General features: G+C 43.6%; 1 protein-coding gene and 1 long non-coding RNA gene across 4 annotated transcripts; one reads left to right on the top strand and one right to left on the bottom strand.

Moving 5' to 3' along the window:
- The first annotated feature begins 1,219 nt into the window (after positions 1 to 1,219).
- LOC138795923 (uncharacterized) lies at positions 1,220 to 29,682 on the top strand. The gene is made up of 3 exons (XR_011363687.1): positions 1,220 to 1,334; positions 27,173 to 27,332; positions 29,507 to 29,682. It is a non-coding gene; the product is annotated as an uncharacterized lncRNA (long non-coding RNA).
- On the bottom strand, positions 13,050 to 84,880 carry RYK (receptor like tyrosine kinase). Of its 3 annotated transcripts, XM_069975655.1 has the most exons (16): positions 84,506 to 84,880; positions 54,325 to 54,446; positions 52,017 to 52,116; positions 47,397 to 47,531; positions 46,473 to 46,532; positions 44,803 to 44,947; positions 44,469 to 44,569; positions 43,007 to 43,060; positions 40,176 to 40,301; positions 35,778 to 35,864; positions 29,542 to 29,611; positions 26,016 to 26,148; positions 19,345 to 19,454; positions 18,771 to 18,930; positions 13,867 to 14,003; positions 13,050 to 13,462 (listed from the first exon to the last, which is right to left on the bottom strand). In XM_069975655.1, exons 1-16 carry the CDS (start codon positions 84,861 to 84,863, stop codon positions 13,351 to 13,353), a joined length of 2,010 nt encoding a protein of 669 aa, XP_069831756.1. In that variant the 5' UTR covers positions 84,864 to 84,880; the 3' UTR covers positions 13,050 to 13,350. The 3 variants fall into 3 exon arrangements, with proteins under 3 accessions (XP_069831756.1, XP_069831758.1, XP_069831757.1); XM_069975657.1 differs by lacking the exon at positions 43,007 to 43,060 and having other exon boundaries at positions 84,506 to 84,879; XM_069975656.1 differs by lacking the exon at positions 43,007 to 43,060 and having other exon boundaries at positions 40,176 to 40,309; positions 44,468 to 44,569; positions 84,506 to 84,879.
- Positions 84,881 to 144,179: the final 59,299 nt, after the last annotated feature.

The following is a 144,179-nucleotide window of genomic DNA, read 5'->3' on the forward strand; positions in this document are numbered from 1 at the left end:
TATACACATAGCATACGCTCCGCCTGGGATCCCTAGCGGCGCCGCAAAGAACTGACATTTCAGTGAATAGCAGCCGCAGAAAACCATGTTAGTGCACACTGTGGAGCGAGCTGCTGCGGCCGCACGCTCAATCGTGTGCAGTAGGAGGTTCTGATGCAGCTGAGCACGGATGTGCCCGCATCAGAACTCTGCGGCAGGAAAGATCAGTACCGGCATGATCTTTTCAGAGAACGTCCGTTCTGTGATCCGGCCAGGTCACGGACGGACAGTCTCTTACTGCATGTGAACATGACCTTAGGCTGCATTCACACATTCCGTGTTCCGCACGGAACACAGGCGTGGAATGCCTGTAACTGATATGCGCCGTGCTGTAATGACAGCGCGGCGCGGCTGCTTCATTACAGCACGGCGCATATCTGTACAGTTCCTCCGCTCCCAGCATCTAATGACAGATGTTGCCAGGGTGGGGGAGAGTCCGTTACAGGCATTCGACTTCCATGTTCCGTGCGGAACACGGAACGTGTGAATGCAGCCCAACGGTCCATTTAGATGGAGCGATTATCGTTCAAATCCCATTTGAGCGATAATTGGCTCGTGTAAACACAGCTAAGATGCAAGAGCAAGAAATCGTTCATTGTGATCTTTCAACATGTTCTCAAATCATCGCTGGTCGCTTGCTGATAGTTTGCAGATCGCTTAGTTTAAACAGTCTTTCAATGGTTCCTAGTGGCCCTAGTGTGTGAGATAGCCTTAAGCAATCTTAAAAACTTTTTTTTTTCCCCTGAATGATTTATCTCTACGTCTAAACGCTGATCAGCATAAAAAAACAAAATTGTTGCTTCAAAACCGTTTAATGATCGATTGATCGCTCCGTGTAAAAGGATCATTAGTGGCACCATGACATACAGGTATGCCATGGAACCTAAAGGAGTTACTTTTCAAATGTAACAAGTGAGCAGAAAAGTCACAACAATTTGCCCTTGACACAAATTACTTTCAAAAACACACCAATAGGCATCATTTTTTATTTTATTTTAAATTGGTAAGGGAAGAAACAAAGTTGTAGCTTTCAATTTTCTATTCCACGGAATAGTTAGTGATTGATATTTTGTACTATTTCAGTATGCGTAAATATATACTATGTGCTCAGTTTATATGTTTGTGCTTTATATGTTTATATTTTACATTTTGTATGTTTACATGCTCTGTTTAGGAATAGTCAAGTTCCTATGGCCGCACATCACTGATTGACTACACGCTGTGCGAGATGTTTACCGCAGCCAAATGCTGCATTCCTGCTCTGTGCATTCAGATATTTCTGGCTCTTATAGAAGGTAAATATACTCAAGTATGTACACAAGGAAACTCTGTAGATTCCATAAAAAGTAGTATAGAAACTGCAGCACTTACCAGTGTAGAGTAATACACTTCTCAACACTAAACATTAGAAGGAAAGGTCTTGGAATTCTGGAACGCCCAGGATCAATAGACATGTTAATGATATGCAAATGATGAAAAACTATATGTATATAAACTATCTTGATATACTCAGTATCAAGTATAGGTGCAATGCACAGAATGCTGCTTCCTATACAACTGCTGAATAATGATGGCAAAGAGGTGCTGGATGGCACATAGGGCTGGAGATTCTGCACACCATGGTAGCACATTAAGGTCACATAAGTTGCAAGCCTGACATTGTTGTGTTAAGAAAAACAGATCACTGATCTCAGGGAGACCAGCCAAAGATAACACTGCTGGTAGCAGTCTCCCTGAGATCAGTGATCTGTTTCCCGTATGACTCTACCAGGCATTGCTCCCACCTAGCCAGAATCCTGCTCCACACTGATGAGGGACAACACCCCGAAACAGCTGTCTGTGGAGGGATACCTGGCCTAGGTTTTTTCCTTGTCATAATATAGACTTATAGGGCCACTTAATGGTGGTTTTGGTGGTTTCCCTACAGGAGCCACCCCTTGGCTGGATCCTTCCTGGAGGGATATCTGGCTAGTCCTGTACCTCAATGGTCTTAAACGAGGCTCCACTTGCTCTTTTTTTTTTTTTTTTTTTTTTTGCACATTCATTGTTGTGTTTAGAAATGTCTTCTGGAACACGTAGGAGAAATGGCTGTACCACCGGTACCACGACCAAATCAATGTAATACGAATGTGTAAGACTATTTACAGTGAAGACTAGAAGGATGCGACTATCATATATTATGCCACCCCACATATAATCCCAGGAGAAAGACCAGTATCACTTTGACTCATGAAATCCTCCTTATGGTGTGACCAATCTCAGGCTATCACTGCATCCAAGACAATAGGGGTACTCAACAAGAAGCAACAAAGGAACAAGACCAATTGGATGGAGGGTATATAACACCAATAACCACCATTAGCGGTTAGAAAAACCCTATCTTTCCAACAAGACCAATTGGATGGAGGCTATATAACACCAATAACCACCATTAGCGGTTAGAAAAACCCTATCTTTCCCATCCAATAAAGATTAGTAAAACTACTATACTGTATTAATTTGCCCTTGAACCCCATTGGTCCAGACTCTGTAACTCTGAGCCCTCAGATCGCCTGGCTATAAATACATTGCGGTATATGGCTTATCTGACTTAATAACATTTTGGCTTCTAAGTTGAACATCCAAAGGAAAGAAAATGGGAAGAGACTATGTACAAGGACATCATATAAGTATCACACATGCACTGATGTAATATAATATGGCTGAGCATAATACCATCTACAATCGAGATGTATAAAATCTCAGTCATCAACCCAGCTCCAAAAAGCTGACTTCAATGTCTTTTAACATGGTTACCGGACAGGAAGCCAGCTGCTTAAATGAAATGCTTCCTCCAGTAATTTATATGTCAGCGCGGCGGTGCACACTACGGTAAATAGCTCTTTCCTCCGCTGCTTTAGAGCTGTACGCACCAGGAAATGTGTTGAGTGAAGAATCTGATTATGGCGACACATTGAGAATAGCAAACAATGCATAATAAAAATGGAAAATGCTTAAAGAAAATAAACAGTGTGGAGATTGTAGTACAACAAAAACTCGTTAAAAGGAATTGTCCGGTTTAATGTAACACACCGTCGGATGTCGGAGGGACGTGGTTAAGGCGGGTGATCAGTCACTAAATGTAAACAAGAATAGTCAAGTGCTGGAGAAGACCTGGAGGTCCTTGGATTGATTGAACTGAGGAAAAGTGCTAGAAGAGGCTACAAACCCTCTATTCAGGCCAAGAGAAGTGTGAATTGAGTCTCTGAGAAGACCCGAGATGCTCCACATTTTTGTGGTCAGTGAAGGGGAGTTTTCTGGCCTCCAATAAATGTCGGCTTCACGGCATCTGTTTGATGTATATGATTGGAAATGCTTCTGATGTGTCTGTCTGAGGGAACCACTTGTACGCCCTACAGTTATTGCACACATCACCCATAGACCACTATACTTCATCATGCGTTCGTGTGGTTCTCCGCTTCATAGGCTTTTCTATATAACCCAAAGTCTATATCATAGTTTAAAGGACATATTCCAGGAACTATTACCGGTCATATACCAAAAACACCTAAGGAAAACTAGGATTATGCCATTAGAGTCCAGAGATTTGTCTTCTTTGTTAACTTCAATGGATGTCTTATTGTAGGTGTTTATGTGTGCTATCATTCTAGGAATTAAGGCCTCAGCAGTTTTACTTCAGCTTCCCGAGGAAGGTGACGAATGTCAAATAACAACCTGACAATGTTTAACCATTAGGAGAGCACGGCCACTTACACGTCCAGCTTCTGTATAACATCAGAATCAGTGTTACGGCTGCTAGTAGGCTTTGCATTGCACCATGGGGTAGCTGCATTACGCAGATCAGTGCTCGGACTCACGTTGGTTTTACTATTAATGTTAGATTATTAACTCTACATGACGGGTTGAGCTTCACAGCTATGTGTTCTCCAATCTCCACCATTCAGCATGGAGAGACGCAGCTCACCCTGTGGCTGTTATCTGGTGCAGTCATTGGAAATACTTGACCCTTATCAATAGAAACCCTGACCAGAGATTAAGGGTACATTCACACGTACCGACTCACAGCGGAAATCTCGCTGCGAGCTTTGCAGCGAGATCTGTTAAGAGGTAAGGTGCAGCTGTCTGAAAGTATGTAGTCACAGGGACCTGCCAGGACCTTAACTCGTAGTGGATCTCGCATCGAGATTTCCGCTGTGAGTCGGTACGTGTGAACATACCCTTAAGCAGGTATTGATCTGCATTGTTAACAATTCATCATTTTAACTTTTGTTGCTGTCATCCACAAATAAACCATGGACTATAAATTATTTAGAAAGTGGCCATCTTAAAAGGAATCTAACGTTTAAAAAAAAAAAAAAAAAAACACCTTCGGACATGTCAGAAGTTCAGATTGGTGGGTGGGGTCCAGGGGCTGACCTCCACAATGTAGTAATGTCATCTTTTCTTTCAGTTAAACCAGGTAAAGCACATCTGGTATCGGTGGAGGTATTTGTTACCTATTATTTCTTATTTCTTACAGATACCAGGGGTTGAAGACTTTCACTCGGTAATGCACATTGGCCATTCAAACTGTCCCATAATTCCTTACAATTGGTTTACCTTATGCTGGGTTTACACGGAGCGATAATTCGCCCAATCGTACGATTAACGATTTCCAAGTAACGATTTTTCTTTTATAAGGATCCGCATTTAGATGGAACGATATATCGTACAGAAAATTCGTTTTGCGATCGCTTAATCCTATCTCGCACATAGGTAAAATCAGTGAACGACTGTTTACACGGAACGATCGGCGAATTTTTTGCGAACGACGATTTAAGAACAAGTTAAAAGATCAAAATGAACGATTTCTCGCTCGTCGTGCGATCGTTCGCTGCGTTTACACGTACGATTATCGTTCGAATTCTATCGTTATCGTGCAAATTCGCACGATAATCGCTCCGTGTAAACCCAGCATAAGAATCTTCTGAAGTCTCAAGTTACTCTTAATTACAATCTAAGGCGATGTTCCCACACAGTATTTTGCTCAGTATTTTTCAACCAAAACCAGAAGTGGATTGAAAACACAGAAAGGCTATGTTCACACACTGTTGAAATGTAGTGGATGGCCGTCATTTAATGAAATAACAGCCATTTTTAAATAATGTTTTCAATCCACTTCTGGTTTTGGTTAAAAATACTGAAAATAAGAGATTTAGGATTCTGCAGTAATATATAACAGGAACATGTGATGTTCCAGAGCTGTCCATATATATATCTACATAATAATCCAATACTCTGGTTGGCTATAAGTATGTAGAGTTAGTGTTTATGAGGACATTTTAAGATTCAAGGGTTTTTAATCAAATCACAGGTTAGGCAAGGTTCACACTGCTTCCAGGGCTCCACTATGTGCCACAGACTGATTCCCAAATAGAAGTGCAACAAATACCTACACTATTTACAAAAATGAAAAATCTAAAAAGTTTCCGCTTCAATGATAATATATCATGAAAGTAGGGCATTTAGTGCAAGCATGCAATGTGGACTAGACACACCTGCCCTGTACACTGAAACATCACCAAGTTCCTTGTTAGAGAACAGCAGGTTGCACACAAAGTACTGATACATTGAACAGTTAGGGTCCATTTATCTGCCAAAGCTAGAAACAGACTATAAACAGAGACCAGGTCATAAAGGAAAGCCTGAGATTCCATGGTGCAGTCTAACTTGCAGTCCATTCAGCAATAGACCAGGTTCAGTATAGGCTTTCTGACATCAATTAGAGATAGTTTTAACGTTTCTTTAGAAGTCCTAGTGTGATTCAGTAGTTCTTCTGTAATATCAGGACACACAGGCTCATCTCAGCCTTCATGTGTATCAAGGAGCTATGGGCACCCATATAACCCTGTCACCAGTCCACTCTGCAAGTACCATGTGAAGAGAAGGGTCTTGTCCGTTGCGAGGGTAGTTGCTGTATGGAACGTATTCCTTTGCTAGTGTGCAGGTGCGAAAGTGAACCGATAGAGACAGCTCATCTGAGAAACGTCACGTCGCAGTAATATGGGAGAAGGGTCATAATGGTAAAGGGATGTGTATCTCATAGACCAACCAATCTGGTAAGAGAAAGTATGTACTATGGCAACTAGATGGTGTGGCCAACCCATTCGGCTACAGCTATACCAATATATATAATTAGAGAGTACAGTGTCCAATGTCTGACATACAGATGAAGGAGGGAAATAGCCCTAAGCGGAAATAAAAGTTCACAGGTCACAGCAACCAAATCGCACAGTCCTAACCCACCAAAACCTTCAGGCGAAAAGAACAAGCTGAAACCTGTGGGTACTGTCACAATAAGCCCAAACAAGATCAATCATACCACACTGTTCTGCTAAGGGTGACATGATACATGTCATAAAGCAGATTATAATAAAGATCAATTAGTCACATATATGGGGAGAATATGAAAAGGCATTTCTCTATGGACATGTATAACAAACCAGCAAATAACTGGAATGAATGTTGGTGTTGACCGTCCATCCATTCTTGAGATTAGAAAAATTAGAAAAAAAAAAAATTGTATGTAAAGATGTTATCACATGGGATCTGTACTTACCACGTTCTGACATACGTGTATGTATACTCTGTAATCACTGGCTTGAGAAAAGTCTACATTGAATGGTCTGAAAGGTTTTAGCAGTTTTTCTATTGGCAAATAAATTCACCTGCAATTGTTCACAAGTTTGGGAGCGCTGCAGCCATTATCTTTATACATACAGTTGGAACAAGGTTTGACTGCTGGCACCCTATGGCCACTGCACAAAAGCACTTCCAGTACTTTGCAGGAAATGGTCCTGTGTATTATTTCCAGTCTGACACAGCGCTCTCTGCTGCCACCCCTGCCTATGTCAGGAACTGTCCAGAGCAGGAGAAAATCCCCATTAAAAAATCTGCTCTGGACAGTTCCTGACATGGACAGAGGTGGCAGCAGAGAGCACTGTGTGAGACTGGGGGAAAAAACGCAACTTTCTGCAGGGCATACAGCAGCTTGGAAGGTTTATTTATGTTTTTAAATGGAAATAATTTACAGATATGTATAAATTGAGTTGACACGCGAAGTTAAAAACAATTGTTTTTCTCTGGACTACCCCTTAAAACAATAGGTCTGACAACACATTGCTCTTAGGGTTGATGGGTTGCAAGTAAGGATGGTCCGAACCTGCCGAGGTTCGGGTTCGTATGAACCCGAACGCTCTGCATCAGATTCCCGGTGTCTGGCCGCTCCGTGCAGCTATGGCTATGGCTGTATCCCAGTTTTCCAGGCGGTCCTCCCGCTGTATCCACCCTCTCCACGGAGCGGGCAGACAGCGGGAATCATTGCCGAGAGTTCGGGTTCGCACAAACCTGAACCTCGGCAGGTTTGGACCATCCCTAGTTGCAAGTGTATACACTATACACTAATATCTTTTTTCAAGCTTTGTACAAAGAAATGATACCGATACCCTTTTTTCTATAGGACAAGCTGTCCGTAAGAGTAGTTTTTTCTATAGGGTAAGCTGTCAGCAAGAAGGGTTCTCTCGATAGACAATGTGTCAGTAAGGCTAGGTTCACACTGCGTTTTCAGCATCCGTTTAACGGATCCGTTTTTTTTAACGTCCAGAAAAATAGGGTCAGCAACGTTTTTTTGTCCGTTTTGGTCCGTCAAAAAAAACGGATCCGTTTTTTTTTATAATGGAAGTCAATGGAAAAACGGATGCACACAAATGAATCCGTTTTTTGCAATCCGTTTTTCATGCGTTTTTTTCAAAAAACGGATGCGTTAAACGGATGCTGAAAACGCAGTGTGAACCTAGCCTAAGCGTGATTGATGTAGATTATAAACCAGTTTCCAAAGAGACCAACAGCAAATTTAAATATATTTGTTTTTATTTCACAACATATTACAAAAATATATTTGGATAATTCTTTGTCATTTCATTAGAAGACTGCGCCTGTTAAATACAACCATAACTGTGACTGTACTGCAAGTGACAAGCATCAATGGATAGAGGGAGAGAAGAAAGCCAGGCGGCAGTGCCTCGTGTGATACCGTACAAACAAGTCAGATTCATAGGCAGAGAGCTGACGGGGTGCTCACCTTTAAGCCCCTTGGGCATTATGTATATCACCCAAGTGGGTATCAAGTCTTTAAACTGGCAAGATGCTGATATTTCCAGTGGAGAATTTGGGGCTGCAACTAGTTTGAATGGGATACTCTCAGGTAGGGGCCCGTACAGATATGCAAAAACCAGGTGCAAAAGAAAAAAGGGACTAATCCATAATAGTGAGCGCTGCCCAAAGAAATCCTGCGAATAAAAACAGATACGTTTAAAATATTTATGAAAATATGAACAATTTACGCATTTCAAGGATCAAGCCCTCTTCATCAGAACATACACTGCTATTCTGATGAAGAGGATTTGTTCCTTGAAACACGTAAATTGCACATATTTTCATAAATATTTTAAACGTGTCTGTTTTTATTTTCAGGATTTCTTTGGGCAGCGCTCACCATTATGGATTAGTCACATTTTTTTTCTTTTGCATCAATGGAGGAAGAGGGACTGAACTCCCCATAGTCCCCACTCTCATTACACTGTATTTGATGCCAAATCAGTGTGGATATGACAAGGAGACATAAGGGGAATCTTCTGCTTTCTTTCATAGGTTCACCTCAGGTTTGTTTAAAATACTGAAAAATTGCATTGTGTGCACTGGGACTTATGGTAGCTGCAGCACCTGTGACACAGAGTACTATACAGCCCAACACATTTCTGTTAGGTTATGTTCATAAGGTCAAACAATGTGGTACTGTGCACCACCATTTCTGAGCTGTAACCAGTGTGGAAGGAGGCAATGCTAAAGCTCCCATTGACTTAAAACACTACAAAAACATGGCCACTTTCTTCCAGAGACAGCATCACTCAGGTCTCCAGTTTAGGTGGGGTTTGCAACTAAGCTCCATTAAGTTCAATGGAATCGAGGTATACCCCCCCAGACTGGAGACAAGAGTGGTGCTGTCTCTAGAAGAAAGCAGCCATGTTTTCGTAGTGCTTGGTAAGCCCTTTAAAGAGCAGCTTCAGCACTGAATTACATGAAAACAGAAGAAATACTTAAGAAACATTTAAATTAAGTATTCTCATCTCAGCAGAGTTTCCCCTATCTATACAATATGGGATATCAGGCAGATTGCTTGGGGTCTGACTGCAGGGATCCTCAGCGATTCAAGACAATCATCCCAGGAATGAATGAAATGCTCATGGCTGTTGCCTGTCCATTACGGCCTGCGCTCCATTCACCCCCTGTGGAACCGCTGAACGTTTTTGAATTCTGCACTATAACGCTTGGTGACACATACAGAATAAATGGAGCACAACGGTCAGATCCTCAAGGATCAGCTTGTTATCCATTATCCTATGGGTAAGGGGACAAGCTTGGATGGGATTACCCCTTTATTGGATTTACCACGCTGTTTTAAATGCAAAAATTGTCTTTTTTTTTTTTTTTAAACAGTGTGCCTTTTGCCCATGGGGACATAACCTTAGACAGAGCCTACACATATTGGTTTTATACATTCTGATAGGGCAACCTACTAAATGAATGAAAATACAGACAACCCAAAAGCCCCAATGGTTTGATTAAAGAAGTCAGGCAAAAATTTTTATTAGAATATTGTATTGCCCCCCAAAAGTTATACAAATCAGCAATATACACTTATTATGGGAAATGCTTATAAAGTTCTTTTTCCCTGCACTTACTACTAGATCAAGGCTTCATTTCCTGGGATAAAATGGTGATGTCACGACCTGACTCCCAGAGCTGTGCGGGCTGTGGCTGCTGGAGAGGATGATGGCAGAGGGATGCTCAGTGTCCCTCCAGTGCCCTGTGTCCCTCAGTGACCCCTGCCATCATCTTCTCCAGCAGCCATAGCCCGCACAGCTCTGTGAGTCGGGTCGTGACATCACCATGTTATCCAGGAAGTGAAGCCTTGATGCAGTAGTAAGTGCAGGGAAAAAACACTTTATAAGCATTTCCCATAAGTGTATATTGGTGGTTTGTATAAAACTTTTGAGGGGGCAATACAACACTTTAAATTTTCACCAGACTGCTCCTTTAAACAATAATAGGTGAACAGTTGAAATAACGGCATCCTCCTTCCATCACATGGTTACCACACTACAAATTCTGTACTACTGGAATAGAAAAGTTCAGGAAACTTTCGCTCTACTTCATATACTTTGTTTTTCATGCCTGAAGCCAGTTTTGGGAACTGTTTTGTCTACACCAGGGATGGGGAACCTTTGGCCCTCCAGCCATCATAGGAATTGTAGTTTTGCAACAGCTTGAGGGCAGAAGATTCCTGATTTCTGGTCTATACAATTGTTGAGAAAAGGTGTCTGGGTTTCTCTGCTTTCATATCTCATTTTCTGATTTCACTCTGCAGATGTCAATGTTTCACTAGGGTAAGATCCAGAGCAAAGCCCCCCCCAAAACATTGGCCTAAACAGTGCAGCTTTTGTGCTGTGGCTGGTACTGTAGCTTACCCCCTGTTATTGACCACAAAGGGTCTTGCTCATGTTTTTAAGAAGGGATAAACCCTTTAAAGTCGGTGGGATCTGGAAGCCACATATTTTCATTGTTCTGCTCTTATGTGGAGTAAAGCAATGGGAATTATGGCAGAGATGGGAACAGAACCTCAAGGATTCCTGAAGAACCTACTAAATGTTCTCCTGGTAACAAAGAGTATCCTCCTGAGAAGGTGGAGCCAAGTAGGGGATGAAGCCCCATATGGTTTAGACGATAGTTAGAGGGATTAAAGTTGAATGGGTCTCTGTTGGTGAGTGGAAGTGAAGTGTGCAAGAGGGAATCTGTGTGCGTCTGCCGCCCTCCCTGCCTCGGACGGGATCCCTAGGGGTAGTGGGAAAGTGTAAAAATAGGAGGGGGAGGGAGTTATGGGATAGCATGGAATGTAGAAGTGACAGAAGGCGGAGTGGGTAGGTGTTGCGAGGTGTTGAGAGAATAAAAGGTTGGGTGAAGGGGGGGGGGTAAAGTAGCTTTACTAAATAGGATACTAAAGAGTGAAGAGCCATGCTGAACCAGGTCTGCCCTTCTTTGGGGGATGTTGTGGAATTAGGGTTTATTTGGGGTAGGGGTGGGGGTATGTTTTCTGTTTGGCCTTTCTTGCCTTGTTACGGGTCGATTAGTGCTGAAACCTTAACTTCTACCATAAGGGATCTGTAGGGGAGTAGGTAACAATATGTTTGAGAAAAAACCCAGATGTGAATTTTAATGTGTTTTGTTATAAGTGGTAAGCTTAATAAAGAATTTAAAAAAAAAAAAAGTGTTGATCCTGAGGAAGGCAAAAACACTCATGAGGCAGATGCCAATTGTTGTTTTACAGGGAGAAAAAAAAAATCATTTGTGACTCCAAAGCCTGATAATTTGTATTGGTACTGTAATCTTCCCATTCCCTTAATGACCTAGATTGTCCTGCTCTGTACCTTTTTCAGCCATGTCCTTTTTATATACAGGTGACTAAAACTGTACACAATATTCCATGTGTGTTCTGACCAGTAATTTGTAAAGAGGCAAAACTATGTTATCTTTAGTGATTAAATCTCTTTTTATACATCAAGAATTAAAAAAAAAAAAAAAAAAATGTTCTCCTGGTAACAAAGTTCCTATGAGTAAAAACTAGCATAGCAAAGATTAGGTTTCGGGTGAAACTAAATATTACTATTAATGCACAGCCGATAAAATTCTAGTCAGCAACAGTGTCACTTTATGGCCCGATTGTGCTCTCAAGAGAACAGCGAACATGTTTGCATTCTTTCGAGATGATGTGATGACTGTTTTTTCTTAGAGGAAATCCTATGTGATACCATGAATGTGAATGGGAGTTAACCTTGCCATTACTTATGGAGGATGGGAGTATTGGACTCCTAAGACCCATGCAAATGTACATCCTTAAAAGGGTTGTCAAAAACTAGGCTTTATAATTATAATCAACATCTGTCTGCAGGTTGGCTATGGTACATCCCAGTCATTCCAACAGAAGTGGTTCTTTTTATCATGGTTATATGTCCACGTGGTTGTAGCTGATGCCGGAGGGTTGGGTTGCCATGAATATGTCACACAAATGGGAAGTTCTGTGCATGGGCCCTATCCCAACTAACATGGCTCTTGCACAGTGTGGGACATATTCACGGCAGGCCAATCTTCCAGGGTCAGCTGTGACTGCATGCCAGTCTGACAGAACCATTGTGACATGCACCTTTTAAGACAAGCTTTCACAGTGGGACTTTCCCATGGAGTTAATGGGCATGGAGTGGGCAGACTGAATACAGAAATTAAGGACTCTTTACAGTCTGTATAGGGTACAAGTACTTTACATGGTCAGCCATCTGCTCCAGTGCACATGTAACACCATCACAATGCTGAAAAATTGGTATTTACTTATCCAGAGAATCCCTTAATGCTGTACCTTTACCTTCTCCGATAACCCGCTGTTGCTGCTATGTAATGACAATAATTCTAGGTGACGTGAGGTTCAGTCTTTTTAGGCGGTGAAACCTTCCTTTATATACTTAATGTCCTTGAATATCCGTCAAACCAACTGTACACAATGCATTCTGAAGCTACAAAAAGACGAGCGACCACATGACGGGAAGGTCTTCTATGTCAAAATAACGAACAACAAAACCAGTAAATATATGTACGCGCGTACCGTAAAACTCATGTAGTGAGAGCGGTGTAGAAAACGTATCCTTTATATACAAAGTGAACTGATGCATCATAAAGTAAACAAAAGCATACATAAGGAGGCATTGTCTAGTGTTATAACTTATCTTTTCACCCTTTTACAAAGGAACAATGCATCTTAAAGACGTCCAAACACATACCAATTATAAAAAAAAAAAAATTAAAATAAAATAAAAAGTTCCTATATATTAAAAAAAAAAAAAGTAACAAAAGGGCCAGGCTTAAAATAAAATAAAGATGTCCAATATTTATAAAATACAAAATGTCTTCATGGCATTGAGCGTCTTTTGTAGAAACATTTTATAGTGTCTTGTAACGGAGACTGGATGAAGTTGTGTTCTTCTGTGTAGTGTTCCATCCACCCAGTTCCACAAAAACCAAGGTCTAATAGCTATAAAATACTTGCTATAAAAGTATTTTACAAAAAAAGTTAAAAAAATTAAGATTAACATAGTATCCTAAGGCACTGTGCTGTGAGAGCTCTATACAGTCCATGCAGTGTTATTCCGGATGAGTAATAGTTCCCGCTCACACGTATGCTCCAAGTGCAGAGTGGAATTCAGTCAGACACTGTACCAATTGCTGAAACTTGGGCCGTTCCTCGGGGTCCAGAGCCCAGCAGCATGCCATGACTGCAAACCTAGAGAACAAAAGGGTAGGAGGGAGTCAGGCCATGATACAAGATCAACATGAGCTACATAAGGTAATCTGCACAGTATCTGTAGTATGGTTCCAAAATGGAGGAATGCTTCATTTACTATGTTTCTAGAGATTGGGCAGGACTGAGAGGAACTTATAGCTAAACAGTACATCATGGGGATAGTTCACGTGACTAATCATCTGTTCATAAATTAAGGGAGTGGTCACATGAGGAGAACAGTTTTAAACAAAGCCGGCCAGGTTGCCATAGATCCACCTTTGTTAACCATATGTCCAAAGGTAACTGTATATGATGCTTGTACAAATCAATTGCCAAACAAGTAATGGATGCATGGACTGGGATTGCCAAAGTGAGAGACGTTCTTTTACAGAACTCATACTTACAGCTCATCGGGGCAGTTGATAGGCTGAGCTATTCTGTAGCCGTCCTTTAGGTAAGCAGCCATCTCAAATGGGTCGATATCAACATAAGGAGTCTGTCCTAAAGTCATCAGTTCCCACAGTGTTACTCCAAATGCCCACTGGAAGAAAGTACAATGCAACACATAAATTAGAATACACAAAAACACTGCAACGGCTAAGAAAAAGTACATTGATTGTGTTCTATTGCAAGTATTGTAACTATAGTAAGAACCCAACCTGCAAATGTGTGTCAGGCATGTACAAATAGGGCATGATGGGCATAAACTGGACTCTCCTGTGGCTCAAATGCATCATATGGTACAGGACCCAAAGCTTCTGTGTGCCATGTATACTGCGGACTTGTGTGTATATAAGATAGGTGTGATTATTACAGATATCGAAAAAGGGAATGGAGACAGCACTTCCAAACTAATCCTCAGAGTTTATTACACACTAGTGCAAGGTTTTGGCATAAATAGCATAATAGCCTTTTTAAAGCGCAACGCTATTTATGCAGAAACGTTGCACTGCTTTGTAATAAACTCTGAGGGTTAGTTTGCTGTCTCCATTGCCTATTTGGATAATCTGATGCCAATCTGGTCCAGTTTGGTGAGGCATTCGCCCACATTCTATTTTTCACATTAAGCTGCTGAGAGACTTGATGGTGAATATTACAGATATTGGATTTAAAATGTCGTGCAAGTCTATCACACATGAATTTGTGTTGTCTGCAGTGCTACATGTGTATGGGGAGGGCAGGAGGGATAACGTGACTAAAGCTGGTAAGAAGAAGTCATCTATACACTCCGAGGTCAGACCGGCAGCGGGCAGGATTACCTAATGTACCTAGACAAGGCAGCCCCCAGCAGTATTACAATGAAGTCTCGACTCTCTGCCCGCTATGTTACCCTCTACAAAACTTTGTCCCCTGCCCCACCAAACAATTGTCAAAGATAAAGCACAAAGCCTTTTTGTGGAACAATCTAGAGAATTCCCCAGGGACTGGGCCATAGAAAAGCAATGATGATAAATAATAGTGACTCCCTGAAGCAGGTCATTTTCTACACTGTGCTGGGAAAGAGACTCTCAAATGTTTCTTCAATGGAAGGAAGTCTATGATTTCACAATTCTTAATAACAGATATTCTGGAATGTTCTGGGCACGGGGCATGTCTGATAAGCTATGGTGGTTTTCACATTTGATATAATGGGAATCAGATTAGTGACAGAATAAAACAATGCAACAACCTGTATAAAAAGCAGCAAAGTAAAAAACCAGCATTGTGAAGGATAAATTGATGTATGGTGCAGACAGCTGTGTCGTATGTAGGGCTGTGAGCCCAGACATTGCATTTCCCTTTACAGTCCTAGTCATGAAGCCAGGAGCAGGTTACGCAAGGGAGATGACTACTTCTGAGCTGCTCTGTGTAGGTGGAGTATGAAACCAGGAGTATCCGCATCCCAGTGAGTAACCCAGTGTAATGGCTCCCCTCCTCTCTGGTCTATCCTTGCAGGGAGTGGGATACGTCTCCCTATACTAAAATATATACTGACAAAACCCAGAATGACATGAGAAAACGAGCATGAGTCAGGGCCCCACCTGCAGTGCACAGAAAACCTATCATGGTCTGATAAAAAAAGGATAAAAGCATATCAGCATTAAAGAGGGGCTCTTAACTCCCTCCATCTATACATTTTAGGGCAGCAAAGACTTTATATGCATTGTTAGCAATGTCCGTGCAGCCCTTGCCTTTATTGTAGAATAATAAGGCATATACATGCATGTCCCCACTACGCAGTTTTGTTCCTGTCTTCTGTCCCTAGCTGCTGGTGGAACTTCAGAGCCAGTCTCAGCCTTCAGACTGCGGGCAGAAGGGAGGAATATACTGGGAAGCGTGGACAGGTTTGTATATACTTAATTTTTTTCTTTACACAGTCGTCACAGACTGCCACAGAGTCAGCTGCCGATGATTTTAGGTCAGAACCAAAAGACACCATCAGCCAATGATTACTGACATCGGCTGATCGTTGTCTTTATTGCAAGGAGTGATAATCTGCTGAATTGGCCTGATTTGGCAGATCATCACTCTGTGTAATAGGGCCCTTAGTCTTACTCATCCTTTGAATGAAGACTAATAAAACATCTCCTGACCACAGAAGCCTTTGTTCTTATTCCAAGCAAGTGTCCGGCCTGTACAATGCTATAACCCAGATAGATGAGGTCTGTCCCTTTATGTACACATGCATTACCAGAAGCCTGAGCAATGAGATGGAGCACTCCATTCACTGTATATATCCTTATTGGGATGTAAGCATTTCCTACTAGACTGCAATACGCTATCTCTCTACCTATACACAAAGTGCATGGATTTCATTACTCAAAAACACTAGGAATAAACATTAAAACTGTACAAGACAAAAAGCAGACTACTAAGAATTTTAGCCAAGCATGAGGTGAGATGGGTATAAACTAAAAATCTATTATTTAGGGGCCAACTGAGGAGTCCGATTTGCAACCATTTTTATTTTTTAATGATGAGACGAAGAAACAGATTCAATAAAAAGACAAATCTTTTCAGTATATTTTCTTACTGCTATTTTTATTTAATTTTTTGTACATCATCATAGGGGCATCCATCTTCCCTGAGCTGTTTTTAACAGAGGTATGCGTTACAACAAGCCCCATGGACACAAACAGATAGAAACCGTCCCAATGTGAAGCATTACTGGGCATACTCTGTGACCTTTGAAGGTTCCACAGGTAGGGGGAGGCCGAGCTGTAAGCTTCATTTATTGTCTTTGCCATCTACTGGTGTCACTAATGCTGTACAGATTACTTTCTAACAGCCTCCCTGTTATACCCAGAGATAAAACAGAAAGACTCAGCTTCCAGGAAAACTGCAAGATTTTCAGATTTTACATATAGATAGTAAAATGGAAAATTAAAAAAATTTACCAAACATTCTTTGAAATATGTTTAACTTTAAAACACCTAATTTAATAAATAGGTCATTTTCTGATGACACATTCCCTTTAAGCAAAAAGTTGAAAACTTTTTTTTTTTTTTTTTTTTTTAGTATCTATTCCTCATGGAACTCCCAAGTCATGAGTCACATTCTTTAGTCCAATTATGTCCACACTGAGAAGACTTATTAATTCTTGGCACCACCAGGCAAGACCTACACAACACCTTCGACAATAATCTGCAGCTATACTTTCCAACTACACTACATAGTACACTACATAGAATTAAAGCGACTCTGTACTCACAATCTGACCCCCCAAACCGCTTGTACCTTCAGATAGCTGCTTTTAATCCAAGATCTGTCCTGGGGTCTGTTTGGCAGGTGATGCAGTTATTGTGATAAAAAAAAAACAACTTTTAAACTGGCAGCCCTTTGCCCTACGGGCGTATCTGTGCTCTAACTTTGCACCACCCCCTCCGTCCCTCCTCCCCACCCTCTTCATCATTAGGAATGCCACTGGAACATCTCATCGCATCAAGCCCCCGCGCATCTCACCCGGCCGCCCGCATCGCCACTCCCGCACTGGCGTCTCACCCGGTTGAGACGCTGGTGCGGGGGTGGCGATGCGCCCCCACATCATTACATGGTGGGCGGGGGCAGGCGACCGGGGACCGGATCACATGCACTTACATGCCGGCTCTTCTACCTGTGGCTCTCCCGGCTCGGGCAGAACTACAACTCTTTGCATGCACGGAGAGAAGGCTGAGCATGCTGGGAGCTGTAGTTCTGCAAGAACTGGGAAAGCCACAGCTTCTGCCGGGTGAGACGCAGGGGGGAGGAATCGGCGATGGAGGGTGGCTGCGGGCTATACTGGGGGGGGCACCTGGAGATCGCGCTGTAGGGAGGGGGACGGAGGTCGCCGGGAGATCGCTTTGGGGGATGGGGAGAGGGGGCTGCACTCACAGGCCAACGGGTGAGCTGCGGGGGGTGGATACGCGCCGGGTGGGCACTGGGTGCTGTTAGTGAGGCAGACAGTGAACAGCAGCAGCAGCTGTGACTGTCACTATCCTCCTCTCTTCAGTGGACTGGGGTAGAAGCGTTAACCCGGCCCATTGAAGAGACTGAGACACGTGATGCCGTCTCGGAGGGTGGGAGCCAGAAACGGAGTGCGTCAGGGTTGGACTGAGAGCTGATGATTCTGTGCATTCTGTGTGGGGGGGGGGGGGGGGGGGGGGGTGAATGCATAGATAGCAGCAAAACTGTCCAGAATCCATAATAAGTTTATATTGGAAAGATGGAAAGCTATGGGTGGGCAACGTATTCATGCAAAAATAATTTTTTTTGGGGGGGGAATACCCCTTTAACAGCGCGAAAAAAAAAAAATGTTTTGTCATGACAGGTACACTTTAAGCATTACATAACACCCATTGAAAAGGTATAGAACAGGTATTCTGGAGAGACAGACACTCTTTGAAACAGCTCTCCACAGTAGCCAAATGGTGAGGATCCTGAACAAAAACTGTCTAATAACTAGCAGTTTCCCTTTAGGGCCCAGCAATTGTAGATTTACATTGGTGCATTAATGAATATTTATGGCATGCATTTAAGATACTGTTAGAGAAAGGAGGAGACATTACGTCAGCCTGAAGAACCAAGGAGAGTACACACAAGATGTGTATATATTATTGTAATAATGGAATCGCTAGTGTAAAAAGCCAGCTGGTAGTTTAACCAGACCCAGTACACCCTCCCAGTGACAGATTCCCTCTCTAACTGGGAGTGCTGTACAATGGGGACCTGGAAAGAAAAAAAAAAAAAAATTACAATAGAATGACATTTCCAGAATAGTCATTCTTTAATAACTATCCCTGGCACAGTTACCATCTCTATTATAAGATATAAAGAACAAATAGGGACTCACCACATCACCAGCACTGGAGAACTCTTTGTTTACCAGACTCTCCAGAGACATCCAGCGTACCGGTCGGTTCTCATTGTCACCAAGACAATGGTAATCCATGGGGAAAAGGTCTCGTGAGAGAGCATTGTCTGTGATCTTTACCTGGAGAGACTCATCAATCCTACAAAAACAGAAAACCACTATGAGTAAAAGGTTATCTAACAAAGACATCGGTAAATTGGATATATTTCCATTAACTTTGTCATTAACTCCAACGAGATCTTGTTTTCTTGCATCAGGTTTAGTTCGGTAAGGATTCCAATGGTTTTGATAGGAAGAATAAAGGAATATATTATAGGACTGTATACATAGGTAAAAAAAAAAAAAAAAAAAACAAGCTAAATAAAAACAAAAACCCTGATATCTTAAAGGCAATGCAACATTCAGAATGACTAAGGCCTCAGTTACTAATAGTAACTTGTACACAATGCAGCTTGTGAATAATCCTCCATATTCTTATCCAATCAATGACTGCAAGGTTTGGGGATACGGACGTACGATCAATGAGGTCAGTTCTGAGAAGTCAGCCACTTACACACAATTTCTAGCAGCAAGGTCTTTGTGGATAACTTCTCGTCTGGCCAAGTAACTCATCCCGCAGGCTATCTGAATGGCCATGTGTACGAGATCTTGCTGGGAAATAGCCTAAGGGTGGAAAAAGAACACATTAAAAAGATGGAATGTAGAGGACACCAAGGCGAGACAATGACGACTAGACAACCACATACTTATCACTGTCCTATATAAAGTCTCTGCTTACATATGAACTGAAGACTATGTAGGTCTCTATTGCAGATTGTCATATTATTGACAAATTATACTTATAAAAGACTACTTATAAACCACAGCCATGTATCCTGGTTTATCGGGGGGGGGGGATAGTGTCAGGTGAGAGATCTGTCACAATGGGAAGCATGACATGATGTGAACAGAGCTTTAGAAGGTGAGGTAATGCTATGAACGCTCTGCCTTGTACAGGATGCTGCAACATGAAGAGATCAGGATATTCCTGTCTTATTTCTCTTATGTTTTTTCCAAAGTGTCTGTACCAATGATGAGCAAACATGACTGCCCTTACCTCTCAGGCAGGATCCCTGTGCAAGGAGGGTCTATTTTCAGCAGAACCTAATAATGCACCTTCCTTAAAGGAGAAGTCTGGCCAAATTTTTTATTAAAGTATTGTATTGCCCCCCCAAAAGTTATACAAATCCCCAATATACACTTATTACAGGAAATGCTTATAAAGTGCTTTTTTCCCTGCACTTACTACTGCATCAAGGCTTCACTTCCTGGATAAAATGGTGATGTCACGATCCGACTCCCAGAGCTGTGCGGGCTGTGGCTGCTGGAGAGGATGATGGCAGGGGGACACTGAGGGACACAGGGCACTGGAGGGACACTGAGCATCCTTCTGCCATCATCCTCTCCAGCAGCTACAGCCCGCACAGCTCTAGGAGTCGGGTCGTGACATCACCATTTTATCCAGGAAGTGAAGCCTTGATGCAGAAGTGCAGGGAAAAAAAGCTATTTATAAGCACTTTTTTAATAAGAGTATATTGGTGATTTGTATAACTTTTCGGGGGCGATATAATAATTTAATTAAAATTTTCGCCGGACTTCTCCTTTAAAGTGGCCCGACACAGGTGACATTACACATCTAGGGACGTAATAAGTCTCTTTGCCTTTCAAGATCAGAGTGTGTGAAACTCATCTTACTCATCTTTCTTCTATACTGGACTATTCAGATTCTTACGACCACATAGCTGTCAGGAAGATCTCACTGTCTACATAATCATATTATTTTCACTATTTAAGCCAAACACTGACAATTGTCACAGACATGTCCACTGACAGCATCATATTAAGCAACTGGCACTTCTAGATCCCATGTAATGGGAACATATGTACCTTATATGTCTGGCCTGTTCAGACAAGTGGCTTTTGCATTAAAAAAAATATATATATCTAGATCTGTCCCTGGCAATAACTTTTGTCTTCTAGAGGTAAAAAATATTCTTAAACAGTTTCTGCCAAAACTTATACTTGTTTGTCATGCCTTCCCATGCATCGATGCACTGGTAAGTATTAATGCACGGCTTTGTAAATGAGTCCTAAACTAACACATTATGGGGCCACACGTCAGAGAACCAGTCATCATGGACGATCTGTCAACGACAAGACTAGACGGGAAGTTATATGAAGGTTTGATTCACTAACTGATATGGAGAATGACAGTATGCATACTTGACAAAGGCTCATTGTGAGCCGAAACATCGTATTGTATATGCTTGATTCTTCAATAAATCTTTGAAGTAAATTTCCACTTGGATACTGTTGGACTCCTTACCTACCAGTTCTCTTTCCACCTGGGATTGTGGACGAACCAGCGAGCATCAAATGCACAGCTGAGATATTGGGACCACTGGTGCTGTTGGACCTCTCTTTTTCCTAGAGATGAGTAAACTTACAAAAAGTTCAGATTCCTACAAACCTGAACGATTGGTATTTGAATCTCGCTGCCATAAGAAGGTGAATGCAGCCTAAGGACTGCCAGGAAAACAAAGACATAGCCTATGTATTCACGTTTTCCAGTCGATCCTCAAGCTGCATCCAGCTTCTCCAGGCAGCAGAAGTCAAATTGTTTTCGGGTTTGTACAAATCTGAACTTTTGGCAAGTTCAGTTATCTCTAGACAATGCCAATAAAATAAGACAAAGTGTGTGGGACCAGCCTGGTAGAGCCCAAAAGCCTCAAGCCCACAACTGGTAATTCTTATAGCAACCTACAAGTTATCATAATAAAATCACAGTTTCCTTCTGAATGATTGGCTTTCCGCTAGAACCTGAAATGTTCCTGTAATTCAGAATTCAGCTGCTCCAACCATCAGAGAGCAATGGACACAATAATCAGCCATGATTGTGCATGCTCCTTGAGTGACCCAGACCGAGCGATAGGGCAGTGCTAAAGAACACTATCATAATAAAAATATACACACATTCCTCTGGTATCTCCTGAGACCGCAACTCATATCCTCATGTTCACATTTTCCTTTGTAAGCTGGCAACTCCACAGCTCCACCAGATAACCAAGGGTCAAGTTAGGGGCCCTCCCTGTTTTGGACAGGACAGGGCACTTGGAGCACATCAGCATAATATGAGGTCTCAAATGAGGTCTCATACTTCAGACTTGCTCTTAATGTAGTGCTAAGCTTATAGATGGATCCCAGGAAGGGACTTTTTGGCATCCCTATCATCCACATCTGCCTAATCCTTCCAGCAAACCTGCTGTTATTGTAGGCCGTCTGGGTAAATGCATTTGATGGTTTACATTCTTGGGCTTAATGTTAACAGAGTTGATGTAAAGATAACTGGATGCACATTACTTATGGAGTGGATCTGTGGAGCATTTACAATATTGGCTTTTAAGAAATTACGGGGTAAAAACTTGATCTGCTCTGGTATGCAAGAACGTCAAGAGAAAAGTAAAGAATGTCCGCCTGCTACGTCCAGGTGTGTGCGTCTCTAAAGGCAAACACGTCTATACTCTAGTACCTCAAGTATGCATCTCCTACAACAGAGGGACTTCTCCGGGCTGTGTGTCTCTCATCAAAAAGCACCAATACATTAAGCTGCCAGGAGCATTGTAAATACAGAGGACTCAGTGTGTGGGTGTTATATGCCAACAAAGACTGACCTGACCGCCGTACCTTGTGATACCAAGCACACCCACCCTTCTCCATCACTACATAAAACTTCACAGGGCCCAAAAGGGACTGCAACCCTATAAAACATCAGTTTATTAGTACGTACATGCCGTTCTAGGGTCAGAGATAGTTGGCCTTTCCTTTTGTAGTGGAGGTAAACTAATCCACAGCTGTTGTGGCCTATAGCAGGTGTGTAAAAACCCATGGCCCTCCAGCTGTTGTAAAACTACAATTCCCAGTATGCCTGGGCAGCAAAAGCTTTAGCTTAGGCCTGATGGGAATTGTAGTTTTGCAACAGCTAGAGGGTCGCTAGTTTGACAACTGTGGCCTATAGGAAAGAGGCAATAAATTCTATATAATTTGCAGAAAGTCTTAAAGATTGTTACATATTCTCACTGCAGATTCCACGCTGAGGATTTACTTTCAAAATTTGTGCTAAATGTTAGGTTAGGATTTTCACTGCACCATCTTACAGCAAAAGATGCAGCGGTGAAAAGGAACATGCCTTAAAGGGCTATTCAATTGAGAAAATTGTATTTAAATAAAACTCACCTTAAGATGTATAACTTACTAATAGAGTGAAGCCACAAATAGTACTGGCTTCAGCTTCTTTTCTATTGATTCACTGCTGATAATGCAATACACAACCTCTTTTACAGTGTGGTCTCAGCAGCTCCCTGGCTCCACCCTCACTACAGAGAAGACATGTCCCACCCCTGCTGTGAGGTCACAAACCCTGACAAGCCCTTACAGCCTAAGACTACGTTCACACAGAGCAAAAGGGGCGGATTACGAGAGGAAATATTTCAGCCTGAAATCAACTGACGCTGAATTCCGAGCAGAATTTAAGCAGAATGTAGAAGAATCCCTGCTTATTCCGCTAGGAAAGTGTTCAGCTCGTAATCAGCTCTTGACAAATTCAGGGAGGAATACTCGAGGAATCCGCGCTGAATCCGCATGCATTCAGCGCTGAAATTCAGCGAGTATTTGGAGAGTAAACTAGACTATACCAGAATATATACTAGAATCCTCCTCCCCCCTTTTTTCCCCATTTCCGCGCTGATTCAGCGCGTAATTTCCGCTTGTATTACGCTTGTATTCCGCGCTGAAACAGAAAATCAGAGTCCCATTGGTTTGTATAGGCTTCCGCTAGCGGAAGAATGAACATGTTCATTCTACTGACAGAAAGCGGATTAGTTCAGTGCGGAAATTCCACCGTGTGAACTGCAGAGCAGAATTTCCATTCAACACAATGGAAATTAGCTCTGCACCTATTTTAACGGCTGAAATTTCAGCGCTGATTCAGCGCAGAAATTCAGCTGCTTTTGCTCTGTGTGAACGAGCCCTAAATCAATATTAATTTAGGGCTTTTTTTGTATGCTACCATCGCTGTCATATATACAGATATCTATTTATCTGTGGGGTATGTTCACACACAGATTTGCTGATAAATTGAAATGATGGTAAAGTTATGTATAATTGAATATGTAAGTTGACTAGGCAGAGTGAAATAACGCTTATCCAGAGTTCTGCAAGTGCCATAGTGAAGCTGCTGGGCCTAGCACCATGCAGATAGCAGTGCTCATAAGGGAGAGGATCAGCAATGAATCAGACCATTGATTCTACATGCTGACACTTTTATTTAAGGGTTAAGCTTCAGGGATAGTTTTGTGACGTCTACAGTTTCATAACCTGGGAAAATCTGTCATACAAATAAAAGTGAAGGCCCACAGGGAGAAAACCTGTTCAGGTTCCCGGAGAGAGATCCATACACTATAAATTCCTGCTCAGGCACGCCGCTGAACTTACTAACGCACGGCCAAGGCTGACGGCTTCCTGTGCACACCACCATCACTTGTACAGCCTCTTATCCACCTTCCTAAGCAAAGCAAACAAGTTCAGCAAGGCATATGCTGGCACTCAGATATGTCCAAGATGTATAGGCTCGGGCAGTATGGATAAAGTGGATTATTTAAATGACAACTCTATTCTACTGGTAGAAGCCTACATAAGGCAGACAAGGTATACATCTGTCACTGTCTGGCCTCTCCCTTCCTAGAGATTTTGAAAGAAACCCATCACCTGTTACATGCTGAAAAAACCACAAGAAGCATGAAACAGATACAAGCAGTGGGATGCCAAAACACGGATTTACTTGGAAAAGCTCAGGCATTTCAGCCAAAACATAGCTGGGGACCTGGGTGACTGGTCATTGGGGGGTTCCTTCCCATCACACTGGCATTGCGTGACATCTCTCCCCAGGAGTGTATAGAGAGATGTTCAAGGCTGGCTGGGCTGGGCGCAGCATCTGGGACCACCACCAGTGACAACTACTTTTTAACACGATTTCCCCGAGTGTTTTAGAGTAAATCAGTGTCAGACATCTTGCTGCTTTTATCAGTTTCATGCTTCCCATGGTTTGGCAGCATGAAACTGGTAACAAAGTTCCCTATAATTTATGACATAACTGCTGCTGCCATAAAGCACACTTACTGCTGCAATGTGTCTGTTTCCCATATAGCTGCTCCCATAAAAATATATAAAGCATTTAATTTTTTTTCCTAAGGACTACTGAAACAGATTTACTATTAAGACCCTATTACACAGGACGATTATGGTGGGAAAAAAATCGTTATATTGTTCAAATTTAAACGATAATCATTTCTAAAAAATGCAGGCATTGACCAAATGACCAACGAGAGATCATTCATGCGTGCTGTGAATCAGAGTAAATGATCGTAGTAAGACAAGGCAGTTCTAAAGTAGTGTATACACATTTGAGACCTTTTGACTATCCAGCAACAGATACTGTCAGGGGGATTGGGCATGCTGAACTGCAATGCCATATCTGGAGATGAGGTGTCTGGCAGCAGCTTAGGTCCCTTTCTTGAAAAGATATGCACCATCAGCCAGGCTACTTATGGATTCCATCATCCTTCCCAATAATACAGTACTATTCCTTTTCTAACATTGGATGCTACTGTGCATTGCTTTCCGGTGGAAGAAAAGTAGCCGCCTGTACGAGTCAGGCCATGAAGCCTCGACACTAAATCAGGTGCGCTTACAGTGAGCACAGGAAAGTCTCCATTTCCTGCACTTATTGGTCATGTTTACCTACATGGACCACATAGTAATAGGAGACAATGCACAGGAAATACCCTGTTTGTTTGTACATTGTATTGGACATATTACATTCTCTTCTGAGAGAACGCTTCACAAGACTATGCTGTAACAAAATAGGACGTCAGCGGTTCCTAGAACTGGACATGTTGTAGCTAATATAGAAAGCATATTTGTTCCCAATTCAGGTTTAGGAGGACACTTTGCAAATCCGGACGGGATGAATAAAGCAAAGCATTCATAGGATTGTACACTGCTGGAGAGGAATCTATATTAAGCACAAAAAAGACAAACAATAGCTAGAATATATATATAGTCGTAGGAAGCTAGATATATTTGTTTCAGAAGAGTAGTTTTATTAGTGACGGTCAGAGGTGAGGTTACCTGTGGGTTGTTGGCCTCCACCAGCTTACACTGCCGCAGGAAAAGCTTCAGATTCCCCCAATTCATAAAAGGCAGCAGCACCATTGGCTTCTCCCCATCCTCTATACAGACATGACCAATAGGAAGAAGATTCCTAAGCAAAAAGAGAAAATAGAGTTAATATAGAGACACAAAATCCATCCTATATTACAGTTGTGCACATGACTCCCATTCTTTACTCTGTTCTTTGCCACCAATGAAGATAATATTATATATATATATATATATATATATATATATATATATATATATATATATATGGGATGTTATCAGGGACAGTACATTAGCCACAGATGCATCCATGATATGATGAGCATTTACACTGATTGAACAGATGAGGCAACTGAGGAGGGACTATTGTCTGTTACGTGAACCGTTAAAAGTGTTACTGTCATATTAGTCAATACTTTTGATCAGTCTTGATCACAACAACGAGTATGGGAGACGTGATTAGCTAGGTCAGGGGTGGGGAACCTTGGCCCTCCAGCTGTTAGAAAAACTACAACTCCCATCAAGCCTGGACAGCCAAAGCTTTAGCTGTCCAGGCATGATGGGAGTTATAGTTTTGCAATAGCTGGAGAGCCAAGGTTCCCTACCTCTGAGCTAGGTGCTTCACTTTTCTTTGCTGCAGGAGACCGGCTCCTTAGACAAACTATGTCCACATGCACACTACCTGGGAAACAAGGATACAGCCATAAGCTGTATCTATCTCTTTCAGGACTCCCTAGGGCTGCAGACAAATCAAATGCCGCACACTGAGGTTAAATTCCCTCATCTGTAATACCTACAAGACAAACTTTTGACTGGACAGGCTTTCACTGTCGGGGTCCGGGCGCAGAGACCTTAACAATAGATAATAATAATTTTTATTTATATAGCGCCAACAGATTCCGCAGCACTTTACAATTCTAGTTTGTGATCAGGTCTCCTGGTGAGCACACATGGACTTTCTATGGATCCATACACTGCTCTCCAATAAGAGCCAAGCAGAATCAAAAAGGACAAAGTGCTCAGCTGAGGGAACAGGAATACTCCAGTAGATGCACATATGATCCTGTATGATGATTAATAATCTGAATTACACACAACTGCTACTATATAATGTTCTTCTCTACTAGTCAGGCCGTCCCATACCCTATGAAGGCTGAGCATGATACGACATCTGCAGCTGTACACAGCATTGCAAAATGTACTCTGCAGCAGGGGGAAGAGAAATTGGCGTTCTTTCAAAGTTGAAGCCAGGAACACTGACATTAAACCTCTCCCCACAGGGCACAAGTGAGTAAAACAATCAAATCCCTATTTAATATGTCCTCAGTACTGAAAAATGATTTTGAAATATGTGCCGAGGTAGCGAAGTCGCCTGCGGCTACTGAAAAACACGACACGTGCTTCACAAACAGAGCGGAGAGGAAGGGAAGAGAACTAGAAGTGTCCAAGTGTATAATGCAGAGCAAACACACCGACACGTGCTCCCTACTGTACGCTAGTCTATCACCACGCTATATATGACACAATTACTTAAAGCAGAGACCATTACATCCTGAAAGGGGACACCAAAAAATGGTGCACACAGGAAACATGGCAGACAATACAATTTAGGCCGAGTGTTCCTGTAATAGAAGACAGTCAGTCTACAAGGCTTCCTGCAAGACAAGGAAAATAATGTTCTCCCTTCTCGTAGCACAACCTCTCTCTACACCCTCTACCCCTGGAACAGACAGGGTAACTTCCCATCATGGTTTTGTCTTCCCATCATACTCTTGAGACGAGAGACAGAACAGGATCAGGGAAATGGGGGCTATCATGGGAAGTGTTGACAGAATGTTAGTTCTTCATTGTCCCTTTTACCTACTGATCTCATGGGCTGTAAGTTATCACCCTCTGGATTAGGATAAAGCCCTGTATTAGCTACATAATAATTTCCATGATCTCACTAGTGTTTAATGTAAGCAGGTTAGAAGGTCACTATGAACTGGTTGTGCAGATACAGGGCCTCCTAGTAACCAGAATGATGACAGATCTGGACTTGGAAGACATGGGACATAGTATACACATAGCCGGACAGCAGGGAGGTATCGTACTATTTATACAGTCTGTTCACATTTTTAGTTCTTAATCCTCTCTCAATACCAGAAGTATATGCTCTGAGCAGATCCAAACACGTATGAGCTCATGCATCTTCCCTGACACAAAGGGGAGATTATGCTTTGGTTTTATTGTTTGTAAAGCAGACCAACGTGAAAACCTTCCTGCGTCAAGACACCAGAATTCCCCTTCATAGCAAAGAACATGTGAACCACTCTACATGCCATCTGTACTGGAACCAGTGTGCTATCTGTACTGGTATCAATCATAAAAGAACAATTGTAAACTTATGTTGTCTTCTTAAAGTGTACATAAACTTTTAGAAAACTTTGGACATGTCAGTTTGGATCAGGGGCTCTGGGATCTCCTGCACTGTTGACGTCACGTCCCAGTTGATGTACAGCCCACAGGACCAGAGTTTTGAAATCTGACCTGTCTCACATTATGTGGTTATAGCTCTGTGTTGCTATAACTTATCCCAACGTCTCCGAGATAGTTTTACTGTGACAGATTGTACTAAAAGTGACTCTGTACCCACAATGTGACCCCCCCAAACCGCTTGTACCTTCGGAAAGCCCTAAAAAACAAACTTTTAATCTTGCAGCCCCGTGTCAAACTGGCGTGGCCTAGAGTGTCTGTGCATTAGGTTGGCACAACCTCTCTGTCCCTCCTCCCCGCCCTCTTCATCATTAGGAATGCCCCTAGAACATTTTCTCCTATTCCTCACCTGTTTAAACACTGCAGAGGTGCCTTAACAATCCAGCCCATGTGCAGTGTTCACACAGGTGAGGAATAGAAGAAAATGTTCTAGGGGCATTCCTAATGATTCGGAGGGCGGGGGAGGAGAGACGGATTGGTGTTGCAATTCTAGAGCATGGGTACTCTAGGCCACACCAATTTGACACAGGCTGCAAATTTTAAAGTTGTTTTTTTAGGACAATAACTATCACCTACCGAACGGACTCCAGGACAGATCTTGGATTAAAAGCAGCTATCCGAAGGTACAAGCGGTTTGAGGGATCAGACTGTGGGTACAGAGTCGCTTTAAAAGGTTAGTGGTAAATTTTGGCCGCTAATCGTACAATTTTTTTGTGAAAAAAATGTCCTCATTTCATTAAAAAAATTAAAGAAAAAATTAGCATTTGTCTAACTTCTCTGCAGTTGCAGCGGGTGCCCGGCTATCACTGACAGCCAGGACCCACAGCGGATAGAAAGGGTGCAGCTTCTGCGTCAGCTTCATCCAAGGATGTAACTGTACGTCCATGAGCGCTAATGAACTGCAAAAATGTGCGTACAGTTACGTCCTTTGTCGCGACAAGTTAATAATTTACTAATTAAATCAAATTACTTTCTTTTTTTAACAGTCAGGAGAGGAAGTAACACGAATCCAGGCACTTACCTGTGGTGCAAACCCCGTAACTTGCAGCTCTCTGTCAGCATCATTGTAATCTGAGCTTCAGATGCTTGATCTAAAAGCAAGAATTACACAAGACAAGGAAAGATTATATAAGACATCTTACCGTACTGGAGACATATTTAAATGGAGAAATAATCTGCAACAAAACAATAAAACTGATGTTCTACATGAGGGTACACAATTCCTCTATCACTCAAAGTCCAAAGTGTCAATGTTCTTCTTAAGAATCAGACTTACACGACAAATCCTTAATTGGTGCTGCAGACATAAAAAATGACAGTATGTACAGTACGAGGGACTGTTGTCTAGATCAGGGGCGTCAAACCTAGGCCCTCCAGCTGTTGAAAAACTACAATTCCCATCATACCTGGAGAGCCAAAGCTTTATCCAGGCATGATGGGAATTGTAGTTTTTAAACAGCTGAAGGGCCTGGGTTTGAAACCTGTGCTCTAGATAGTACAATCCTGCGCTGCTGTGCATCAAACATTCTTTACCTGGACTACAATGCACAGAGCACAATGACAAGGACTTTAATGTCAACAGACGGCAGCTTAAAAATACAGGTATTTGGAGGAGAGAAGTTTCTCTTTGATGTAATCTTAAAAGCAGACTACAAGACCAAGCAAGCAAAACTTGGAGTCACTTAAGTAAGTCTCAAGTGAGCAGAGCAAAGGGACGTGACAGAATCTGTACTGAGTTTACTTTATGCTGTTTGGTGAAGGAAAGAGGCACAGTTACTGTTCAAGGATTACACATACACACATCTCTCATTGCCTACATTAAAGGCGATCAGCAGGCTTTGCCTTTTATTGGTATTAGTGAAAGACCCCGCCCAAGTCCCCCACCATTGCACTGCAGACAACCATTACTCAAATCCAAGCAGTATTTTACAGGACAAAAAAAAACAAAAAACAGAACTTAAGTATTTCTGGAAATAGTCGGAGGAAGTACACAGCACAGTATGACGCTAGGTCATCATAGCCACTATAGGTTTCCATCATTGCTGGGAAAATGGAGCATTAACACATTCTCCACTTATTTCCCCATAACACTACATTGCTGTGTAGTATCACAACCCTATTATCTCTTAAAAAGGTTAAAAAAACAGTATCAGAAGCGTAGAGAAAGACTTCAATGGTAGAAAACGCGGGGTGTAGCCAAGGATGTGACATATAAAACAGACGTGGCATAAAAATTGAGCCCACTACTAAGAGCTTACAACAGACACATGAGGTGTAAACTGGACAATGGAGCAATGTAAGGAGGAGGCCTGGCCTGATAAGTCACATCAAATGGACCACCGTGTGCAAGTGCGTCACACACAGACGGCATTGAGGCAGTGTAATGCTCGAGTCAATGTTCTGCTGGGAGACTTTGGATAGTGACATTCAAGTGAATGTTACTATGACACGTACCTAAACACTGTGGGAGAGCAGGTATAGCCCCTTATAGGAGTAATATATCCTAATCACAGTGGACTGTTCAGAAATGGTTTGAGGAACATCAAATATGTCAATTCAATTTAGTATCTTTGGGATGTGCAAAAAAAAAAAAAAAAAACCTGATCCATGCAGACCACTTCTCAAAACTTATAGGACATAAGGAACTACCGCTAATGACAGGACATGTTTGGAAGGTCTTGTGGCGTTGATGCACTGATGGGTCAGAGCGGCTCTGGAAGCATAAGAGCACCTACATAATGCTAGGAAGGTGGTTGGACAGTTATGGGTGATCGATGTACACTAAAAAGTACTAAGCATAAACCTAAAGTCATAGTGTTAAAGTGGACATCTACTTTATGAGATCTACATGGATGGAGAACAATATGGTCACAATATAGTCATGTAAGGGTAGTTTCAAATGAAGTAAGGGCCAAAGTGACTGGTGAAAGAAGAATTTTATTTTTACATGTTTCAGGTTTACATTGCATCAGGGAATAGTCAAATAGGTCGTCATGTAATTTTCCAGCCTCAAACACTAATTAAAAAGCAGCAGAAAGGGAAGCGGAAAAAGCTTTATTTATCCTATTTCCCACTCCCAGTATTTCAGTCCGCTGCCTTCCTTCCACTGAAACATTATTGATAAGCAAAAAATCTGTCACCTCCAACACTTTGCTTTCCCATTGTTTCCTTGCAGTAGACGTGAAACAGTGAGATTTATTTTTGTTGGATTATGGAGCGGTGGATTGACATTCTGCGAGATTGTATGAGGAAACACAAATCTTATCAGAGTGTACAGTTCCAGCATCCGTATTGTATGTTCTTATCAATATTATTTCCTTCTTTTTCTCCACGCAAGCAGAGCTGCCATCCTGAAACGGCACAATGCTCCATAAATTCACGTTTCTGAGCAGCTTTTACAAAAAGGAGAAGTATTCTGAGTATGAGAACAGAGCTAAGAAGGGGTGGAAATGTAAAAATAGGATTATGAACACTGTCTCAATGTGAGAACCTCATTGGTAAGACAAAGGGCCCTTATGCAAATCAAATGTAGCCTATCTGCTAATCTAGAGCGCCGGGCTCCATAGTAATCTGTAATATGGCGCAACAAAGAAACGGAAAGACAACTCTCAAATGCATACAAAGCCAAAGGACATAAATGCTCAAAACTGGAATATTGAAGTCAAAAGGACAGTATATAGTAGAGGGAAACATGTTATACGTCACTCCAGGAACTTTAAGAAACAAGCCTGACAATGGTTGTTGCACAATGGAGACACAGAGTACTGATGCATTACATCAGAGTACTGATGCATGATGTAAAGACCTGAACAATAGAATTGTTTTATTATTTATCGCACAGTAAACACTCTTTAAAAAGACTAGGGTTTTTGTATTTTGTTAAATGAGAAGTCAGATTATAAACCTTGGTCAGGCAGCAGGGGAGAAATTAACAATTATGGATTGCTTGCCTCTCCCCATGCCCATGATGCACCCCCAGGTCCCCTACCGGAAGGCATCCTCCCCGCCCACCGAGTTGTGCAGAAGTCACAACTCAGGGGTACAATGCCCATCCCGGCATGGACAGCCCACTCAGCCAGTGACTGCAGCGTTGTCCTGCCCCAGCCACTGACTGGCTGAGAGGGCTGTCAATGAGCAGGTCCTGGAGCCATGATCCATCACTAGAGAGGCACAGGGAGAAGTGAGTTAGCATAGTTTGTTACGTTCCCCTGTGCCCCTGCTCTTTGGGAAAAATGCGTATGGCCGGACATCTCCATTAATCTGCCTTCCAAAAAACAACAAAAAAAAAAAAAAACATCAAAGAGTTATGCATATTCCAAAACAGTACCGATAAAAATAACAATTCTTCCCTCAAAAAATAAGCAGTCATATGGCCATGTTGTTGGTAAAAAAAAAAAAAAAAAAAAAAGCTTGGGAGGAGACTACAGGAAAAAAAAAAAATATGACGAGTAGTAAGGCCCAGAATGTATGCCGGAGGAAGGAGTTCAGAATGAATCACATAAATGAGGAAACAAAAACAAGAAAACCCACCTATATTAGCAGCAATATGATTTGTGTGTACTCACTCATGTACCTGCATCAGAGGGGATAATCTAGAGAAATCCTGTCCTCCAGCAGACCGGAGTGCAGCAACCTGTGAAGCTACATATGCCAGGAGGTGACTGCACAAGCTCAGTCATAGATGTAGTGGTGAATTTGTGAACAAAATAGACTCTTTAAAGGGAATAGGGCTATAAAGAGGGATTTCACACACTAGACATCCTTCTTCCTAAATTATTGAGTGGTGGTGGGTGTAGGGGGCACTTAGGTGTAACCATTGTTGAGCGAAGGGGGAACTAATGCATTTGGCTGCATGCTGTAAATACAGGTACAAGCTAATAACCTGCAACTAAAACCCCTGTACGAAAATACCTCCCTGAAATCAAAGTGTTCTAGTATCGCTGTTCAGCTCTGTAGTGGTCTATGCCAAGCACATTTATGTCAAGCTCCTACACTGACACAACACAGGCCCAAAACCTGCAATGAAAACATTGGCCCTGTCCCCACTGCCAAAACAACCGTAGAGGATTCTTCTTAGTACTTCATTCAAAGTGAAGGAACCAAAGAAAGTAAATATGTCAGGACAAAGTGAGGCCTCGGGCTTGTTTTCAAGTAAATTCTTACAGAGGTCGGATAAGCCTGTGCACTCAGCAGGCTTTTTGAGACAAGAGTTGTACAAAGTTTTTCTAACATTTTGGCTGGACTTCTAACTAAATTTTCTGAAACAAAAAGAAGACACCACGGTCTTATGATAAAAAGCTCCACGTGACATCAGGTCCTGTACTATCATGAATGACTGTGCAGAGTATGTAAATAAATCATTTGTAAATAAAAATATCTATTACTTGACTGAATCTAAAATAACACAATGAAGCAATTTTGGGGGAAAATAAATTTTTACGTGTTCGGGTATATGCACATTGTTCTCGCGGATAACTTGCCGCAGATTCCGTCACTCACACTCCACTTGACTCTGCCCGTCCTATGGACTCCATTCTATGCTTGGGCGGATTTTGCCACCCGCCCAAAGAATTGATTCCACGCAGGGGGCAAGCAGCGGAATCCGGGGCAAGTTATCCACGAGAATTACTCAGTGTACATATACCCTTAGGGCCCTATTCCACCGGACGATCTTCGTTTGCATAATCGTTAACGATTAACGATCTCAAACGACAGCTATTGCGAAAGACCTGAAAACGTTCACTCATTTCCATGGAACGATAATAGTTACTTATAATCATAATTGTGATCGTTTTTCTTCGCTATTTATTCGCTATTGCGTTCGTTTCTATTGCGAACAACATCTTATTCAATGCGAACGATTTGCGAACGAGCAACGATAAAAATAGGTCCAGGTCTTATAAAGTGATCAACGATTTCTCGTTCGGTCGTTAATCGTTAACTGCATTTCAACCGAACGATTATCGTTTAGATTCGAACGATTTAACGATAATCTGAACGATAGTCGTCCGGTGGAATAGGGCCCTTACTGTCATGTACATATCAAAACAGAGACCTGTCAAAAGTTTTAATCGGTGTGTGGGTCTGGACCTGGGACCCCAACTGATTGCCGGATATAGCCTGCAGAAGGTGCAGGTGATAGGTCAATAGACTTTCTGTAGAATAAGTCTCTTGCAGGCTGGAAGAGAAGCCATTAACTAAGCGCTTCTGGTTTGTTTTAGCAATCAAAGGGGTCTTAGCAACAAGACCGATCAAAAGTTTTGACAAGTTTATTTTAAAGAATCACCTTATATACATATGTATCACAAAAAGGTGCTTGTGCTCTCTAAGTCGTTTTGAGAAACAATGGAATAAATGGCGGTCACTCCAACCAATTTAGAGTATGAGGGTGGGGGTATAGTATGTCAATGTTCATATGAATGTAGTTTACGCATAGGATCATGCATTCAGATATGTATGAATGGTTACCACACAAGCTTACCATCCAATTTGCCGAGCGTTACTTACTTAGCAGTAGCAACATGTAACAAGGGGTCACTGTGAGGTATGTAATAACCTAGATACTCACGATACATATGGCTGCTTTCCCTTTTCCTCCCTTCTCCCCCCCCCCCCCTTTTTTTTTCTCTTTTAGCATGTACTATGTTAAGGACTGTATTTTGTTTTGTTTTGTTTGTTGTTTTGATATGCTTTTCATTGTGTTTAGGGCCTATGTGTTTACTTTTTGTAATATCTTTGAAAATTTATAATAAAAATTTCAGACCAAAAAAAAAAAAAAAAAAAAGGAGCTTGTGCTCGATTCACTCATTATAGGACTGCCAAAGATAGTCAAGCTCAATACTTTGGCATCTATGTGAGTTCCATAGCAGGTGAATAATGAACATGGGTGCATGTCCAACCACTGCAACATTTATACAAGTGACCATGAAGGAGGGGGGTTGCAGGATGACCCCGAATTCCCATTGACTTGGTGGTGGTGGGCTTCAGCTCTGAAAACAAGTGACATGTCACTTTTCAAAACATTTCCTCTTGAAGTCACTGAGACACAGGTTTTGTGGAGTGATACAATAAAATGGTATTGGATGTGGGAAGTCAGCATGTTTCCCAGTTTCAAAGCTGCATGTTTACCTCCAGAATGAATAAACCCTGATACCTGTATAAAATTATAAGCAGGGCCCATAGCGCTACACAAAAACTTCGCTGAGCTGGAAAAATCTGCTAGTGTTACCCATGTATATTCGAGAACCAACAACTCACCTTTCACAGTCTTTACAAACACTGGCTTCTCTTTGCTTGGATCCTTGTCATCCACCAATATGCCATGGAATATTCGCCCAAATGTTCCTGGGTAAGCAAATCAGAAGAGAAAAAAGTATGAGTATGGATTGAATGAAAACTAAAAGGTTTCATGACACAAACCTAGAGATATTTGGAAGCGGATTCCAGACAAAGCTTCTGACACCAAAGCGCATCATATCAAGCAGCCTGGTTATTCTGGAGAAATTTAGAAAAGTTTTATGTAAAATGGGCAAAGCACAAAGGGATTTCTACTATTCCAGACCTCAACATAGACCAAGGAAGGTTGAGCCTGTAGTCATTTCAGACTGTCAGTTGTAGGATAACTTGTACTAAAACCTACTTCTATCTTCTACAAATAAGACTGTCAAAATGAAGAGCAGAAAAGAAATAAAATAAAGGAGTGCTGGAAAAGAAGTTTACATAAGGCTATGGTCCCGTCAAGTGTCTTTCCTATACCCAGATGGGGCCACACTCTTGTATAAACGGTCTCTGGCTCTTTTCCATCAGTTCATTTTCTTTTTTTTCTGCAGATGTATACAGTGGTGTAATAACAGGACCAAATTTAGTCAACTGGGGACTTTATTTGACTATTTTTCTGAAGGCATACATACATTTTGCAGGACTGAAAAGAATGGTTTACTTCACTTTTGCTTCCCACAAAATAAATGTATAGATTTGGAAAACAGACTAACTCAGACCCACTGTCTATTTGCAGTGACTATATTTTACATGTAAACCAAGTGCATGTAAAACACAAGCTGGGAACATACAGTAGCCTGAAGGCTGCACTTCACATTGAATAATTCTAGAGCAGCTGTGTTGATATCCTTATAACTTGTCTTTATGCGGTGCCCCTGTACACGCAAGACATGGTCAGGACGAGATATGAGTGAACCCCCAGCACACTCGGCTTTCGAACAAGAAACTGTCGGATTACTGGTGACTGAAGTTGTTTGATGCAGCTCTAGGAAATCCTGGAAAACATGGACACAGCCTATGGCCTTATCCAACAAATGTAGGCACTGGTAATCAAATGCCACACTCTGTATTCATATTGTTCCATGAAAAACAGAAGAACTGCACTGAAAAACAGGTGCCGCAAAATTATGCTCTCAAAGGGAATACAATAGTTTTCTAAAACAGAGAGGTCAGAAAGGCAGCAATAGACAGAAGAGCAGCAGAAAAATAAAAGCACACGGAGGACTACCTCACTGAACTGTAGCTTTAAGGGAATCAAATTTTTGGAATATTTTATATGTAAACTCCCCTTAACATTACCTGAAATGTCAGCACTGTGCGCAAAAAAAAAACAAAAAAAAACTGAAGAACATTAGTTTGACATTCATCTGATTTGGGTTCATGCGTAAGCAGGCTGACTGAGAACAAGCCGAGACTCGGCCTTACTTAAAGACTTCTCACTTGATGAATGGTTTATGTTAAAGTAAACTCTGCAATATTACGTGCATACCATGCGTTACGTATATTAAATATCATAACAAATGTCAACTTATATTAAAACGACTGTGCCGCTAGCGCCACAATGGGGCTTTCAGAATGACTGAAGGAGGGCAGAAACTAAAAATTCAGATACTTATATAGCAGAAAAGGCCATAAGAAAAAAGCAGATGGGGGACAATATGGCACCATTCAGTAAAAGCCCAAAAGATTCTTGTTCTGAAACAAAGAGTTATCCCTATACACATATAGAGAGAGAAGTGCAGAGGAAGGAGACGTCTGACTAACAGACAGGCCTCCAGGGGCCCAGTCAATAACATGTATTCGCTGCATTTTACATTTTGTAATCAACGAGTTGACTCAAAGCCAACCTGCCAAATAGGACATCTGGATATCAAGAGGGAATATCCAAGAGACAACCCCTACAAATAATAAAATTCTGGATGCCTGCAGCCACCACTAGAGGGTGCTTAATGTCTACTAAAGAGGAAAATTTATCAAGGTTCGCGTGACCGTTTTCTGGTATAAAAAGGTGTCGGAAATGTTTGCACAAGCCTCATTCTGATCAGAGATTTGGGTCTTTTCTGCTTCGCACAAAAATGTACGAGTGTTGTGTAAAAATTTGCAATTGATTGATTTTCTCATGAATAATTCTGAATTTAGTTAGATAGGAGCTGTATAAGTCCACATGCTAGTAGGTCCTCAAAATATCAGCAGCTGACATCAGGAAGAATTATTTAGCACCAATGAGAGCTCTAGAGCAGAAAAATAGAGCCCTGCCCGATAAAGATAACACACTCAGAATTTTAGACCTTTGGATAAAGATTAGGGATGGGCAAATTTACAGTAAAAACAAAAGCAAATCGCTTAGTCTGCTTATCGGCCGGCTGCCCTTAAAGTGACACTGTCACCTCCTTTTTGCATTCTGACATCTCTACACAGGTGTAAAGGGTAAATTTAGCTGTTTTCATACCCTATTTTATATCATACGTCATGGTGCTTGTTCAAGTAAAAAGTCATCTTTTATCAACTGCAGATTGTGTTAAGTGGACAGGGCCTCCTGGCATTAGCGCCACTTAGCCCCGCCCATGTCGTCACAGTTGGCCCCACCCCCTCGCCGGCCATTGGAACAGACTGGCCGAAAGGTCTAGACCCCACCCCCTTTACGTCGGACAACCAATGGCTGTCAAGGGGCGGGACCAACTGTGTGGGCGGGGCTAAGTGGTGGTAATGTGAGGCCACGCCCACTTGATACAATTTGCAGTTGATAAAAGGACACTTTTTACTTGAACAAACACCATGACATATGATATGAAATAAGGTATGAAAAACGCTAAAATTTACCCTTTACACCTGTGTAGAGATGTCAGAATGCACAAAGTGGGTGACAGTGTCACATTAAAGTCCTTGTCACTTCTTCCCGGGGTGCATGGAAAAGCTGGATCCAATCCTGAGAAACTCCAAATGTGACAATATAGGTGGTATTTGTAAAGTCTCAGCAACGTACATTAATCTGTAGGGTTTTTTTTTTCCTTCACTATTACTGACTTTTGTAAAAACAAAAAAAGGATGTGATATCTAAGCAGCAATCCTAATAGTCGTCAGAAAGACTGGGTCTGAAGGACATGTGACAAAAATCACAAGTATCAATGGGAGAATGGGGAAGTCACAGCCAAGAATTCTAAGATGGTAGTTAAAAAGAGGGCAAACTTCTGCGAGTTGACTAAACTGCACAGAATGACTACTATTGCTTACAGGCCTTACACAACTAACGTAATATATGTCTCTATAATCAGGTGAGCTATGAGCAGGTTTGCTGTAAATTAGTGTAACGCCTTATGAGAACCTATCGCAATTCGGAGATCAGGTGGTGACTAATCCTATTGCTGGGGAGACATGGTTCTTGTAGCAAGCTATGATTCAGCCTGTGGCAGATTCCCTTTAATAGGAGTCCTCAAATGACTTTAAGACTGTATTACATGGCCCCAGCCGGGCTGTAAATGAGTGCCAATCTACTAGATCGGTGCTCGCTTACAGAGTCTACTACATGGCTGGATGATTGTGCGGCCAGGGCTTCATGGTTATCGCTAGACTGCTTACGTAGCCCTTTGCGTTAATCAGTTGTCAATCACACATCTAAGACTCAAGAAATGTGGCACTAAAGACAGATTATTTTTGACAGGTTTACAGTGAAGGAGCGTCTATTACAAGGGAAGATATCTGCCTGGTTTAGCAAATAACTATTCTGTGTAATAGGACCTTTAGAAATGATGTCTCACCTCTAGGATACGTTATCAGTGGAGGCTCACTTGAATGGTGTTGCTTTTTCAAGCAAAAACAAAAGCCTAAGGAATACCACTCTATTTTGAAGAGGACAATGATTATTTTGCAGTCACCAATGCACAATGGTCATATCCCTTGAGGAGCCTGTGTTTCTCATAATGACTATTCCAGAACCTAATATATAGTAAAACTGCTGCCAAGTTACAATTGTTACCTAATATAACTGATTAGCATAAGGAAGCAATGTTATCTCAGGTCTCTGTGTTACAGGAATCAGGGCACACTGCACATAGAGCAAGACCTTTATCTGTCAGTAACTAAAAGAAATGGTTTTTATATCATGGAAATGTGGAAAAGAGATTTCAAAGGGCTGTGACAGAACTCTACATAAATGGATAGAATATTACTAAGGTTTTGTGGCTAAAACACCAAAAAGCATTAAAAGGCAAAGCATCTCAACCATGAATTGCTCATCGTACCATCATGGAACTCAATTCTTCCAGGTAAAAACCTATACCAATATTTCTGTAATCTTCCTATGCTCAGTGCCTGGGAAGCCATTTTGTGAAGTAAGAGCTAAAGGAAGATAGAATAAGTAAAGAAAAACTCATGCCATACCTTCCTGCAGGACATCCTTGAGCGTCACTCTCTCTCTGGAGATGGCGATGTCTTTTACCTTGGCCTTTGCCTCTTGCAGGGTAACACTTTTCAGGTCATTCTTCTCTATCCGCAGCGTTGGATAACCTGAGGAGCCAATGGAGCCAAACAAAAGCAATATGAATACCCTGGTAGTGTTGATGAGAACAATGACAGAAAAGCCCATCACTGATATACTGGTCACAAGTGGAATATGTACAATATACATCGATCAGCCATATCAATGGAGCTACTGACAAGTAAACTGAATAGCTTAGATTATCTCCAGTCAAAGGATGGGATACGTTATATACAGTGTATACTGGTTAAGGAACATCTCAAAGTTTGGGTGTGCTGAAAAAACAGGTCTGATCCATGGAGGCCAGGGCACACAACTTATTAAAAGGATCTGTCGATAACATATTGGTACCATGTAGCGAAAGAAACTAACATGTTTTGAAGTCCAGGCCTATTTTGAAGGCACAAGAAGGACCTTACACAATATAAGGCATTTAATGGTATTGCCAATCTGTGTACTGGTGTAAGGCTGGGAGTATCTTTTCCATGTAAAGTAAAAGTATTCATTTAACATCAAAGAAAAAGTTAATCTCTACAACCAATCTGAGCTCTGTACATGAACAGAGGAAAAGTATATGACACACTGGTGAACACTGTGACAATACAGCCAGCTGAAGAACTAATGCATTAGGTTTATATGTACAGATGTAGCCAGGGTTAACAATTGTGTCAGGGAGCTATGCTAAGTCAATTTGACGGTTGAGTTAAACACGTCATTGTGATCAAGTTAACATAGGCTACATCTGTACAAAAAATAAGTTAAATAAATATACATACATTGGAACCAATTGTGAAATCTCTCTCTCTAATTATTAAGTTCTCTTCACTGTTGGTTCCAAACCAACATTTCCACCATCACAGTACCCATAGGGTTAGCACACAGGGCTCTTATCTTACACGGACAGTCATGTACTTCTAGGTAGTAGAAGTATGTATAATGGCTGACATTCAAGTTTCCTAGAAACAGGTAAATGTTAAAAACCTCAGGGACTTAAGCGTGTTAAGTGTCCTTATGTGCATTAACCAGATCTTTGTCCATTAAGATTGCCAGCACTCAACATTTCAACCATACCACTGCGATACCAAGGAAACATAGGAGAGAGATAACTTCATAACACACTTTATGCTGCACTTTACAGATGGACACCTGGTCCTTGGCTATAGTGACCAGGTTATAACTGTATTTGGTCAAACGTTAAGATAGATAGATAGATAGATAGATAGATAGATAGATAGATAGATGACATAGTGAGCAATGCACCCAGAAGGTTCCCAACAGCATAAGACGCTATATGCCTATCAAAATAATTCCATCAGACACTGTCAGGCTGACATAACCCAAGTGGGCCCCATTTCCTAGCTTGTCATAGTTGGCTTTTACCTTCTGGCTAAGATCTGTCTAAGCTTCAGGTAACCATGCTGGCAAAAGCAAATTGTGGTTTGCAAAATGGCATAGTAAAGGCTAAGGACAGAGCAAAGGATCACTGCTGTCTCTGCCTAACCATAGGACATGGACTCATCAGTAAAGTTGTACCTCCTCAATGCACGCAGGTGTAACTCCTGAGCCGGCCATAACAGACAGCTGCTTTGTAAGGGTATAAACACAGACCGTATACGCAGCAAATACGCAACAAATACGCAACAAATACGCAGCAGATTAGATCTAAATAACTGAACACTGCATCAAATCTGCACCATTAAATCTGCTGCAGATCTGCTGCGTATACGGTGTGTGGGTTTGTACCCTTAGATGGGAATAGCTGTTATGTAATGATATAATAACACTGTGGTGACTGTACTTGTGTTTTTTTTTTTATTTAAAAAAGGGTTGTCCTCAGTAGATTTGCCCTTCAAGTGCTATAAATCCCACAAGTATCTCCAGAATATTTGGGTTGAAAGCCTTTGCAGTGTTGCTTGGAGCTATTTGCACTGAACAAAGTCTCCAGAAATCTATAAAATCCTGAATATTTCAAACACAAAAACATACAGAAACCCACCCCTATGAGACACTTCAAGAATGCTTCCATACGCCCCAACTCACACAGTCAAATGATCAGAGGTGAGAGTCAGGGGGCATCAATTATGTGTTATTCCAGGGGGGAAAAAAACACACACAAACACACACACTAATATATATATATATATATATATATATATATATATATATATATATATATATATATATATATATATATATATATATATATATATATATAGATATATATATATATAGATATATATAGATATATATAGATATATATATATATATATATATATATATATATATATATATAGATATATATATATATATATATATATATATATATATTTAGATATTACACATATATATGTAATGTGTGCAAATATATATAGTGTATCTTACACACACATAGAGACAAATATATTATACACATATATACACACTACACACAAGATACTGTAATGCAGAGAATCCAATGATCATCGCTGCCACCATCTGGTGAAAATAATTCTAAGCAAGAAGAAACCATGACAAAGTATGAAATAAGGGATGGCAGTACTGGGCAGTCTAGCACGATACTCGGTTGTCAAGGCTATATATAATACAGATTTCCTATAATTACACACAAATTATAAAAAATTCTTTTCCACTAATGACCAGGGTCAACTGAGTATTTTGTGATTTTCTAGCAAATTAGTTTTATCCTTAATGGGTTTTGCCCAATTGGAAAAAAAACAGAATGTAATATACTGACCGTTTAGATTCCGTGTCGTTCCTGCGCCGCTGCTGCCGTGTTCCCCCGTTGCGTCTAGACCACCAGGGACAAAAATGTGTTAACCTCCAAGCTACCTTACCCACAAGGGACAGAATCAATAACCCCTAACCCATTTTAGGAATATTCTATTCATATCTCTAGGCCACCCCAGACAACAGTTATTCCTTAATGGAGTCCAGCCACAGGGTTTTGTTTTTTTTAATGGCAGGGCACAGGGGTAAAACAACAAATGACACTAACTTACCTCTCCCTGTGCCCGCGATTCCCCATCTGATATGCCCCGGGAACCCTTCTGGGCTCTGGGATCTCCTGTGCTTCCGTCATGACCCGGCTGATGAACTGGCTGCTCAGCCAGTGAGTGACTGGGGAGGGACGTCGCTCCAGTCAATGATTGGCTGAGTGGGCTGTCCATCAGCTGGGATGGGCATTCGCCCCCGAGTCGTGATGTCATCATTACTTTGGGAAAAATACCTTCCGGCGGGGGTCCTGGGGACAGTCAGATGGCAGATCGCAGGCACGGAAGTTAAGCAAGGAAAGGTAAGTTAGTGCCGTTTTGTGGTTTTCCCCCCATGCCCTGCCATTAAAAAAATAATAAACCCTGCGGCCGGCCGCTACCTGCTGCTGACAAAAAAAACAAACAGATATTAACGTTTGTTACTAAATTGACGGAGTGGTAGAGGCAACATGACAAAACGCTCTTCCTTGCAACAAATATAGTCACATCAGGTGAAAGAAGAAAACAGAAGTGCTGGGGTAGAGCTGGTTATGCACCTCAGTGAATCCACTGGTAACCATTAAAGTGAGAAACACCAAGGTATAAGAGCATTCTCACCATTTAACAGTGTGTAAAAGCAATGATGATGGCCATGCTGGTTGTCACTTACAGACATTGCATCCAATACTGATTTAAGACTACAATCTGCAAGTGAGCACAATAAACCACATGGAGTCCGAAGCAACAAGCCTTATGTTTTGGGGGGGGGGGCGGGGGTTTGTTCCCTTTCTCCCCACCTCATCACTCAATCTGACGCTATAGACTTACAATGGAGCTCATCTCCTGCAACCAGTCAGACTTTGTGGTAAGCAGGGGGTGAAGCACGCAGCTGTGCGCTTTTCCCAGCTATATCTAGTTATGGTGTGCTAAAATCCCAGCCACATTTACCCTTCCCAGCTGTTAATCATCTCTGCCAATTGTAAAAGTTCATGAATAAAATACTTGCAAGGAGGTGAAAAGGGAACGCTTATGCACAGAATGGGGCAAGGTCCGTATAGACAACCTTTTAAAAGGGTCATGACAAACGCTACCAGAACGACAACATACAGATATAAGAGGGTTTTCTAGCTGACCAGCAATGTGTCACATATTCACACGCAGTCAGTCCTGTCTACTGACTATGTGGACAGCACAGGCTGAATAGAGGACTGTTAAATAAACTCTTACTGGTGACAGGTGTTGCGTTGTTTGGTGTGTCTGCTCGCAGATACTGCGTTGTCTGGGTTGAAGGTTGAGAGAGTCCCTGGGAGCTGCCGCTGTCACTCATACTACAAGAAAAAAATAAGGCAGTCAGTCATTTAGAAACAGAATCTTATAAAATCCTGTAATCGTCCTCAGAGCTACTGGGGCCTTTAGCCTGGCAAACAAGCATTGTGAAATAAGAGCACTATCATTTCCATGTTACAACCTCTGCTTGTGCTTTCATTCAGAAGATGTTTTCATGGGAGTTGTCTAGGCGTTGCCATAAGATCATGGTGCCACCTAGTGGACACAGCGTTACCTGTCATCCAGCTCCACTCTCTTCATGCTGTGAAGATGCAGCACCGCCAGAATAATTGCCACCAGGAATATAACCGCGCAGCAAACACCAACACTGATATAGAAGACGCGGGTGGATGTTGTAGGAGCGACATTTACAGGATCAACTGGAATAGAGTGGAGATCAGTAAGAAATGAAAATTAGGAGAAAGGCAAAACATCCATCACACCCCAACATTCTGCCCCATACTTCAGGCACTACACTCCATGTGCCACTATATGTAGCCTCTGTACAGCACTGCATTATAGATGTAGATGGTTTCCTATAAAATTTAAAGGGGTATTACCCCTTTAGCTTTTCATCTTTCCAATATTCACTTTATTAAGGATTCTGATGCTCATCCGCCCCGGAGTGTACATATATAACAATCCCAACGATCGCCCCTGGCAACGTCCTGGCCGTTCCTTTGCTCTGTGCCGGCCACCCATACAAGTCCCGCACTCACAGGGCATGAATATACGCTGCTGGCGATCGGATCCACCCTCAGCACCAAGACACCATCCCCCCTTCCAACCCAACCCTGCTGTCAGCCCCGTCTTGACCGCTCCTGGGCTCTGTGCCACCCCCATCTGCATCAGTCCCCCACCCCCTGGGTATACATATACAGTACTCTGCCAAGGAGAACGCCCCCCACCCCACTGTCATCCTCGTACTAGCCGACTTCCGTATCCTGCTATCCATCCACATCTGTGACCTGATATATTGTGATGTGGATGGATAGCAGCTTGCTGGGACCTGAAGTTCTACAGAAGTTCTGTGACCTGATATATTGTGTAGAACTACAAGTCCCAGCAAGCAGCGAGAACCATTGCATGCTGGGAAATGTAGTTTCCTGGCCGGTGCCATATTGAATATAGACAGTTTTTGGAAAACCCTAGCCGGCAGCGGCTAGAAAGTCAGGAGACTGCTTAGGCTAGGTTCACACTGCGTTTTCAGCATCCGTTTAACGGATCCGTTTTTTTTTTACGTCCAGAAAAATAGGGTCAGCAACGTTTTTTGGTCCGCCAAAAAAAATGGATCCGTTTTTTTTTTTATAATGGAAGTCAATGGAAAAACGGATGCACACAAATGAATCCGTTTTTTGCAATCCGTTTTTCATGCGTTTTTTGCAAAAAACGGATGCGTTAAACGGATGCTGAAAACGCAGTGTGAACCTAGCCTTAGAATACTCAGGGGGACTTGGTGAGTAAGAGCAGCTAAGTTTGAGGGTTTTTAGCTTTTGGGGGGGGGGGGGGGGGGGGGGGAATACCCCCAAAAGGGCATGCATCTTCTCGGTTTTCTTTTACTGCAGTCAGGGGGCACTTTCTTCATAATCTGTTTCTCCTCTCTGACAGGTTTTTATTTCCCCGGATGTTATGGGAGCTGCCATCTTGCCTAAGCAGTTTTTAACATTTAGTAACATGCTTTATGAATGGAATACAGAACAATACACTTTTGTTCTCTCCTTGTAAAGAAACCTCTGCGTGTCTCTATGTGAAATCTGGACATTGCTTCTCATGGAGCAATAACAAAGTCTTGTACAATAGGCATAATCTTACTATATCAGTCTTGTATGTTTGTTCTACATTGACTATAGGCACTATATACACATAGCAGAACACTGCGGGACACCATTATACAGGATAACTTACAGTGAATTCTTGTGCTGTTCTTGTCTACAGATATTGGGGGTTTCACTTCTGGCTCAATCTCTGTGGAAAGAAGTAGGTGGTTATTAAATTAAGCAGAGATTCAGTATGAGGAGCCTGATGGGATTCACAAAGGTTCACTATTCACCCCTATAGCTGTCATTCATAATAGACGTGTGCACAGATTACAACTAACTAAAGGAGGCATGGTGGGAAGATGCTACAATATACACTATATAAGAAGAGAGCGTGTCACATATAAAAGGAGATGGTGGCAGAAGATGCTTTTTTTAAATGAACACTTACAAGTACGTACATTAAACTGGGCTGAGCTGCAGCATGCAGGCCTCTGACCCACACCTTCAACCCAGGGAGGGGTATGCAAGCTACAGCTCACAGCAGCCACTATTAGGGTATGTGCACACTACGGAATCCCGGTGGATCACCTGCCACTCACCCCGCATGCAACTCCTCCTGAGCCAAAGACTACATTCTATGGTCAGGCAGATTCCACCGTTCGCCTGAAGAATGAACACGTTTATTCTTCGGGTGGATGTCGGAATCTGCCTGGCCATAGAATGAAGTCTATGGCACATTAGAAAGAAGCTATTTAAAAAAAATTGACAAACTATGTAAAGTGCTATGGAATCAGTTGGCGCTATACAAATAGAAGCAAGTAAGAAATAAAAAAATAAAAAAAGGTTACCTTTAGCCTCCAGGATTTTATTTTATTTGGTTCCTTATTTGATACTTATTTTGTTAACTAAAACTATTTGTTAAAAATCTCTGGTAACGAATTACAAAAAAAAAAATCTATGTTAAGATCTACTTCATATCTGTATCGCCCCCCTTCTGTGTCCCACATCTATCAGTGTCCACAGCCAGTGTGAGTGACGTCCCGCAGAGCCCCCATAAGATCACACTTACTTCTGTAGCACATTTTCCTCCGCTTGAAATTAAGGACTGTGATGTTTTTGGCAGAGCTGATTGTTATGTTGAGCTGCATGACAAGTATGACCTCCACGTCCATTTTCCCAGAGCAGAAAAGATCAACTCTGAACACTGCCAAGTAAAATAGATGCAGAGACTGTTAATGTCAGTATTAAAGGGGCTCCGTGCACCGAGTGGTTTATGATGTAACCCAGGCACACATTCTGCCAGTGTACAAGTGGATATAAAAACTTTGTAGACTTGCTCTACAAATACAAACCTGGCACCATGTGAGGGGCATGAAGGTCAAGTCATTCACAACTAAATGCATTTGTGCTCCTGGGAATACAGGAGAACAAACTAAGGCGAAGCACTGACTGCAAGGAGCACCTTCTCTGTGTAGGGTACAAGGGTTGTAACTCGTGCCTGTTTTGAAGGGGTATTTCAGCGTGCGTACATAAATAATCTTCTATGTGTGTGTGTGTATATTTTATATTATATATTATACACACACACATATATATATATACATACACACACACACACACATAAAATTATTTATGTACACACGCTTAAATACCCTTTCAAAACAGGCACCAGTTCTAAATATTATTAAATATATATAATGAATACATACACACAAAAATAAGTGCCACTCATTGATCTATTATTATTAAAAGCTGGAACACCCCTGTAAGCAATGTACAGCAGTATTCCTCTTCAACTATTGCAAAATGACAATTGCTATTTTGACCAAAAATGAGCAGTTGTGGTTTTGCATCATCTTGGGCTGCACTGATATCCAATGCTTATGGGTATCCCACATTTATATGACTTCTCTGCTCGATCCAAAACTAAAATATATAAAAAGGTTAGGTTTTCACTTAGGAGCATCTTTTTGAAGGAGACCAATCACTATTATAATGCATATACCGTATTTTTCGCTTTATAGGACGCACCTTTTGATAAGACGTACCCCTGATTTTAGGGGAGAAAAATAGAAAAAAAAATATTTTGCTCATTGTCACAGTTTGGAGATAGCATATAGTGCCCACATAGTAGCCAATCCCCCATAAAGTGCCCCACATAGTAGCCAGTGCCCCCCATAGTAGCCAGTGCCCCCCATAGTAGCCAGTGCCCCCCATAGTAGCCAGTGCCCCTCATAGTAGCCAGTGCCCCTCATAGTAGCCAATCCCCCCCATAGTAGCCAGTGCCCCTCATAGTAGCCAATCCCCCATAGTAGCCAGTGACCCCCATAGTAGCCAGTGACCCCCATAGTAGCCAGTGACCCCCATAGTAGCCAGTGACCCCCATAGTAGCCAGTGACCCCCATAGTAGCCAGTGACCCCCATAGTAGCCAGTGACCCCCATAGTAGCCAGTGACCCCCATAGTAGCCAGTGACCCCCTTAGCAGCCATTTCCCCCCCTAAAACAACAAACCAGTAACTCACCTGTCCGGCGGCCCCAGCAGCTCCTGTCTCCCGTCGGCCGCGCGCACTTCCGACATCCTCCGGGCACAGGCAGCGGGGTACAGAGACGCTGCCTGTGCCGGAAGTGTCCTGCAACCTCTATCATGAATGATAGAGGCTGCAGAACACATCCAGGACACAGGCAGTCTCTGTACCCCGCTGCCTGTGCCCGGAGGATGTCGGAAGTGCGCACGGCCGACGGGAGACAGGAGCTGCTGGGGCCGCCGGACAGGTGAGTTCCGGGACCACCTCCGCCCGTTCGCTCAGCTGACAGCCGATCAGGAGCCCAGGAAAGTGCTGCTCATTGCACTTTCCCGGGCTTCTGATCAGCTCAGCTGAGCGGCGATGGAGGGGCAGGCTGGGCGGGCGGAGGGGATCGCTCAGAGCCGCTCACTATGCATATGCATAGTGAGCGGCAATACAGGGGGCGGGCGGGACGGCTTCCATGCGGTGCTCTGCACTGCTTGGGAGCAGTCTTCGCTTTATAAGACGCACTTAGATTTTCCTCCCACTTTGGGAGGAAAAATAGTGCGTCTTATAAAGCGAAAAATACGGTAACTCTGTTAGCAGTGTGCTGTCCTCCTATACGTAGGGTTCTTATTATGGGTATGCAGGACTGCACATCGCTCCATTGTCACATAACGCGACTTTGACAACATGGTGGCCCACTATATATATATATTGCTTTGACGTCTGCAGCAGATTATCTGGCCTGTGCCCAGACTCTTTGCTCCTATGCACATCAAGTTCTGCGCACAGTCACAGACCCCATTTCCGCCCGCCCTATGCTGCCATGGAGGTATGTACAACAGGTATAAATAGAGGCTAGTCACAGACATTTAGCTCCTGACAAAGCTGCTAAGTGACCCCGTTTCTTCTGGGCACAGAGATTTCAGGTCTTACTTTTGTAACACTATTTTTATAGCTGTATGCTTGTATTATTATGTATGCATCTTCAAATGGATAATTCAACTGCGTCACGGCAGCCAGAGTTCATTAAAAATTTAACAGTTTGGGTGCACAACCTGTATTGTAAGGAGTCTGAAGGTTTTCTTGGTTGTTTAAAATGTTAATTGTTTGACCCTTTTAATAAAGCCATTTTTTTTCTACATTGGTGTACACAGCTCTAACTTACTTTCTTCTGTTCTTGACAGTCCTTCTAGGGGTCATATATTAGTAAACACTGTTTTATTCCAGGTCGGAACTAAGCACCTGGGCAGTATCCAGGCCGTGACTAGTCGCAGCTCTCTGCCTGTCAGCCCGCTCTGCAGGGACTGAGGCCGGAACTCAGGCATCTGGGCAGTGTCCAGGAGGCAGTGACTAGTCTTGGCTCTCTGCTTGTCAGCACACTTTGCCCAGATGCCTAGTTCTGGCCTCACCCCCTGCAAAGTGTGCTGACAAGCAGAGAGCCAAGACTAGTCACTGCCTCCTGGACACTGCCTAGATGCCGGTGTTCCGGCCTCAGTCCCTGCAGAGCGGGCTGACAGGCAGAGAGCTGGGACTAGTCACGGCCTGGATACTGCCCAGATGCCTAGTTCTGGCCTCACCCCCTGCAGTGTCCAGGCCGTGACTAGTCACGGCTCTTTGCCTGTTAGCGTGATCTGCAGGGGGTGAGGCCATAAATTTACATTTGGGCGCTGTCGTGGCCGTGACTAGTCACGGCTCTCTGCCTGTTAGCATGCTCTGCAGGGGGTGATGCCATAAATAGGCATTTGGGCGGTGTCATGGCAGTGACTAGTCATGGCTCTCTGCCTGTCAGCACGCTCTGCAGGGGGTGATGCCATAAATAGGCATTTGGGCGGTGTCATGGCAGTGACTAGTCATGGCTCTCTGCCTGTCAGCACACTCTGCAGGGATGATTCAGAGGCTTCGAACAGGCTGAGCGAACTATTGCACCAGACACAAGTTAGTCAATGAAGTGGTAGAAGTTGCAGTAGCGGAGGACACCAGAGATGCAAGACACTGGGGGAATGTGGAGAAGTAAGCTTAAGATGTATATTATGTTTTCTAATAGGCAGCACTGTATCAAAAAAAAATGTCATCAAGACTTGTAAAATCATGGCTGCTTTTGTTATACCAAGGATTATTTTAATTGCAAATTAACCAAACATTCCATAATATAGTTCAGCATATATATATATATATATATATATATATATATATATATATATATATATATATATATATATATATATATATATATATATATATAAAAAATTTTCATATGTTGCTGCCTATGGTGAGACTTGGGGCCCATTGGCTGAGCAGTCTGTCAGTTCACAAACCGCCTCTGAAGTTACAGCAGAGGCTCCGGGAAGTGAGCAGAAGAACAGCGAGAGCATAGAGAGGTAATGCTTACAGTTTAAGGGCAAGGGCTGAAAACATATCGCTAACAATGTCCATGCAGCCCTCGCTAAACGATTATTGAGCTGTGTAATAGGCTCAGTAAATGAGTGCTGATCTAGCAGATCGGCGCTCATTTACTAAAGTGATCAGACCATGTAATATGGCCCTAACAATTGATTCCATACTTATTATCTATTCAGTCTACCAGTTCTGAGCTGCTGCTTTCTGCTGAAGACAGAAAAAAAAAAAACTGTGTGTGAGCTTTTCTCTCAGTCTCTGGTTGGACTTCTCCTTTAAGGGGTTAGAAAAGAACACTAAAAGGTTCCAATCTAAATATCATAGGAACTGGTTGTCGCTCATGAGAGTCAGATTGTGTAAAAAGACTTCAAGGTATACTTTTCCCCATGGACATGTCTCTAAGTGATTTTTTGAATCATAAAAGAGCCTAGAACCTTGACTAGACCCAGTGCAATGCATTCGCATTGGGTGAAGAATCCAAATCCAATAAAAATATAGCCAAACAATCTGTACCTAAATCCGCTTTACTGGAATGAATAGTCATAACTTAAGCCCTTTCTTAAATAATGGCAGAAAGAAAGAAAATGCTATTTTGATGTGGTTAAAAACCACAAGGTGTAATAAGCAGTTGTCACCCTAAGGTGGTGCTACTGTGCAGAATAACTATTCATGGCAACATATACTCAGTGCAAGTGAATAGGATTTTGAGCGGACAATGAATTGCTCAATAGTTTTATTTATGTTGGTCACACCAAGCAGGAAAGATGCTTAATAAGTGATTTACCTGACAAGGAGCGAGGCACATCCCCCTGCAGTGAAATATTGGTCTGTGGCACATCCATAGCCAAAGGATTGTCCACTTGAAATCCCAGTTTGTACTCAACCTGAAAAAGAAATCAAACTCATAAAAATCATACCTCAGTCTCTATGTGTAGACCTAAGTGTACATTAAAACCTGAACAGGGGTTGCCAAGCTAGGAAAACTATGTCAATGAAGGAAAGCATAAGGACATGATATCCCTCAAATATCTTCACTTTATAAGGCTTATGAAGTAAGTGTAACCCTGCCGCAATGCTGGAATAAACATTGGCAGCGCATATTATACGGATTCATAAAAGGTATGCCATTAAAGCATAAATGCCATAAAGCAATTCTGAACAGCGCTGTGAATGAGAAGTCACATCACAGAAGAAAGGTATCAGCTGTCAAAACAAGTCGTCCATAGACAGGGGAATCTGATCAGGGAAATGTGCAGCAACTCCAAACATCTGCTCTGACACAAAGCCAAGGAGGGAAGGTGCTGCCACTTCAGAGCTGTCTGGACCCGTCACCACCAGACATCGAGGCATTGTGTGCATGCTGGTGAGAAACATCAAGAGCAACCAAACAAAAGCGACATAACTGAGGAGTCAGATCATTTCCACCTAGGCGAACAGCAGTATATATTTATTATCTGCAATTTAGAACGGAAAAAAAGTGATTTCTCCTAACTAAGAAGTGTTGGGTAACAATTATAGTATTCTAAAGAGCAGATGTGACTGGGTGTAATGGAGACCTGGTAGCACATCTAAGGCCAGGTTCACATTGTTATTTTCCATCAATTTCAGTTTGTTTCAGTAGGTTTAACTCTAAAGGGAACCAATCAGCCCAATTGGGCTGATATGGTTCCCTGGAGCAATGTATAAAGCTCCTGCAGCAGCTGCGGCATATACCAGGGGAAAAATGACTTTTATTCCCCCGGTACGTGACAGACACGGGCGGAGAAGCAGTCATCTGGGCAGCCCCCGCCAGTGTCTAGTCACAGCGCTCTGCCTGTCAGGGCGCTCCGCAGTAATGATTGACAGGCAGAGAGGTTCGTTACTGGCCTCTTTGCATGTTAACCATCCCGCCGAGCGTGCTCACAGGCAGAGAGCTGTGACTAGACAAGGGCAGGGGGCCCCCAGAAGACTACTTCCCCGCCGCTGCCTGTCACGAACCGGGGGAATAAAAGTCATTTTTCCCCTGGTACGTGCCGCGACTGCTGCAGGAGCTTTATACATTGCTCCAGGGAACCCAACTGGGCTGATTGGTTCCCTTTAAAGTTAAACCTACTGAAACAAACTGAAATTGATGGAAAATAACAATGGAGTCATGAGTTCAAATCCCACCAAGGACAACATCTGCAAAGAGTTTGTATGTTCTCTCCGTGTTTGCGTGGGTTTCCTCCCACACCCAAAGATATACAGATAGGTGCGCTATACAAATAAAAACAATATTATTATTATTAATATTATGTGAACCTGGCCTTAGATGTGCTACCAGGTCTCCATTACACCCAGTCATTTTTCCCTGGTATAAAGCTCCTGCTGCAGCCGTGGCCGGTACATGCCACGGCTGCTGCAGGAGCTTTATACATTGGTTCCCTTTAACCACAGAAAAACATGGTTAACCACATTTTTGGGTACGTCAAAAAAAGACAGATCCATTTTTCTTTTATAATGTAAGTCAATAGGAACCGGATTTTTCAGTATGGTATACAGCAGGCTCCATTATTACCATACATTTTTGCATGGAGCTGTCAAATAGATGACTGCAGCTTTCCCAAATTCCCCCAGAAACATGAAGACTTGAATGGGCCAAAAGACAAGCAGATGTCAGATGCCTCTGGCTGGGCTCATCTACTCCTCCTCCTCCTCCTCCTCCTGTGTTGGAGGTGAAGATGCCTTTTCAGTGATTCTTATCAGGGAAAATAAAGTACTAAATGAGGGATACCATTATAGGATCCAGCAGATCCCATTATTTCTGTCCCTATGAAAGCACAAAAAAAACAAAAATATGCCATGTGAACTTTGCCTTGTCTGTATGATCTGCTTTAGGGCAACAGGAGGACTGATCTGCTAGAATTAGACTTTGTTTACGTGTATGTCATGTAGCATTTTTACATCCAGCAGAGGTCCTTAGGTCCAGTGCCATACTGCATTTCAGCGTATTGGGTAATGGATGGGGTGCCAGGCGCAAAAGATCCAAGCTGTGACATCCCAATCTATTGCCATCATGGATGGTGCCAAAACATGTAAAACCAGTGTTACCATTAGTGCACTGCAATACGTACCTTGGATTTAGAATGCCAGCTGAAGTGGAGGCTGCTGGTCTCGGTGGGAACGAGCAGGTTAAAGGAAAGGGCATAGTGATTTACGATATCGTTCCTGACGTAATAAAGTTCGGCATCCAATCCTAAACAAGGAGAGAAAGGGTACACATTTAGTATCAGATCAAAACTATAATATACTCAACATCTGCCCTATAACATAAGAAGAACCCAAAAGATGTATACATCACCACCCTCTCATCACTGTTTAACACGCTAACACTTATTCACTGCTGCATATAGGAAATGCCAGCTTCAGTTTTCTTTTTGACACAAAAAACAATTTGCCCATAGTATCCTAAGGCAATAAAGTTACTGATCCCTACAGGTTACACCATGTGAGTTAGGGCAAGTTCACACAGGTCACATTTACTACTGATCATTCGGACAAAAATCCACAAGACAAGTCCACGCAGAATCATGCTTTTTGCTGCATAAAACTGTGGGTGTGATCCCATTTATATATAAAAATCTCCACCTCCTTATTAACATATCTATAGGATTCATGCTGGAATATAGTAAAACTCCCATCTGTGGGATGTGCAGTTTACCAGGCACAGACACAGCTATTCTGCCCCTCATGAGTTAACCCTCACAGGATTCAACATGCAGTAAATAATCTAGAAATCAGGATACACAGCTGTATGGCCCGGCATGTGTAAGATCTGTTTTACATACAATAGATCACATCTGGTATACACAAGTAACGTAACAAGAATCACGAGTTAGCACCATGTATGAACCTATATGAGGACAGAGCACAGATACACTAGAGGGATAAATCCACTCACATGGGCGACAGATGAGGTCAGGAATATACAATATAACAGGACGCTTTATTACATGATGTATACACACTGTGACACATTAACTACATAGAAAACCACAGAGGGTAACAGTTTATTGATGCGCTATTCATTAGGAGCGGCTTTATACAAGCCGGCAATACACAAGACTGGTGACTAGGGGGTTAATATATAAGTCTGGTTTCAGTATCACTAGCCGCCCTGTATAAGAGCCTCCAGGAGATTAGCACTGATCACTTTACATAGAAATGACGACTTTTCCCCCCTTTCACCCAGACATAGTGAAGACTATGAGATCATCCTGCTAGTCCCAATCCTTCCCACACTTTGCTCAGAGTCTATGACATATTATATGGAAGCCCCACTGACACCGAGGGGTCTGCTCAGCCGGGGAGCAATAGAAATCCATAGACTAATTGGAGCAATTATTAGAGCATTTAATCCTCCAGAGCGGCACCTACACAGCTCAGGGTGGCATTATGCAGGTATGACCTTAGGTCTTGTGAGACAGACGGGACCTTTGTAAGTCATTAATCCATACAAAGCAATAAAGGACTTTATCCACACAATGAAGGACCTCTCAGAGGGGCTTCCCACAATCCTTCAGGGCTATCAAATTTCTAACACAACTTAATATATCTATTATCTGATCCCAAGAAAAAGTTCTTTTACACGGCCTGATATAGCATGAGATGTGCGTCCGATAACCGCCGGCCACAGGAGTTTACGGGTTCATCAGCTGGTCTCTTGCTCCTTCACACAGGCCGATTATTGGGGAAATAAGCGTTTCTATAAACGTTCATGAACAAATCAATCCTTGTAAAAAAGCCTAGGAGGGTAAAGTGGATTAAAATTCGTTCACCATATTACACAGAACGATGGTCGTTAGTTACGTTACTATGATTGTTTGTTCCTTCTGATCCCAGCAAAACAATGAACAATGTGCAATTACACTGAACGATTAGAGGAAAAAAATGTGGAATTACAGCGAATGATTAACGATCGTTTTAGCATCAGGTCTAATTAAACGATCTACGACATATAAAAAATTTTCTATCGTTGCCTGCAATTACACAAGACGATTATTGTTTAAGTTCGAACGACATAACGATTTTTCGCACGATAATCGTCCCATGTAATACGCCCTAGCTGGCAATACAATTTCAAGCCTTACAAGTATCTGTCTATGTAGGGAAAAAATCACAAGGGTGGAGACTTCACTGAAAGGATTCAATCATCTTTTAGGGCCCATTCACATGTATCGGATCTGCAGCAGAGTTGATGCTGTGCCACCATATACAAAGACTGGTACCTGCAGCAGGTCCTGTAAGTGTGAATGGGCCCATATGCAGATCACAATTGCACTACTAAAGGCCCTATTCTGTTATGGACGATAATCGTCCTATGGAATAGAGGGCAACAATCAGCTGACATCGTTCATGTGGGATGATTGTTGTGTCGCTTGTTTTTCAAAAGCCCCTATTTCACAGGCCGACTAAGAGAAGCAAACAAGTACTATTAGTACTCGTTTGCTCCTCGTTCCCTGCTGCTATTCCGCGCGGCAGCAGCGAGCGGGTAAGTCCAGGGGAGCTGCGGGGGGGCTGCCCGGGTGATCGCTAGATCATCCGGGCAACCCATAGCATACAGCAGTGGTCTGCTGCTGCCGCCGCTCCTATTCCATGGAGCGACAGCAGCAGATCATTGCTGTACGAGTCGTTTGTCTTTCAACATTTTTTAAAGAAAACGACGCAACAATCAGCTGACATGAACAATGTCGGCTGATTGTTACCTTCAATTCTACGGGACGATTATCGGCCGTAATGGCAGATAATCTTTCCATGGAATAGGGCCTAAACATGTCGAAAAACCAGCGATCTGCTGCCGTTGCTCCGTGGAATAGGAGCAGCGGCAGCAGATCGCCACTATCCTCTATGGGCTGCCCGGACGATTTAGCGACCCCCCCCCCCCCTCCCGACTCCCTGATGACGCACGTAATAGCGGCGGCAGTGAGCGGGGAACGAGGAGCAAAGGAGCGCAGATAGCGTGGAATGGAGCCTTAAGGACTGTAGCAGCAGAGCAAAGGTTACATATTCCAGTACACAAGCAAAGCCCCCCCCCCCCCCAAGAACCTATTCTGGAAGACATAATGCTCTTTAGCTACTCTGGAACAGACCCCAATGAGAACATGGAAAGAGATAACACGCCGAGTGCTTTTCATTACAGACCCGACTAAACAAATTAGATGTAAACAAGGGAGCAACGTGTTGAATAGATTAAGCTGAAACCTGTTTCCTGAATGAGTGGGAATGAGATAGATTTCATTGCAGGAAGCCAGGCTCTTCACATCTGCCGCACCACCAGGACGGCCACATTCCTGATCAGCGCTCGCTTTACTGTCGCTTCCTGCGGCACTTCCATATCGGCGTCTCGTATAAGCTCTCACATGGGCAGCAGCCTTCTTCCATGCAGGCGGCTGCTGAACTGCTCTTGTAGATTTATAGTGTTGGGACAATGGGGATTACATGGCTTGGTCTGGGAAAGAACTGTTTGGATAAGTGAAGGTCAGCAAGGAGCGAAGGGTTAACAGTCTGACCCCTGTAGTCCTCCGCTTCCTTCTCTGTATAGGATTTTATTAAAACACCCGAAGTAAAGTATTTGCATTGACACACTCTTCTTACCACACCTGGGCCGAAAAAACTAGATCCAGTGTGAGGTTACATCCAGCAGTAAATGCAAAACAGGAGTCCGTGGAGCCTCGGTTGCGAGTCTCAAAACACGGGATAGCCAGATATCTCTAGCCTGTTGCCACGGGGTGCCTCCATGATCGGGAGAGCACCACACCACCCTGGTAAATAACCCCCTCAGTCCCACTCGGTTGTGAGTATTGGAACATAAATAGGGAAACACCAGGGTGGCCCCTTTTGTCAATGTCTAACTCAAGGTGCGAGTATTGCGATCATGACAGACAGCCGGAGTAGGATTCTGGCTAGTTGGGGCAATAGCAAATCGACCAACAAAAACACAGTTATCACTGAACTCAAGGAGAACAGTGAAAATTTTTTTCCAATGAAGTACTCAACCAAGAATCTCCACTGATGCCCCAAAAAATGTAAAATGCAAAACAGGAGTCTGTGGAGCCTCGGTTGCGAGTCTCAAAACACGGGATAGCCAGATATCTCTAGCCTGTTGCCACGGGGTGCCTCCATGATAAGGAGAGCACCACACCACCCTGATAAATAACCCCCTCAGTCCCACTCGGTTGCGAGTATTGGAACATAAATAGGGAAACACCAGGGTGGCCCCTTTTCCAGCAGTATATACGGCCAGGAGCAGGGCAAAATACGGGGAGTTTATAACTGCCTTCATTTTATTATGGTAGTAGTCACCGGTCATTACGGTAGTAGTCATCTGTCATTACGGTAGTAGTCACCTGTTCATTATGAAAGTGGTCATTCATTATGGTAGCATCCTGCAAAACACCATATAGACAGAGACAGACAGACACACATGGTTTATCTGCACTCTACAGTCAGCCCTGTCACCGTTACTGTCTTCTGCACTCCCACAATGCATTGCTCTATGGGTTCAGTAATCCAGCACAATTCTGAATTTAGACAGATAATATATGAGTTTGTCCCGGAACATATAATAGAGACACAATACATGTCAGAGCTGTAAAATGATGCTGGCTGTTTTTATTACTATCATACACATTAGATTTGGGGCTAATTGTTTGGTATTTGGCCAATGTAACAAACATAACATAGGGCCCCAAATCCAGGAAAGTAATCGTAGGCTTAGTAAAGCTCTGGCACACAGACTGATCGGCCATAACAGGGAGCGGATAGTAAAACCTCTAATGCATGGCTTACAAATCCTGCTATGATGCAGTGTATAAAACAATACAGCTACAGGCGGCTCCGCACCGCCATCATCCCGCTGCCTTATTTAGACACAGGAGACGCTGCGGGAGTAATGTTACTGTTATGTGGGCAGTCATCTCCCACACTGAGCACCATAATACGAGGGACTCTCCAGACAAGTTATATCAGGAATACCAGGCAAGCGATTACCCCATGGAGAATAGGGGAAAGCAACTCAGCAGAGCCAGACGGACATCCGCTTAATGAGGGGAGAAATCCGCTCCCATACACCAAGCAAAGCAAGGCTGTATCACCCCACCGGCAGGGCTTAGAATACACAAGAGTAAATCTTGTTGTCTCTTGTTGGAAATGAAGACAAAAGGCAGCAAACACAACCAGCATGTGAGAGCCTGCCTGTCAGTATCCCAGCCTTGTCCTACCAATGCTTCACATGACAGCATAATGGTAACAATGCTGCTGAATACAGCCCGATTCCACAGCGGCACAGACAACCGCACATTGTAATAGTCCGTTCACACTACGGAAGTTTCATGGAATTTCAAGAGGAGTTCACGCCATGGACTCTGCTTAAAGAGTCACTGTAGTATTTTTTTTTGCAGAAATCAATAGTCCAGGCGATTTTAAGAAACTTTGTAATTGGGTTTATTAGCCAAATATGCCATTATCTGCATGTAAAAAGCCTTTTCCCAGGTCTCCCCCCCCCCCCTCCTCTTTTCCATCCACTGCAAAAAATCAGGAAATTGTGACTTGTTGCATCAGACGTACCCAGTCTGTTCTAGGGAGAGGGGAGAGGGGAGGGGAGGGGGGGAGGAGGGAGTTAGTCGACAGCAGAAAACTAGAGATGAGCGGACCTGGAGCATGCTCGAGTCGATCCGAACCCGAACTTTCGGCATTTGATTAGAAGTGTCTGCTGAAGTTGGATAAAGCCCATAGGCTATGTGGAAAACATGGATATAGTCATTGGCTGTATCCATGTTTTCCAGACAACCTTAGAGCTTTATCCAAGTTCAGAAGCCCCAGCTAATCAAATACTGAACGATCGGGTTCGGACGGACTCTAACCCGAACCAGGTTCGCTCATCTCTACAGATAACAGAGGATTACAGGCACACAGCTGGGTGAACGCTGTAATCAGAGCTCAGAGAGGTTAGTGCTGACTGTCAGAGGAGATAAAGGGCGATGTATTTGTAGACTAACTCTTTGTTGTCCTGTTTTGGTCTTTTATTTAGCTCTCTCCATAGGAGAACCATGAAGACAGGGGAAGAGCTTCAAACTGCTTTTTCATGATAAAAATGCATTTTTGGGCTAATAAACCCAATTACAAAGTTTCTTAAAATCACCTGGACTATCGATTTCTGCAAAAAAAAAATTCATGACAGTGACACTAAGTTTCCGCCTGTCCTATTTAATAGGACGTCCAACATGCATCCTCCCAAAGAACTGACTGCACTTGAATTTCCATGAAAATTCCGTAGTGTGAATGGACCCTAATGGTGTTATTATTTCCATAAATGATACTGATGGGATACAAGGTTATGGATGAGCAGCTCCTCTGATCTCCATCACTGGGGTACAGACCTCTGCTGTCTGCTACAGGTATGGAGCTGCCTGGACACTGGAGCGGAGCCCTGGTTTACAGGGTGATCTAATGGTACAGTGCTGCCCCATTTGCAGACAGACTTCTGTTTGTGCCATGCGGGTACAAAATGTTGTGATGATCAATTAAAGAAGCACTCCAGTGAATTAAAAAAAAAAAAAAGATTTTCATAGCACCTGGTGCCAGAAAATTTATACACAATTATTAATTACTTCTATTTAGTGGCCAACCCCTTTAAGGTAACTACTAGTTCCCTCATTTCCCATACAAAACGTCCAAACACGACAAAGGTTAGGAGGTCATAGAAGATATTGGAAAGCTTAATTTGTGCTTTATGTCTAGACGCCACCAGGGATACAACAGGCCTGAGGTGGAGAAAGCATCAGGCATTTGGTTTAGCTGAGGTCCTGATGGGCACATCTCTCCCACCTCGCCTGTCAGTGTCCAATACTACACAGGTTGTGAGAGGGTGCACATGTGGAGGATATTAATGTCTTCCTCTAGCCCAGTCTCATTTCCTCCTGCACAAGTGGTTTCCAGTGGAGGGATTTCTCTATGAGGTTTCGGCTGCAGACTTTTACTCAGCCGCCGCCATTTCTAGATTGCTATGGAAATGTGAGGTCGTTGTCTGCTTACTAATACATAAACCACATAGGATCTACAGGGTGATCAGGACTTACCCTCTCACACGGAATAAGTTGATGGATGCTGACTAGTGTGGGCGACCTTCTCATCCTTGCTCTATAACGCTCCTGCACAGACTGGTCCTTCCCGCACGTTGCTATCCACTTTGGTCATGGGTGGTGTCATATATAAGGAAATGTAATAACTCTTTCCTAGATCGTTTTAATAGATGTAAATTAAAGGCCATATTAAAATATAAAAAAAAAAAAAAAAAAAAAATATGTAAAAATGTGTTAACTTTATAGGTAGTCTATAAAACGCATGTGCCGATAGCGGGCTACAGATGCGTAATATGGTCATGTACACAAGTCCCTGGCCATCTATGGCACACAACTGTTCTATATTACAGAGGTAAAGGGCTCAGCAGTATGGAATCTCTGGGTTCTGGCCTTTCCTTGTGTCAGGCTCCTGAGTCACGGCCTATTAAATGCATTATCCCAATGTGACTCACAGTCTGAGGCATTACGAGTCAGGAGTCATCCAGCCAGTTGACCTTGCATGTGTCACCCAAAATGACAACACTAGACTATTCTCGCTGTCTGACCTTCAGGTCAAGTCACAAAACTGCAACTTGTGTGGTCAGGTTCAGTGTGGGGAAAACATATTGAAGAAGAAAAAAAAAAAAAAAAAAAAGGGTCCATTGCCCCTTCTGTACTTTATTTTACATGCACAGATGAAGTCCATGACCATACTATATAGCAGACACTCGCAAGGTGTTATATTGTAAGACATTGCACTTTTGTCCAATCTTCTATATCAGTCATGTGAAACTCTGTCCCACAGCGCCATTATTTTTGGTCCGCCTAGAAAAGCTATTTATTTCCTAGGACATCGCAACAGATTATATTATGGGCGGTCTTTCGGTCCGCTCTTCTTCCCATACTATAATCGGCTGTGATGAGCTAAAGGGAACCTGTCACCCCTGGATGGCCCCCGGAACCAACCCCACCTCTGGATACAGCCCCCATGCTTACCGGATCCTACCGGTCCCGCTGCAGAGATACGGTTTCCCGCTCATCTGAGCACGGGTGGCGGTATCTCCATGGCGAGACTGGCATCAGGAGTGGGACCTGCAGGATGAAGTAAGTATGGAGGCAGTCTCCAGACGTGGGGTGGGATCCGGGAACCGTCCAGGGGTGACGAGTTCCCTTAACTTCTAGGCCACAGGCAGATAGGGCTCCTCCCCTCCAGGGACGTGAGCCAAGCTCCATGCAGAAGATAAAGCGCGGGCAATGGACACATGGCCCTTCTCCACAGGCAGCAAGAGGACCAACTGTGCCCCTGTCCCCAGCAGTGGTATTAGTGGCATTCAGGGCCCAGGCTGGCTACTGCATGGGCACTATTGTGGGGGCTGGCTACTATATGGGACACTATTCCTATGTGAAGCACTATTTACCATATCATTTATTGTTTATAGTGCAAAGTGCCTGGTGATGCACGCCGCTCTGACAGTGCCAGGAACGCTGAACGCTGCGCTGAAAGTTCCAGATATGCTGCTTGTGCGCTTCAATGAATATCAAGGTTGGCCCGCGACTTTGTCCAAGTTTTTAATTTTGGCCCACCGTCTATTTGAATTTGACACCCCTGTTCTATATTCTGTGCATCTGTGGGAACATTTGACCCTCCAGCTGGTCCAAAAGTACAATTCACATCATGCTTGGGCAGCCAAAGGCTATCCAGGCATAATGGGAGTTGTAATTTTAAAACCGCTGGAGGGCTGATGGTTCCCCATCCATGATCTATAGAGACATAAATACTATCTTATAAGAGCCTCTCTAGCCCCCATCATGAATGTACATGCCCCTGAGCAGATCCCGCGCCATACTAACACCCCAGATAGCTACACACTTGTCTCCGGACAATGTCCAGGTCAGCTTGGTAATAGTAAATGTCACAGACAGATGGGAGATCTCAGCCGCCTCACAAATACTTTCCTTCAGTGCTACGCAAGTCTTCTGACCGGCTCCAGGAACAAACATCACATCAGCTTAAAAATTCTATGTATGTGCCAAGATACCTAATGCTGCAAGATGAATGAGGCAGGAAGAGAAGCCGCTTACAATGGGCCCCAGGCTGAGGACGAGTTATATTAGCTTTCTTGACCTGAAAGATTTTTTGTCAATTCTCTGCAAATACGAGGAGACCAGCAGACAAAGCAAAAAGCCATAAAGTCCCTACTGTCCCTTCATATGACTCCAATATACATGTGGAGGCACAGAGTTGTTTTACCAGATTTGGATAGCATGTCCTATTACATGGAACTATTATTTTCCCCTATGGATACTGCCTCTGGCCCATTGTGTCTCAGTCTGAAAAACACAGGTCACGCAGCTTTCCACCCTATTAAACACCACACACACATGGGAGTCCATGTCCTCTAAAGTGCAGGTGTCATCTTTTTACACCTTAAAGTCCACAATGGTGGGAGGAACCATTTTCAGTATAGCCAACCACAAGCCAGGTAGTTGTGCAGTTAAAGAGGTAGTTCACAAAAATATTCCTTTAAATCACCTGGTGCCATAAAGCAACAGAGATTTGTTATTTACTCCTATTAAAAAAAAAATCTCAGTTCTTCCAGAACTTATCAGCTGCTGTATGTCCTGCAGGAAATGGTATATTCTTTCCAGTCTGGACAGCAGGAGAGGTTTTCTATGGGGATTTGCTACTGCTCTGGAAAGTTCCTGAAACAGACAGAAGTGGCAGCAGAGAGCACTGTGTCAGTCTGGAAAGAACACACCACTTCCTGCAGGACATACAGCAGCTGATAAGTACTGGAAGACTGAAGATTGGGGGGGGGGGGAACTACCCCTTTAATCCCTACACTGCATTATGGAGGTATTAGGTACTATGGGTCATTGCCTCCACAATATTACATAAAACAGTGCAGGGCAGGATTTACACTCTCATTGTATCCTATATGGATCAAAGACTGGAAAAGAGCAAAAGTTTCCATATGGTCTTGCTATATATATTATCTCACAGACTACTATGGGTCAGAGCTTGTATAGCACTATACAATGCCATATGCATTGGCCATACCACATTTTCAAATATTGCCATTTCTAAATAAACAAAAAACATGATTTCCACTAATTGCCTAATAAAATTGCCATTTCGCCACCTTGTCACATCCATAAGAAATCAGCGCTATATGTATTACAAACCACACATCGCTGCCAATGTGTGAGGGAATCCATGCGGGCAATTTTTTCGAGAACCGCCAACCAAAACAGACATAATGTAAGTTAACACCAGGAATACCTGTACAATACACAGTCACTAACATATACTGACGTGTGAAGCGCATTTTATTACCGGAAACCACAAAATCCCCTCTCAGTCATTTCCAAACAAAGACATTTCTAGAGATCTGGAGAGTTTATGTTACAGGTTTCCAGATGGGATCGGCCGGGGCTACCGCTGCTATCGGAGGGGCAATCTTTTGTTTTTATTAAACTCACAGTCTGGATGTTTGCTATGTGATTTATTGAACTACGGGGGAGGAAGAAAAATCTACTCTTTTTTGGGGGGAAAAAAATCTCAGAAAATGTTATTCTTCTTTCCTCTGTACATAGACAAAGTTCTATGTACTATAGTCACCGATTAAGCTGTAATAATTCCTACTCCATAGAAGCTATGCATATTGCATCCCCTCCTGACAGAAGAAACCTCTGTGCCATCTACTGGAGGAAGCTATTCCATAACATATGTCTAGAGATGAGCGAGTACTAAAATGCTCGGGTGCTCGTTACTCGAGACGAATATTTCACGATACTTGGGTGCTTGTTTCAAGTAACAAATCCCATTTAAGTCAATAGGAAACTTGAGCATTTTTTTTAAGGGGACCAAAGCTCTGCACAGGGAAGGTTGCCTGAAAACCTGGAAACCTCAGAAAATGATATAAACTACATGGAAATGGGCAGGAAACAGCAGAGGCAGCATGCATGGAGGCCTCTGAGGCTGCCTAATTGCACCATTATGCCAAATTGACTACTGACAGCAGTTTTTGGGTAGTTCCATAGAGTATGTGTGTAACTGGTGAGTGAGCACAGTGAGATTAGGTATAGCTGAACTACAGATCCCAGCCAGCCAAGGTAATGTCAGCAACAGGACAAATTGACCATTATCAGCTGCACTACAAGTCCAAGCCAGCAGCCAAGAGTAGCACAAAATATATATTATATATAAGGACTGTTGGGTTCTTCGTGTCGGATTCCTGCCTAGCCACACTCTAATTCTCTCCCTTACACTTTCCCTGACATACAGAAGCTCTCTCCCCATGCTCATCCAGCCTGGGTCTGAAGCGAGCATCGCGGGACCTGATACTTATATGCCTAGGTCATCTGATCTGGCCAGCCAATCGCTGCTATCGACATGTAGGGTTCCCATGTGATGCTAACGAGCTCCCAAACACTCTCCTGCATGATGATTGGCTGAAAAAAAGCCACCAAACATGCAGGAAGAGGAAGGTGCCATTGTCTTGAGTATCGTGAGATGCTCGTCCGAGTAACAAGCACCATTGGGTACCCTAATACTCGGACGAGCATGCTGGCTCATCTCTACATATGTCCAGTCCAGAAGCAGGCGAGATGTCTAGCCGCTGGGACTCCCCCAGTAAGACTGATCTGTTAGGTACATACACATCTCCCCTGTGGATGATAGATGGGAGTCAAGGACAGGAACCACCCCCACCTAGAACTAGAGAGCACAGACTATAACCATAAGATTTTCAAGGGGTTTAACTCCATTGATCTGTGACATTTCAGACTCCAGCAGACTACTGTTTTATGCTTTAGTAAACTTCTATTACACAAATAACTAAAAAGTTAAAAAAAAAAAAAAAACTTTTTAATTTACTTGAGAGGAAATGAAGGCCCTAGTGATGCGCTCCTTATGATATATAGTGACACTAGTGATTACAGAGAATTCCTCAATGTGTGGGAAGAAGGACTGCACGGCTAGAGTAAGCCCACCTCCAGGAGACATAGTAAATCAGTGCGGCCCAGATAATCCCACAGAGATAAGGTGAGGTGCAGCTCTGGGGGAAGAGGGAAAAATACACACTTCCGTACCAGCACGTGGAAAGCCCACACTCACCTGAAATAGGGAGAGTGTTTTGGTTAAAATCAAGTTTTCCACATAATTGAAAAATCTACCTGCCGCTTTGTTTATCATGCAGTGGTAATACTATGCCCATATAGCCACATGTCTGCCCAGACAATACGCCAGCATGGAGGCCAGTGACTGGCTGTAGCATTCTAGTCATCTAATCAGAGCCAGCAAGGAGCACCGGAGTACTGGGTCTTAAAGGGATGGACAATAAAACTAGTAAGCATAGCTTTGTTTTTTATTACAATTCCTAGAGGTCATTAGCCTTTCAATAACACTGTCATTTAAATCTACTTTTAACATATCACATGGAGATGTGAGAAGAGTAGATTGATGAGAGTCTCCCCTCCAGAAGAAGCATGTGGAATTACCAGCCTCCGTCGGCCCTCCCCTCCTAATACAGAGGCTGTATCCATATTTTCCAGGACTAAGGCTTCACATGATAATTCTGGAGCACATTCACCGCACATCATGTCCACAATGGAGATCCACAGCAGAAGTGCTCTGTAATATGCTCAGATTTCTGTTGGGATCTTACGTGGCCAAATCTGACCTGTGTAAATCCACTATTTACATGGCCTGTATAAGGAAGAGATTGTTGCTCCAGACTGCACGATAAACATAAGCAGCCATACACAAAGGAATATAAACTTACCGTCCTGCAGAAGGGTCATTGGAAGTAACTGGATCCGTGCGGCAGAAAACACGGAGCAAGTGCAATATTTAATGATCATCTGGAGACAAAATGAGAGTGCCGAGGGCAGGAAAGTGAACACGCCAGGGTCTTCAAATCTAGACTGACTGTACAGGCCTCCCACATTCACCAGCAAGCTAAAGCGTGCCTGCTGTGCCCAGGCATCTCCGCTTCACTCCACAGGACTGGTAGGGGCACTGAGCCCGCTGCTAGGGACGCCCTTTACTATATTTCTTTATGGAAACCAATCTAACTTCTTACACAGTAAAGCTGGCACCAGTACTAGGTCATTCTCTCTATGATTATTAATTGTTACATAAAGCAAGCTATCGGGAGAACAGTAGAATAGCCGTATAAGCTAAAAAATAGCAGTATGTGAATGTTATTTCTTGTATGTTTGTCTGAGAGAGTTAGGATCCATTATTTTGGGCTGAGCGGCAGCTTGACAGATGCTGTGTCCGCACTGGAGACCAAGCAGGTGGATCTGTCATCAAAACATCCTGGTCTATGTACTATCCGTTCGAGTGGCAAAACTGACCGACAACCACTGAGCATCTGCTTATGTCCACATTTGCAGCCATCAATAAGGGTGGTGCTCTCTGATAAGTATGAACCAGCTTTAGCCAGTATGACAACAGAGAGGACCCTTCCCCATTTCACCATATTAAGGAAACTCAACTGCATAAAAGGAATCTGTCGCTAGGTCTACGCTGCCTTAAAGCGGCACTATCAGCAGGCTTGGGCCAATGAACCTGCTCATATCAGCCAGCCGCTCTTTACCTTAGGACCCCAGTGATGATCTTATTTCGGTAAGGTGCCGCTTTTTGATCACTCAGAATGCTCCAAACATGTGGATTAGCATAACTGAAATTATCAAAAAGCGACACCTTACTGAAACGGGCAGAAATAAGATTACTGGATTCCTAAGGTAAAGAGCGACTGGCTGATATCAGCAGGTATATTGGCCTTAACCTGCTGATAGTGCCACTTTAACTGAGGACAGCATAAACTCCAGCTTCTGATTGACAGGTGACTGCCTATACACAGCATGGATAGATAACTGCCAATCAGCAGCTAGTGGGCGGAGTTTTCTGCTTCTCATGAATGTCCAGGACTACTGGGCTCACGCACATAATGGACAGGACTACTTATCGCCCATGTTATCTCCCAATCAGCTGTATAAAACAATGTAAGTGATACATCATTCTGTTTAGCTTCTGTCACTAGTTTATGCTACCTGCATCTGCAAGCACGGACAATTTTAGGGACCAATGATGTGAATGCAGCCATTCACAAGATCAGTGCCGCGGCCCGCACTGTGAAAAAATAGGACATGTCCTAGTGTGAATGCAGCCTAAGGGTAGCATGGACTAGTGACAGAAGCTAAACAGAATTGTGCACATTGTGCTCTCCTGTCATCTCTGCAGCTAGGTGGCGGGGGGATCCATACTGGGCGGCAGGGCTCCGGCTAGGTGATCCGTGCCGCGATCCTCCTCCAGATTGTGGCACAGATCGTGTGAATGAGGCCTTAGGACAGCATAAACCTATTGACAGAGAATCTTTTAAGACCTTCTATACCCCAGCAAGATCTGGTAGATCTCTGCTTGTTTTAACCACTGTGCGGGTAGCGGATCTCTTGGTCTATACATAGCAATATTGACCCATTCTGCTAATCACCCTGTGTAGTTGCGCCCTGAGGCCCCTATAGATCACAAAGCCTGTTTCAGAGAGTGCACAGAGTATCAACACTAAAGTGCCCTTAAAGTTATTTCCTATGCAAATTGCTGGTTTACTGCTTGGAAAAGAACAGACAACAAGGGTCACAAAGAGGAGAAGACGATGGCAGGGCAGCTATTACACAGATAGCTGGTGGACGGATGTGTAATTGGCGCTTATGTACACTGGACACAGCAACCCTGTCACACCCAATATCACTGTGTATCCCCATCTTATGAGTCTTGCAACGTCCACAAAAATGGAGAGCGCAGAGAGTGTGTCCTGGTAACCAATAAGATCATCAAACACCCTGGTAATGCTGAACTATAAAACGTAAAAGCTGAAAACTGCAATATATAAAACCATCATGTTTTATAACCTCGAAAAGCCAAAGCAGATTTGTCCTGTCCCCTAAATGATCTTATATTTAAACAAAATAGCTCATATGTCAGAAAATAGGCAGCCCCCCCCCCTCCCCTCCGGTTCTCCTCCCAGAAACATGTGGTGACTGAGAGATGAGGGCTGGATCCTGTGTGTGTATAGGAGAACTATCCGCCTCTCGGGTTTCAGTGTTGTACTGAAAGGCAAATGTTTCTGCGGAGCAGGAAGCTATGAAATCGCTATTAAATGATTCACTCAATAGGAGTCTGGAGAAAGTAAGTGTGCGCTCATCTCAGGTAACAGGGTCCCTAGTATGGATCACATTAATAGTGTCCTAATGATAGACGCAGGGTCCTTATCGTACAACCCGGCCAACAGAGCATAACCCAGTCTGACTCTGTACAGCTGCCACTTTCTAGGCAGATCTCAGATTACAATATTACATTCACTGTCATCTCCATTCTCCCCTTTACAATAACCATGTTGTCAGCCTGATGCTATTACACACACACACACACACACTATATGGCACAAGACATTCGTAGTCAGCTAAAATACAATGGGAGCCATTTAAAGTGATTTTCCCACCTCTTTTTGAATCTTTTATCCTCCAAATCTAATGGTCTGTAATAAAATAAACACATTAGCCCCCGTTTACTCCACCTGGCTTGGTCCCACTCCTCGCTTTCTGGCTTTTCCGATACAGTTGCCAGTAGTCCTTCCTTAAGGTAACCAGCACTTGGCACTAAGATAGACATAAGAGGGCTGTTCACAATTTCTAATACTACCATGTATATTATTATAGAGGGGGTTCTTGGTCTTGTTGTTGCCAAGATCAGCAGCTGTTCTCCAATACAATCCTCCAGCTCCATCGCACAGAGTGCCGCCAGCTCTGTCTACACAGCTGCTCAATAAGGAGACTGGAGCAGCCACCGAATCTCAGACTCTCTGCCCAACCTGGCTGCTAATACTGGGCAATACTTCCCTATGAGGGTCCCAATAATACAGACAGCAGATACAGGATATTAAAGCTGCAGAACAAATTTCCTCTAAACTGTGCTTGTAGAGTAGTGTAATGCGGTTGCGGATTAATAGTCACAAGCTACGGTAATTATTAGTCAAGCTATCAACCAATAGTAATATGGACTGAAAATAGATTTTTATTATTTTTTTGGGGGGGTGGAGTTAAGTTGGGAAATGTACTGCACAACCCAATATAGGAGGACATATGCTTGCTTTAGATACAGTGAAAACATGGCTTCAGTGCATGCACCCGGTCTGGTCCTGGCAGTGATGAGCCGAGAACAGACCTCTCTCCGCTACTACACATTTGAGCTGTCTAATAAGTAGGCTACTATGCAAGCCCCTTCTACATACTGCAAAGAGAAGAGGTGGGCAGCCATTACAGTGCATGATGTGCTCCTAACAACATAGAGAAAGCAATGAAGCACATCAGCACAGACATGGCTGCCTCTGTATGAGCATGGCTGCATCAGAGGTAATAGTGTGTGTATGTAAAGAGGACGACAGGGGAAGGACATGAGCGAATTTACAGTAAGAACAAAGCAAAGGGCTATGTAAGGATCAGCCGGCAGCTTGTCAGGCTGCTGGCTTTGAAGTCCAAGCTGCTCCACTTCGAGTGGCGGCAAAAGCTGGATCCAGTCCTGGGAAATTTTACCCAGATTGCACTGGATGAAACATTTCCCCAGCACCCGGAGTAGAGCGGCTTGGACTCCAAAGCCAGCAGCCTGACAAGGTGCCGGCCGATCCTAACATAGCGCTTTGCTTTGTTCTTACTGTAAATTCGCTCATCCCTAGCCATAGCAATAAAGCAGGCAGAATAAAATTTCCTGGAAATGAAATCCCTTCATATCTTGTGAATGTCTTATGTTAGTCTTGCATGTCTTATGTTAGTCTTGCATGTCTTATGTTCAGGAGGAGGAGAGTAGCGGAGGGTTTATTACCCTGATCATGTCACTGCCAACAAGCGTTCCAGTCCTTGATAGAAAAATATCACTGGTGTAGACATGCACTGATTCCCTCTATATATACACTTGTATGGATGACTGTTCATGACACACCAGAGATGGAGTTATGCTCCTCTGACAAAACTGTATAAATATGGTCTCCATAAGTCTCAACCATCTGTCTGTACAAGGCTGAAGAGGAACATTACAGCTAGGTTTATGTGCACCCTATTCACCACAAAACTACAAACCCCAAAGAGTGATAGTATATAAAAAAAAATTGTAATTTTAATGAAAGAGACCAATAAAGTATCACTGAAATTATCCATTGGGTTAAACATAGGATGCATAGTGCTGCCATGGTGCGTCAGCTGTACTGCTATACACGTCACCTGTGATATGGCGTAGAGTAGAGGCCATTGTTTTGAAGTACGAATAGTGTATTTCTTAACCACCAATGTGTAAGGAAAAGTTGTCCCATATGGAAAACCACAAATGTGCCCCTATGTGACAAAGATGGCGCACACTGGATCACTGTGCATACGCATTGTAGCTGGAATAGTCTCCGACTCAAAGACAAGGCAGTCTCTGGCATGATAAACCAGGCCTCACATGCTGGCGATCAGACAGACTAATCTGGGTTTGGCAGATGCCAGGAGAAGATTTCCTCCTTAGAGACATAATGCCAACCATAGGGTTTGCTGAAGGAAGAAAGAATAGTGCGGTGGGATGTTTCTTCATAGCTTAGGCGCTGCAGTGAAATCTTTGTATTACATGATACCAAGACATTCTAAAGACACCGGGGAAGGCCCCGATCTAGTTCAGCATAACAATGATCCTTGAATAACCTGGAACACTGTGAGCCACCAGAGCAGTCTCCCATCCACACTGCCTCGTAGGACGGACTAGTCCTAGCACACTTTAGGCTATGCTTCCCCCTCATAGACAACCTCATTCACGTAAGCAGGAGACATCAGAAGGCTCGATGGATGATTACTACATCTGGAATTAGGACTAAAGCAGATTACATTTGAGGCCGGCGGCATGAAATCCTGCCTTCCCGTTGCCATGTGATTGTTAATAGGTGAAGCAATGGACGGATGCAGAGGGCGCACTGAACGGCTCTGTATGCTGTGTACAACACATATTAGTCAACACTAAGCAATGTGCTGCAGGAAAAATGCAGTCTACTGCGGTCTTGTGGTTAACCCGATTTCTCAGGGAGGTTTCAATTCTCTTTGAAGCTCAGATGCCAAGTTCACAATAAAACTCAGACATCGAGCTGGAAAGTGTTCCACATTACACTTGGTATAAAGGAAAAAATAGAATTTCTAAAAGCCCAAACAGACATCCTGCATTATCCCTTTACTGAAGCATGGGTGGGGGGTGGGCAACAAAGGAAGTCAAATGACTGATCACTCCGGGCTCAAGTAATCACATTAGTAAGGGTCTACTACAGAACATGTGAGGGAGCTGCTCTCCTATTATCCCATATCCTATGGAGACTGCAGCACAACCTGGCTGGGATACAAGGCGTATAAACAGTGTACATACTGTCTACATAAAGGAATGGCGTGCAATGGAGAACATGCAAGCCATCTATGAGCCAAATCTATGGATCATCATACAAACCCCCATGTCAATGAACCCAGGAACCCAGCAACGCTAACAACTGGGCCAGTGTGTTATCAGAAATGTGAGGTCTTACAAATGTGTGGCTCTGGGGCTTTCGGGCGAGTTCACGCTACGGAACCAGAGCGTAGAATTTAACAGATTCCGTAGATTGTACCCGTTCATGGCCCCGTGCCTCTACACCCGTGCCATAGACACCATTCTATGCACGGGCGGATTAAATTCTTTCGGCGGATAGTGGAATCAAGCCGCCCATAGAATGGTGTCTATGGAGACAACGGAAAGGCGCGCGGCCGTGAATGGGTACAAGCTACGGAATCCATTGGAAATTCTTTGCTCGGGTTCCGTAGTGTAAACCCACCCTTCCGTGATGCACTGTCCACTTACTTCTCTAGGCAGGGGTGGACAACCAAGTGCCAAAGAGGTCAAAGTGGTCACTGACATTTATGGGTTAGACGCCAGTCTCACAATGACCCGACATTCCCGGCGTGTTATTTCTAGGAAAAGTTCAGGCACATGCTGTAGTGTTGGTCAGCCATAGCTGAAGGATGGACATCTGTCACATAGGTTAATGACCGCCTAAAAGGACGGCTCCCTTCTCTCAAAATAGGAGTGATCAGGGTCAGGACGTAATCCAGCATTTCCACTAGTTACTACAGGGAGTGAGGCAGGGGTAATAGATCCAGCAGACACTCTGAGCCGGCGTCCACGGGACAGTAACTTGGCAGCAGGACAGAAGTCATACAGACTAGGATTTAATCAGTCTAAACACAATCCTGCTTCTCTAAAGGAGAATGAGGGCGGTAGAACAGCAGCAGAGAATGCCAGGACTGTATAGCAGCGAGCAGGACTTGACAAATGGGCCGATCACCTTTCCCCTTTCTGTAGACATGCCATTGTGGAAAGGAAATCTTTTGTGCTCATTGAAAGCTGCTAAAATGTTAACATTGAAGGAGAAGTGTGATTAAATATTTCCCACTGAAAGAGGCCAATAAAGGTCTCATGTTTCTGAGCTCAATATCACTGCCTGGGGCGACACCAGGAAGGAGAAATCCACATCCAGCTGACGTAAACAGAATAGGATGGCTGTCCGCAACCCAGATTACCTGTAGGCATGCTTGGAGTTGTAGTTTTACAATCGTGGCAAACCACATGTCATCAGTTACTGTATGGTGAGTCAGCTCAGGACGAGCTTCCCTGGAAAACCTACTACATATGTAACCTCACCTAAAGAAACAACTCTCCTTCCTCTACACAGCACCCGCAGGCATCTTAGGGCCATTCTTCTCCTGCATTGTTTACAAAGCAAGCGTCATAAATCTTACAAGTCAATTATGTCAGAGCAGATGAGCTACTTCAATGCAGCAGAGTACACAAGCCCGGGCCATTAACACGTCCCACAATATGCTCAACAAATGAGGAGACTGACCTTGTGCCCAATATACTGCACACAATGTATACAGACTGACCCTGTGGCCGGTATACTGCACACACTATACATACTGACCCTGTGCCCGGTATACTGCACACAATGTATACAGACTGACCCTGTGCCCGGTATACTGCACACACTATACAGACTGACCCTGTGCCCGGCAAACTGCACACACTATACAGACTGACCCTGTGCCCGGTATACTGCACACACTATACATACTGACCCTGTGCCCAGTATACTGCACACACTATACAGACTGACCCTGTGCCTGGCAAACTGCACACACTATACAGACTGACCCTGTGCCCAGTATACTGCACACACTATACAGACTGACCCTGTGCCCAGTATACTGCACACACTATACAGACTGACCCTGTGCCCAGTATACTGCACACACTATACAGACTGACCCTGTGCCCAGTATACTGCACACACTATACAGACTGACCCTGTGCCCAGTATACTGCACACACCTTTGGCCCTTGAGCTGTTATAAAACCTTGGCTGCAGGTTCCCCAGTTGTGTAATAGGGGATGTGTGGCTGAGAAATGACGAAGCAGAGATAACGGCAATGCAGCCAGAAGCCTCCATCCATCCAAGTACTATGAATCCCAGGATTAGGGGCTCTGCACTGGGAGCCTAGTGTTGGGCTTCAAATAACCATCACGGCGACTGTCTAGCTTACCAGTCAATACAAGGTTCACACATTGATGTAATATCAGCCAAAGTGGGAAACACAAACAAGCTGCTTCTCTCACGGTGAAAAGTATTTAAAGCAGATGACGCCCCAACAGTGCTAACACAGCAACCTGTAAGTCTACAGCTGTCAGGAGACTACAACAACCAGCAACTCCCGTTTTGTTTTTTTGCAAGGCTGAAGTATAAAATTGCTGTGCACTATAAATTTCTACAATTTTACATATAAAAATTTAATCAAAAGTAAGACTTCACCCAAAAAACAAAATTTACACTAACCGGGTTTCCAGGACTTTTATATCAATGATAATTGTTGATAGTGGAAATCAGTATCTGATCAGTGACCTGACTGCCAGGAGCTGGCTGATGAGGCTGCAGCTGTTTGAATGGCTGAATGAGCCTGTGACATCACAGCCCCAAAGTGAGAAGCTGGCTGCAACAGAGACCTGGGCTGCACAGACTGAGTGCAAGTGTGTCCTTTTCTTTTATTTCCCATCTAAACAAACTTTGCCTGATAACCCTCCCAAAGGGTATTTCTACATTAGATCCAGGTGCTGGAGACATAACAGACACCTGTCTGCTGTGTTCTGCCATTTCTACAAATCCTGTAGAAGTGAATTGAAGTTCTGGAGGCCATGTGAGCACAATGAGTTTGGTTGCTTCTATAACACCAGTTAAAACAGTCTTCAGTGTCTACCTGGATGATGTGACCAGTGGTTTGCCTCCCCAGGAACAAAGGGGTTGCGGAACTCGCTCCTGCAGCTAGGTACCGGTCTCACAGAATTAAAATAGGCCAATATCTCTACAAGTAAAAAATGCTAATGTGTTATTTACTGAACTGATAATTGTCTGCCGTGGGTGGAAATGCTAAGCTGCATCTCACAGTGGATTTTATGGGGTTGGTTTGTGTTTCCATGGCGGAGCATCAGCCGGAGCGGAGGAGAGTGCCACTGGACATGTGTTCTCTGGAGTGATGGAGTAACACTTCACCACCTGGCAGTCTCGTAGACCGTGAACGCCAGGAGCCTGCTTCACCCTTGACTGTACAGTGCAAACTGTGAAGCTTGGTCTGGACAGCGCACTGACTTGTTATGACTCTGGTTTCTGTGCAGCCATAATAGGGATTCCATGGAAATTCAATAGACTGTCCTCTGGTTACACAACCAGACAGTTTTTTTTTCCTTTTTTCTCTTCTCTGATATAGTTCAAAGTTGAAAAAATAAAAATGAATAAAAATTCAGCTGCTTTCTGGCCGCCACTGTTCTGATTCTCTATTGGCCTTCATCACTGAACAAGGTCAAAGAGGGCTAAAACACCTAATTAGTATGACCATAATGCTATATGCTATGTCTTGAATGCTCGGAGCATAGAATACATTTTAATAGTATTTGGAACTATGTGAGTGGCGCTGACTTCTTCCAGATGTAAGAGGGATTGCAACATCCTTCCTTCTGCACCCCCTCATCATATCTGGAGCGATGATCATTCTTCTTCATATAGGAAAATAATTCTGGCCTGTTCCATCGTACATGGTATGATTTCAGGAGCGGTGCCGGTACTCCTAGGTCCTGTTTAGGCAGTCCTTAGGATCAGATGCTGGTCAGGCCTCACAGATCAGAATGTAGCCTAGTGATATATGATCACTTGTCCTGTCTTCAATACTCCTTTAACCCTTAGAGGACCGGGCCTTTTTCTTTTTTCGCGGTTTCATTTTTTCCTCCTTGTGCTTAAAAGGCCATAGCACTTGCATTTTTCCACCTAGAAACCCACATGAGCCCTTATTTTTTGCGCAACTAATTGTATTTTGCAATGACAGGCTGAACTTTTTCATAAAGTACACTGCGAAACCAGAAAAAAATTCAAAGTGTGGTGAAATTGAAAAAACAAAACAAAATGCATTTCTTTTATTTTTTCGTTTTTACGCCATTCGCCCTGGGGTAAAACTGACTTGTTATATATGTTCCTCAAGTCGTTATGATTACAACAATATGTAACATGTATAACTTATCTTGTATCTGATGGCCTGTAAAAAATTCAAACCATTGTTAACAAATATATGTTCCTAAAAATCGCTCTATTCCCAGGCTTATAGCACTTTCTATCGGTACCTTGATTGCGCATATACAACTTTTTGATCGCTTTTTATTACATTTTTTCTGGATTTCATGCGACCAAAAATGCACAATATTGCACTTTGGGATTGTCTTGCGCTTACGCCATTTACCGTGCGAAATGTGATTAATATTTCGGGTGATTACGCACGCAGCGATAACAAATATGTTTATTTATTTATAACATGGGAAAAGGGGGGTGATTCTTTTATTAGGGGAGGGGGCTTTTTATTAATAACAACACTATTATTTGTACTTTTACACTTATACTAGAAGCCCCCCTGGGGGACTTCTAGTATAAGTGCACTGATCTCTCATACAGATCTATGCTGCATGGATAGGCACATCGATTGCTTCCGGCTGCTGCAGCCGGAAGCAATCGAGTGCCAAGCCGGGATCAGCGCCATTAAGGCGCTGACCCCGGATGGGGTAAGATGTGTGGATCGCTCCTCCGGGCTGCATCAAGTAATCGGATGCAGCTGTCAACTTTGACAGTTTCATCAGATTACTGTATAAGCGGGCACGGGGATCGGACCGTGCCCGCTAATAGCCGCGGTATCGGAATACGAGCGGCACCCGGGACCGCGGCGGTTCAGAGCACGGCCCCGCTCTGAACACATGGAGCCGGACCTGGACATACGGGTACGTCCAGGGTTGCCTAAGGGTTAAAGCAGTGATTTTCAACCAGTGTGCCGCGACACATGGTCGGGTGTGCCGCGGGGAAAGTTCCCCAAACTATGGTGCCCCTGCAGATCGCCCCGCTGCTGCTGTCCGCCTCACCTACTGGCCGCCTGTAGTGCCCGGACGTGCTGCTCCTATCCAATCAGCGGAGACCGGGAGCGTGGTGCGCCGCAGCGCACCATGCTCCCTGTGTCCGCTGATTGGAGGAGCACGTCCGGGCCCTACGGGCGTCCAGTAGGTGAGGCGGACAGCAGCGGCGACCATCTCAGAGGAGGTGAGGAGGAAGGGGGGGAGAGAAACAGGAGAAAACAATGGGAGAGAGAAACCTGGGGATGGGGGAGAGAAACAGGAGAAAACAATGGGAGAGAGAAACCTGGGGATGGGGGAGAGAAGCACAGGGAAGAAGAAAACAGGCCCAGGTTTCACACTGAGTGAGTATAAATACATTTAGAATCTATATTATTAACTATATGTATAATATGTACTGTTTTAGTGTCATTTTGTGCCATTTTGGTTGGTGGTGTGCCCCGGGATTTTTTAAGTATAAAAAGTGTGCCGCAGCTCAAAAAAGGTTGAAAATCACTGGGTTAAAGGACAACTCTGGTGGTTTCCTTTTCCAGTTACATAATTTTGTAATCTGCATTGATTACCGTTCTGCATCCCCTTTCCTATCAGCCCCCTTCAAGAGCTCCCCCCTCCCTGTCGACTATGGCCAGCGCCATCTTGTGTTGATGACGTCTTCACAGCAGGCCGGCCCCACTGTGAGATGTCAGCAGATGACTTACAGCTTGCTCAGCTCCGATTGGCTGAGCAAGCTGTCAGTCACCTGATGCTGCCGGCCTAAGAAGAAGGAAGTGCTAGAAAGAAGATGGGAGCTCCGGAGACCTGTGATCGGTGGGAAATTTGAACAGAGACCGAGCCAGGAGTGAAGGAGAGTATAGAAATGGCCATTTGCCTTTGATTTTTTTACACTTTCCACCGGAGTTGTCCTTTAATTCCCCTGGTTATCGGCCAGGCAACTAATATTGGTGTTGGAGTATCCACATACCTGTCATCATATTGGGTACTCTTTGTATAAACTGTTTTGTCTGGATAACAGGATGAGCTTTGGGATTTAATATTTCCAAACTAAATAGTCAGCTTTCATCTGCATATGAGGTTTCCTAGTAAAACATACAAATCTTGCTAACATATGTATCTGGTCACTAAGCCGTAATTGACCCTGTCCAGACATTGACAGGTTAAATTATGTCATCAAATGCCAGTGTATATAAGGAGGATACAGCTGCAGCAGATGCATTCTAGCTCTTGGGAGCTTCAGAGTAAACACTGCTGAATTATCCGACATCAACCTCTCTAAAAGCTCCTGAATCCATCAGTCCAGACGCTGGCTGGTGCTACAAACCAGAGGTACACAGGACGCAGATTTATTTTTGGTGGGGTCCATATATTCACATGCTGAGTTGGAATGAAAATTAAATGTAATAAGTCATCAGTAGAGTTGAGCGAACTTTAAGTATGCTCGAGTCTGTCTGAACCTAAGTGTGCAACGGATCATTACTGGTGGCTGGAGAAGTTGGATGCAGCCCTAGGGAGTCCTGGAAAACATCATCCAGCCTATTGCTGTATTAAGAGATATGTATGATACATGTAAAATACAATTTACTGATACTGAAACACCCTGAAAAACCCATTTTAAAGAGTTTTTGCTGATTTTTCTATCTATATTTTAAAATAATCTTGAAATTGTGCAGTTTCTATTTGACCACAAAGCCTAATATTAAGCTGACACTTCCTGTTTGGTAGAGATCACAGTCATCTGTGTACAGATAAGACACCATTCACAACAGAAGACTGAGATCTGCCTTCTATGTTTTCAGAATGACCTCTGCACAGGTCACATAGCGTGTCTAGAAAAGAAAACATTGCCATTCCAGTGAATATGGCCTTCAGTATCTGGTTCTATATCAGTAAAAAATAAAAAAATAAAAAAACTAAGAAATAAACCCACTTGTTATTTTCCTCTTGACGGACCCCAGATCCTACTCCTTCCAACTTTCTAGCTATACTACATTCTGAGTATATGCCAACATACCGGCTGATACATACCACCCCTTCTAATAAATAGAGTGCTCTGCAGTGGTGAGTGACATCACTGCACAGTGCCATCCCAATATTTATTAGAAGGGCCAGGTGGATGGGTGCACTCAGGGTGGTAGTCCCGCCCCCAGTGCACCAAACTGCCTCATTTACATACATCATAAAGTAAAAACTTGCTAAAAACAGGATCAAGGTAAGAAACTTACCTTCGACCTCAGCACCCTGTGTGCTATAGGGACATATCAGCAGATTAGATACTTCTTTCTCTTTACAGTGTCATATAACATAGCACTAATTATATATATATATATATATATATATATATATATATATATATATATATATATATATATATATATATATACACATACATATACAGTGGTGCCTTGAATTACGAGCATAATTCGTTCCGGGACTGTGCTTGTGATCCAAATCCACTCTTATACCAAAGCAAATTTTCCCATAAGAAATCATTGGAATGTAGACAATTGGTTCCACACCCCAAAAATCATTTTATAATCATTATAGCAGCAGTGTGTATAGCTGAGTGTGAGTGCAAGCACATTATAGCAGCAGTGTGTATAGCTGAGTGTGAGTGCAAGCACATTATAGCAGCAGTGTGTATAGCTAAGTGTGAGTGCAGGAACATTATAGCAGGAATGGAGAGGATGGGAAACACAAGGACTAACAGACTGCAGGGAGTATGAAGGAATGAGCAGGGCAGATGTGGACACAGTATAGCAGCACTCTCTGTCCGGGGAGAGAGGGGTTACAGCTATAAAGAGATTACCCCCCACAGTCCTGTCCCCTGATGCAAGCCCCAGCCTGAAGTGGATCTGCTATAAATTGGAAGGTGAGAGACTTCCTGGGTCAGAGTACAGGGCTGTAGACCCCACTATGCAGGCCATGCCCCTCCCCCACTCACGCTCCCACCCAATACCAGGAGCTCTTAAACCAAAGCAATGCTCTTAAACCAAGTCACAATTTTGAAAAACTGAGCTCTTCTTGCAAAACGCTCTTAAACCAAGGTACCACTGTGTATGGTATGTGTGTGTGTATATATATATATATATATATATATATATATATATATATATATATATATATATATACACACACACATACATACATACTGTGGTGCCTTGAAATACGACCATAATTCGTTCCGGCACGGTGCCTGTAATACAAATTCACTCTTAAACCAAAGCAAATTTTCCCATAAGAAATCATAAAAATGCAGTTCCACACCCCAAAAATAATGATTTATTATTCTGAACAACATGTAAAACAAATGAAACAAACATTGAGAAACAGCTGAATGTGTAATATTATTAGTTACTGTACAGTAATGGAGAGGATGGAAAACATAAGGGCTGGACAGACTGCAGGAAGCATGAAGGAATGAGCAGGGCAGATGTGGGCACATACATGCAGCACTCTGTCCAGGGAGAGAGGGGTTACAGCTATGAAGAGATTACCTCCACAGTCCTGTCCCCTGATGTAAGCCCCAGCCTGAAGTGGATCTGCTATGATTTGGAAGGTGAGGGAGACTTCCTGGGTCAGAGAACAGGGCTGTAGACCCCGCTATGCAGACCATGCACCTTCCCGCTCGGCCTCCAACCCAGTACAGGGAGCTCTTAAACCAACACAATGCTCTTAAACTAAGTTACTCTTAAGCCAAGGTACCACTGTATGTATTGCCCAGGATTACAAGATTTCATGCAAAAATAGTCCTACAGATGGCCATGGATTGTGTCCAGTACTGCAGCTCAGCGCCAACTAGAGTAAGTGCATAGAAAACCTGTGGGCAAGGTGTGGGACCCAAACAACAACCCCTTCAACTTTCATTTACTTAAATATCATCCTAAAAATTGAGACTTCAATGTTAAACCCAAGCTTCCTCTGAACTCTACCAACCCTTTACAAACCTCCCACACAGCAGAAAGTGCAAACCACAGCCAATGCTCCAACCCCAGCGTTGCTCAACTGAACCCAGTTAACTCCAGGTAGACGTATACAGAAGAGTGGGACAAAACCAACCAAGTAGTGATATGTCACATATTCTAGCTACAGAACACTAGCTGTACAAATACTGTGAAGCTGCCCGCATCAGATACAGGTCAGTGCCATCCATCTAATGTATACACTGGCCTCCTGACAGATCACAATGGATTCCAATTCCTCAATTTCTCCGTTCTCTGGGCAATGGCTACTGGCCGGGGTCACCAAGCCACATGTGTACTGCGGGTGGGATACATTAGAAGAGATTTCTGTGGGCTGACAGCTATTTTATGCCTATGCCCATTGTTATTGTTGGGGTCGATTCCCACAAGGGGCACCTGCAGCTTGACCCCATGTGGCAGTGATTTCCAACCTGTTGGCCTCCAAGAGTTGCAGAACTACATCCCCCAGCATGTCCAGACATTCTCTGGAGTGGTAGTTTTACAAATGCTTTAAAGCCACAGGTTGGAGACCACAGCTCTATGCAATGGCTTCTGTAGCACCTCACACAGAACAGGCATTGCAGTGCACTATATGGTAGTCAGCCATTGCCACTTTATGTAGCCCGGCTGTTTCTACAGGTTAAAAGTTACAAGAACTTATTTCACTTTTAGAAATCGTGCAAGAAGACGGCAGTGCATGGCCCAGACAACGTGCAGACAATACACAGGATACCTGGCAGCATGGTAGACGGGCAGTGCCCTGTGCAAGCACTCTGGGTATAGCATAATTCCCATAACACAGATTAGGCTACAACCAGCCTGCTGTCCTAGTACAAACCTATAGGGAATTTATCAAGACAAGTAGACCTATACTGGCTTATGGTCTCTTGATATTAAATATTTCTGTTCTCTAAAAGTAAGCAGATTGTGATAGAAGTGTAGGGCATAACCATGATATATTCCAGCAAAGCGCATCAGCTACAACTGTACCTGGTCACACAATCCATCAAGGTACATCTTTCCTCTGCAATATGGTCTGAGATTAAAGGGGTTATCCAGCGCTACAAAAACATGGCCACTTTTCCCCCTACTGTTGTCTCCAGGTCAGGTGCGGTTTGCAATTAAGCTCCATTTACTTCAATGGAACTGAGTTTTAAAATCCCACCCAAACTGGAGACAAGAGAGGGGGAAAAGTGGCCATGTTTCTGTAGCGCTGGATAACCCCTTTAACAATGGGGACCTACCTCTATAATGGGTTTGAACAGCTATAAAACTCTATTCCACTGACTAGAGCACAAGGTGTAACCACCATCACAGCTAGTACTGTGCAACCCAGCAACGTCACCCCGGACAATAGCAGTACCCCTGACCATCACCCTCTATAACCTTCATATAGATGATCCCCCTCCATAACCTTCATCCAGGACAATACCAGTAATCCATGATGATCACAAGACAGAAAGCATTGGTGATACAGTGACTGGATACCTGCCTGTCTTTCTATAGCAAACATAGGAGACACTTGCCGGGCAGCAGCCTGCAGTATTGTCAGGGATAGGACACAACTTCACATATATGATGTGAAAAGCATTGTTCCCCATGAATCACAGCTCTGAGGTTATAATGCAGCCAGATATTTTAAGACGGCAGCTTGTATCCCCATCACAATGTAGAATGACATCACTTTTCTAAGCATCAATAATAACCGGCCACAGATGTAACAAGACACAATACACACCAGTTATAACACATACATGACGCAGATGATGGGGGGGGGGGGGGGGCTACATATTAGATACACTATACCGGTGGGATACATATTGGACACAGATGGGATACATATAAGATGCATGAGACGGAGGGGATACACATTAGATACATGAGACAGACAGGATACATGATACAGATGGGATACATGTTAGATACACGAGACAGAGGGGATACATATTAGATACACATTGGACACAGAGGGGATACATATTGGATACATGAGACAGACAGGATACATAATACAGATGGGATACATGTTAGATACATGAGAAAGAGGGGATACATATTAGATACACATTGGACACAGAGGGGATACATATTGGATACATGAGACAGACAGGATACATAATACAGATGGGATACATGTTAGATACATGAGAAAGAGGGGATACATATTAGATACACATTGGACACAGAGGGGATACATATTGGATACATGAGACAGACAGGATACATAATACAGATGGGATACATGTTAGATACATGAGAAAGAGGGGATACATATTAGATACACATTGGACACAGAGGGGATACATATTGGATACATGAGACAGACAGGATACATAATACAGATGGGATACATGTTAGATACATAATACAGAGGGGATACATGTTAGATACATGAGAAAGAGGGGATACATATTAGATACACATTGGACACAGATGGGATACACGAGTTCGCGGCTGCTGCTGTCAGGGAATGCTGGGTGTTGTAGTGCAGCAGCAGCCACAGGTTGGTTAGCCTGCTGTATACTATGTATATCATGCAGATAGCAGGCAGCCAGGAGAGCCGTGGCTCCTCAGCGGCAGCGCCCCCCGTCTGCTCCCCGGCACAGCGCCCCCCGGCTGCTCCCCGGCACAGCGCCCCCCGGCTGCTCCCCGGCACAGCGCACCCCCCCACCATGGCAGCACAATGGCCGCCGGCCCCACTCACCGATCAGCCGCCGCACCTCCTCCTCGCTCATGTAGACGTTGAGGCCCGGCTCCCCGGAGCTCCCAGGCCCCGACTGCGCCTCACCAGCTCCCAGGAGAAGAGCGAGCAGTACCAGCAGGGACGGACACCACAGCCCGGGGCCCGGCTGCCTCCCCCATCTCCTCCTCCACCACCCCGGGGGGTCCGGGGCCCCGGGCAGCATGTCTCTCACAGGCCGTGCCGAGGGGAAGGGGCGCCCCGGACCATCCCCGTACTCGCTGCCTGCCCCGCCGCCGCCGATAACGCCGCACCGCCGACACCAAACACGACCCTGGCGCGCTCGGTCTCCCTCACGGAGGCTACAATCCACTAGACGCATGCGCTTTCTGGCTTCTGGCTGCTCCGCGCATCGTACTGTTTTGCCTCTTCCGGGCCGCCGTCCTCTGCTGCAGCTACCACGCGCCCCCTACAGGATGGACTCCTATTAACTCTCTCTGAATTTTTTTCCCCTTAAATAATCTTTATTAACAACATAAACAAAACACAAAAAACAACTGATTCTTTTTCCCCTGTGTACAAGGGTTGGCCCAATACACATTGGTTCTTATTCCAGTAGGTTTCACCATGTACAGTCATTTTCTTTTTACAATGGCCAATTGCTGAATGCTGACTACAGTGTACCCTACAGCTGGCAACAGGCCAAGTGGTGGGGTCCCATAGATACTCACTTAGATTCAAATTAAGGGGCCAGGGTCCCTCTTGGAAGTCTTGGCCATGGTAGTCCAACCAGTGTCGGACATTCCTAGCCGTATCACACGTCACGTCTTGCCTTGTCTTGTCTGTTGCCTCCATCTCATCCGCCCCATAAAATATATACTGTATTTTCCTGTGTATTAGACTACTTTTTAACCTCTCCTCAAGAGTCAGGGGTCGTGTTATACACCGGGTGTCGTCTTATAGGGCGGGTGCTGAAAAACTTCAGAACCAGATGGGAGAATCTGCGCTTAGAGGACCGGGCCAATTTCAGTTTTTGCATTTTCGCTTTTTCCTCCTTGCGCTTACAGGGCCATAGCAGTTGCATTTTTTCACCTAAAAGTACTTTGCAATGACGGGCTGAATTTTAGCATAAAGTACACTGCAAAACCAGAATTTTTTTTTTTTTTTTTACGCTGTTCGCCCTGGGGTAAAACTGACTTGTTATACATATTCCTCAAGTCGTTAGGATTACAACGATATGTAACATGTATAACTTTTATTTTATTTGATGGCTTTAAAAAAATTCGAACCATTTTTAAAAAATGTATGTTGAAATTGCTCTATTCCCAGGCTTATAACGCTTTTATCCTTTGGTCTATGGGGCTGTATGAGGTGTCATTTTTTGCCCAATGAGCTGTACTTTCTATTGGTACCTTGATTGCGCATATGCGAATTTTTGATCGCTTTTTATTACAATTTTCCTGGATTTGATGAGACCAAAAATGCGCAATTTTGCACTTTGGAATTGTGTTACGCTTATGCCGTTTACCGTGTGAGATCAGAAATGTGATAAATAGTTCGGGCGATTACGCACGCAGCGATACCAAACATATTTATTTGTTTATATTTATGAAATGGGAAAAGGGGGTAATTCAAACTTTTATTAGGGGAAGGGATTTTATTAATAATAAAACATTTTTTTTAAAAACATATACTAGAAGCCCCCTGGGGGACTTCTAGTATATCCACACTGATCTCTCATCGATGAGATAGGCCATTACGGGCGATCCCCCCACTAGACACCAGGGAAGGGGAAAAGCTGCTTTTTAAATGCAGCTTTCAACTTTGACAGCTGCATTTAAAATGCTAATTAGCAGGCATGGCGATCGGACCGTGCCCGCTAATAGCTGCGGTTCTGAGCTACATAAAGCACCCAGGATCGCAGCAGTTCAGAATGGGGCCCCTCTCTGAACCCCTCTAGCGACGCCAGGGCGTACAGGTACAGCCAGGGTCGTTTAGAGGTTAAATACGGCAGCATCTCAGCTCTATGCTGCAATTGTATAAAGGGCAGAGCAAGCTGCAGGCGTCCGGGTTATGGAAAAAAGACATGTGGTAGAGTAGCTCTGTGCCCTGAAAAACACACCTATTTCACCTGTATGGCCGCCGTTGTATATACCAGAAAATACGGTATATATCATCAATTTTTGATATTTGTTGGATCCCCGGGATCCTCACTGGTGCATAAAACAGGGATGAGGAACCTTTAGCTGTTGTAAAACTACAATTCCCATCATACATGGACAGATAAAGCTTAGAAGCTTTGGCTGTTCAGGCATGATGGGAATTGTAGTTTTGCAACAGCTGGAGGGCCGAAGGTTCCCCATCCCTGATGTAGACTAAAGGAGCTGCAGTTCTTCAGGCCTAGGGATACACTATGGTTGCACAACACAAAGATCACAATGTTGCATGTGGTCACATATGATGTTAGTGAATCACATTGCAAGATGCATTATAGAGTAACCATGCCAATCAAGAAATCCATTTTAGTTGTTTCTTTGGTCACAAGTTGCTTGTGACGTTGCAAGTCACATGCAACTGTGATCTTCTTGCAATTTCAGCTAATATAAAGAGATTATGGATCACCTGGCCTTATGCTGTCATAATGCAACATAGTCCCATTTCTTAAAATATGGCACCATGTTGGCACATGCCTTGGCACAGACAACGTGTGTGGAAAAGGAGGCCACACAATCTAATATTGATGGCCTGTATTGCACAAATGTAGATGAAAGGCGCTGTAGTATGACCTGAGGATGGAGAGGTGAAGTTGTGTAGGAAGAAAATCATAATGAACCTGAGCGTTTCCACGTTTTCAAGCCTTTCCTAGAGCTTCAGCCAACTTCTTTGGCCACCAGTCATCAAATGCCACATCCAAACCCAACCATGCTTGAGGGTCACTCATCTTCAGGCATGAGAAAAATAGTTTCATGCTTAGAGTGGCAACTGTGATGTTACCTCTGAGCGCCATCTAGTGTCATATTTGGGTAATGCTAAAAGCCAAGCTTATATTGAATTCCAACACCGCCTCTTTGTCTCTTGCTTTATTTTTTCAAGGCCTTTTAATTGTGCTTTTACAAGTTGTTTTTTTTTTAATTAATAATTTTTTAATTTTTTGTTCATAACATGCCGTTTCTCTGGCAAAGTAGAATGTCTTTAAAACAAATACTAAAATACTTCTCTATAAAATGAACTGTATACCCATATCAGGTTGTACTTAAAGGGAACCATTTACCCAGTGGCCCCCGGCAGAAACTGACATACAGTGACATAAAGGTCAATATACTTACCACATCGCTCCCGGTCCCGTCCCGGATCCCGTTGTTGACACAGAGAAATCTCTGATTCTTCTTCTCGCGCCCATTATGGTAATGAGCGCCGCCGGGCCCGAAGTCCAGCCTTCTCCCCGCCTCCGACACTTGATTGACGCGGGGTCTTCTTCCTCCTCGTTTTCTTTCTTCTCGCCGGATCCCGCGCAGGCGCCGTGACGGTTGTTTTCGGCACATGCGCAGTTTACAATTGAAGCCGCTCCGCGGCTTCACTGTTTACTGCGCGTGCGCCGATTGTCTCGAGCATATATCCTGTTTACCGCGCAGGCGCAGAAGAGGTGGCGAGACCATCGCAACGGCGCCTGCACGGGAATTCGTCTGAAGACTGAAGACGTCAATCAAGTTCCAGGAGGCGTGGATGGGCGGCGACAAGAAGAGGACCTCATGAATAAGTTGGACTCGTCCGTCGTTTCCTATGGACATTGGACTCATCTCGGCTCATTACCATAATGGGCGCGAGAAGAAGAATCAGCGATTTCTCCGTGTCAACAACGGGATCCGGGACGGGACCAGGAGCGATGTGGTAAGTATATTGACCTTTATGTCACTGTATGTCAGTTTCTGCCGGGGGCCACGGGGTAAATGGTGCCCTTTAAAGGGGTATTCCCATCTGGGGTAACTAAGCCCAGGCTCGGACGGGCCTACAGGGGAACAGGGGAATTCCCCCGGTGGGCCCTACACCTTGGTGGGCCCCTGGCAGGAGGTGGGCCTCCCTGTCTTACTCTTTCTACTAGAGAATAAAAACAATTTCTATGCTATAGAAGCACAGACAAATATATGTAAGGTACCATGTGTCTTCTTGACCTAACAGCATCTAACAGTGTCAGCAGTTTGGAACGCGAATTACAGCAAAAAGAAGTCTCGTAACAAATGATAGTCAGGCAGTGGAGTGTGGGAAGATAACAAAAAACTATACTCACCAGTCCCTGTGCCCCTGGACCGCGCTCTCTCCCACAGCTGCTGGAAGTTTTTCAGTCATTTTCGAACAGATTCTGTGTATGTCACAGCCCCAGCTCAATGTCACATACTCCCCTGATGTATTGCCTGCTCAGCCAGTCAATAACTGCAGCGGTGTCCATCCCTAGTCAGTGATTGGCTGAGCGGGCACATTAAGGAAAAGCTTCGGGGGGCACAGGGATGGGTAAGTATACTTTCTTTGTTATGTTCCTGCACCCCCCTGCCTACCTGAGATTTGTTAGTTTCATGGGACTTCTTTCAAGAAACTTAAGTTGCACGTTATGGTGTTCGCATAGACTGACTGAAGAGTTACTAGTAGTGAGCCAGCATCGCTGGTCACATACACAGCTCTGTGCAAGGTCACTATAGTAATGTGAAAGGTTTGGTGCTTATTATATCTGGTGTAAGGTATGGTGGGCCCCAAGAATCAAATTCAAGAATCAAGCTCCCCCTAAAATCCATAGGATAGGGGATGTCAAGCTAAGAAAAAAATCTTTCAAATCAACTGGTGTCACAAAGTTATATAGATTTTTAATTTATTTCTACTAAAAACCCTCAAGCCTTCCAGTACTTATCAGCTGCTGTATGTCCTGCAGGAAGTGGTGTATTCTTTCCAGTCTGACACATTGCTCTCTGCTTCCACCTTTGTCCATGCCAGGAACTTACTTTGGACAGTTACTTACTTTGGCAGCAGATATTAATGTGTCAGACTGGAAAGAATAACCACTTCCTGCTGAACATACAGCAGCTAATAAGTACTGGAAGACTGGAGATTTTTTTGATAGAAGTAAAGTACAAATTTCTGGCACCAGTTTATTTGAAATAATTTTTTTTGCTAGAGTACCCCTTTAATACTGTGGACTATTTTACCTTTAAACAACTTGACAGCCCCTTTTGTACAGTCAGTGCAGTTTCTCCATTGATCAACAAATCGGGTGATCACCGATTTCCTATGACAGCCTGGGATATGTAGTAATACTCTTTGGCTGCCCTTTCCACATACAACAAAATCAGATTGTCAGCTGTCTCATTCGTGTTAACAAATCTGCCGTATATAACTGTATACCAGTGGTTTTCTAAACTGTGTATAGAAATGTCTGTGAACCACAAGTGTCCCTCCAAAAAGTTGGGAGGTATGGAGGAAGGGCTGACTGCAAAGCATTATGGGGAAGCTTGATGTCATGTGTTTTCAGTCATCATCATCATAAGATTTTACAGCAATGGAGCAGCTTTATCAACCTGCCAGAGACAAAACACAGTCTGATTTGCCTATAGCAACCAATCACAGATCACCTTTCATATATTAACAAGCTCTTATAAAATTAAAGCTGAGCTGTGATTGGTTGCTATGGGCAGATTAGACTGTCTAAATTGTGCATGGCAACCAATCACAGTTCAGCTTTTATTTTACCAGAGTAATTTGAGAAACGAAAGCTGAGCTGTGATTGGTAGCTATGGGCCACATCAAACTATATTATTTAGTATTCTTAGTGTGGCCTAACCATAGGCTGTTTGCTTGGTCACAAGTGTGTTTAGTGACCTCTGGAGTAAAGCACATCACCAGTCATTAATGGGTTAATGCTTCAGATGTGTTTACCTGCAGTAACCATGGCAACAATGCACTATGATGACAAGCGCTTATGTCATAAAGAAGGTTCCATAAAGCAATGCACCGCGCCTTGATCAGTGCCATCTTGGATGCGCCAGAGGACCTTGAGCTTGACTAATTTACTGCCCCAACCCTTGATGAAATTTGGAGGTTCTAGCAGGGGACCTGGATCTGTGAAGGAGAAGAGATACAGCCGCCTAGCCATCAATAAGGTGACAGATATTGCAGCCTCATCTCTCTCACATCCAGTTTATTATACTTATAGTTTGGTATTACCCTCTAAGCCCAGGGGAGGGGCAACTCTCCAGCCATGGCTCCCTCGAGGTTTCCCCCACAGGGGGTTTTTCCTCGCCTGAGTGCTGGAGGGTGACTCTTTGTGAGTCGGGGGTCTGCCATTTTCAGTGTCATGTAATTTTAAATAAAATTGGGACCCTTTGACACCTGATTACAATGTGTTGTGTCTTTATTTTGCGTTCTTTGGTTTAACTTGGGGGAGTTGGGGGTCCATCACATATTGCAGAGTCAAAAAGCTGGACATCTGCCTGCTACACAGATCTATCACCTGCACAATGTGCAAAAGTATTATAGAGCGGTGGCTGGTGGAACTCCTGCTTGTACTGTATGTGCATATCCCTGGAATAAAGGAACACTCAAGTCTTGAAGAAAAAACATGTATCACAAGGCTTATACCTACATCTACAAGGCTTGGCAATAGGTTTTATCAAGTGAAAGGGTCACACCAATCATAGCAACACGGACCACCATAAATATACATCATATATACATAACCCAGTGGCTCTTGTGTGTGTGGGCAGGATCAGGGGCAAGGCAGAGTATTGTGCCCCCACACCCATACATGCAGGTGTGGGCTAGGTAGCTGCCCCCCCCCCCCTGCAAAATCCACAATGCAAGTCCCAGTGGTTATGAGAATGTGGGAAACATATCCCCCTCAAATAAACTGTGGGGACAGTGCTCCATTAATTCTCTATAGGTCTTGTTACCCCTTATCCTGTGAATAATCTGGGAGAGGGGTATGTTCTCATGTACTATATGGCTCGGCTCAGACGAGGCGTTCTTCAGAAATATGGCATATGGCATTTTTGGAGTTCAAAAACACAGACCAGATGTTAGTGGGGAAAATCGAAACACAACACCCATAGGGCATTTTTCTGCTATGGTGTTTTTTTTGTGTTTTGCCACAAGCTTCTATAGGGGGGAATATTGTCATGTCTATATGGAAATTAGTGTTTTTTCCCCAGTTCTTCAACATAAAACCTGGAATTACATGATAAAGAATCACGTGATTTGTACCGAAAAAGCCCCACAGGGGATAAAATGAGAACTAAACTTTACGCTAAAATGAGAACATGGCAGAAAAAGTGCCAGAAAAAAACACCAAAAAGCAGGAAGATGTGCAACAGTCTTAGTCTTGGTTCACATTTGTAGTGAATTTAGTAGAATTAAATTGGTACTTTTTTTTCTTTCAAATCAACTGATGTATAAAGATTTGTATTCAACTTTTATTAAAAAAAAAACCTGTACTTATCAGCTGCTATGTGTCCTGCAGGAAGTTGTGTATTCTCTCCAGTCTGACTCCTACTGCCACCTCTGTTCATGACACAAACTGTCCAGAGTAGAAGAGGTTTTCTATGGGGATTTGCTACTGCTCTGGAGAGTTCCTGTCATGGACACAGGTGGCAGCAGAGACTGTGCACTGTGTCAGCCTGGAAAGAACACAGCACTTCCTGCAGGACATACAGCAGCTGATAAGTACTGGAAGACTTTTAAATAGAAGTAATTTACAAATCTATATAACTTTTAGACACCAGTTGGTTTGAGAAGAAAAAAGTTTTTGCCAGAGTACCTCTTTAAATTAAATAAAAATGTCAATTAGCTTGACAGTGGAAACTTAGACTAGACAGTGTAAAAATACACCATAGTAAGGTCTCGTTCACACCACGTTTATATTCTTTTTGCTCCATGACCTCCATACCTTCCCATATCGTTATGATGGAGGCCACTTTATACCATCTGGTCTACATAGACTCCCAAAATTCATACTGAAATACCTCCCATTCCTGCTTTTTTTTTTTTTTAATCACCCCCGTTCCTATTTTATGAATACAAATATATAAATAAACATATTTGGTATCGCCGCTTGCATATTCTCCCGAACTATTAAACAATCACATTCCTGATCATGCACAGTAAACAGTGTAAGTGCAAAAAATACGAAGGCACGGCTACAGGTAAGTATACTTTCATTATTATGTTCTTGCCTGCCTGAGATTTGTCAGTTTAAAAGGGAACTCCGGATAAGAAAAACTTGTTTTCTATTAAAAATACATTAAAAGTTATATAGATGTGTCTATACAATGTATTACCGTATCTGTATGGCTCTGCCACACTGATAGCTGATAGAAATGGAAGTGAAAAAAATGGCGCCTATGCAAATCCACATTGTGTCCTGCCCCCACTGCTCTCCTCCCTTAGGAGACAAATCTTCCATGCCTCTTTCTCACATTGTGTGTGTTTGCTGATGATGCAGACAGGGGGCAGGGTGTGATGTCACAGGAGGCTTGGCTGGATCCCCCAATCCCCTGAGTGATTCACCATCTCTGACCAGCCAGAAGCAGATGTTTCACTGATTTCTCTGATTGTGCAGAAGTGTGCAGTGAAATTAGGGCTGTGTTCACACATGTTGGAGTGTCATTGCAGTACTGCAGCGTATTCACAAAAATGATGCAGTAACACATGTAAATAATGCTAAACGGCAGAGAGGATCAGAGCTTTATTGTGGGGCTCAACTTCAAAGATAACAGATGCTTGATCATAATATTTGCGTGAAAGTGAAAAGAAAAAAAAAATCAAAAAGTTCTTTACTTTATTCCAATATGAGCCTTACAGGTAGAGAATACAGCGTGCAGTGTGGTGTTACAGGTGGAGAATACAGCATGCTGTGTGGTGTTACAGGTAGAGAATACAGCGTGCTGTGTGGTGTTACAGGTAGAGAATACAGCGTGCTGTGTGGTGTTACAGGCAGAGAATACAGCATGCTGTGTGGTGTTACAGGTAGAGAATACAGCGTGCTGTGTGGTGTTCCAGGTAGAGAATACAGCATGCTGTGTGGTGTTACAGGTAGAGAAAACAGTGTGCTGTGTGGTGTTACAGGTAGAGAATACAGTGTGCTGTGTGCTGTTACAGGTAGAGAATACAGCGTGCTGTGTGGTGTTACAGGCAGAGAATACAGCGCGCTGTGTGGTGTTACAGGCAGAGAATACAGCATGCTGTGTGGTGTTACAGGTAGAGAATACAGCGTGCTGTGTGGTGTTACAGGTAGAGAATACAGCGTGCTGTGTGGTGTTACAGGTAGAGAATACAGTGTGCTGTGTGGTGTTACAGGTAGAGAATACAGCTTGCTGTGTGGTTTTACAGGAAGAAAATACAGGGTGCTGTGTGGTGTTACAGGTAGAGAATACAGCTCGCTGTGTGGTTTTACAGGAAGAAAATACAGGGTGCTGTGTGGTGTTACAGGTAGAGAATACAGCGCGCTGTGTGGTGTTACAGGTAGAGAATACAGTGTGCTGTGTGGTGTTACAGGCAGAGAATACAGCATACTGTGTGGTGTTACAGGTAGAGAATACAGTGTGCTGTGTGGTGTTACAGGTAGAGAATACAGCGCGCTGTGTGGTGTTACAGGTAGAGAATACAGCGTGCTGTGTGGTGTTACAGGTAGAGAATACAGCGCCCTGTGTGATGTTACAGGTAGATAATACAGCGTGCTGTGTGGTGTTACAGGTAGAGAATACAGCGTGCTGTGTGGTGTTACAGGTAGAGAATACAGTGTGCTGTGTGGTGTTACAGGTAGAGAATACAGTGTGCTGTGTGGTGTTACAGGTAGAGAATACAGTGCTATGTGGTGTTACAGGTAGAGAATACAGCGTGCTGTGTGGTGTTACAGGTAGAAAATACAGTGCTGTGTGGTGTAACAGGTAGAGAATACAGCGTGCTGTGTGGTATTACAGGTAGAGAGTACAGCGAGCTGTGTGGTGTTACAGGTAGAGAATACAGCGAGCTGTGTGGTGTTACAGGTAGAGAATACAGGGTGCTGTGTGGTGTTACAGGTAGAGAATACAGTGTGCTGTGTGGTGTTACAGGTAGAGAATACAGCCTGCTGTGTGGTTTTACAGGAAGAAAATACAGTGTGCTGTGTGGTGTTACAGGTAGAGAATACAGCATGCTGTGTGGTGTTACAGGTAGAGAATACAGCCTGCTGTGTGGTTTTACAGGAAGAAAATACAGTGTGCTGTGTGGTGTTACAGGCAGAGAATACAGTGCGCTGTGTGGTGTTACAGGTACAGAATACAGCGTGCTGTGTGGTGTTACAGGTAGAGAATACAGTGTGCTGTGTGGTGTTACAGGTAGAGAATACAGTGTACTGTGTGGTGTTACAGGCAGAGAATACAGCGTGCTGTGTGGTTTTACAGGAAGAAAATACAGGGTGCTGTGTAGTGTTACAGGTAGAGAATACAGCTCGCTGTGTGGTTTTACAGGTAGAGAATACAGCGAGCTGTGTGGTGTTACAGGTAGAGAATACAGCGAGCTGTGTGGGACCACAATGAAACCATAAATTACTGCAAATAATTCAGTAACACAATGAAACTGCAATGTGTGAACACAGCCTAGATGTTCTGCAGCAGCTTTGGGCGGGAAATAGGCAGTATGGAGGACTGTGATGAACAGCTGAGGGAAAGCATTGGATTCTGGAACCTGTAGTACTGTGTACAACTGATAAACCAGGAGGTGCAGAAAAACAAAACTGAACAAAACCCTCCAAAACAAATAGATTTTTGGTAGATTAAAAAATGGAATAGATAGGTAAGTAATGCTTTATGCTCCTGCAGAAGTTTCATTTTTTTAACCTCTATCTGGAGTTCCCCTTTAATGGGACTTCTCCTTTCAAGATACTTATGTGGCATCCTATAGTGTTTGCATAGAGTGACTGACAAGTTACCAGCAGTGAGCCAGCATTGCTGGTCACATACACAGCACTGTGCAAAGGTTTGGTTCTATCTGGTATATGTAGGGTGGGCCCCTAGAATCAAATTCCCTGATGGGCCCAAGGTACCCCAGTCCAACACTGACTAAGCCTTATCCAGAGTATGCCCAGGATACGGCACAACTAAGAGATTAGGGGGGGTGGGGAGGAATGTTTCAACTGCTGGGGCCCCCCTGCGTTCTTGAGAACAGGAACCCCCGAAATCACACAGTACCAGGCTATGGGCACACGGAGTATGAGACCGGCCGTTCCGTGACCCGGCCGGGTCACAGAACAGCCAGTCTCAGAAAAGAAACCAGCTGAATATCAGTCACTGAACTGCAGTACCGGCCAGATGATCTTTAGCACCGCTGAGTTCTGATGCGGGCGCATCTGTGCGTTGCCCGCATCAGAACTCCCCCACTGCACACCGCTCCATTGTGTGAACTAACAATAGTGAATAGTGGTAGCAGAAAACTGACATGTCAGTTTTCTATGACGCCCTAGGCATCCCAGCCGGAGTGTATACTATGGGGGAGATTTATCAAAGGGTGTAAAATTTAGACTGGTGCAAACTGCCCACAACAACCAATCACAGCTCAGCTTTAGGCAGTGCTGAATGGAAAGCTGAGCTGTGATTGGTTGCTGTGGGCAGTTTACACCTGTCTAAATTTTACACCCTTTGATAAATCTCCTCCAATGTGTATACACTCCAGCCAGGATTCCCTTAGCCTGCAGCACTACGTAAGTACTGCAGAAATCTCAGCTGTTGTAACAACGGCCGGGATTTCTGCGGAACTTACGTAGTGTGAACATAGCCCCAAGCTGCGGGTCGTGCATGTGCGCTGCAAATGCATTAGTTTTCTAGTGAGTTGCTGAAGAGAACTAGAAGCTGCCTTTGGCTCCATAACACAGGGAGGTCCAACCATTGTGCATACTCTGGATAGGGTATGATAACTTCCTGAGATGAGATGGGAATATCCCTTTAGGGTATATTCACACGGGCGGGCTCGCAGCGAGATTCTCGCTGCGAGCCCGGCAGGTCCTGTCAGTTCCCATACACTACATACTTGCTGCGGTCTAAACGACCGAAGCGAGTATGTAATTATACCGCGCTTAACCCCTTCTACTCCCGCCGGCTCCCCCGCTGTAAGCAGCATACATTACCTGTCCTTGCTGCACGGGTCCGGCGTCCTGCTCTCCCGCCCGGCCAATCAGTGGCTGCGGCTGGGCAACACACTAATTGGCCGGACGGGAGAGCAGGACGCCGGACCCGTGCAGCAAGGACAGATAATGTATGCTGCTCACAGCGGGGGAGCCGGCGGGAGCAGAAGGGGTTAAGGGCGGTATAATTACATACTCGCTGCGATCGTTTAGACCGCAGCAAGTATGTAGTTTATGGGAACTGCCAGGACCTGCCGGGCTCGCAGCGAGAATCTCGCTGCGAGCCCGCCCGTTTGAATATACCCTTAGTTTGATTTTTCACTACAGATTTTGATGCAATACCTGGCTATTGTGTTTATGACCGATAACTGCACATCGATGACATCCTGCAGCTATTGGACATTGTCTGTGGGTGTGGTGAGAGGAATGAGTTAATCCATCCAAAGTTTGAAGAAAAATAAACTCTTTTAATAGAAGAAAAATAAACTCTTTTCTGATGAACTTTCCTATTTTTGAACTGAATCCTGTTCAAGGCCATAAAGCTGGTCCACCACCTGTTTTTAGCAGATAATTAATGTTATTTTATTATTCACATTTTTGTAAGCAGATAACAAAATGTTCATGTATCAACATCCTTATGTAAACAATTTTTTAATATCAACATCCTTATGTAAACAATTTTTAATTGAACATTTAATCTTACTGTATGTCCATATCTGTCAAAACATATCTGTAGTTATCCGTTCTTTGAAGTTGATGACTTGCATAGTGTATGACTTTGCATTTTACATTCATATCCATTGGTTTTTTTCTGTATAAATAAAGGTGGGTTCTCAGAGATAGCAGGACACACCGGACTTGTTTGCAAGATACGTTGTCTGTGTCTTCATTCTAAGTGCATGGTGTGGGAGAGGGGATCCGGACCCATTCTCCAACTCAATTAGGAGACAGCCAACAACAGTAGGCCTTCTTTGGGAAGGCACCTCGACATTATTGGCGCCCGAACAGGGACACGCCCATTACATCGGGAGATCGGATGACCTGCACTGCTGTACCAGGAGAGAGAGGGGTGAACAAGGAGACCACAAAACCTGGCCAGGTAAGAGTAAAAAATTTGTTTGCTCTTTTCTGTGCTCTCCTCCTTCACATCTTTCTTACCTACCTCTGCAGAGTAAGTTATCAAAAGTGAACTCACGATAGGCGTGTTAATTTGAACTCTGTTCTCCTCTTGTTGGCTGTTCTATGTTTGTTTGTCCTAACCTGTGAGGGATAGTATATAGTAGGCGAAGAATTGCTCATTCAGGCTAAAACTGTTTCTCAGGGCCCGGCCGTGGTTGTCACACAGATCCTCATAAACACGGAGCGTTGTGCAGTGGGAACAGTGCCAGTGCTAAAACCACTTTGGAATGAGCCTAGTAGCCTAACTATACAAGGACGCTGGACAGTAGTCTGGTTGTTTCCAAGGGAAAGATCTGTAATATGCTAATCCCTGTCCTCTGTATACTTGGGGTAACTTGTTTTGCAATCTACATAGCAGCAAGAGTATATTTCAACATTAGAAAAGGAAGCCCTGAACCGTGGAATATTCTAAGTCCCAGCTTTTGGTAGTGATCCGTGGTCATAAGTGTACAGGACACAGGAAAGAAAATCATCAGTTGATTATTCTGGGTGCCTCCTGTCATAAGTGTACAGGACACAAGAAAGGAAATCATCAGTTGATCATTCTGGGTGCCTCCTGTTATACGATCACGAAGTAATATAAAATGGGACAAACAGAATCAAAAGGGGTTTCTGCAACCCACATAGTGACCTGCCGATATGGCAAAGAACAAGCAAAAAGGGCAAAAGCAATGTTGAAATATTTTAACATCCAACATGATGCTGTTTTTAACCCCAATACTTGGACTAAAGTCCAAGAAGAAAGGGGAGGATTAATAATTGATAATGGATGGGAAATGACAGTTACCCATATGAAAGATCTATCTCAACAGGCAAAAGGCCAACAATGGATATATGACTGGAAAGAGGGAACCTGGGATATAACCCAGAGGGGAGATAACAAAAAGGGACTGAGCCTTACTTCAGTCTTAAATCCCCCCCCTTCTTACACAAAAACAGTACACGTACCCCCGGGATGGGTATGTTTCAACTGTGGTCAACAAAACCCAGACTGGGAAGACACTTGCCTGGCATGTGGGGCACACAAGCCTCATCCTGATGCTTTGCACCCTGTGATTGAGAGAAGGATATTTATTAAGGAACCAATAGATCCTGCCAATCCTGATGCTCCACGAGATTACCAACTAAGGACATTTGATGAATATAAACCCTGGCAACCTGGGGATCAAATGTCTCTGTTGCAGAATGCACCAAATCCTGGAATAGCTCCTGTTAGTTTTTGGAGGTACCTAGATCAAATTCAAGGTACATATAGAGCCGCCTGGATAGACATGATGGATCTCTGTAGAATGAAAATGAGCCCAGTTCAATTTTCCCAACTCCAGGCACATATTGGCAATCGTGCACCTCATGACATAAGGACAATGGCATCAGGACAACAGTTTATGCCACATTTAAATGCTTTTTGCCAAATGCAACAGAGACAAAAGGGATCCGCAGGACCAGTAATGCAAGGTCCTCAGGAATCAGTGACTGATTATTCTTTCAGACTAAACCAGTCATATCAAGATGAGGGACTGGATCTACAAGATGCAGCAGTCAGAAGATTGCTAGCAAGAGCTTTCATAGATGGTTTAAGACACCCAATTGCAGATAAACTGAAATTATGTTGCCCAGAGTGGAGACAGGCAGATAATGTGGATGATATGGTTACAAAAGCATGTGGAATCCAATTGGATTTGCAGGAAGGAAAACAAAAAAGAGTCGTGGTAGCTGTGGCCAATGAACAGCAACCTGGCCAGAAACCACGGAGAGGTCCCACTTGCTACTATTGTGGTAAGATAGGACATGTGATCAAGGAATGCAGGAAAAGAAAACGGGACAATAAAGAAGAAGAAAAGGAGGAGTCAGAGCCAAAGAGACAACAATGACTATATGCAGCAGAGGATAAAGACACTAGAGGACCATTTGTCACAATACCCATACAAGTCTCTGGAGTTCAAACCCAAGCTCTAGTAGATTCAGGAGCCTCAAGATCAATGATACCCTCTGATAAGTTGTCTCCCAATGATATATCAGATGATGCAGTGAGTGTAGTTGGCTTTGATGGTCACCTACAACAAATTTCTCTTACCCACCCACTAAAAACAAAAATAGGTCCACATATATTGGTATCCAGATTTCTTGTGGGTGGATCTGGGACAATGGCACTTTTGGGTGCTGATCTTTTGTCCCGCCTGCAGGGGAACATACAATATATGGAAGATGGGAATGTTATGTTGAAAATTCCCTCAGACCTACAATCTGAGGCACTGTGTCAAATACTCAGCCTTGAAGAGCAGAATGACAGCATTCCTGCTACTTCTCAGTCTACACTCCTTGATTCCTTACCTCCCATTTTATGGGCTAAGGATAAAATTGACGTAGGAGACATGCCAGTAGCACCAGTAAAAGTGAAATGGAAAGAAAATATCACACTGCCTCAACTTCAACAGTACCCTCTTAACTCTGCTCAAGAAAAGTCATTATCTGAGCAAATAGAACCATTGTTGCAAAGGGGGGTACTGATTAAATTAAAATCTGCAGCCAATACTCCATTATTCCCTGTTAAAAAGAAGACCATCAAGGGACAACCAACTGTTTACCGAATGGTTCATGATCTAAGAGCCATAAATGCAATACTGGAACCCCTCACTCCAGTAGTCCCAAATCCCCATACGCTGCTCAATCAAATACCATCTGGAACACAGTACTATACTGTCATTGACTTAGTCAATGCCTACTGGTCAGTGCCATTGCACCCTGATTGTTATCACCTGTTCACATTCACACACAAGGGTGTCCAATATGCGTGGACGAGATTGCCACAGGGAATGGTTCACTCGCCAACTTTGTACTCTGCAGCAATGGCATCTGTCCTAGAAGCCTTTCAGCTGCCACCAGAGACTGTGCTCTTACAATATGTTGATGATTTACTTCTTTGCTGTCCAACAAAAGAAGTTTGTGAAAAAACAAGCATGGAATTACTGAATTTCCTTGTTACAATACACTGCAAAGTGTCCAGAGACAAATTACAATTTGTCCAAGAGAAGGTCATTTTTCTGGGACATTGTCTATCAGCTGGCCAGAAACATCTGAGTCCAAGTCGCATACAAACTGTACAGCAAGCCAAACCTCCAACCAATGTGAAGAAGCTTCGTGCTTTTCTGGGACTCGTATCTTACTGTAGGCAGTGGATACCAAATGCTGCAAAACTAATGCAACCATTGTATGACTGCACAAAAGAAATTCCTTTCAAATTTCCAGCAGAAGCAGCAGCTGCATTTCAAACTCTCAAGCAAGAATTGTTGAGAGCCCCTGCCTTGAGTTTGCCAAATTACGAGTATCCTTTCTTTCTCTTTATCAGAGAAATAGATGGGTATGCTTTGGGAGTCCTTACTCAGAAACATGATGGCAAACATAGACCTCTGGGGTACTATTCAGTCAAATTGGACTCAGTGGTCAAAGCAGCTCCCACTTGCCTAAGGACTGTTATATCAGTACAAGTCATTGTAGATAAAGCATCAGATGTATCTCTAGATTATCCTACCACCATTCTCACTACTCATGACGTCTATGCCATACTAACACAGGTCCAAACTAAGCATCTGTCAATGGCTAGACAAGTCCGTATGCAATGTGCACTTCTCCTTCCTCCTAATTTCATCTTTCAAAAACTCACAAGTCTAAATCTGGCTGAACTTCTCATATTCACAGATTTGGACAGGGGGGAAAAGGACAGTGACAATGGTGAAGAAACACTTGAAATCATGGAACACGACTGTGCTGAACTAATAGAAGCAGAGTCACAACCCATTCACAATATTTCAAGAATCCCATTGCCAAATCCTGTGCATGAATTTTTCATTGATGGCAGCAGGTTTGCTGATGAGCATGGCAAATTCCATACTGGATATGCTGTGGTAACCCTGCATGAGACAGTGATATGTGGCCCTTTGCCGCCAAGCTGTTCTGCCCAGGTCGCAGAATTAACAGCACTAAAAAAAGGCCATAGAACAAGCAGGAGATGATGCCACCAATATCTACACTGATTCAGCATACGCACATGGCGTAATCCATGACTCAGGCCACATTTGGGCAGTAAGAGGGTTTCTGACTGCAGCAGGAAACCCTATTAAGCATGGGACTCTGATCAAAGAACTCATAGAGATAGCTGCAAAAACCAGAGATCTTGCAGTGATAAAAGTGGCTGCTCACACACGAGCAGATACCAAGGAGGCCAGAGGGAATGATTTGGCCGACAAAACTGCAAAGAAAGCAGCTCTTCTTCCACTAGAACCTGATGAAGAAGTGGATACTGTGAGTGAACAAACAGAATTACAAAAAGTCATTCAGTCTATGACTGAGGAAGAGCTTGATGAATGCACAAGAAAAGGGGTGTTGGTGGATGGAATATGGCATATTGAAGGGTTACCAGTTTTGCCAAAAGCCTGGTTTCCAACCCTTTACTCAGCCTTACATCTACCTAGCCATGTCAGTGCAAATGTGATGTTGCAACAAAGCAGAAAATTCTGGTATGCACCAGGATTCAGGCATTATGTGAATGAACGCCTAAGGGTATGTCACATTTGCCAGGCCAATAACCCTGGACAGACAGTAAAAGTCCCACAAAAACATTTACCAAGGGCTTATTATCCCTTTCAGAGACTTCAAATTGACTACATCCAGATGCCAAAGTCTGGTCCACATGAGTATGTACTTGTCTGTGTGGATCTCTTTTCTGGATGGCCAGAGGCATATCCGGTAAAGTCAGCCAATGCCAGAAATACAGCAGCTAAGATTGCTATGGAACTGGTTCCAAGATTTGGCCTACCAGAAGTCATTGAATCAGATCGAGGAACGCACTTTACTGGTCAAGTGTTCCAAAATGTGTGTCAAGCTTTGGGTATAGACTCAGCACTACACACCCCCTACAGGCCTCAGGCCTCAGGAAAGGTGGAAAGGCTGAATGGTACCCTTAAGCTGAAAATACAAAAAACAATGCAAGAGACACATAAACCATGGCCACAGTGCTTACCAATTGCTTTGTATTCAGTGAGAACAGCCCCTCAGGGCAAGACTAAACTCTCTCCATACGAAATATTGTTTGGGCGGGCACCGCAGTTGGGGTGTTATCTACCACAGCAGTTGGAAATGAATTGCGATAACCTATCTGCATATGTTATCAGTTTGCAAAAGCAACTAAATAATAACCATTCTCGAGTTTTCTCTTCCCTTCCAGACCCTGAGGCTGATACTGGAAGCCATAAATTACAACCTGGTGATCTTGTCTATGTAAAGAAGCATACTCGAAAAAGTCTTGAGCCCAGATTTGATGGTCCATTCCAAGTGCTTCTGACAACGCCTACATCTGTCAAGTTGGAAGGAAAGGAGACATGGATCCATGCCAGCCATTGCAAACTTGCATCATGATTTTGATCCTAACTGGGTCAAGTGTATCCTTGTTAAAAAAATCTGAGTCTCGAGAAAACATGTTACTAACACATCACAAATTACTTAACATGGAACTAAATGTATCTGACTGTTGGATATGTACCCACTCCCCAGTAACCGCATCTTCTCTTGCTTATCTAGCTATTCCTGTCCCATTTGAAGAATTTCTTGATGTTGATTCCTGTTGGGACCAATTAGCTAATAATGATACACAGTACAGTAGTCAGTGGAATGTCAGTGTCACAATTCCAATAGTAGGGTGGATATCTTTTCCATGGTGGGCAGGGGAAGTGAGGTCTCCAACCAAAGGTTACCAATACCTAGCATTCAAAGGGGGTAGTTGGGTGAGGAGAAACTCTACTCAAATAATACACATGGGAGATGTGCCCTTAGAGAATGTAAAAATAATATTCAATAGGACAGATGCTAGTAAAGGGACATCAGATGTATGGAAACCATCCCTATTGGAGAGAAAGATCATAGATTCTAAATGGGAATGGTCACATTTATTCAAAGGTGGTAATGAGACAACCTGTCAGAATGAACAACATAACTTGTGGTGTAATGATTCATCGGCATACAGTCCAAACGATCCTACATGTGGAAACCCAGATGCTGGATATTGTAGCCCTTTGGGACAAGATCCTGAGTGGTGTGCAATAAAGAGTGTAAGCAAATTGATTGATCTTGCCCATCATCTAGTTTTACAGCATTCTCACCTATGGGACCTCCCAGGAGGAGTGTATTGGGTCTGTGGAAGGAACGCCTACAAATGGCTCCCTGTGGGGATAAATGGTACCTGTACAGTGGTAAGATTGACACCTGCTACAGACTGACGACCTCCCAATAGGTAAAATCCCTAGACATTCACTGACAAAAAGGGCCAAGGACAATAAACCGCGACATGATGGAAGACCTCATCTAGTGCAGATGTCAATGGCCAACAAATTCTTTAGTACTTTATTTCTGTATCCTATGGTGATGCAAACTTGGGACAAATTAGTTGAAGCCACAGATTATTTAGATGATCAGATATTTGACATACTGGATATACTTAACACCTCAGTAGCAGTGCAGAGGCAACTTATGGTAGTTACTAACCAGCACACTGTGGTACTTGATTTTCTGACTGCTGCTCAAGGGGGGATGTGTCAGGTAGTTGGCCCTACATGTTGTCATTATGTAAATGATCAGGGAATAGTGCAAATCACAGCAGGACTGGATAAAATTGCACAACTAAGGAAAAAACATGATGAGATGATTCTGGCAGACCAGGATAAATGGTGGTCAGGGGCATTAGCTAGCTTAAATCCTGCAAATTGGTTCAATGGTATAGGAGGATGGTTCATGGGAATACTACAAACAGTTTTTCAGATCATGTTGTTTCTTTTATTGGTCTATTGTGTAATCAAAGGATTATGCTGTTGTTGTCAGCAAGTTACAAAGACTAAATCTTATACTCTATAAGTAATGATGTTTATTTCTTTTCCTTCTAGATTGGCGTTATGATGAGGAAATTTCTTGGAGGAGGATATGCCCATGTGGCTCTAGGTGATGGTGTTGGACCCAGAAGCATCCGCACCCTGGCAACCCTCGCCGGTCAGAGAGTGTTTAGGGTACATATTGGGATTTAATCCTGTCCAGGACCCAGATTTCTTCATCATCGCCAAAAAGGGGGGAATGAGAGGAATGAGTTAATCCATCCAAAGTTTGAAGAAAAATAAACTCTTTTAATAGAAGAAAAATAAACTCTTTTCTGATGAACTTTCCTATTTTTGAACTGAATCCTGTTCAAGGCCATAAAGCTGGTCCACCACCTGTTTTTAGCAGATAATTAATGTTATTTTATTATTCACATTTTTGTAAGCAGATAACAAAATGTTCATGTATCAACATCCTTATGTAAACAATTTTTTAATATCAACATCCTTATGTAAACAATTTTTAATTGAACATTTAATCTTACTGTATGTCCATATCTGTCAAAACATATCTGTAGTTATCCGTTCTTTGAAGTTGATGACTTGCATAGTGTATGACTTTGCATTTTACATTCATATCCATTGGTTTTTTTCTGTATAAATAAAGGTGGGTTCTCAGAGATAGCAGGACACACCGGACTTGTTTGCAAGATACGTTGTCTGTGTCTTCATTCTAAGTGCATGGTGTGGGAGAGGGGATCCGGACCCATTCTCCAACTCAATTAGGAGACAGCCAACAACAGTAGGCCTTCTTTGGGAAGGCACCTCGACAGTGGTTTCGGGAAATACACCCAAGGACTGAACAATTCTTGAGTTGTCTTCTGCCCCCTACATAATCCCTTGAATGGATTAACCTATGCCTTTCTCAACATTGAAATTTTAGTTTTTAGAAAATTTTTCTGTGAATCAACAATTTTCAAATCTTACTTCATTACCGACTTTAATAGGCTTAAATAGGCACTTAGGAGGAAATTTATCAAACTGGTGTAAAGTGAAACTGGCTTAGTTACCCCTAGCAACCAATCAGATTCCACCTTTCATTTCCCAATGAATCTGTGAATGAAAGGAAATGGAATCTGATTGGTTGCTAGGGGAAACTGAGCCAGTTTTACTTTACACCAGTTTGATAAATCTTCTCCTTTCAACAAACTTTGCATAGATCATTAGAGCAAACAAGGGAATATAAGGAAGATATCTTAGCTGACAAATATGCTTCTTTGTTCAAGAATCTTCCCTCTCCTTTCTAAACTGTTATTCATTGAAATCAGCTTGTAGCAGGTCAGGGAGCAGGTTACAAGCAAGACAATACAGTCTAAGGCTATGTTCACACTCTGTATGTGTGTGGCTGTATTTTTTATGCGGCTGGAAATGTGGGGATGAAACTCCGGCCGTGAGAAAAAATAGACATGCGGCTGAAAACATACAGTCATTTACTTGGAAATCTGGTTCAACTAAAAATAACAAATAAAATCTTTAGAAAGTGATGCAAACACCTCTGTATGCATCTGGGAAAGCAGGGAAACAGTTTACATGAATTGCTATTACCGGGGTTTGCGATCCTGTGCAGTATGCCGATGCCGATGCCTCTCATGGTTAATATATTGAATTAATAAAACACACTTTCGTTGTAATAAAGTGCCTTTCGTTGTTCAATAATTAAATTTAAACGAATCCATCATTTTGCAAATAAATATACTGTTAAAATAAATATATATATAAATAAATGTATATTTATATATATTTATTTTTTGACAGTATATTTAATTGCACAATGATGGATTCGTTAGAATTAAATTATTGAACAACAAAACTGATTTTATTACAACGAAAATGTGTTTTATTAATTAAATATTAATTAGTACAGGAAGCTCCATGAAGCCGTTAATTCATATTGCCGGCAATAGAGCATTCTGTACTAATCATCACTTTACTTTAATGAAAACATCAAATGTTTCTTCTAATTATGTTATCACAATAGCATTATTAGAAGAAACATTTAGAATTATATGTGCGCTCAGCTGATTGGCTGATCGGCTGAGCGCACATATAAAGAGCCTGTCCGCAGCACAGTGACTTCATTGTGCTGCGGACCAGAGAAGAGGACACATCGGGGTGAGTATAGAGCTCTCCCCACCCCCTCCCCAGCACTGCACCCCTCCCAGCAAGGAAGGGGGGTCACTTAACCCCTTCCTTGCTGGGATGGGTGCAGTCTGACATCAGTCTGGCCCCCAAGGGGTTAAGGGGGATGCAATACATCCTCCCTTAACCCCTTGGGGGCCAGACTGTAAGCAGCGATCTGTAAAGATGCTGCATACTGTAAGGAGCACAACACCGCTCACAATGATGGGTGTTGTGCTCCTGTTTGTGTGTTTTTTGTGTGTTTCTCCCATTTTATTTTTCAGATATCGGTATCCTGGGGATTAAGTCGGATTTCGTGGACTACGTCGATGACCAGTGGTTGTTTGGTGTTTTTTTTTTTTTATAAAATGGTCAATGAGGGGTGTGGGGGTGTTTTTATTTGAATAAAAAAAAAATTTCACTTGTGTGTTGTCTTTATTTCTTTACTTTATAGACTTAGTAGTGGAAGCCGTCTAATAGACGGAATCCATTACTAAGTCGGGGCCTAGTGTTAGCCGGTATAAAATGGCTAACACTAACCCCCCCATTATTACCCCAGTACCCAATGCCACCAGGAGTACTGGGAAGAGCCGGGTGCCAGTGGTCCTGGAGCGTCAAAATTGGCGCTCCTGGACCGGGCGGCAGCAGGCTGGTAAGATTTAGGCTGGGGAGGGCCTAAAACAATGGCTCTTCCCACCCTGGTGTTACCAGGCTGCTGTCGCTTGGTTTTTAACCCGGCTGGTTATAAAAATAGGGGGGACCCTGTGCGGATTTTTTAAATTATTTATTTATTTATTTAAAAAAAAACCTGCATAGGGTCCCCCCTATTTTTATAACCAGCCGGGTTAAAAACCAAACGACAGCAGCCTGGTAACACCAGGGTGGGAAGAGCCATTGGTTTAGGCCCTCCCCAGCCTAAATCTTACCAGCCTGCTGCCGCCCGGTCCAGGAGCGCCAATTTTGACGCTCTGGGACCACTGGCACCCGACTCTTCCCAGTACCCCTGGTGGCATTGGGTACTGGGGTAATAATGGGGGGTTAGTGTTAGCCATTTTATACCGGCTAACACTAGGCCCCGACTTAGTAATGGATTCCGTCTATTAGACGGCTTCCACTACTAAGTCTATAAAGTAAAGAAATAAAGACAAGACACAAGTTAAAAAAATTTTTTATTCAAATAAAAACACCCCCACACCCCTCATTAACCATTTTATAAAAAAAAACACACCAAACAACCGCTGGTCATCGACATAGTCCACGGAATCCGACGTAATCCACTGGATACCGACATCTGAAAAACAAAAAGGGAGAAACACACAAAAAACACACAAACAGGAGCACAACACCCATCATTGTGAGCGGTGTTGTGCTCCTTACAGTAAGCAGCATCTTTACAGATCCCTGCTTACAGTCTGGCCCCCAAGGGTTTAAGGGAGGATGTATTGCATCCCCCTTAACCCCTTTGGGGCCAGACTAATGTCAGACTGCACCCATCCCAGCAAGGAAGGGGTTAAGTGACCCCCCTTCCTTGCTGGGAGGGGTGCAGTGCTGGGAAGGGGGTGGGGAGAGCTTTATACTCACCCCGATGTGTCCTCTTCGCTGGTTGTGTCCTCCCGCTAATTATACGTGCGCTCAGCCTATCAGCCAATCAGCTGAGCGCACATATAATTCTAAATGTTTCTTCTAATAATGCTATTGTGATAACATAATTAGAAGAAACATTTGATGTTTTAATTAAAGTAAAGTGATGATTAGTACAGAATGCTCTATTGCCGGCAATATGAATTAACGGCTTACTGGAGCTTCCTGTACTAATTAATATTTAATTAATAAAACACATTTTCGTTGTAATAAAATCAGTTTCGTTGTTCAATAATTTAATTTAAACGAATCCATCATTGTGCAATTAAATATACTGTAAAAAAATAAATATATATATAAATATACATTTATTTATATATATATTTATTTTAACAGTATATTTAATTGCACAATGATGGATTTGTTAGAATTAAATTATTGAACAACGAAAGGGACTTTATTACAAAGAAAATGTGTTTTATTAATTTAATATATTAACTATTAGAGGCATCGGCATTCGGCATCATTGCCGGCTATTTTTGAAGTACTCCGTACGGACCACCTGTCAATCCACGGCCGCATTTCCAGCCGCAAACAATGGTCTTGTTCATTTTTTACGGGTCCGTTTACGATAGGGCCGTAGATTCATACATAGTGTGCACTGTGCAGCTGTATATCCTATACTTTCCAGCGTACGCATGAACCGGAAAAATCCAGCCGATGATTTACCGCCCGCAATACAGCCGCACAGATACAGAGTGTGAACCTAGCCTAAGGCTATGTTCACACTACGTAAAAGTATGGCCGTTGTTGCCATCGGCAACCAACGGCCGTACTTTGTACGGTGTGGAGCGCTGCCTTTACTGTTATGGGATCCCGGCCAGAGCGTATACACATAGTAAACTGCCGGGGTCCCATACAGCGCCGCAAAAAACTGACATGTCAGTTTTCTGCGGCCGCAATTTAGTGAATTGCGGCCACAGAAAGACCTGTCAGTTCACACAATGAAGCAATGAACATAGCCTAGAGCGTACAATTTAAGGCATGAGAGTTCTATATGAAAATTAACATTGATTGTACAACTTCTTCTTTATGTTGTATATATGGGAGGTGGGGGGCCTGGAAGCACACATATCCTGCAGAGAGAAAGAGAAACAACTAAAATATAACTTGCAGATGAGAACTCTGCTAGAAAATGCCCCATACCAGATGAATAATAGCCAGATATAGTGCTGCTCCTTATGTACACACAAGACAGCGTATCCTTAAAAGTCACTTGAAACAACAGCTGCCACCTTTTTTATACTAACCTCCATAAATTGACCCATAATCCAAGTGTAAACAGTTAATTGGTGGAGAATATTAGGTCGGTGCTGCTAAAGATCTCAACTGTCCGATTGAGAGCTCTAATGCTGAAATAATATAAGAATGTATAGGCCACATCACATCTTACTCTAACCTCATACAGCGACTTGACTATCCTTAACGGGCTATTCTGCCCATGAGCTCAAAAATAAAATGTTCCCAAACCTTGCAGGCCTTAAACATTTATCGAAAGTATTATTATTATTATTATTTACTCACAAAGCCCCCATGAGTATTTTGAGCCTTTTCCCGCCTTACTAGCTTTCGCTGTCCTTCAGTTACACTTTTTTTTTAAAAGCAGGTCTACATCCAAGATGGCTCTGGCCGGGAAACTACGTTTACCATTATGCAGCATGCCTCCTTGATTGATCCGTATGCATACCCGCCCCTTTAGCTTTCTTTGCTGCCACCTGCACCACTACAATAATACCACATCACCCAGCACCACCACAGATACACTGCAACAGCTGATTCTTAATGCATTTTCCTAGAGCTTTTTCATTTTACAACTTTTGGCTCTTGTGGAGACAAGGCCAGAGGACCTTTCCCAAGCGGTGATGTCAGAGGTGGGCTTGGCCTACTTGTACTATGCCAGGCCCGCCTATGAACCACATGGCCGCCGTCTTCGATGGGAGGGGGAAGGGAGAAGAGAAGCGAGATAGAGTGGACAGCCAGACAATGGTGGAGCTACCCTATAGGCAGACCACGCCACTGCTACGGGGCCTGTGCTCTAAGTTGGCCCGCAGGCCCAGACTGTCATCTGGCCCACTCACGATTAAATGCTGCGGCACTCTGACTGACAAAGCAAGAAGCCATTGGCTTCCTGTCTCGTCAGTCTCTCTTGTGGCCAGAGGCAGCATTGTGTGGTGTCCCACCACAGGTGTTGCAATTGGTTGCAACCTTCGCAAAAGCCTGTACTTTCTTGTGAGTAGGTGGTGATGTAGTAGAGATAAAGTTTCGCCATCAGATGTCGCTATTGTAAGTACATGTACTTAGTTGCTTCACAGCTGAAGTATGTAAAGGGTTATTGTTTGCTTATGTGTCACATGGATCTGTGGACCTATGAGAGTATCTTCTTCTTCTGTCCTATCATCTCCTTCTTTACTTCTTCTTTGTGCATTCTTCAACCATTCACAGCACACCTTATAGGGATCTGCAGATAGGAAATCACGTGGGTAGAGGAAGTGTCGAGCAGTCTTAGTCGAGTTCCTGTATAGTGAGGAAGCAAGACAAGATGCACCTGACAGTTTCTCCTCAAGTCACTCTACTCAGCACAATCAGCGTTAGACCCTTTACAGGAGAGAACAAGTCAGAGATCATCTCAACCCATGCCGTGGACTAGGAGATTCACCGTGCAGGACAGTATCCACAACAGCAGAAAGCTAGGAACTGATCCGGATAGAGCAAAGTTTCTAGAAACCTATCAACTCTATCTCACAGAGTGGTTGTCAGCAGGGAATCCTCAGCAGTCCGCTCATTCCAAGTAATAAGGTCTGGGGCTTGTGTCACCCATTAAGACAGGTCCCCCAACACTGGTTGGTCGATAGGTGGTTCATTCCGACAAGAGTTGATGCATGTGCACAAGTATTCTCTCTCAAGTCTCCTTCTATTTTCTACCTCCAACGTCCTGGCAGAGCACAGTACTACTTGGGTTGGGACTCACGACTATACCTCCCGCTATACTCCTATCTCATATCTGGATCCTGAACTGTAAAGTGTCCTATCAAGTATAAAGTACTCTGTCAATGCAAAGCTGTATGTTCTGCTGCACACAAGTACCTCTAGAGTAAACAAGATTTTATTTATGGTAAAGAGACTCTGTGATTCTTCGTTCGGCACCAACACAGTATACACACACTCCTTGGGAAATTTCCCCTTTCTGTGGGTGGCAGTGTCAATAGTCAGGGTGGGTCACTACTCCACTCCGGACCACCATGATAACAGCTCAAAGGAACCAGTGATAGCCCGGCAGGTCACTGACCACACGAGGAAGAAGGTGTAACCAAACCTTTAGAATAAAAACAGGTGTGCCACTATACCTGTGTGCCCAACCGGCACTGGCATCACGATATAACACCCTAGGGTTTGGCTACATCTCGGCCAACTACCATAGAGCTGGCGTCACACTTCACCACCTAGCAAGTGACCGGCCGTACCACCACACCTATGTGGGGGTGGCTCACCACAATTGAACCTCCAGCCACAAGAGGCCGCTCTCTGTCCTAGCTCCCCGGCGCATGAGTGATGTCACTCGTGTGCTTCAGAGCTGCGAGAAAGAGCAAACACTGGGGGACTGTGTCGGGCCAGGTGAGTACTGTATGTGTATGCAGAGAAGGGGATTCATGGGGCCCGATACAGGTTTTTGCTACGGGGCCCCATGAATTCTAGCTACACCCCTGCAGGCAGAGGAGGATTTTACTTCACTGAACGGGGATAAGATGACAAAAAATTGCCGGAACACTGCAGAATAGTTAGAAATTATATATTACAAACTCATAGGACTAGTGCTTAACTTTTTATTGGGTAAAAGTATTTCAGCCGAATACCCCTTTAAATTTATTAGAGTGGTTATAGGTAGAGACGAGCAAACCGGCTGAGGTTCGGGTTCGTATGAACCTGAACTCTCGGCTTCTGATTCCCGCTGTCTGCCCGCTCCGCGGAGAGGGTGGATACAGCCTGAGGACCGCCTGGAAAACTGGGATACAACCATAGCCATAGGCTGTATCCCAGTTTTCCAGGCGGTCCTCTGGCTGTATCCACCCTCTTCACGGAGCAGGCAGACAGCGGGAATCAGAAGCAGAGAGTTCAGGTTCATATGAACCCGAACCTCGGCCGGTTCGCTCATCTCTAGTTATAGGGGGCAACATAGTGACAGAACAGATTTTATATGCTCACCAGCTGCATGGAAGAATCCATAGGGGGGCATTTATTAAGTCCGGCGGTTTTTTACGCCGGACTTATAAATGCCCCCGCAGCTCCGGCGCTACGGAGATTTATGTAGAGGCGGAGTGCCTCTACATAAATCCCGTGCGCGCCGGTGCGCACCGCCGAAAACCTACGCCAGCTGAGGACTGGAGTAGGTTTTCGGCGTACATTTGGGCGGAACGGATGGTAAATCGCGCGGACTCTGAGTCCGCGCCCTCCGTTCCGCCTACTCCATGCCCCCTTTCCGCCCCCTGGCGTACTCGGCGGAAAGTGCCGATTTGCGAATATTTTATTCGCAAATCGGCCATTTGCGAATAAAAAAATACGCAAATCGGCACTTTCCGCCGAAAATCATCCGTTCGCCGGATGATACATGTGACCCATAGAGTACTAAGGACTCTGTAATACTCCATAGCCACAGGACAGGGCTTCTATGGGACCTATAGGTATTGACTTTGGAAAACACAGGAAATACTCTGTTAAGGAAAAGAATGCAGTCAGAGACAGTCCAGGTCACAGCGGACATCACATCAGCTATAAACAAGGGAAGGTCAGGGTGACAGGCAAACAGACATGACATCTGCTCAGATAATAGATGGAGAAAGTTCACAGCACAAGACGGCAGGGTTTTATTTCAGTACAGGATCCTAATACCTAATACTGTGAGCCTCACTCCCTCCTGCAGCTGCTTTATTGGGATTACCACGCTTTGTTAGGGCACAAAGGGATTCTAATGTGCCAAACACCCAGCAAGAATTATGTGCAAATTAAAAGCAGCTTAAGCCGCCACCAGGCTCAGGAAATATCTAAAGAGAGCAAAGGCAATACAAAGAAAAAGTCACATAACATGGAGGTAATGTCTGTAATTTACCAAATATCATTGTGTAAGGCTTATTATTCCCATTATACACTCTGACCCCTATAAGTGGAAAAGCAATGTACCTGAAAGAAGACTAGAAATTGTAGGAAAGAGTTGTGGAAGTTAGATATCTGATGTGTTCGACCAACCATCTTAAAGGGGTTATCCAAGGTTAATAAAACATGGTTGCTTTCTTCCAGAAACAGCATGAATCTTGTGTCCAGCTAGAGTATTGGTTTTGCAACTTAGTTCCATTGACGTGAATGAAGCTTAATTGGAAAACCCCACCCAGACTGGAGACAAGAGAGGTGCTGTTTCTGGAGGGAAAAAAGCCACCATGTTTTTCTAAACCTGGATAACCCCTTTAAGGTAAAATAATACAGTTAATACAGTCAGATAAAAGCTTGTTCAGCCGAATCCCTGCATACACACTCCTTTAGCAGTGACTAGAGATTAGTTCATTTCTAGCTGATACTTATCTCCTTGAGAACAAAAGGATCAAGCAGTTGTAATCCAACATGACTGCCACGTCTTTCCCTAAACATAGACTGTCATGGGAGAATCAGAAGGCCGCCATATGTATGGGGTGTCTAACATATATATGTCCAGCTTTAGACAAAGTTTTTAGTTTACATATGTTGCATACGCTATCATATGCACTGAAGGTAAACCCCTGATGTATGCAATTGTATACCATGTAAATGTATTTTTAGAACAGCTGAAAATTAGGTATACCAGCATACAGCCCTAAAAATATGGAAACATTTAGTTTTTTTGACATATGTTGGGTAATTTATAAAACAAATTAAAACAAGAATTTATTAAAAAAAAAAAAAAAAGAAAAAAAGAAATCAGTAAAGCAGTAAGCTTATTCCATTATTCCATGGCATCCACTGTCCATAAAGCCCATATGTTACATGTCGCCAACAACAATGGCGTTAGATAAATGTGTGGTGATTACTGGGAGTGAGAAGTTATCAGTGGTATAATACAGCTCAGCCAAAGGTGGTAATGTTGTGACGCCAGTGCTATTCCAGCACACAGGTGTGGTGTTAGTACCTTCTTTGTAGAGTGGTTATCTGTATCCCTCTGAGATGGTCGGTGACCTGCTGGGTTGTGATGGGTCCCTTGGGCTCTTGTCACAGTAGTCCTGAGTGGCAATTGACCCACCCGCACTATCGGTACCGCCACCCACAGAAAGGGGAAAAAAATGACCCAAGGTGTGTGGCAAATGTGTATAGGTGCTGGTGCGGATGAAAAGATGACTGATTCCTAGTGATAAAAATAGAACAGCTTTACTTTGCAGTCTCTGAATAGCATAAAACACGTTGGCAGCAAATGGACAATCCTTATACAGACTTCAGTGCTCAACCTGGTTTGTGCTGTGGAGATACTTGCAGAAATAGGATATAGTAGAGGTAGTTGTAGCAGTGCTTAGGGAGTTTAGAGTAGAGGAGAGCAGCATAGAGTAGAGGAGTTTGTCAAAGGAGTCCTAACCCAATGTAGTACTTGTGCTCTGCCAAAAGATTTGAGAGTTAGATAGTTGTATCCGTGTTTAGACTAATGTCTGACCTCATTCTGCCCTACAGTGTCAAGTTTCCCATCCTACTAGGGTAATACAAGCCCCAGCCTTGGTTACCTGGGTGAAGCTAAGTGTCCGACACTTCCCGGGATTACTTGCACTGCGAGAAAGAATACGTAGACCTTCTGGTATCTTTGTTCTATACAGGCTAGTTCCTCTTGTGTTGTAGGATACTGCCCTGCACCTTTTAGACTAATTTATGGCGTGGGTTAGGATTATCCCTAAATCTTTGTAGTGTCTAGCGCTGCATCGTAAATAAAGTGGATAGACTGGAGAAACTGAGTGCCTCTGATTGCTTCTGCATACACATGTTTTTAACTCGACTCACTAACACACTGTCTGAATTAGACTGAACTGACTTCCTCCCACACAGGGCTAACTATCTACTTCCCCAGGGGCTGTGTGTGGGTTGAGAGTAGGGATAGGTAGGGAAAAGAAAGAATATCTCCTATAGGTCAACACAGAACACATGGTACAATAATAAACTAACCCTTTGCTTACTTCAGCTGTGCAAGGAAATAACAAGGTTTAAAAATAACACTGACACCTAATAGTGAAACTACAAAATACTTCCTTCACCACCACTTAATCTGTAGTGAGAACTTTACGACAGGTGCCTAAAGCACTTAACTGTGGAATACCACAAATGGCTAAATGCTAAAAACTATAAATGACGGGTATAAAGAAAAACACCAGAGAATGGCCTGCACCATCCAACAGACTGACAATACTGGTGACATAAATTACATGAAGGTTTTCACACTTCTAAAGGTAAAGCCAGCGTCTTGTGGTTTGGATTCACCCTAAGTCCAATTTCAGACAAGGATAATACAACCGCATATTTGTGTCCTTATTACAGACGAAGGTCCTGACACAGGTCTAATCAGCTGAACTGACAGCGTCATAGAGATTTATGATGGGTGATTAAACCTGTAGTCGAGCTCAAACTTGTGGCCATAATGGGGACACAAAAATGTAGTTGTATTAAGCTTGTCTGACACCAGTCTGAGGCTACTTTTGTAGGAACTACAAGTCCCCTCAGGCCAAGAAAATATGATATGAAATAAGCAACAGAACGAACCTTAAAGGGGTAGTCCGGCTAAACATATAAACCCAGGGCAGGGGGTAAGATAATAAATAAGTTATACTTAACCACCTCCAGTCATCAGCTGGTCTTTTGTAGCCCTTGATGCAGTGATGTGATGGCAGTCGGCAAGGTGCAGCTGGAAAAAGGTAGGTAGGCAAGTTAGAACACAGGGGGAGTTGACTGGTGCACTAACCAATTAGGAATGCACTGTACCTTTTAATCCCAAGCAGCGGGACGCAGAGGCAGGGGGCAGGGTTGCATGCGCCGGCCAAGGGAGCAGGAGACCAGAGCGGGACCGGTTAAGATGCCGGCAGGGGCTGAAGAGATGGTGGCGCCAGGCCCCTGAACGTGGGCTCAGGCATCTGCCACAGACACTGGCCTTAGAGAACGGGTGTGGCAGTGGTGACGGCTTGGAGCACAGGATGCAGCTGCGGTTCCCGCTCATTCTTGTCTTTAAGAAGTTCTTGATGAGTTCCCGATCTAAGATGTTGGACCCAGGCTCCCAGGACCTCTATGGGGGTAAACAGAGTTTATAGGTGTTTGGGTTGATGCACCTCAGTACTGTAAATGGGCCAAGAAACCATGGACCCAACCTCGTGGACAACCACACCTTGTCAACGGAGAAGAAAGTTACAGAAGGTTCCCTTGTCAGCCTGGGTCTTCATTTGGCATGCACCAGGAATTGGCAAGTCTGTTCCCAAATGGATGCAGAGTCTTTGACCAATTTGTCCACGGCAGGTACCTCAGCAGATGTTGGCAGAGGTAATGAAGGACGAGGATGTTGCCCATAGACGATAAAGATTAGAAATTTGCCAGTGGAGCTTGAGTCCAGATGGTTGTAGGAGAACCCTGCCCAGGGAAGCAGACTAGACCAGTTGTCCTGGTGGGCTAAAACAAAATAATGGAGATAATTCCTCAGGACCTGGGTGACTCACTCCACCTGTCCGTTGGTCTCAGGATCATAGGCTGAGGAAAAGTCCAATTTGGCCAGGAGCTGGGAACAGAGAGCTCGACAAAACTTGGAAACAAATTGAGGTCCTCTGTCAGAGACAATGTGTTGAGGCAGGCCATGCAAACGGAAGGTATGTTGGAGGAAAAGGCTGGCCAGACGAAGAGCAGAAGGTAAATCGGGAAGAGGCACAAAGTGGGACATTTTGAAAATCGATCGGTGACCAACCAGATGACAGAGTTACCTGCAGAAGGAGGAAGGTCAGTAACACAGTCCCTAGCATTCACAGTCCATTTTAAAATTATTCTTCTGAGCACTGGATGCACGTAGGTCTTTCCAGGAGGGAGACTCTGAAGAGCTGAGGAGGCCACTGGCATCAGAGGTTCTGGTGGTATGATATGGTGAGGAGCATCTTCCTGACTTACAACTTCAGAGGCATTCACATTCTTCTCCGCTGGTCGGAAGTGAATGCAGAAATTAACCCGGTAAAGAAGAGGAACCACCTGGCCTGCCTGGGGTTAAGTCACTGGGTCAACTGAAGGTAAAGAAGATTCTTGTGGTCCGAGAAGATGTTAATCAGATGCCTTGCCCCTTCCAGAAGGTGACGCCATCCCTCTAGAGCCAGCTTGATCACCAGTAGCTCCCGATCCCCAATAGCATAATTCCTCTCAGCCGGAGAAAAGGTCTTTCAGAAGAACCCACAAGTCTTCCCAGATGAGTCATTTTGAGAAAGGACAGCCCCTGCTCCCACTGAAAAGGCATCCACTTCCTATGAGAATGGCCTAGTAGGGTCTGGGTCAGAACAGGAGCAGAAGCAAAGGCGGACTTTAACTTGGCAAAAGCTTGCTTTGCTTCGATCGGCCACTGCTTGGGATCGCTCCCTTCTTGGTAAGGGCCACAATCGGTGCAACCAGGGTAGAAAAAGCGTGGCCATTGAAGAACTGCTGACACCTGCCGACTGCCGACACAGTACTCATCCCTTTCAATAAACACGGTAAACCATTATTTTATAATAAAAAAAAAAAAAAGTTACATATTTCTCACAGATCCTTAGGTAGGCAGGCAATAATTAATTTCTCAGGAATGATAAGTTTATGTGAACTTGAACTATTCATGGTTTTGTTGTTTCCCTACATTCCACTAGGAGGCAGTCTTGCACTAGTCGGTGATTGTAATTTTCCTTTACACCAAGCAGAATATTTTAGTGATGAGCTGTAAGAGCGCTCACCGCAATACTCAGTACTTAGAAGAGTTAATGAAGCCAATAAACAAGTAAAAATACCAGTATAATTATGTAACAAGATATCATGTGAACTGCAGGTTGGGAGGCATTGAATCCTGTCTAAATACCTTTATATTTTGAATGAGTGAAGGATAATTTCATGGAAATAAATGTTAATGTAAGTAACAAGAGGCAGACCAAATTGTATTTACATGTCAGGCCACATCTGCAACTAGAAAATAAATATATCACATGATGAAAGGATGTTATCCCCATGATGCAACAATCAGGGAGAGTCCCCACACATGTCCCTGCATGGTACGGGCTCAGCAAGAGGATAGACAACTGTATCCCTGGTTATTGGTTTTTATTATAATTAAGATCCACCCAGCCTCAGCATATAAATGGATTTCTATAGCCCCCCCCCCCCCCCAAAGTGATCCTCAACCTTGGCTCTCAAGCTGTTGCAAAACTACAACTCCCATCAAAGGTAAAGCTTTGGCTGTTCAGGCATGATGGGAGTTGTAGTTTTGCAACTCCCATCCCTACCCCTGCTCTAGAATATTCAACTCCCATCCCTACCCCTGCTCTAGAATATTCTATTACAATATGATTGAGGAGGGTCTGTCCTCTGAGACACTGACAGAGCCCAAAAACTAAAGGGCCATAGTCTGTTCCTGTTATTTTAGGTCATGGTGCAACCTACTAGTGACCATCACTAGCAAGTCACAATTTGTCCAAATTTACTTTCATTAGCTCCAATGCAGCACCACGACATGGTGATCTTTGGTTGAGCGGTGTAGTAGTCATGGTTGCCATATAGCCCTGGGCTAGAAATCCAGCTGAAACTAATAAATAAATCCAATTTTGTCCTATACTGTAGTAACCCTATAATATATATGATAGTTTTAAAGGGGTCATCAAACCCTGTAAAAAGTGATAACCTATACAGAAGCTCCTTTATGTGTACTTGCAATGGTGACAGTTTTTGTAGCAGTGGAGTGAAGAACTGCAGGATGCCCAATTCACTTAAATGGCAGGACACTTGCCAAACAGCTGATGGTCAGGGGTACCAGGAGTCGGACTCCTGCCGATCCAATATTTACAGGCTGGATAACCCCTTTAATCCATACTTGGAATTTGTAATCTGAAGGATGGAAGGTTATGATCGATGCTGGAAAGCGTTGGCACGAGCAGTAATGTGTACACAGTCATACCATGTGTACAGTTATGGAAACCCCCCATATCAAGTGCTGCTTAGACCATAATAAGCATCTTAGAACTACGATCCCACAACATATTTTTGAAATGTTTTATGGCCGTCTTTTTGGTGCCAAAATACTGACGTATTAATCAAATTACAGCTGTACTTTGCAAGTGTGTTTTGGTGCAGAAATTACGTTCATACAAAACGGCTGCCGTAAATAAGCCAAGAAAAGATGCTGAGGGAACACAACCCTGAGATGTGTTACACAATTATTTTGACGTTTTGTCTGGTAGTTCCATACCGCCAATACATATCCAACACGGCAATGCTTGAATTCTGTTCCTGTAAGGATTGGTCTAGCTTTCCAAGGGGGAATATTCTGCAGCTATCGCCGTTGTTGCGGATCTAGGGATCAACAAAGGTTTCTATGATTCTTTCCCGAAAAGGCTGCTATGCCTGACAATTTTTGTGGTTTGTTTTTTTGGCTGGGAGATGTATGTTTAAATGGGTTCCTCAACCTCAGACTTAAACTCATTCTATTAACAAGGTAGTGGTATAGTCTTTGGCTCCAGACTTGGCACACTTGGCACAGGACTGCCCATGGTACTAATAGAATGATGTGTATTAGGCGCTGTTCTAAAATGTGCCGACTTCCTGTACTTCTTGCTGTCGACGGTTGTGGTCTGGCACCAAATGGCTTCCCTTACTGAACCGTCTACACCTATGCTGCTAATGGATTGGTGGCGGGTAACAGTATGGTAGAAGATATAAGGCCATCATTAAAGGGGTTGTTCACAAAAAAAAATTCTGTCAAATCAACTGGTGCCAGAAGTTGACAGAGATTTGTCATTTACTTCTATTAAGAAAAAAAAAAACAACAACTAATCTTTCAGTACTTATCAGCTGCTGTATATCCTGCAGGAAGTGGTATTCTTTTGAGTCTGGAGAGCAGAAGAGGTTTTCTACAGGGATTTGCTACTGCTCTGCACAGTTCCTGACATGAGGTGGCAGCAGAGAGCACTGTGTCAGACTTGAAAGAATACCACTTCCTGCATGACATACAGCAGCTGATAAGTACTGGAAGACTGGAGATTTTTTAATAGAAGTACATTACAAATCTCCGGCACCAATTGATTTGAAAGATTATTTTTTTGTTTTGTGAACAACACCTTTAAGGGTGTCTAGGGCCCACCAGTACTCCAGATTCAAATATTATCATGATTTGCAAATGCAAAAGATTTTTAGCAAAATTTTGTGCAACTTGCAACAAAATAGAGATGTGCCTAGGTGTCCACTGTGTCCACTGGGGAACCACAGGGATTCCATGTGCCGCCATATAGTCTCCATGCAGGTCGTTCTGCCATGTGCATGATGTATACTGTAGGGTGCATTGTTTCCTGTTATCAACCAGATCGAGTTGAGTTCTTGTATTCCTACTATGCCTTGGGGAACACTGTAGTGATTCTTATAATGTATATGAATGCTCCCCAACTTGTGCCTCACCAGCCGTTGCAAAACTACAGCTCCCATCATGCCCCGGCAGCCGAAGATGGGAGTTTTGCAACAGCTGAACCACATGTCGGGGAACACTATATATATATATATATATATATATATATATATATATATATATATATATATATGTGTGTGTGTGTGTGTCTATGACTTTTACCCCTATCCCCCCATATTTCCCTCCATTCTCCCCCCTGGCTCTGCTGTAAGGCATGGCTCACCCCCGTCCTCCGCTGAGATCCCCTCTGCCATTTAGTTATATAAGCTTTGGAAGTTTTTAAATCATTGCCGTGGAAACCCTCAAATGTTTTCACTGTGTAATCCCAAATATGAGCGAGGCGGGAGGCGAGGGGGACTGTAACGGGAGAGAGGAAATTCTAAGAAAATGAAATAAGACAGGAAGAGAAAAAAATGTGAGCGGCCAGATGACTTGGAAAATAAGTTCCAGCTTTCTCTGCGGGTTCACTGGATGGGGATTTGCCTCCCTGCAGCTCACAACAGTTTCTGCTTCTCGAGTCAACGTTGTAATGAGAAAAACCTCTTCTTCTAAATGATAGGGATCCATGTGGTGCCATAGAGTCCCCTTGTTATACTTATCCTTAGTACTTACCTCTGTAGACAAGCATTACCTTCCTACTCTGGCCCAGCCATGGTGTTGGCATGTTTCTGCCATATCATGTATTCCCTATAGCACTGACATGTTCTATACTGGTTCCTACCCCAGTGGGGCTCACAATCTAGGAGACACACACGTCGTGCGGGGTCTGATTTCACGGGAAGCCAATTGACCTAGCATTACATTTTATGATTTTAGGAAGTGCTTGTAGGAAGCCCACGCAAACACTAAGATAATATACAAATTCCTTACAATGAACCTTGGTTACCGGGAGCATATGGGGAGGAAATACAAAACAATTTATGTATTTATCGACCTGTTTAAAGAAGTCAAAAGGGTTATCCGGCTGCAGAAAAAAGTTTAGAACAGAGTAAAGGCCCTATTACACGGATCAATTATCGGACGTATTCGGCCGATAATCATCCTGTGTAATAGAAGGCAACAATCTGCCGACATGTTGGCTGATCGTTGCTGTCGTTTGTCTTTCTACATGTGCCATAAACACGTTGAAAAACAAACGACTATGATAGCAGTGATCTGCTGCCATTGCTCCGTGGAATAGGAGCGGCGGCAGGAGACCGACGCTATCTGCTTTGGGCTTCTCGGATGATCTAGCAATCACACGGACAGCCCCCGCAGCTTCCCGCGCCCCCCTCTGCACTTACCGCTTGCTGCCGCTGCCATTACATGCTGCAAAAGCGAGCGGGTAAGTGCAGGGGGGGCCGCGGGAAGCTGTGGGAGGGCTGCCTGGGTGAGCACTGACAGCGCTCGTTTGCTCCTCTATGTCCTCTATTAAGGGTGATAGAAGTATAAAAAAGAAGATATGCCCCCCCCCCCCCACTCACCTGATCCCCTGCAGCCATCAATCTGACAGCTACTGGTCCCCTCCACTCCACAATGTTCCGAGGTTCCGGTCACAGGTCAACCCTGCCTGTTCAGCCAATTACTGGCCGTAATGGTGTCCTGCTGGGGTCAACAAATCACAGGAACCATGCACTGGTGGGGAACAGGAGCTGTCGGAACAGCAGCCACAAGAGACTGGGTGGGGAGTAGGAATTATATTTTTTTTCTATTAGTCTGATAACATTGAAAATTGTTTATTGGGCTGGACAAACCTGGAGAAGAAAATATTGCGGCACATGGAATCCCGGTGGTTCCCCAGTGGACCCCTAAGTAGCGCTTAGACACATCTCTATTTTGCTGCAAGTTGCACAAAATTTTGATGAATATCTGTTGCTTTCGCAAATCATGATAATATTTGCATCTGGAGTAATGGTGGGCCCTAGGCACCCTTAAAGGGGTCACACAAAAAAAAAATCTTTCAAATCAATTGGTGCCATAGATTTGTAAATTAATTTGAAATTTGTAAATTTCAAGTCTTCAAGTACTTATCAGCTGCTATATGTCCTGCAGGAAGTTGTGCATTCTTTCCAGTCTAACACTGTGCTCTCTGCTGCCACCTCTGTCCATGACAGGAACTCCCCAAAACAGTAGCAAATCTCCATAGAAAACTCTCCTGTTCTGGACAGTTCCTGGGCATGGCCCGGGGTGCTTGATGGCAACAGCAAGTGGACACCTGGTGTTTTCAGTGAGGTACTTGTCACAGTGGCCAGAAGTGGTGATACCCAGCCCCGGACACACTGGCACTGGGCTTTGTAAAGGGAAGTACAAGTGTGGAGGCAGGTGCAAGTGTGGCAGAAGAAAAAAATGAGCACTTAAACAGCGGATAACTTTACTTGAGAACTTCCATGTAATACAAGTGAACAATGTTACTGGGTACAGTAAAGGTGTTGGTAGTGTTTGAGGTCGGAGCTGATAGTAGTGGTAGGAAATAGAAGTGTTGCTTGACTTGGAATAGGTTCAGGAGCTGTCTTGGGACCTTGCCTAATTAGTACTGTACTCTGCTGGGATAGTGAGAAGAGTGACTTGGTGTAAAAGAAGACCTCATACTCACAGTTAGAATAAGTAGAGAAGAAGACGGCCTTTTGCCAAACAAGTCAAGTGACTGTCAGATTTGGTAGCACGAGTCCCAGGCTTGAACTATCGGGCGAAGCTAACCTAAAGATTACCTGAAAAGGCTGAGCAAGTAGTGGGATACTTCAGCTTAGGCTCTTTGTTCCCCTAAGGATCAATCTCTGCCTTTCTAGAATGTCTTGACTTTTATAAGGATCCCAGACGTAGGCAAGGTTGAACCCAGGTGACAGTTACCCCTGCTTTGGGCTAAGCAGTGCATCATATCTTTCCCTCAGGCTCTGTAAACTGTGTCTGTATGTCTCACACCAACTCCACTACTGACAAAAACCATACCTGGGCCCTGGCCTAAGCCAGTTCCGGCTGTAGACTGCAGCAGAAACTCTCTCTCTCTTTGTGTCTCCTCACTGCAGCTAACTGACAAAAGACCCTCCCACCAGGAACTAACTCCATTAAATAGGGGTGATAGGTCTATCCTCCAATTGGTGGGGAACATACCAGAAGGAGAGAAGGAAAGAGTGTGATAGGTTGTGAGTAGAGATGAGTGAACCTGGAGCATGCTCGAGTCCATCTGAACCCGATCGTTCGGCATTTGATTAGCGGTGGCTGCTGAAGTTGGATAAAGCCCTAAGGCTATGTGGAAAACATGGATATAGTCATTGGCTGTAACCTTAGAGCTTTATCCAACTTCAGCAGCCCCCGCTAATCAAATGCCGAACGATCGAAGTAAAAACAAAAGTGTTGTTATTAATAAAAATCCCCCTCCCCTAATAAAAGTTTGAATCGCCCACCTTTTCCCATATTATAAATAATAATAAATAAATAAACATGTTTGGTATCGCCGCGCGCGTAATCGCCCGAACTATTAATCACATTCCCGATCTTGCAGGGTAAACGGCGTCAGCGCAAAAAATTCCCAAAGTGAAAAATTGCCCATTTTTGGTCGCATCAAATCCAGAAAAATTGTAATAAAAAGCGATCAAAAAGTCGCATATGCGCAATCAAGGTACCAATAGAAAGAACACATCATGGCACAAAAAAATGACACCTGACACAGCCCCATAGACCAAAGGATAAAAGCGCTATAAGCCTGGGAATAGAGCGATTTTAAGGAACATATATTTGTTAACAATGGTTTGAATTTTTTACAGGCCATCAGATACAAGAAAAGTTATACATGTTACATATCATTGTAATTGTAACGACTTGAGGAACATATATAACAAGTCAGTTTTACCCCAGAGTGAGCGGCAACTCAGCAACACCAATAGTCTATGTAAAGCATGGAAGAAAACAAAAGAGGATGATATCAGAATTATTTTATTAGTAAACTAACACATCTCCACAACATCTAGTCAAGAACATATCAGTACGCACAAGTACACACATAATAAACTTGCTGCTTCCCCCATAGGATGCCACTCTAGGGACTACCGGGGCCTTGTGCATACGTTAGCAAAATGAACACCTTTAACACTACATTTAGACAGAGCATTATGCCTTCCTGGATGAATCATTTAATAATGGGAGAATTTTCCATTTTCCAATCTACCTAAATTGCTTCCCAGATGACAAACTTACCCATGACCTTTAATATTGTCACTTTTCAGAAAACAATAAACCTTAAAGGCGCTATTCATGCTGGATGATTACTTTTTGTTAGTAGGAAGCTAAAATCAAGAACCTGGCATAAACTGCTTAATAACCCTGTGGCATTGATATTACTTTTCCTCTAAGCAGCATGGCTGCACAGTGCAGAAGCGCATCCACACTGAGGGAAAGACTGCTTCTCTGCAGGCCTCCTAAGCTCTCCTCTTTTTGATCTGGCAGAGCACTCCTGAATCACTCTGCTACAACCTTATGTCTGTACAACTTCTGGATCTCCTCCCTCCATCTCTATGATGAATGCAGATAAGTAACAGGAAGCTGAACTACTAGTGTCCAGCCTCCTGTCACAGCCAGCACAATTGTGGAGCCTGGGGAGGTGAGTAAACCACTAGACTCCATTAATGTAGCGTGATTAATTGCCCTTCACCAGGTAGACATTATACAGTTCCTGCTGTGACTACTACACTGACCAATGTGATGGGTCCCCCAGAGTAAGAAAAGTCCTCTGTAGTTATTTCTAACTGTGCTAATAGATGAAGGGCCTGATTTGAGACCCAACATTATTAATCTGTTGGGGAATCTATAAATTTACCATTGAAATATCCACCAGTAAATGATTTGAGACAGTAAACTATTTTCAAAAGGAGAGAACCTACAATTTTATAGGCTAGGTTCACACTCTGTATCTGTGCGGCTGTATTGCGGGCGGTAAATCATCGGCCGGATTTTTCTGGTTCATGCGTACGCTGGAAAGTATACGATATACGGCTGCACAGTGCACACTATGTATGAATCTACGGCCCGATCGTAAACGGACCCGTAAAAAATGAACAAGACCATTGTTTGCGGCTGGACATGCGGCCGAGGATTGACAGGCGGTCCGTACGGAGTACTTCAAAAATAGCCGGCAATGATGCCGAATGCCGATGCCTCTAATAGTTAATATATTAAATTAATAAAACACATTTTCTTTGTAATAAAGTCCCTTTCGTTGTTCAATAATTTAATTCTAACGAATCCATCATTGTGCAATTAAATATACTGTTAGGGTGCGTTCACACCTACAGGATCTGCAGCTGATTTTCTGCAGCAGATTTCAGTTAAATAACTGAACACAGCATCAAATCTGATGCTGTGTTCAGTTATTTAACTGAAATCTGCTGCAGAAAATCAGCTGCAGATCCTGTAGGTGTGAACGCACCATTAAAATAAATATATATATATATAAATAAATGTATATTTATATATATATTTATTTTTTGACAGTATATTTAATTGCACAATGATGGATTTGTTTAAATTAAATTATTGAACAACGAAACTGATTTTATTTCAACGAAAATGTGTTTTATTAATTAAATATTATTTAGTACAGGAAGCTCCATGAAGCCGTTAATTCATATTGCCGGCAATAGAGCATTCTGTACTAATCATCACTTTACTTTAATTAAAACATCAAATGTTTCTTCTAATTATGTTATCACAATAGCATTATTAGAAGAAACATTTAGAATTATATGTGCGCTCAGCTGATTGGCTGATCGGCTGAGCGCACGTATAATTAGCGGGTCCGCAGCACAGTGACTTCATTGTGCTGCGGACCAGCGAAGAGGACACATCGGGGTGAGTATAGAGCTCTCCCCACCCCCTCCCCAGCACTGCACCCCTCCCAGCAAGGAAGGGGGGTCATTTAACCCCTTCCTTGCTGGGATGGGTGCAGTCTGACATCAGTCTGGCCCCCTAGGGGTTAAGGGGGATACAATACATCCTCCCTTAACCCCTTGGGGGCCAGACTGTAAGCAGCGATCTGTAAAGATGCTGCATACTGTAAGGAGCACAACACCGCTCACAATGATGGGTGTTGTGCTCCTGTTTGTGTGTTTTTTGTGTGTTTCTCCCTTTTTGTTTTTCAGATATCGGTATCCAGTGGATTACGTCGGATTCCGTGGACTACGTCGATGACCAGCGGTTGTTTTTTTTTTTTTTTAATAAAATGGTCAATGAGGGGTGTGGGGGTATTTTTATTTGAATAAATTTTTTTTTAACTTGTGTGTTGTCTTTATTTCTTTACTTTATAGACTTAGTAGTGGAAGACGTCTAATAGACGGAATCCATTACTAAGTCGGGGCCTAGTGTTAGCCGGTATCAAATGGCTAACACTAAGCCCCCATTATTACCCCAGTACCCAATGCCACCAGGGGTACTGGGAAGAGCCGGGTGCCAGTGGTCCCGGAGCATCAAAATTGGCACTCCTGGACCGGGCGGCAGCAGGCTGGTAAGATTTAGGCTGGGGAGGGCCTAAACCAATGGCTCTTCCCACCCTGGTGTTACCAGGCTGCTGTCGCTTGGTTTTTAACCCGTCTGGTTATAAAAATAGGGGGGGACCCTATGCGTTTTTTTTTTATTCTTTATTTATTTTAAAAAAATTGCATAGGGTCCCCCCTATTTTTATAACCAGCCGGGTTAAAAACCAAGTGACAGCAGCCTGGTAACACCAGGGTGGGAAGAGCCATTGTTTTAGGCCCTCCCCAGCCTAAATTTTACCAGCCTGCTGCCGCCCCAGTCCAGGAGCGCCAATTTTGACGCTCCGGGACCACTGGCACCCGGCTCTTCCCAGTACCCCTGGTGGCATTGGGTACTGGGGTAATAATGGGGGGTTAGTGTGAGCCATTTTATACCGGCTAACACTAGGCCCCGACTTAGTAATGGATTCCGTCTATTAGACAACTTCCACTACTAAGTCTATAAAGTAAAGAAATAAAGACAAGACACAAGTTAAAAAATTTTTTTATTCAAATAAAAACACCCCCACAACCCTCATTGACCATTTTATTAAAAAAAACAAAAAAACAACCGCTGGTCATCGACGTAGTCCACGGAATCCGACGTAATCCACTGGATACCGATATCTGAAAAACAAAAAGGAAGAAACACAAAAAACACACAAATAGGAGCACAACACCCATCATTGTGAGCGGTGTTGTGCTCCTTACAGTATGCAGCATCTTTACAGATCGTTGCTTACAGTCTGGCCCCCAAGGGGTTAAGGGAGGATGTATTGTATCCCCCTTAACCCCTTGGGGGCCAGACTGATGTCAGACTGCACCCATCCCAGCAAGGAAGGGGTTAAGTGACCCCCTTCCTTGCTGGGAGGGGTGCAGTGCTGGGGAGGGGGTGGGGAGAGCTCTATACTCACCCCGATGTTGTCTCTTCGCTGGTCTGCAGCACAATGAAGTCACTGTACTGCGGACCGGCTCTTTATATGTGCGCTCAGCCGATCAGCCAATCAGCTGAGCGCACATATAATTCTAAATGTTTCTTCTAATAATGCTATTGTGATAACATAATTAGAAGAAACATTTGATGTTTTAATTAAAGTAAAGTGATGATTAGTACAGAATGCTCTATTGCCGGCAATATGAATTAACGGCTTATGGAGCTTCCTGTACTAATTAATATTTAATTAATAAAACACATTTTCGTTGAAATAAAATCAGTTTCGTTGTTCAATAATTTAATTTAAACGAATCCATCATTGTGCAATTAAATATACTGTCAAAAAATAAATCTATATATAAATATTCATTTATTTATATATATTTATTTTAACAGTATATTTAATTGCAAAATGATGGAATTGTTTAAATTTAATTATTGAACAATGAAAGGCACTTTATTACAACGAAAATGTGTTTTATTAATTCAATATATTAACCATGAGAGACATCGGCTATAGTGCAGAGGATCGCAAACCCCGGTAATAGCAATTCATGTAAACTGTGTTCCCTGCTTTCCCAGATGCATCCAGAGGTGTTTGCATCACTTTCTGAAGATTTTATTTGTTATTTTTAGTTGAACCAGATTTCCAAGCAAATGACAGTATGTTTTCAGCCGCATGTCTATTTTTTCCCACGGCCGGAGTTTCAGCCGCACATTTCCAGCCGCATAAAAAATACAGCCGCATACATAGTGTGAACATAGCCTATAGCTGTAAACCAAGCTTATTGCCCAAGAACCTCTCCATGCTTAGACCAATATGGATATATAGATATATTTAGAGATGTGCACAACTCAGGCATGCTCAATTCTGATTGTTTGGCATATAAATACCGTTGGCTGAAGAAGTTGTATGCAGCCCTAGGGAGTCATAGGCCATAGGCTATATCCATGTTTTCCCAGATTCCCTATAGCTGCAACCAACTTCATTAGCCACCTGTATTTAAATGCCAAATGATCAGACATGGGCATGCTCGAGTTGCGCTCATCTCTAGATATAATATCTCCACACATATATGCCACAAGATTAAAAAAAAAATCCAGAGCCATAGATATAGTTTTTTCCCCCTACAGAAGCATTAGATACATTTAGGTAGTAAAAGAACCAAATGGGCAACCCCTTTAAGACACAGAAGCATGGTCACCAGGTGTGGTTCAGCATTCGAGGGGTGTAAAGTTTAATATCCTCCATTGTTCCACAGTCCAGGAGAGATGTGACTTTGAAAGAACCCAGAAAATAATAATAATGTTAAATTGGAAAGGTTGATATAAGACAAGCCAAGATCCACAAACGCATAAAGTCTAAATACAGGAACACCAAATAAATACCACACATAGCTAACACTGTTAGCAGTATAATAAGGCTGGTGGCAGAAGGTCAAATACTGCACATACTGTTCTGAGAGTAGAGCAAGGTCTTTGGACTGAACACCTCCTGCCATGTTGACTAAAGATATGAGTTAGGTCAAGGTAGTTCTCGTATGCAGTATACTTATAGTCGGCTTGCTGCGAGCATCATTTGTCAATATGAAAGATAGCACCTGAAGTAGGCACTGTATAAAACAAAAAAAGTTTGACATATCTTATGGACACGTCAGAAGTCTTGATCATTCAGGGTCTGAGTGTTCTGACCCTGACTGGGAGAGTTGAGTGATGAGAATGTTTTTTCATTGCTCTGTGCCACATACTTGAGACAGATTACCACAGTAAGGGTCCTATTACATGGCTCGATCAGAAAGTGTAAAGCGCTCAGTTACTGAGCAATTAAACAGGTTTACAATTGGGCAGCAAGGGCTGCACAGACATCGTTAGGGATGTCCGTGAAGCCCTTGCCTTTAGTGGAAAATAGTAAAGTATTTACTTACCTTACCATGTTTCCCGGTGTCCTCGGGCCTTCCCCAGTGTCCATGGGCCTTCCCCGGTCTCTGCAGCTGCAGCTCTGCCTTCTGTTCCCTTCCTTTCTGGTCTCGGCACTGACAGGCCACTCAGCCAATCACTGGCCGCGGTCCTGTCTCAGCCAGTGATTGGCTGAGTGATCTCTCAGTGCAGAGAACAAACCAGAAGGGAACAGAACTGCAGATACCGTGGAAGGCCAGAGGACACTGGGGAACATTGTAAGATAACTAAATACTTTCTTATTTTATACTACAATCATCAGCTATCGGCCACGCATCATACATAACGATGCCTGCCCAACCCCGATGATCTTAAAGTGTTACTGTCGTTAAAATTTTTATTGCAGAAATCAATAGTCCAGGCGATTTTAAGAAACTTTGTAACTGGGTTTATTAGCCGAAAAAAGGAATTTTTATCATGAAAAAGGAGTTTGAAGCTCTCCCTCTGTCTTTATGGTTTTCCTATGGAGAGAGAAAGTAAAGGCAGCAAAACAGGACAACAAAGAGTTAATTTATATTCACATCATGGGCTCTCTCCTCTGACAACCACCACTGACCTCTCTGACCTCTGAGTAGCACTGTGAATAGCTCTCCCGCTGAGTAATCCTTTGTTCTCGGCTCTCAGCTGCCGCTAATCTCTCTCCTTCCCCCTCCCCCCTCCCCTCTTCATAGACCAGACAGATCCGACTGATGAAAAAACAGTCCAGATTTCCTGATTCTGAGCAGTGGATGACAGAAAGGAGAGGAGGGGGGGACCTGGGAAAAGGCTTTTTACATGCAGATAATGGCATATTTGGCTATTAACCCCAATTACAAAGTCCCTTAAAATTGCCTGGAATATTGATTTCTGCAAAAAAAAAAATTAACGACAGTGTCTCTTTAAGTGTGGACCTAAAGAAACGATCAGACGATGATCATTTCATTGTCTGATCTTTCTCTCTATTACACAGAGTGATTATCGTTCCAGGTAATAGGGCCCTTAGTCTATTGGTGTAAGGCAGGAATGGGGAACCTTTAGCCCTCAACCTGTTGCAATTCTCAATTTTAGTTTTGCAACAGCTGGAGGGCCGAAGGTTCCCTATTACTGGTGTAAAGGCTTCACTGCAAGGAAGACCCAATGTAGTGTTGGAGAAGAAACCCGCTCTTCCTAATACATCAGAAGAAGGTACTCCGCACTCAAAATAGGATGCAAAATTTCTGATTTATTAAATGCAATCAGAATAATGTAAGTTATGTTTAGGTCTATATCTTTTATGGCAATTTTCTCCCTTTTTTTGTACCAATTGGTCTGAGAACTAAGACTCCAACCAATAAGAACATTTGATAGGTATCTACGACATGTATACTCTAAAAGTAAGCAATGCTGGTGCTACAAACAGCTTCTTCTAGGTAGAACACAGTTCTTTGGGTTGCACTTTGTCTCTAATTGCCATGTCCTGTAGGTTTGGTGGTAGAGCAGTTTTTAGTATAGAGCATAAGGGCTGGTGAAACTTATTCTGTATGCCATCATTTCTGCTTATCCTGTATTGGACTGGGAAAAAATTACACCCAGATTTCTTTTTTTAACTGGTTGGACTAATTTTTTTTCTGATTGTATTTTTTTTTATTTCAATTTTTATACATTATTATGGGTGGCAGCCATATTTCCTGAAGGAGGAGAAAAGCTGTCAACATGACCTCTACTGTTTCCTTACTGATGTGTTTTTAAAGGGGATTTCCAGCTCACCTGAACTAAAAATTAGGTAGCAGTTGGAAGTGGGGTCAAAAAATAAGATAAAGTAAAATAAATTATACTCATCCTTTGCCCATTCCTGGCCCAGCACTGTCACTGTTTCAGAGACTCCTGAAGTGGTCAGATGACATCCCCATACACTCAGCATGGGACAGTACTTATAATCAGTCACCTGCAAAAGCAAGACCATGTGACTGCTGAGGCCAGCGATTGGCTGTAGTCTTCTGGAGTGTACAAGAGACGCTATCTATACCAATCTGGGAATTTCCAAAAGTCGCTGTCTACAGAGGTGCTGCCCATGTTGGGTTAAAATGGCTGTTTAGAACGTTATTTCTGACGATACGTTCCAAGATACAACTGATCTGTACAGCAATGTCATTGGGGAGGGATAGGTCTGCTGGTGACTCCCGAGCAGTGACAGGGCTGGAGCAGAAGCTAGTGGAAGGTGAGTATATATATATATATATATATATATATATATATATATATATATAATTTTTACCCGGCCATTGCCAAAAAACCTTTTAAGATCATGTTTACACACTGTAGAGTTGTTGCTGCGAATGTATCATTCATCTGAATGGGACGTGCAGAAACACATGTGCACGCCGCTAAAACATTTGTATTCAGAAGATTGGCCCTGATTTTTCTGCAACTAATTTGTGAGTAAACCCATGGTTACATGGTTATTTCAGACTGAAGCCGGCACAGTAGGCAGCACTGGCACCATAGATCCAGATATAAATCCCCTCAGTGATCACCAGTCATCGGGGTATGATCAGGCAATTCCCATGATGGGGCCATGTAGTATTACATGCTAGTCCTTCAGATGATCGGCCAACTATTAAATACATAGATGGGCTCATGGTAATGGTCCTGAGCTGAGACACCCCACCTTCCTTCTATAATGTTGATCTGCCCCAATATGGCACAAACCCTTTACTGATGTGGGTAAAAATTTTTCAAAAAGACCCCAGTTAATACTTGTCAGGACAAGTGTGTTTTAGCAGCTGTTCTATAATAAAGATATAAGGAGACTTGAACTTTTAGCCTGTGGGCGTATTAGTGATAGAGCTAAACAATAATATGAAGCCATGTTAATTCTATTGACCAGTAAAGATGAGAAGGTGACTTAATGGAGCGGGCCATTTACTACAAAGACACTAATACACTAACACCTACAATTTAGAGGTAGTCATTGGCATGCCTGGGAGAGGCTTGATGCTCCAGCATGTTAAAAGTTCACAACGTTGGATGATGAAGTAACAAAGATATCATGACATAAGAGGCCACACAGTGCAGTGCCTTATTACATAAGGTGTATGACGGGAGGAGCCACCTCCCAATCCTTATAACTACTTGGATTCCAGGTTACTTGGGATATACGCCCAAGCTTGTTAAATGTATTTTACATGAAATTTTCCCACACCTCCGGAATGCACCAGCGATGAGCAACAGCATGCACAGCGCAGCAGTAAAGGACACGGCAGCTTTCCACTTTATATACCTTTTTTTTTCATGTGGATTGTGAAAGCAATGAAGGTGCGACACCTCCGGTCCTACATAATCATAATGGCATTTATATGTGCTTTAATATAAGTGAATTCATCTTGAGTAAGACTGGGTCTGAGTAAGACTGGATGTGTGGTAATATACCTGTCAATAATAAAGCGTTGCTGTCACAGATGTGTTAACAGTTTTGATCGGTCAGGGTCTGGGTTCTCAGACCCCCTACTGCTAGAGCCAGAAGAAGCGCACAGCTTAGCACTTCTCTCCTCATCTTTTTGCAGCAGTCAGGCTCCTTACCCTGGCTTCCCTACATTCTGATGCATTAGGCCATGTTCACTCAACGTATATTTTCGTAAAAGTACGGCCGTTGTTGCCAATTGTAACAATGACCGTGATTATTACGAAAATAAACGTTACGTTGTCGACTATGGAATCCCGGCAGGAGTGTATACACACAGTATATATTCCAGCCAGGATGCCAAGCGGCGCCGTGAGAAACTGACATGTCAGTTTTCTGCAGCTGCTATTCAATGAATAGCGGCTGCAGAAAACCCTGTCAGTTCACACAATGGAGCGTGCGGCTCTGGCCTCATGCTTCATTGTGTGCAGTGGGCATTGTGTGCAGTGTGCAGTGACCAGTTTTTTACAAGGTGTAAATATAGCCTAGGGGAGAATGAATGGAATTGATGGAATTTATTGATGAGGTCTAAAAGAATGAACTAGGGTGAAAACACATAAGCTATTGGATGCAGTTGGTTGAAATGCGAAAACCAATCTTCACATAAGTTTGCTGGCAAGCTCTTGCAGTATTGGCTTTCGCATCTCAACCACCTGCATGCAACAGCTTGTGTGTTTTCATCCTTAGGCCATGACCTCACAACGTCTTTTTTTGGCCATTTGATGGTCGTTTTTATGGATGGCCCAAATAACCGCCATTATTTCAAAACAAGGGCCATTATTTGGGCTCGCCATGATGGCCATCCAGAAAAACGTCCGTCAAATGGCCAAAAAGACGTTGTGGGGTCATGGCCATAAGATTAAACTAGATTAGAAGAAAAAAATATTGCATAGTTTGCTGCAATGTGGTATTTTCAGGATGATTTGCAGACCGCACTATTATTGGTTATTTGGCTAGTATTATTTTATGTGGTGATAATATGCAGACTATGTATAGTATTGTGATTACCACAGGCCCCGGGCTGTTCACCAAGCTTGGCCCCCCCACCTACAGTAACTATGGCAGCACTAGCATGGTGTTCATAGTACGGGACAGATAGTGTCATATTTATCATGTACCTTAATTAGTTTTCATAAAACTTTAATCAGGTAGCACTGTGCTCACTTTTACTTTCATTTTGAATTTGGTGCCAAAATGCCTTAACAGAGGTGCCATTGTCACCTTATATCCCCCTGTTCCCACCATTGACTGGTCCCCCTGTATCTTCCTGTCCCTACCCTAGACTGCTCACTCTATATCATGGATGTCAAACTCAGGCCCTCCAGCTGTTGCAAAACTACAATTCCCATCATGCCTGAACAGCCAAAGTTTTAGCTTTAGCTGTTCAGGTATGATGGGAATTGTAGTTTTAAAACAGCTGGAGGGCCTGAGTTTGACACCTGTGCTCTATATCCTCCTGCCCCCACCCTTGACTGGTCCCCCTGTACCCTCCTGTCTCCACCCTAGACTGCTCACCCTGTATCTTCCTGCCCCCACAACCGACTGCTCACCCTGTATCCTCTTGCCCCCACCCCAGACTGGTCACCCTGTACCCTCCTGCTCCCCCCCCAGACTAGTCACTTTTTACCCCTCTCTTCACCGATTGTCCTGCCGATCCCTTTTGAACATACCTGTAGGTTTAGTCTTCCTCCTCCGTAGTGCAGACTATACAGGACCGGTGGTGGCACATGATACGGTATGTTCTCTAATGTTACTGAACTGTCACTACTGACATAGTGGTATTATTTGTGCACCGCATGGAGCATTGTAAAGAATATGCAGTATTGTTGTGACTATGTAATTTTTTAGTATATTGTGGCTTTGCTCTTCGCATGGTTTCTTGTCTCCTTTTATTTCATCTATGCTATTCCCCCCCCGTCCTTCCCCCTCTAAGACTTGGAGCAGGGCCCCCACACACAGTGTTACCCAGCAGCCTTCACAAAGCGCCTTGTATGGGGGCCTCCTGGAATAGCTCTTTAAGTGAATAGGTTAGCATACTTGCTCTGCTATCATGTTTGAAGAAGCAATAAAAGAATCTAGTAAAGGAATGTGTTGCATTTTAACAATGTCCCAGGCCATCCTAATAAAGCCGAGCCCAGCCCAAAGCAGAAATACCTGGGCCTGGAATCAGCACCTTTCTCATAGCGCTCAGTCCAGTGAAAGATCCATTCCTGCAAGCTGAATAACCCAGCAATCCAGGTCAATGTGTTCACTGTGCACAGCCAGCCGGGGGATTATAGTATTATTAATGGTAGTGGGAAGTGCCGCAAATATGTCCGGAATGTTTGGTGTCATTAATCATAACAATAACTTACTAATGGTATACGAGGGAAAGAACAATCCCTCAAATGGAGGAGAGATTTGTGTCTGACAGCTCATCAGAGAGATTCCTCTGGATTCATATTGGTAATCTATAAATGATCTCCTATGTGAAGGATCACTCCATTGGCAGCCATGATCTGGTATGTCATAAGGGAAACTATTATGCAGGGTTTTTTTCTGCAGGTTTCGGAATTTCAACTTATGCAACCGGTGGTAATCCTAAAGTATAAAGCAGATTATATAAAGCGACTAATAGGAACATATGTAGAACTGTATGCAAAGGTTCTTTCCCTTTATCATTGCCTTACATAGTTGTCCACAGTATATTTTATTAGGGTGTGTGCACGGTTGTATCTGAGCTATAGGAAGCATGTGAGCAGGAGCTCCTTGCTAGACAGCAACACGAGACTGCGATATGGAACTATGCTCGGTTAGTTATTAATCTGAAGCCATGGAGACACATAGCTTGGCATTGGAGCTGCATAGGCAAAACGAGTGAGTTTTAAACTGGATTTTTTGCAGAGTTGCAATAAATCAATATATATTGGTTGCAAAAGTGTACATACCCTTTTAAAGCAAATGTACCACAGTTTTTTTTTTTTTTAACATGAACAAACCGGTGCCGACACAGGGGTATCGTTGGCGCAGTCCTTATTTTGAACCACCGGATTCCTGCACACGGTGCTGGTCTATTACCGAGCAACGGATGGGCATGAAGTGCTAGGAACAGGCCCGCCGCCCCCCAGTGTGACGATCTCCCCTATGTGACGCTGCTCCATTGATTCTAATGGAGGCGCGTCACAGAGGGAAGATGGTTTTGTCACACTGGGGGCCAGCGGACCTATGTGGTACAAGTACAAGGTGGTAAAAAACAGTGTGTTATACCCTATCTGGCTGAGCAGGGTGCAGGTCAACAGCAGAAGCCAATAGAACACAGCCGGAACTGGCTGCGGGAGCGGCAGGAGGAGGGGTGTAAGTATGGCATGTCATGGGGAGGCTTAGGATTTCCTTGGAAAACCTCTTTATGTGTCTTACCTCTCTGTCATCAGAAAATAAAGAGGCACTTCATAGCCTTCTTCCAGTAAAGAGAAACGTTTTTAAATCAACAGGTGTCAGAAAGTTATACAGATTTGTCTTCTAGTACTTAACATCTGCTGTATGTCCTGCAGGAAGTGGTGTATTCTTCCTAGTCTGACATGGTGCTCTCTGCAGCCACCTCTGTTCAAAGCAGTAGCAAATTCCCAAAGAAAACCTCTCCTGCTCTGGACAGTTCCTGACATGGACAGAGGTGGAAGCAGAGAGCACTGCATCATACTGGAAAGAATACACCACTTCCTGCAGGACATACAGCAGCTGATAAGTATAGGAAGACTTGAGTTTTGTAAATAGAAACAATTTACAACTCTGTATAACTTTCTGACACTGATTGCTTTAAAAAGAATTAAAATTAGAGTAGTGTCCAATTCTCCGTTAGGGTACATCCCCTTGCAGCTACAGGCTGCCAGCCAGTAGGACCCAGCGTAGGTATTTTTACCCCTTCTGCTACAGACGCTCCATTTGATTAAAAATCATCAAATTTAAAAAAAAAAAAAAAAAAAATGTTTTCCCTTAAAAGGTCTTTTCTAGTATATTGGAGGGCAATAAAAAATAATTATGAAATGAGATTTATAAAACCTAGCATGGAGTCTAAAGCCATAAAATCTCAGGTTCTTTTTGCAGGCATATTTGCAGTGAAACCTCCCAAGATTGAATTGCAAGATATCACAGCCTGGAGCAGTTCTAAGAAATAATGTAGAACTATTTCCGATCACAGGTGCGCTACTCTAGGTAACAACGGCAAAGGGTTTTTTCCCCCTTTTTAAGCATAAGACTTGAAACTGTACTTTTCCTGTACTCTGTATAAATAAATACCAAATCTTTTGTATTAATCACGTCAGTTGTTGCCGATTTGCAGACCGTGATTGATACAGAAGATACATTGCATAGAAGTCAGAGGGAATCACGGCTGGGGTGCGTACATGCAGTATACACTCCAGCCAGGATTTCAACCGGCTGAACGAAAAACTGACATGTCAGTTTTGTGCGGACGTTGTTCATTGAATAGCAGCTGCACAACACTGACAGCTCACACAATGGAGAGTGCGGCTCAAATTCAAAAGAAAATAAGTTTATCCTGGGATAAACTTCACTGACAACGTCCGTTCTGTGACAGTTGTGTGAACATGGCCTAAATATATATAACAGTAAAGGGGCATCCATAAACTAATATGCTGATCCATTCTGTCCAGTGGCGTATTAAGTGTATCCTGGACCCTGGGCTGTCCACCCAATCTGCTTCACCCCCTCCCCCCCGCCCCCGCCAGTGCACAGCAGGCACACTGACGCAGGACCCTAGAGCAACAAGTCACATCAGTGCACCTTCTGTACATCCCATATACAATAGATGGCCCCCTGAGTAGTCTCTATAGTAGTGGGCCCCCTATGTAGTCCCCCTATTGCAGATGGCCCCCTGTGTAGTCCCCCTATTGTTGCAGATGGCCCCCTGTAGTCCTCCCATTGTAGGTGGCCCCCTTATGTGTAGTCCCCTATTGTAGATGGCCCTGTCCTGTGTAAATGGCCGTATTGTAGGTGGCCCCCTCCTGTGTAGATCCCCCTTTAGTACATGGCTGAGTAGATATATATATATATAACAGAAAAACAAACAAAAAACCCACCACCCACACGCTCCCCCTCTGCTCCAACTCTCCCAATCTGCACTCTCACAAACAGTATGTGTTACAGATGCTGACTGCACCGGAAGTCCCACCCGCCTGTCAGTGCTCCATCAATTGAAAAGAGTGCTCATCCGGCAATGCTATCCTGGACTGCTCTGCAGCTGCACACGACTCGGCGGCCCACCATAGGATTCTCCGGTGGGCCCCAAGTGATATGCAGCTGCAATGACACTTGCAGTGTAAGCTGTGGGTGGCTATGGGTCCCCCAGGAGCCTTGGGCAGCTGCCCAAATTGCCCACATTAAGATCTGCCACTGATCCTTTCGCCTGTATAACATTGATGCTTTGTTAGCACAATCCTTTTTTATAGTGAGGACTGGGTAAAGCATGATAATGCACTGTGTAGGCTTGCTGGTTGTTGTGTCAATGAAGAACCATGGCAGAAGGATTGTAGAGCCTATAGTGTAGCTATATATGCCTAGACTGCTGCTTCACCTTAAGGGGGTCCTGATAAAGATTCTAAATTAAAACATATCCGGAAAATATATTTATTTTTTACATCTCTTTCATAATGTTATATGACCTTGTAATATAACTTTATTAAAGAAACTGTAATTTTTTTTGCTTTGCATTTTTACATCGACTGGCAGCAGTTAGGGGTGACAGGCCCCTCTGCTGCCCCCCTGTGGTTGTTATGGGAACTGCAGGGCTGCACACAGTTACATATTGCTATTTCTGCATGCAGTGTTAGCACCATTGACCATCCCTTAATATCTATTCTAAATTAAATTGGCACGAGAAAAGACTGGCGCTGGGGTCATGTTACACTAAAGCAAAGTGAGCAGTGATTCACAGTTAACCCCACTCGCTTTGCTACACCATGCCACATGACACAGGCTGCTTCTATATTGTCTTTTTTACTGTGTTAGCGCTGCTGCATTCATACATGTAACTGTGTCAGGAATAGGGCTTGGTCAACCCTGCAGTTCCCAACACAGCCACTGGTGGCAGCAGAGGGGTTGTGTCGCTACTTACCACTGTTGTCGCCACTTCTACTGTTTTCTGAAAAAAAAGTTCCTTAAAAAAATAAAATAATAATAATATTACAAAGTTATACCAGGGGGTAGCTAGGATTTATGCCCCCCCCCCCCCTGCACAACACAAAGCAATATATATATATATATAGGCTTAGTGATGTGGCCAAAAAGTAAAATCTCTTGTGGACAGAAGCAAAATCCTGATTGCAGCTACAAAAGTGCCAGTGGCTGCTGGCTCTGTCAGTCCACTGTATTTAACAATAGGGCCTATTAGGAGTTAAATACATAGGTGCAGGAGCAGACTGCCACAAGAGTATGAGATCTCTGCTTCACTGCTTGTGCACTAGTAACCCCTGACCTCTGCATGGAGCTATTGCAGCAGCTATTGCAGCATTTAAACCCTTTTTTATGTTGCAGCATGTAAGTGAACACTGGGTCAATTACACACACAGCAGTAGATAAAGGGTTAGGCAGAAGGACACAGGACAGCTCTTATCTTCCTTGTGCATCTCCGGGCCTCCCTCACCTATGGGCAGTGGCGGATTATAATGTGGGCGTTTTTGGCGGCCGCCCATGGCCCAAGGACTCCGGGGGGGCCCATGCCACGCCGCCCACATTATAATGCCGCCCGGGAGGCGCCCTTCCCCCCGCCACTGCAGGCTCTTGTGACCGCAAGCATTGTTTCGCTTGCGGTCACAAGAGTCTCCGGCTGCCTCCGGCTGATGCGCGGCTGCCGGGGGTGTCCCGTCCTCTCCCCGGCAGCGCGCGCATCACACAGCTCCTAGTGCCGCCTGGGCCCTGACTTCCGGTACTGGGAGCGCACGTACCGGAAGTCAGGGCCCAGGCGGCACTAGGAGCTGTGTGATGTGCGCGCTGCCAGGGAGAGGACGGGACACCCCTGGCAGCCGCGCTCAGCCGGAGACTGCAGAAGGAGAGAGGATCGACGGGGGAACGCAGGGTAGGTGAGTTGTATTTTGTTATTTTTGTGTTATTTACTGACGGGGAGGGGGGAGAGGGGGACCATCTATAAAGGGGAAAGAGGGGGACCATCTATAAAGGGGGGAAAGAGGGGGACCATCTATAAAGGGGAAAGAGGGGGACCATCTATAAAGGGAGGGGGGAGAGGGGGATATCTATAAGGGAGGGGGAGAGGGGGACCATCTATAAAGGGGAAATAGGGGGACCATCTATAAAGGGGAAAGAGGGGGACCATCTATAAGGAAGGGGGGAGAGGGGGACCATCTATAAGGGAGGGGGGAGAGGGGGACCATCTATAAAGGGGAAAGAGGGGGACCATCTATAAAGGGGAAAGAGGGGGACCATCTATAAGGGAGGGGGGAGAGGGGGACCATCTATATAGGGAGGGGGGAGAGGGGGACCATCTATAAGGGAGGGGGGAGAGGGGGACCATCTATAAAGGGGAAAGAGGGGGACCATCTATAAGGGAGGGGGGAGAGGGGGACCATCTATAAGAGAGGGGGGAGAGGGGGGCCATCTATAAGAGAGGGGGGAGAGGGGGACCATCTATAAGAGAGGGGGGAGAGGGGGACCATCTATAAGGGAGGGGGGAGAGGGGGACCATCTATAAAGGGGAAAGAGGGGGACCATCTATAAAGGGAGGGGGGAGAGGGGGACCATCTATAAAGGGGGGAAAGAGGGGGACCATCTATAAGGGAGGGGGGAAAGAGGGAGACCATCTATAAAGCGGGGAAAGAGGGGGACCATCTATAAAGTGAGGGGGGAGAGGGGGACCATCTATAAAGGGGGGAAAGAGGGGGGACCATCTATAAAGGGGGGAAAGAGGGGGACCATCTATAGAGGGGGACCATCTATAAGGGGGGAAAGAGGGGGACCATCTATAAAGGGGGAAAGAGGGGGGCCATTTATAGAGGGGGAAAGAGGGGGACCATCTATAGAGGGGGAAAGAGGGGGACCATCTATAGAGGGGGAAAGAGGGGGACCATCAATAGAGGGGGAAAGAGGGGGACCATCTATAAAGGGGGAAAGAGGGGGACCATCTATAAAGGGGGAAAGAGGGGAACCATCTATAAAGGGGGAAAGAGGGGGACCATCTATAAGGGGGGAAAGAGGGGGACCATATATAGAGGGGGAAAGAGGGGGACCATCTATAAAGGGGGGAAAGAGGGGGACCATGTATAAAGGGGGAAAGAGGGGGACCATCTATAGAGGGGGAAAGAGGGGGACCATGTATAAAGGGGGAAAGAGGGGGACCATCTATAGAGGGGGAAAGAGGGGGACCATGTATAAAGGGGGAAAGAGGGGGACCATGTATAAAGGGGGAAAGAGGGGGACCATCTATAAGGGGGGAAAGAGGGGGACCATCTATAAAGGGGGACCATCTCCTATAGGATAAGCACCCTCCTCTCCTGACATCCTCTGTGCTGCTGGGTGCTGCGACCTCCTCTATAAGACCAGCACCCTCCTCTCCTGACATCCTCTGTGCTGCTCGGACCTCTCCTATAGATCAGCACCCTCCTCTCCTGACATCCTCTGTGCTGCTGTGACCCCCCCTTATAGATCAGCACCCTCTTTTCCTGACATCCTCTGTGCTGCTGTGACCTCTCCTATAAGATCAGCACCCTCCTCTCCTGACATCCTCTGTGCTGCTGTGACCTTGGGGGGGGGGCAACATCAGGGGACCAGGTGAGGTGGCAATATGTTTATTGGGGCAGTGGAGGTGGGGTGGACAATGCTTACTGGGGGTAGCAGCAAGGGACCAAACATTATGTTTATTGGGGCCAGCAGGGAGGGGAGGCAAGCAGTGTTTATTGGGGACAGTGGGGGGGTCGCAGTAGTGGATTATAATGTGGGCGAATTGACTTGTGGGGGGGGGGCCAGGTTGGGTGGACAGCCCGGGGCCCAGGGTACATTTAATCCGCCACTGCCTATGGGCCCCATAGCAGCTGCCTGCCCTGCCTCTATGGTAGCTATACCACTGACGTTATATGACTTTATGAAAGGAAAAAAATATACATACACATATTATAAAGATTACAGGAAGAATAATAAAATATACAAAAGGTCAGTGTTTGAAGGAGTGTTCAATTTTAACAGTTTTTTTTTAAGGGGCTATTGCAAAAATGAAAAATGAATGATACTCAATTATCCCAGTCCCCCCTGCAGATCCCATTCCACAACTTCTGTATGTCATAGGGCTCGTTCCCACTGAGCAAAAGCAGCTGAATTTCTGCGCTGAATCAGCGCTGAAATTTCAGCCGTTATAATAGGTGCAGAGCTCATTTCCATTGTGTTGAATGGAAATTCTGCTCTGCAGTTCACACAGTGGAATTTCCGCACTGAACTAATCCGCTTTCCGCCAGAAGAATGAACATGTTCATTCTTCTGCTAGCGGAAGCCTATACAAATCAATGGGGCTCTGATTTTCTGTTTCAGCGCGGAATACGCGCGTATTCAGCGCGGAATACAGGCGTAATACAAGCGGAAATTACTCGCTGAATCAGCACGGAAATGGGGAAAAGGGGGAGGGAGGAGGATTCTAGTATATGTTCTGGTATAGTCTAGTTTACTCGCCAAATACTCACTGAATTTCAGCGCTGAATGCATGCGGATTCAGCGCGGATTCCTCGCGCTGAATTTGTCAAGAGCTGATTACGAGCTGAACACTTTCCTAGCAGAATACGCAGGGATTCTGCTTACATTCTGCTTATATTCTGCTCGGAATTCAGCGTCAGTTGATTTCAGGCGGAAATATTTCCTCGCGTAATCCGCCCCTTTTGCTCTGTGTGAACGTAGCCTTAGCAGGACTTCAGCGAATCATTGGCCAAGCGTCAACTCCACTGCAGCTGGTGATTGGTAGGTCCTGCTCTGATGTCTCATCTCAGAAGATGGGAGAACTGATTATCAGCGGAGGATCAGAAGGTGCTGGAATGAGAGCTGTGGGGGACTGGGGTAGGTAAGTATCACTTTTTATATATATATTTACGCTAGCTGTAGCAACATGTAAAAAGTATTGTTATAACAGAAAACCCAACACAATTACTCACATCCACTCTCCATGTGTAGTAGAATGTATATAGACCGCAGAAATGTCTTCCTATGAATGTCAGCATTACCAGTATCATAAAGGAACCATTGACTGCAGTTGGGTTAGCCTTGGATATTTTACAAAATACATGGAAAGTCCATGT

Source organism: Dendropsophus ebraccatus, chromosome 6 (assembly GCF_027789765.1).
Source record: "Dendropsophus ebraccatus isolate aDenEbr1 chromosome 6, aDenEbr1.pat, whole genome shotgun sequence".
Taxonomy (NCBI): Eukaryota; Metazoa; Chordata; class Amphibia; order Anura; family Hylidae; genus Dendropsophus; species Dendropsophus ebraccatus.

Excerpts from the sequence above, each read along its gene's own strand:
- RYK (XM_069975655.1), bottom strand. The coding sequence starts at position 84,863 with ATGCGTCTAGTGGATTGTAGCCTCCGTGAGGGAGACCGAGCGCGCCAG. Across the intron at positions 52,117-54,324 it reads GCTGGCATTCTAAATCCAAG|GTTGAGTACAAACTGGGATT; the intron begins GTACGTATTGCA and ends TTTCTTTTTCAG. Across the intron at positions 26,149-29,541 it reads TTACGGGGTTTGCACCACAG|GAATCTTCTTCCTATTGGTC; the intron begins GTAAGTGCCTGG and ends CTTTTTGCTTAG.